This window comes from Dipteris shenzhenensis, chromosome 28 (assembly GCF_047967505.1).
Source record: "Dipteris shenzhenensis isolate YYH24624 ecotype China chromosome 28, Dip_SZ_1.0, whole genome shotgun sequence".
Classification (NCBI taxonomy): domain Eukaryota; kingdom Viridiplantae; phylum Streptophyta; class Polypodiopsida; order Gleicheniales; family Dipteridaceae; genus Dipteris; species Dipteris shenzhenensis.
In genome coordinates, this window is record NC_141623.1 from 18,231,350 (window position 1) to 18,375,528 (window position 144,179).

At 42.1% G+C, this 144,179-nt stretch overlaps 2 protein-coding genes across 6 annotated transcripts; both read right to left on the reverse strand.

Annotated features, from left to right (window-relative positions):
• Positions 1-26,936: 26,936 nt before the first annotated feature.
• Positions 26,937-86,098, reverse strand: LOC147883273 (lipase class 3 family protein). 4 transcript variants are annotated; one of them, XM_087399336.1, is made up of 15 exons: positions 85,371-86,098; positions 85,164-85,273; positions 83,822-83,884; positions 83,449-83,659; positions 83,245-83,349; positions 83,009-83,151; positions 82,200-82,785; positions 70,035-70,100; positions 69,821-69,897; positions 54,558-54,839; positions 41,511-41,865; positions 41,232-41,384; positions 39,249-39,800; positions 38,769-39,023; positions 26,937-27,844 (listed from the first exon to the last, which is right to left on the reverse strand). In XM_087399336.1, exons 1-14 carry the CDS (start codon positions 85,671-85,673, stop codon positions 38,844-38,846), a joined length of 3,186 nt encoding a protein of 1,061 aa, XP_087255462.1. In that variant the 5' UTR covers positions 85,674-86,098; the 3' UTR covers positions 26,937-27,844; positions 38,769-38,843. The 4 variants fall into 4 exon arrangements, with proteins under 4 accessions (XP_087255462.1, XP_087255461.1, XP_087255459.1 ...); XM_087399335.1 differs by having other exon boundaries at positions 26,937-27,797; positions 38,752-39,023; XM_087399333.1 differs by having other exon boundaries at positions 38,752-39,023.
• Positions 86,099-110,739: 24,641 nt separating this feature from the next.
• On the reverse strand, positions 110,740-114,069 carry LOC147883274 (uncharacterized). Of its 2 annotated transcripts, none has more exons than XM_087399956.1 (8): positions 113,767-114,069; positions 113,516-113,641; positions 113,275-113,414; positions 113,049-113,139; positions 112,776-112,941; positions 112,645-112,679; positions 112,499-112,534; positions 110,740-111,488 (listed from the first exon to the last, which is right to left on the reverse strand). In XM_087399956.1, the coding sequence occupies exons 1-8, from the start codon at positions 113,834-113,836 to the stop codon at positions 111,073-111,075; spliced, it is 1,080 nt and encodes a 359-aa protein (XP_087256082.1). In that variant the 5' UTR covers positions 113,837-114,069; the 3' UTR covers positions 110,740-111,072. The 2 variants fall into 2 exon arrangements, with proteins under 2 accessions (XP_087256082.1, XP_087256081.1); XM_087399955.1 differs by having other exon boundaries at positions 112,451-112,534.
• Positions 114,070-144,179: the final 30,110 nt, after the last annotated feature.

Below are 144,179 nucleotides of genomic sequence, written 5' to 3' on the forward strand. Positions count from 1 at the left end.
CACATACCAAATCAGTTGGAGACCAAATCTTGCATGGATGTAGGTCTAGGGTAGCCTAAGGGCCATGCAAATTTTCATCCCCAATAGATAAGGACATGTGCCATTTTTTATATGTAGTCACTAGTAGGGAGAATTCTCTCACCACGTCTCTCCAGAATGCATCCTCCATGAGCTCCTTTATCAACTTAGACTGCAGCAAGCAAGCCCATAATAGCAAGCTCCTCCACATCAGCCTCGACAATAGACAGCTCATGAGACATCTTCAACACCATCGACCAACAGACGCCTAGGTAGCCCCACGACTAGCACGCACTCAAGTCTCACAAGGGATCTAGCTCCAATAGATCCTTTGATGAATGATGGCACCAAAGAGCCAAGAAAGGGCCATACCACACGATCTACAATGCTAACGAGATCGAACAACAAATGCTCCACACTCAGTGCTCCTCTATGACCAACTACTACGAACCACTACATACGAGCCGCTCCATGGCTGGCTAACCATAGATGACACGGCAATGCCAATCTCTCCATAATGAGATTGCAAGCTCCCATGCAACACAGATAGATTGTCCAACTAGCAATAGAATATGTTAGATTCTGTAAGCATCTGCATGATTCCGGCAAATCCCCCAAAGATTCTGACGAATCTCTTATTCGAACACGCACATATCCAATGGATGTGATACTATGTACGTACACTAATCTCACCTATGTTGAGGCATGTTAAAATTATCATGCCCATGCAATATTATTTTCATGGTCAAGGTTGTATTCAACCCTATTTCTTGCCAACTCTTATGCACAACCATCAAGAATCATGCTCTAAGGTGTATTATTTGGATATGCATATAATCAATGGGCACCATACTTTGTATATATGTGAACCCCACGTAGGTAGAGATGCGTGCAAAGTATCATGCCCATCGAATATGTTTTGCATGGTCAAAGTCACATTCAACCATGATTTTCACCATCTTATGCACAATTGTCAAAAGCCATGCTTTGAGGTCCGATGGGTTGCATGGTTGAAGTCACATTCAAACCTATTTCTCACCAAGTCTTATGCACATTTGTCAAAAAACATGCTATGAGGTGTGTTATTGAAACACGCACATATCTGATGGACATGATAATTTGCATGCATGATGTTGAGGATGGTGTAAATTGTACCATACCTCTCGAGCATAGGGGCAAACACTAATCCTAACCTTAACGGGCTTGCATGTATATATTCTTGTTATGTTCAATACAACATAGTGTGCAAGTAGCTCTATCGTGTGCACTCCTCACTCTCTCCTTCTCTCACTTTTGCTATCATGGTATCAAAGCCAATGGTTCTCCCACTCCCTTCATGAGTGTCAAGCCCTCCTTCCGCGACGCAAGGCTCCTTCTCTTAGTGTGAGATATTTGTGAGAAGGTTTTCCAAGAGAGAGTGTAAGCCCTTGCTTCGTCACATCATAAGTCCTCCTTCTGATGTATCTTCTTCATTTCTCTAGCTCTTCTTGTAGAGATGATTCTTACCTCTGTTATGGTTCAAGAAGCTCTCCATTCCGCTTGACGGAACTCAAGTTATAGTCATTTCAATCTCTACTGTTCTTTGAGGGATTCGAAGGGTTTTGTGTTTAGATTTCTCAGTTTTCCGGTTGTATAAGGTTCTTTGTGAAGACGAGCAGGCTGGTTCTTATTGCTTCTCTCATCCGCTACTATGAGTATCTAAGACTTAAGTCAATAGCGAAGACAAAGGACTTAACTAGCTACTCATTTTCAGTGACCTTCAGGCTCAGAGGGCTAGTAGCGCATTCAGCTCTACAGCAAGCTACCCCTTGCTCACGTCTCCTCCAAACCCATCTCAACCTACCTTCATGGGAGACTCCACAACAAACAACGAAGGCAGTTCACTACTCCACCACAGCTTCAGGATTGACTCCAAAAGCAAATAGCGCGGCTTTTAAAGCAACTCTCACGGCCAACAGCCCGACAATGTAGAGTAGGGCAGCAACTCGATCACCACAGTCCACAACTCAGCTACTGCAGACAATGTTTATCTCCAACACACTTGCATCCTACATGACCAAAGGCGATTGCAACGACATGGCCAAGCTGACGTCCCTAACCCCCTCCAACATCTCCAAGCATCTCAACCACAGCTCCTCCAAAAATAACTACAGCCAATCGCCCATTCCCAACCTGAGCATCTTCTACACAAAGGCCAGCGCCTTCCACAAACTGGCTTCAATGCTTGACGCCGCTACCTTCAAAGCTCCAACTCACGGGTCTCCATTGACGACCACCCACATAGAGCGAGAATCAATGGTTCTCTCACCACGTCTCTTCTGAACGCAGCCTTCATGAGCTCCTTCATCAACTAGGACAGTAACAAGCAAGCCCATAACAGTGAGCTCCTCCACATTGGCCACCACAATAGATAGCTCACGAGACATCTCCAGCACCAGCGACCAATAGACGCCTAGTCAGCCACGACCAGCATGCACTCAAGTCTCACAAGGGCTCCAGCTCCAATAGATCCTTCGATGAATGACGGAACCAAAGAGTCAACAAAGGGCCATGCCACACGATCTGCAGTGCCAATGAGCTCGAACACCAAACGCTCCACACTCAGTGCTCCTCTATGACCAACCACTACGAACCACTGCATACAAGCCGTGCAACGGCTAGCTAACCACAGATAATACAGTAGTGCCAATCTCTCCACAAAGAGATGCCAAAGAGTAGTCCAACCAAAAAGAGAATTTTTAGATTCTGTAAGCATCTGCATGATTCTGGTGAATCCCCCAAAGATTCTGATGAATCTCTTATCTCTTCTCCACTTGTTCCCTAGCTTGCCACGTGGCAACTCCTCTACCACATCAGCATGCCACATCATGACCGAAGCCCTTGTGCCACATCATCACTACTAGGACCTAACATGTCAACAATCTTGCCATGTCATCAAGCAGTGACATGTCATGTCGATTCCACATCATTCTCACAGGCCATATCATCAGTATGCCATGTAAGCAACCTTGTCATCAAGCCATGAAGCATGCCACATGCATAGACATGTGACACTACCACATCAGCAAGTCCACCTCAGTAGCCTGCCACCTCAACCTGGCCGCCTCATCAGTGCCACATGGCATAGCCTACACATTGTTTTCTCTCGTTAGGCACACCTTGTAAGCAACATGTGACCACCATTGTAATGTTACACTTCCACATCACCATGTGCCACATCATCATTTTGATCACCCTCTTGGGATTAAAATTTGGCCTTCCTTCTAGGAGCCATAACTTTTGATCTAGAAGGAATTTTGCAGTACTCCAAAATGCAAATTTGCTTGGTAGCTTGTGCTCTACATTCTTGTTACCTTAGATTTCACATTTGATATTTCCACAGGTCAGCGTCATTGAATCCTCATCATTGGAACCACCTCCTAATCCATTGCAGTGCATCTAGCACATAAAATAAACAAAATAAAGCTCATTTTGATGCATTTGTTGATGCTTTGATGTGTAGCCTAGTTGTAGACTAGTTAGAACATCCACACATCTGGCACTAGCTCAGTACTCTTGGCATTTGGAAATTAATCACATAATGTGACACTTGGTAGAGTTGTCCCTCTCTCAGATTTAGGATGGTTGCATTCTTCTTGCACACACACATGCCGCCCATGTACATTCATATCCATAGAATATTCTTGGCATTGGTTTCTGCACACATAGATAAGCCTTGTTTAACCTCTTGGCTACACCCGACACTCATTTGTCATTAATTTCTTACAGGCTTGATCCTTAGCACACTGTTGTTCTTCCATCACAGTGACTTGGTTCATAGTTTGATAGATTCAGCATAAGCCTCCAGCAGCAGCTTGAGCATAAGCCCCATAGTGGCAGCTCTCACATAGTGTTCTCATGGGTAGACACTCTCATCGGTACACAGGTAAGCCTCTTGCACATAGAATAGACCGCCATCTCCATCATGGAGTTATCCACATCACACAGTTGATGATAATCCAGTCATGACTCCAAATGAGATCCGTGAGTGGAAAGAGAACCTTCTTCGACCATTCATTGCCACATGGTATGTACCAGTTTATGACAAGACTTGAGCCTCATTGATCTTGAGCAATTGGACACAAATTTTCCACATGCTAGCATAGATCAACCAATAGTTTTTGATCATCCACTCGATAAGCCCTCAGCATGAGGCACATTTGATCGTAAGTCCTCAGTATGAGGCCGTCCCACTCATATCAGCACAGTCCGATTCTAGTAATGTACATCCATCACATTCATGCATGGATCTGACTCCATCCACTATCACATTAGATGTAGATGTGCAGCAAGAGCTCAATTATGATCATGTAGTTACTCAGCAGGTAAGCCCTCAGTACAAGGCACTCACATCTCCAGCCACATGTGAAGATACATGCCACAGTGCATTCAGCTCCTCAAGTGATTTCATTCCAGCATCGATCCCTGATGCTTTCACCTATAACATAGAGCATATCTTGGACATAGTTTCCATGAGTAGTTCATATTCAAGGTAGATTAGTCTTCACAACATTCAAGCATCGACTCAGTCATGCCGCATTGCATCACCCTTGGATCCAGTTTTCACCACCACCTCTGATCAGCAGATTATTCCTCAGCATGAGGATATATATGCATCAATGTAGTCATGCCTCAGTGTAGTGGACATTATCAGGTTCACTCATAGTGCAACTTGGGGAGACTCAATATATCATCATGCACTTATGGCTATCATATGCAGCCCATCCTTGATGTAGATTTGTTGTTGGATCCATGAGTTCCTATCAGTCCGAACATCAACATTTGGCATCTCATATGCCTTAGGGGAATCTTATGCATTATCACCTTTATTCCATTATTCTAGGCCTTTGCACTATCATCTCCACCTTGAGCCTATGATAGATGCTACATCCCGTGCCAATGGATGTATATCCATGCACACATCGAGCGACCTTTTTCACCAAGCCTTATGCACAGCCGTCAAAAACACCTTTAAGATGTGTTATCAAACATGCACATGCCCAATGGGAATGATGCTTTTCACATGCAAGAATACCACCTATGTTGAGGCACATGAAGATTATCTTGCCCATCATATATGATTTGGATGGTCGAAGTTGCATTAAAGCATGTTTTTCACCAAGTGTCATACACAGGCATCAAAAAACATGCTTTGACAAGTATTATTTGGATATGCATGTATCCAATGGGCACAATAATTTGTATGGATTTGAATATCACATATGTGGAGATGTGTGCAATGTATTATGCCCATCAGATATTCTTTGCATGGTCAAAGTCACATTACATCATGTGTCATGCACAATAGTAAAAAAATAGGCTCTAAGGTGTGTTAGTTAAGTGTGCACATGTCTGATGCGCATGATACTTTTCATGTATGTCAAAACCACCTATATTGACATGAATGCAAATTATAGTGCCTATTAGATGTGGTTTGCATGGTAAAGTCACAATGGACCACACCTTCCACAAAGTATCATGCATAACGGTTAAAATACACATTTCCAAGTATCTTCTTCAAATGTGCACATAACTGACAGCATGATACAATGCACAAGTGTCAATTCCACCTCTCTTGAGGCATGTGCAAAGTATGGCACCCATCAGATATGGTTTTCCTAGTCGAAGTCACATTACAGCATGTTTTTTACCAACTTAATTTCATACATGATGGTCAAAAAGCACATTTCAAGGTGTGAAACATGTGTCTTATTCATGCATGCATGTCTAATGGTGTTTCTCTCAAAGAGGGAGATCTTAGGGAGATTATTTTTGTGAATTTTAAATCTAGTTAATTCCAAGTGAAGGCTTAGCACATGGGGTAGTACTTGGTCCCTCTATTCACAAGGCAAGGGAGCTAGATGGGACCACTTCAAGTGTTAATGTCTTTGGACTCTCTCAAAGAGGGAGATCTAGATCATCAAGATGTAGTGAGATTGTTTTTGTGAATTTTTAGATACTAGTTTTAATTAAACAATTACCATGTTAAAGATTTTTCTAGTTAAACAAAAAAATTTTACAATCTATAATACATTGTTTATCTAAAAAATCTATTATATTTTTATGCAGTTTTCAAATTATGGAGAACTTTGTGACACTGAGATTAGAGCATTTTTCTCCCATGTGACTCTAGATTTGCAAGGAAGAACATATAGACTAGACTCTTTGGAAAATATTATGGGCATCACGTGGGTTGGACAAAAAGGCAAGCTACTTTGTGTGCTATCGAGGAAAGATTTTGAAGAAAATGAGGAGCTGTAGGTGCAACATTTGCAAAGAAAGATATGCTTTACGGTCTTTTACAAAGAAAGATATGATTTATGGCCTTGTAGTAGGAATGATAGAGCTGAAGTGGATTTTTGAATGCATGTCTTTACAAAATCAAAGGATTTGGAAGTTGGTGTGAACTTTTTGTACTATCGATAAAATATGCTAAACAATTTGCCAAATGGACAAAATGCATTGGAGGCTCTCACAAAAATTTGGAAACAATATCCAGATGTGGAGTCAACTAGAATGCATAGAAAAATCATGATTGAGTACTTCGAGGAAGCACAAAAAGAAACTAGAGTTGATGGACCTCCAAAGGAGACAATGCATACAAAAGACACACCACAAACACCTCTACTTCAATAACAAAAAGCACAGATATCTGAAGGACATGAAAATGTAGTATTAAATGAGACAGTGCATGCAATATTGAATGAAGGACTTGCAAACATGGATGATGTCACTCAAGAACATGAAGAGCCAAAAGTTTTACCTACACATCAATTGAAGAGGATATAAGAACAAGAAGGAAGATCCAATGCATCCTGTTGCAACCCCTCCAAAATAAACTATGTGATCAAATGCAAAAGGCCAATACTTGCTGAGCCAATGCATCAATTGCAAGCACTCCAATCTTTGCAAGTACTCAAAAAATACATCGCTTATCAACATCAAAAATACAAAGGGAAATTCAAGAAAAATATGAGTATGTGCACAACAACAAAAACAAAGTGACATCAATGAAAACAATCAATCTTTGTCTTAATGAGGCAGTTGTTGAAGATGATTTGGGATATATGACTACGATAATAGTAATATTTATATTAAAGTTGAAATTTAAAAGAGATTACACCCAACAATTATAACAACTCATCGATTGCTGAGATCAAAATTTGAACAATGAGACTATATCCAAAAATAATTTATAACAACTCAGCTTGATGAGAACCTCATCAAGTAAAAGTTGAACAAAAGAGATTACATCTACATCCAAAGACAATTTACAAAAACTACCAACTCAGCGATTGTTGAGACCTCATGGAGCAAAAATTGAACAAAAGAGATTACATTTATAACAACTTAGCAATTGCTAGAGAGAGCCTTAGAGCCCAAAAGATTACATCCAATAAGAGTAACCACTCAACTTGCTAAGTGGGTATGAGCTTCGTTAAGAAAAAGTTGCAAAGAGGATATTTGTACAACTCATTATTGTTGATTGTCGATAGACCACTATACATTATTGTATTTATAGAGGCCATCCCAGCTTACTGTGTTTGAAATTTTGGGGCAACAATGGTGGAGATGATGTAGAGGCCGATGGAGAGGCCAAAGACCATACACAAATGTAGGACTCAAAATCTGGCCCCCCAACAATATGAGAAAACTCTACCTTCAAAATTCTTAGCCCTTCATGCTAAGAGGAAAAAAGGGAGTTCATTTTGGGGCCTTTTAGCCAAGAAAGAAAATAGCCCTCCACCAATCAAAGGAGGGCCAACATAATGTTGAAAATTTTAGAAAAAGTAAAACAAAAGAAATGCAGTGGAGGTTGCATTCAATGAGGACACTTGAGCTACTTTATTACATCTGGCATACGGTGCAAATTTTGGTATCACTGGTGCATCCCAAAGTGGGCCGAAACCCTCTAAAGACTTTTGAAATGACAAAAACAGTCCCCTAAAGTCCAACCTGTCAAATTGCTTTGATTTGTACAAGTGGCTTTCCAGGCCTTTTTGGCCTTCTCCGAGCCTCAAGGGGCCCATTTGTGGCATTTGAAAAGTCTTTACGAGGGTCTTTGCCTACTAGAAAAAACCAATGAATTTCTCTCAGGGCCCAAAATGAGCTCCCTTTTTTCCTAATGGTAGGGGTGGATCAGAGCTAAAGGAGGGAGCATGGAGCAAAATAGCAAAGTAGGGATGGATGAGGACAAAGTAGACAAACAACATTCTCCATGTTCTCGATGATGGTTCAATAGCCACCTTAAATTATTCAAAATTTGATCCATTGCAGTGACTAGAGGCCCTATGGTGCCATCCAAATAATCATGAGACATATTAATAATCCACCTTAAATAAATCAAAATCATAGCTATCGTGGTGACTGGAGGCCCGGTGGTGCCATCCAAATAATAATGAGCCATCTTCAATTTATCAAAATTTGAGCCTGTAATTAATCACATGCATGACCGCCCGGGCAATACTATATTTTACAGATAATCTGCCATGAAAATCTTTATCAAAAGGCCTTGAAAACTAGTAAAATTTGGCCTTCTCATCCAAAGTGAGGGCACCACAATGACTAGGACTAGATTTTTGTTTTTCCCAAAAAATAATCACCAGCATGTAGGCCCATCTAAACATAGAATCATGAGCCACTATTTAATCTCATGCCATCGCAGTGACTAGTGATTAATTCCACTAAACATAATCAAGAATTGTTTTTTCCCAAAAATAATCACATGCAAGGCCACCCAATTATAGAATCATGAGCCGCTATTTAATCACATGCCACCATAGTAACTGGTAATTAACTACATCAATCATAATTGTACTCTGGCATCGTACGTTCACCTAAGACTTGATAATATTCTTCAATAAAGTGTGGTGATTCTTGATGATTGTCATCTTCTTCCTCAATATCATGATCTCCATCTTCCTCTCGTATGATGTCATTATGCACATCTTCCTCTTGGCTCATATTGTGATCTTCATCTTCTTCGCTAGATCCATCTGGATCAATTGGATCCGGCATTGTTAGTAGCATCTCCATATCCACATCTCTATCTTCAAAAATTTTCTTACTTCATGGTACAACTTGGATCATGTACCACCATCTTGGATCAAAACTATCCGGATGAAAAACCACCTATATTGAAGATAGGTGACAAATGCCATCACATTGTGTGCTACTAAAATGCATGCATTTTATGACTTTATTTATTGTAAATAATTATTTATAATTAGATAAATCATTCAAATAATTACCAATAAATCAAGCTAAGCTCTACATAATGTAAAGAGACCACCTACAAAGTTTCAATAACATTTAATCTAAAATGACTGACAAATTCAGAATTTGATATGAAACTCTCTATTTGTGACAAAGGTGTGACCGCCCTGTGACCATGCCGTGTGACACAAAGAAATTTTTTGTGCCTGCATCAAATTTTCGATCAGACCATACCATTGTGTGCAAATAGCATGTGTGATGTTGTGTATGAAGACTTCAAAGACTAGATTCATAGGGAAGTAGGTGAGATTTGCATTTTTGTGTGCCAAAAAGTTTGTTTTTCGACCTCCTAAGGATTGGGGAGTGAACAAAAAGTGGACACCCTTAGTTTGCTACCACCCTAGAGTGGGGTTACATTTTGGGATTGCAATGTATATGTGAGTTGTTATAAATTTGGGGAGTGGTGATATAATAGTATTTGGAGAGTCATGTGTGTCTTTAAGTTGAGTAGGTGCAAAGCAAAATTAGTAGCAACATTCATATAAGACTCTGATATGTGATCATATAGACTATGATATGTATTCATGAGTGAGTGTGGAGATAGGTTAGATGAGTGCATGGAGAGAAGACCAAGAGATGGGTGTGTTGAGTGTAGAAATGCTACTGTACATATTGCATCTTGCAATTCAATGAGATAATATAGAAGCACCTTTCTCCTCAAATCAATGAATTGATATAGAAACACCTTTCTCCTCAACTCAATCAAAGCTATTTGGAAATGTTTACTAATAGTGCAGGTTGATGAGCTAATACAAATGCACTTCCCCTCAAAACTCAATTGAAGCCATTTGGCAATTTGTGAACTATGCCATTGTATTTGAATTTGCTTTCATCATTGCTCATCCCTTTTTACAAAAGCATGTTCCTCAATGAATGATTAAAATCCATCACATTCATTCTATGATGAGAAAAGGCATCCATAAGGCCATGTATCCTACCTTCATGGAGTCTAGAGCATGGGAAATCTATGTGAGTACTGAGCATAAGATATCAATAAAACATTACTTTACAAATGCATTTCACAAATATTTTTGTATAAAAAACTTATTATCTAAATTTTCAATAATGATTATATTTTTTTTTAAAGTCTAGAAATTATATTTCAAATAGATATTTTTATATATGTTTATAAAAATGTAGAATTTTCTAAAGCATATGTAAATTGAAAGTGTTATACATAACAAATATTAAAAGTGTGACATATACAAAATATAGCATCTATTTATCTTTATATGAAATATTTTTATAGTAGTTAAAATATATTATGAATCTCTAATATATTTTTATTTTTATTTTTAATTTGGTAGACATATCTTTGCTATTACATTTGTAGCTCTATTTAGGAGTCCTGATAATCTATTTAAGCTTGAATTTAGCTTGATGTCAAGCTACTATAATGAATCAATATGATCTGGTTGTTTCAAAAGTTGAGACTCAAGCTTACCCACTATGTTGACCATTGTCATTATACACTTCTCCATTTATTGACTTATAGTTTAATTATTTTTTGGGAGATGTTCCTCTAGCAAGGAAATTATAGCTGAATGTTGTAGAAATTCTTGCTCTACACTCAACTTTGCTTTATAATTTAAGGTTGCTAAGAATATTTCTTAACTCTTTAAAATATCATTCTGTAGAGATTTGTGTTTATTTTCAAGATACTCTTTTAAGGTCGTTTGATGTTCCATGATCATTTTGTAATCCTCAATTCTCAGAGATAGATTGTTTCTTCTTGCAGTATTTATTTATGAATCATTTGCTCTATTTTTCTGAGCATAGAACATTGAACTTGGTCCTCCTTCTTCATGTATTTGAATATGTGATATTGGCTTTTTGAATCATTAAAAAATTAAATATTAGAACTCATAAAATTGTCAAAGATCTTATTTGCAATTGTTGAATCCTCATTTGATATGTTTTTCAATTTTCACTTTCTTGATGAATATCATTCATTTCATTCTCCTCTTGTGGATGTAGATTTTCATTTGACACATGTGATGAAATCAAACTTGTGTCCTCATGTAGATGAGATAATTCCTTAGTATTCATTTGCATATTGAAAAATGTATTTTGGAATATACCAAAAATTTTGAATATTACTTAAACTATAAATGTTTTCAATAAATATTAGATTTTTACATTCATGTAAGAAATTTATAGTAATTTGTACCTTTTCTTAATTCTTTATCATGTCATTTTGTAGAGAATGGTTTTTATTTACAATATACTCTTTCAAGACTATTTGATGTTCCATGATCATTTTACAAGCCACACTTCTCAGAGATAGATTTTTTCTTCTTGAAATATTTTTTGATGAATCATTTTCTCTCTTTTTTTGAGCATTGATCATTGAACTTGGTTTTGCTTCTTCTTCTATTTGAATATTTGATATTGGCTATTTTAATAATAAATAATTAAAATTAAAACATCTAAAAGTATCAAAAGTATTATCATGTTACTATATTAAATTATATACTTTTTATTTTTTATAATGACTAAATATTCAAAAATAATATATACAATCTCATATTACATTTTGTAAAATTAAGATCCATTGAAATTATAGATTTACCATTTTTCTCTTTCTCATTAATCTTGTTGTAATTTTCTTATTTTTAGTACTTCTCTAGAGGAACTTATTTGGAGTTTCTAAATCCTCATTTGTCTTTGTTTTCAAAATTTCACTTTCTTCATGAAAATCATTCTTCTTATGCTGCCCTTATGGATATAACTTTTTGTTTGAAACATGTGATGAAATCAAACTTGTGTCCTCATGTAGCTGAGACATTTCTTCAGTCATAAGGGGAGAATTGGGGTCTCAAAAGGGCCTCATAAGGAATGGATTAAGAAATGGATTAGTCCTAATGAAAGGGCCAAGGCAGGTCCCAAAAAGTCCTAACCCCCCCTCACCTAGGTGGGTTAAGCCCACAAGTGACCCCACCTCTTACACCTTTTACACAACTACTTCTAGGTGGGAACCCAAAAATTCAAATTTCAAAAATTCAAATCTCAAAAATTCAAATTTTGAATTCCCTCCCTCCTTCTCTCTCCTCCCTCCCTCCCTCCCACTCCTCCCTCCCCCTCCCTCCCTCCCCCTCCCTCACTCCCCCTCCTCACTCCCTCCTCCCCCTCCCTCCTCCTCCCCCTCCCTCCCTCCCTCCCTCCTCCCCCTCCCCTCTCCTCCCCTCCCCCTCCTCACTCCCTCCTCCCTGTTCCTCCTCCTCCCTCTCCCTCCCTCCCTCCTCCATGCCTACTTTTGCCCTCCCCCTCCCTCCCTCCGCCATGCCTGCTCCTCCTATCCTCCCCCTCCCTCCTCCTCCACTATTGCTCCTCCTCACCCCTCCCTCCTACTCCTCCCTCCTCCTCCATGCCTACTCCTCCTCACCCTTCACACCTGCTGGTCTGCCCCCCTTTCCTCCTCTTCAACTATTGGTCCTCCCTCCCCCATCCCTCCTCCTCCTTGCCCTCCCTCTTCCTGCGTGCTACTCCTTCAAGCCTGCATCTCCATACCTTCTCCTTCTCTACACTCCTTTATTCATGGCACCATTCAAGGACATCTTCAACAAGTACCAGGTTCACTTAGAGTTGGAGGCTGAATATGCAAGCACACGTAGTCTAGGATTGAGGGGAGCTTCCAAAATCCACAATCTTCGTTCATAAGGAAAGAAGAATCTTGACCTTTGGGTAGAAGGATCCTTGTATCCTTTAGATCCTACCAACCCAAAGATACCTCCTTTCCATACAATGCATTAGCTAGTTTGGTTTGTTGGAAATGGACATGCAGGGTTGCTTGGTTATTGTAATCAGTTAAACAATGCTCAGTCAATGGCTATGCAAGCAAGCGAGATGCGTAGAGCCCAAGCAGAGATGCTAGTGCATCTGCAATCTTCTTCACCTTCATGTGGTAGTCATTGATGCTCATATTTTCTCTCTACACATTATGCAACTCCTACTTGAGCTGCATTTTCCTAGCTTGCATATTTGTGCTATACATTTTTGTCAAAGTATCCCACACCTCCTTCGGTGCGCTTGCATCCTGAATATGCACAATCATAGAATCTAAAATACTGATAGATAGCCAGTACATAACTTTCTTGGCTCTCTCATGCCAGCCTTTAAAAGCCTGCAACTCCTGTTGATTGGGAACATTGGGAATAACTGGTTCTTGTTCAGCTCCAATAATGAACTCCCAATAGCCTTTTCTTTTAAGGAAATTCGTCATTCTAAACTTCCATGCTAGGAAGTTGTTCTTGTCAAGCTTTTTAGTGACTATCTGTGAAAGAGCATCAGACACCATTACAGAACACTACAAAAATATATTGTCACTGCAAAAAACACAACTTCTGCCTCACAAGGGCAAATCTGCAAAATTGACGAAAGTGGTATTTAACCACACAGTCACTTCCTAGCAATGATTTTGCATTAACAGGCAATAAGAATGATTTTGTCACTCCCAATATCTCTGTGCATAGGCATACAATATGCAATTTATGTGATAACTTTTCACTGACTTATAGAACAGTGGTTGCACAGCAAAAACAGGGCACCATTCTGAGTGCCTGCGAAAAACTTCCTCCACCAAATCAGGCCCTGAAATGGCCTCGAATCAAAAAAATAATGTCACCAAAGGCTTTGCCCTTTCCCGTAGCATATACTACCCTCTTGCCACACCACGAAGAAAGGGCGTCCCAATCTGAGACAGTGCACTCTTGCACCTTTCGGCTGTGCTACCTATAGAGATTTACTCCCAAACTCGAAAAAGGAAAGCAACACTGATCCCCAAGACACCGTGAACTTGGCTTGCTTTCTTGAGCTCCTTACCACAAATCGAGCTTTGATACCATGTGAAGAGAGTGGGAGAGAAGTAAGGAGTCTCACTTGTAGCTTTCTCACATACACAATAGGGGAATACACACAAAGGTGGAGGCTGAAAACAGTTTTCCTCTTCTTAGTTGTGAAAGCCAAAAGAACTCTCTCTAAGTACAAAAGGAATAGATGAACCCTATATGTGGGTCTCAAACCAAACTCAGCTAACCTAGGTGGCATACTAACTGAGCCACTAGCTGTCATCTAGCTATTATTCATGGGCGGTGTACCAACCGCATCTGCAACTAACAAGTCGGTGACATAAATGCACAATGGTCACCCTAGCATATCACGAGTGGAGCTCAATATCTCAATACGCATGGACTTGGAGGGAGGTACTTGTGTAACTACCCCATTGGTGGGGGTTGGTTCTTGTGTTGCTCCCTCGATGACCTTGGTGACTCTCTCATTGTGAAACTTTTGCTTTGGAGCAGTGGAGTTTTTCCTTGCTGGTGAGGTGATTGGCATCATTGAGGCCTATTTTTTAATAGAATTGCATGTGTTGGTAGCACTGAGCCAGGAGGGGTCTAAAACCCTTCCATGGCTTTGGTCTCTATTGTTCATGGAATTTCTAGGTGGTGCTCCTAGCATTGGGCATGGGGATAAAGGCAAGAGAGTAGTTTGCGGCAACGGTTTTCCTTTATTGATATTAGGGCTAGGACTGCGATCGGCATTGGCATGGATTTCCTTTTAGGTACTCGAGCAGGGGGCACTGGAGGCGTCTAGAGCTTGGGAGTTGCCTTCGTTTAAAATTTCCTTGTCCCTTGCTAGTGGTCATGCTGTAGGGGAACTGGAATGGTCTTTACAGAGCGGAATTATAGAGGTTCTTCCACCATATGCAAGAGTGGTTGTTCTCGCTCTTCAATTAATTTGGCAATTTATGGTATAGCACCAGGTCCTTCCTAGGATCATTTGTTCATCAATCATCTCTGTGAGAAGAACGTAAAAACGAATCTTTACCCCCTGGCGAACAACAATTAGTTTCAAGTCCACATAACCCAATGTACTTAGAGTTAACCATTGATAACCCAAACTGAAGCAACATTAAGGATTAGGGATACTTTGGCACTTCCCATACCTTGCAGGAGATGAAGTTATGGCTTACTCTTGGATCCATGAGTGCCTGGATGCATGTACTTAGGCCCTGCAATTGGACACTCAACCTGGCCAGATCTACTGTTACTTCATCAAATCGGGCCTAGGTGTTCTACTATTGCCTTAAACAATGCCATTTGTTTTTGTTGTCTGATTTTGGCATTACGTATCTTGTCTTCTTTGATGGCCTAGCATTTCATTTGAGCTACCTCAACCTTGAGCTCCTTTTCCCTATGTATGGCCTGGAGGGCTATAGAGTGAGGGGGCCATAGTATCTTTTCAATTTGCCACCATTAAGGTAGCCGTCCATCTCAACTCCATATAGGGTGGCTATTTGGCATCCGCCTTGTGGAGTAATATTCACTACAAGGCCCCTATATTTAAGTTTATGCTTGGTGTTATGGATGCTAGAGGAGTGCCATAACCCCCTTCTCAAGGTCCTTGTTCTTGAGGTTATAGTTGAACCATTTTTTATTCCTTACCTTCTCTACTCAAAGGCAATAGGCTGTGCGCAATCTCATCTCATCTAGTCATTCAAGATCGATTAAGCATCAAAAGATACAACTGACTCATGTGCATGTACTATGCATCCATATGAGCAAATCTGGCCCAAAAGAAAATGCCAACTGCAATGGCAATCCAAAATGCCAATAAGTGCCAAATGGCTCAAGCGTAAGCACCGCCGTCCATGGGCATATGCATCAATAATATCTCATCCAAGAGAGCATATCACTATCAGTGCATCAACTGCAATGTGTCAAAGCTGTCCCTCAGCATAAAATAGCATCCATGTGCAAAGCATCCATAAAAGTTAGCATCCCACAAGGCAATCTGGGCCTATCAGTGCATCCAATAAGGATCGTAATGCATCCAAATGGCCTATAAATCATCCACTGCAACCCAATGCACACCACGAATGAGCACACACATCTCAAACTACAACTAGAGTGATCTGCATAAGGTATTCTCAAGAAATCATGGTCCCACGTCAATGACCACTATTGAAAATAGAACCTGAGATGCCTCAAAACATGGGCACCATTGCATAATCAGACTCAGCAAGACAATCTGCAAATATCTCTCTTTTGTTGGAACTCCAAAATCCTAACCAATGAGTGAGAAATGGGAGTCAACACTTATCCATTGCCATGTGGCATAAATCTAAGGTTTCAAAACCTTAGAATGAAAAATGCATAACAGAGGGACGAAATCAAATACACAGAGATCTACTCTAAAAATACTCCACCGAATCGTGCAAGAACTGACAAGTAGGGGCCTTTAGGCGTCTGAAACATAATGGGACAGACGGTTTTGAAAACCGTGGTCCCAATCACTAGGTCCAACACACGGACTGAAAAATGTTTTTGGAAACTGAACTATTTGTAAACTCCACTGGAGTGCAAATGATGAGCAACATAGAAGTTTTAGGACCTCCTAAGTCCACCGAAACTAACAGATCTGCAAATGGTTGCTCCAAACTTGAGTTTTAACACCCGAGCAGCAAAACGTTGAAACTGACACAATGAGTCAGAAATCCAACAAAATGTCCCAAATTCAATAATAAAGGTGTTTCCAAGTATTGAAGTGAAATGGACACCAAAAGCAGGCAATGGTTGCCTCTACAAGTCAATACGAAGTCTCTGTTGTCAAACACAAAAGCAAGCTCAAAAAACGACTTTTTTCTTTGAAAACACTTAGCAGGCTCTCAAAACCACTTTGCAAAACCAAAGTGACTTTGCCAAAGTATCCTTCAAGGTCTCTGTGCACTCGGATGCAAGTAAAGTCACCCACAAAGCTTCCCACAGAGCTTCTCCTTCCTTCCACAAAGCTGCTGAGCTTGCAAGCATTCATGCATGCTCAGCTAGATCACTCAGGCTCTTATACCAGTTGAGAGTGCTCTCAATGGAAGTAGAACGGAAGAGGGAGAGAGAGAAACAGAGAGCCACACAAGTTTTTAGTGGGTGCAGAACACCCTAATCTTCTTTTTCATTCATTTATATATGTGTTTGAGTATTGTACATAACCAGGGTAAAGGCACAGTGACCTTTAACCCCCACAGATGTCTCACCTGTGCTTTTGTGTCGCACTTCCTTGTCGCTAAGGAGAACACCAACACATCATCAAACTTTAAAGTGTTTGACCCTAAAATAGAGTTACTCACAGCCATGACCAAGCTATCCCAACTGATTCATATGATCAGTTATAGATGCACCTTCTGAGATCTTCATATTGAATAGACACTTAATAAGAAATACCTTATTAGAAGCTCATGGTCTTTTTTATAATGTATGCAGTATGCTCATCAAGTCCTTTGTTGTATTTTGTTCAAGAACATTGAAAGCCATTGACGCTCCCAAACACAATTGTATCATTCCTAGCACCTTTCTATTGTAGCAATGATGCGGAAAGGTACTCTAGATGAAAATGCTAGCAGACACAGAGATAAAATACCTGTTGGTGCACCAAGATCCAAATGACATTCTTTAGTGGAAAAGAAAACACACCGCTTTTCAAAACTGCAAGCGTGGGAAGGGGGGGAAGCCATAGTCCAGTGGAAAGTATGACATACATTTTTTTCTAAGATGCAGGAGATGAAAGCCAGTAGTCAATTCTTTGAGCTAATTTTGTGCAAAAAGTATTTGAAAAATCCAAACAAAAACTAACTCTAAATCATTTCTCTGCTAGAAGATGTGAACTTCAATTATTTCTTTGTAATATACGTAGACATTAATTGCCAATTTCCTAGTACAAGTGGATTTTTGGAATCATTTGTGACAAATTTAGAGTCTTGCTAGTTTTATTAGTAGGATGATTTACATTAACGCCATTCCTCACAGTTATTTCTACTCTTTGTAGGTTTTTAAATCATCACTTTAAATCCCTCACACTATTAAATTGTTTTCCCTTTGTTAAGCAACTTTAATTAACCCCGTCTTCTTAGGAGTTGATGTGGAAGGAAATTAAGGCTATGTGAAATCCAAATTAAAGCATTACTTAATTCTACATTGAGATTGCAAAGGAGAATTCTCTCAATAGTAGAATTGATGATAATGTGTTTCTCCTCCCTGATCCTGGCCATTCTTCCTAATAGAATCAAAGTTGACTAATGCAAACATGCTCTCACATTGATCCATTGAACGAAGGTGGCTATGGCCTCTTAAGTGACAAAGACAACATTCGATTATGTAATTTTTTAGGTCAAGATTGATTCTAATATATTGGTACGTGTGCTTTCCTGTCAACATGTATGACATCTATATTGTGACACCCAAGATAGGCTAACTGTAGATCCCAATGATTCCAAATATAACATAGGGTATAGAAAGAGGTAATAGGAGAATAACAAAGCTTAGTTGCAAATCTTAGTTGAGGATGCACTTTCGCACCACAGCACAATTTCTCCAGATCCTCTAGACTGGAAGCAAGAGTGAGATTGGACATCTAAAGAAAGTTGCAGTATGAAAGCCACCTCTGCATGCTATCTGGCCCTCTCCCCATTGTTGCCATCACACTCTCTGACTAGTCCTCTGATGTTCATTGTTCTTCAATCCATCCAATCTATTGTAGGAGGTGGTTTATTTCTATAATCCACAATGAGGCATCTACCTACTAGTAGTCCATAGAGCCAGATCGGTAGAAGTAGGCCCACTTAAAACACAAGCCAAATAGAGTATGTTTTGTTGATTGCTCTATAGCCACTCTAAAATTACTTGCATGCAAGAAGCAATTTCCACCCACCCACATTGATGGTTCTCCATACTTGGAGGATGTATTGACTCTCCTAGATTGTAGACCAAAATCCTTTGACAAATGTACCACTTTAGCAAAGACTGATTGGAGAAAATTGCAAACTTCATGATTTAAAATGGATCCTTCCATTTTTCCTATTTTATTTATATGAAAAACATATTCTTAATGGCTTGTAGATCTTCATAAATGAGCATGATTTTTCAATAATAGGAGAGAATTGTTTATGCTCAATGAAACGATTATTTGATATTGTATGGAAGCATAACGGGCAAAACATATTTTCAAAACTCATTGTATTAATGATTGAGAAGCGAGACATTGATCAATGAATGACATATAGGGTATATGATACAAAAACTGATAAGGTAATTGCTTCTAAAGATGTGTCATTTGATGAAAAGATAAAGCAAGGAACATGTCATAATGACTATGAGGAGCCAAATGGAAGGATAGTCTTCCTCCTTTGGTTGGGCCACTGTCCTCTGATAATCTGGGTCTAAAATATTTTTCTATACCAAAAGGGTCTTCTTCTAATGTGATGAATCATAGTTTTTGTGATCTTGAAGGGCTTTTGAGAATGTTCAAGAGGCTCTTTTTCAGAGCAGCTAATGACATGGAGAAAATTTGAAGGTCATTAATCAATTATCTCTATCATTGGATCAGTTGATGGAGGAAGACAATGTTTCCCTATTAGACTTTGCTAAAAATCTCAGGATACAATGAGGAACCTGTTTGTATGTTGCAATCTTCCTCCTTTGGTTGGGCCACTGTCCTCTGATAATCTAAGTCTAAAATGTTTTTCTATACCAAAAGGATCTTCTTCTAATGTGATGAATCATAGTTTTTGTGATCTTGAAGGGCTTTTGAGGATGTTCAAGAGGCTCTTTTGAGTCCGAGTGGAAGCCCTTACTAGAGCTCGGCAATGTCCGAAAGTATGAACTGGCATTTAGTAAGGGCAGCATGTGCAAATTGTGTTCTTCACCATCAACCTCCACAGTTACATCACTAAACTCCCCTGTTTGTCGTATTCTTTGTAGCCATCCGCTGAAGCTGTTTTCCTCTTTCTCGACCATTTCAAGTTAGAGGAAAAGGATCAATGTGAGCTATGCCGCTCCCCGAAGCAACTTCAAGTATGGAAAGGGCCTAGAGGAGTGGAATGATTAGGCGTTCACCCCAATCTATTGACCCTGTGCATCTACAGCTATTTTTTAATTCCTTACTACTTCATCCTGAGGGCATAGAAGTTTTGTAGCATCTTCACTTGTTTCTTACTTATTGTTGCAATAGCTCTATCCAATTCTATCAGCTACAACTATTGTTGAACATGGTGAAATTGTCTAGCATGACTCTAATGATGGGGAAAAGAGTAGCCATAGTGGAGAATACAATGAGAGTGTGCAATATTGGCAAGATAAGTACAATTTCTTGCAATTGAGTTACAATAGGGTTATACACTAACTTTCCATGGCTCTTGAAATTTTTGAAAAGTAGTTCTCCACCTGGACTAAAACCCAACAGTGAGTGGATGTCTTGGAACAGGCCTATGCAAACATTGCTAAACAATTGTACCAGCTTCAAGAGAAGCTGATGGAATTAGATGGAGCTATTGCAGAGAGTGAGCAAGAACTGTAGGTGCTGAAGGAGAATGTCTGCACCCTCAAGATGAGGCAAGAAGGAATAAATAAATAGCTTGATCATACATAGGGTCAAACTATGGTATTGACAACCTTATAGTTAAATTGGATGATTATTCTCTTCATGTAGCACGGTAATATGTGCTTGATTTGCTACCATGGGCACATCATAAACGAGTTCATGATCTGATGGCCCCAGTGCAGCCACCCTTTGCATGTGTTTTGCTTTGGGGTATTTGTGGCTGCAACCTTGAGATGCAGAGATTGTCTTTTTCCTCGGAGTTGTGGGTAGATCAATTTTGGGACTACCTATTGTTGTAGCTATCCATGGTGAGAAACTAGATGTTGAAGTTCATTTGCCATTTGTAACTATCCATGGCGAGAAACTAGATGTTGAAGTGCATTTGTGATTTGCTCTAGATATGCAAAAGGAAATGATCTTGAAGGGAAGAACCAACTGCTTAAAAGAAAGGATCTTGAAGGGAAGAAGCCCAAGCTCAAGCCTCAGGAAGAAAGGCCGATCCTCCCTAGCTGTAAGAGCTCAAAGTGGCCTAGAGAAGGGTGCTTAAAGAAGAAAGTAAAATGTGGAACCACCCCTTGATCCTCTAATTCAAGGAGCTAAAAAACCTCGAAGTGACCAGACGTAGCTAAAAGACATCAATGCATGAGAGAAGCCACTCTTTAATTATAGCCAGAGTTATCAAAAGTTTGCAACCATTCAAATCAAGTTTTCTTTACACAAGCTATTTTAAAATCGCAACCAGCATGGCGGTACTACAAGATAAGTGGTCCCAAGTTTCCTTTATACAAACTATTTTTGGATGGCAACCAGCATAGTGGTAGTACAGGAAAATTGGTCACCACTGCGATGGTTGGTTGCACACAACATAGTATGGTATATCTTTCATTATTTTCCCTTGAGGGCATATATGGCATGTCAATATGGCCCTTGCCCATAAATGGCCCTCAGGAGACATTTTAGGATTGCAACCAATGCGGTGGTTGGTTTCACACGATAAGTCATCTAAGATTAACTAGCACTAGCGCAATGGTTTCCTTCAACTATTACAAGATGAATAGCATACAATTCATTCATTTAGGATTTGTGGTTGCCAGCCCTATGGTTGTAATAGATAAGTGGCATACATTTTTACTCATTGGGGATTACTAAAACACCCTTGTTTGGGATTACTAAAATAAGCACTAGGTTGTTTGGGATTTACTAAAACAACCGCGTTGGGTGTATAGGGTTTACTAAAAACATGTGCAATGGCTATACAAGCTACTTGTAAATATGTTTTACATTTTTTCAAGGTAAGTGGAATATATTTTTCTTGGTTTAGGATTACCTACACCCTTTCAATGAATATTTTTTTTTGTACGGTCTTAGTCATCCACTACTCTAAGAGACCCCAAGATGTGCTCACGCATGTATAAATCAATTTGGAAGATACTCTTGCTTTTCTTTCATCTAGGCACATCTTGCAACTATAACTTAATAGCTTCTACTAAATGAGAGTACGCAAATGTTTGCAGGCTCTAATGTAGCAAAATGTAATTGTGACCTCTCTTGGATGTTTTTTTGGTATCAAATAACTCCAACTACTACACCCCACTTCTCATAGGTTGTCCCCAATTATTCTTAAATGCTTTTTGAACCTTGTGCTTGGGTTTATTGGTACAATGCAACACAAAGTATGGGTCATCTTCCTTGTTCTCCCTTGATTCAGCGACAATTGCAAAGTTATCCCCTCTTCCACATAGTAAGTGAGATCATCAAAATACTCCCCTAAGTGTGGTGAGTCATTGTTTGTCACTCCATCTTCACATAGAGGGAAAACTTGAACTAGCTCCCATCTCTTCATAGCTGCAATGTCCTCACAATTGTCATGATCCCATGTGATGCACACACTGCATAAATAAGAAATTCGTATTGTTTTGAGTAGGTGGTTTTTTGAAAATCCCCATATGTTGTGCAAACTATGAGTTCCTTTAGTGGCCTCACAATCTCTCTGCTTCTCCTTTGCAGTTCATTCACTTTCACTTCATGGAACAATCTATGTCTTACACTAATCCTGAGGCTTTGTTTACTGTATGTTGATTGCACCCCTATGGAGAGGTTGGCTATAAGCCATGTTACAACATCATGGGCATCATTGAGCTTTTCTTGAGGTCATGTTAAAGGGTCTAAATAGGGCTCGCCTAATAATAGCATCACATCCATCATGCTCCCCCATGTTCAGACCCGAAGAAATTCCACATCAAGTTTATATCGGTCAGGGATTTAAATCTTGAGACAAAGTAGAATCCATGGACTAATTAAAATTGAGAGGAAGCGCCCATCTAATCACACCCCAATGTTGTCTTCTACATGGCAATCATATTTGCTTAGCCATCCCAATGTAATGGAAATTTAGCATGCTACACAAATAAGTTGGCGTGGTCCCTATCATCAAAAATGTAGAAATGGTATGTGCATTGCATTCATCTAGAATCGTGTGATTCAGCAAGAAGATTCGTATCATTCCTAAAATTATCAAGCAAATGATTGTAGTGATATGCACCAGAATTATTATCTGCTTGTTGTACGAGTGAGCACTTTGTATCTCATTTTGTTCTTAAAATGAGGTCTATGGGCTTTATAAAGGCATGGATTTCATGCTATCTTGGAGACCGTGGAACATTAAAAAAATGACCTTTTGGACCATTTTAGACAGCCTGTCAACACGTTGTTCAAAATGGTCCAAAGACCATTTTTTTAAGATCTCATTAATGCCATTTGAGTGCTATTTTTAAAAGTGGGAGATAGAAGAAGTGAAAGCCAAAGGAAGGTCACAATTAAAGGCAAAAAATATGACAACTATACTTTGAATGATTTACTTGAGATTTGAACCTTAGCATGGAGGTGTACGCAAGGAATTAAAGATGAGACTTCAATTAAGTTTGTGCTTGGTAGAGGTTGTGGCACGAAATCTCTCTCTTGAGGAACTGTGCAAAAACTTTGATGAGTATGTAAACATCTCTCTTTTTTTATATCATGAGGCTTTCTTTCATTAAAAAAATATAGTATATATACCCTTCTTTTCAAGATACTTGTTTTGAGAAAGTAATTTATTTTATAGGTGTTTAAATGCAAGCATAAAATATTCATGAGAATGTAAGAATACATGATCCAATAATTGAAAATGCTAGATTGGAATGCAGTCTGAGAGGAGTATCTTGAGAGTAGAAAAATGGGTGTCCTTGCTCCATGCCCTAATATTTTCAAAAGCATGGTAGGTAAGTCTATTCAAGTGTGCAAACATTCATGTTACTTCTCTTTACAATGCAATATTTGTAGTGCAATAGATTAGAGAACTCTTATTGTGAAATTACTCATTAAAAATGTGCCAACAAGGCTAGTGAGATCACCATCATGCCTGCAAGCTTCAAGCAACTTAGTCATCGAGCTATCAAAGAGGACGTGACTATAGTCAATAATTCTTACTGATGAGTTCACCGTATGGTTTCAATGTGCCTTCCTCTACATTTGATCAAGTCTCATACCTCTAGAGTTGGCTTGAGTAGTTTAAGACTATAACAAGGGAAACACTTTGGCAAGTTGTAATTTTTCATTTAGAGTCTTGAACGGTCATGAGTGTCATAAATGGCATATATTGTGGACGTGACTAGCTTTATTGGTAAGTGGACCCAAGAAATTGAGAGATGTTATTATGATAATTAGTAGATGTTATTGTTTTTTCCTTGGGTGAGTTGAGACCAGGCGTGTGTCCATGCTACAAGATGAAGCCTAATGTGAGGCAATTGAAGAGCCTTCACTCTACCTCCATCTACAACTTTTACTGATGATCATTTCAATCTATTCTCTACAGAGCATGATTGGCTACTTGACCTATTTGCTAATTCACCCACAATCTTAGCATGTGCTTTGAGAATGTAATTGCAGTAGAGAAAGATAAAGTTTAGTGTGAATAGATAAAGAAAGATGAAATTGCAGTGAACACAAAATGTAATTGTAGTAGAAAAAGATGAAGTTCAGTGTGAATACATAAAGAAGAGACTTCCCTTGATCACTTACCAAAAGAGCACCAAGATCTTGGATTGAAAGGTGGAGTGTGTGATCTACCTCGCATGAGCCACCTCTCGAGATATTCAAACTAGGATTTATCGAGGTAGGCAAGGTAGCTTACAATTGGAAGAAAGGAACTGAAGAAAGAGAGAGAAGTTGTGACACCAATGGAAGAAGCACAAACTAAAGAGGTTCCTGAGATCCCTCCCAATGGACTTGGATAATATGAGTGGCGACAAAGCTCTACTTGTAATAACTTGAGCTTGAGAGCATATTTGATAGATCTAATAGGATAGATATAGCCAAAACACTCTCTAATAGATATAGATCTAATAGGATACATATAGCCAAAAAAAACTAGAAAAGATCTAAACATACTCACCGAAATGGTCTACAGAGAGAGAATCCTTACCACATGTTTTTTATAGAGAGAAAATCATTACCGTATGCTTTAAATAGAGAGAAAATCGCTACCACGTGGTAAGAGCAAGGAATGTATAAATACCTCATATTGCGCAGACACCCACACTTCTTTAGGTAGTATGCATTCTCACTCTTAGTGTCAATGCTTCTTCAGCACTATCAGTGCATAAAAGCATGCTCCAACTAGGTCAGGGACGAGAGCTCAACAATAACAGTAAGTGTGGTGCTTGCCTTTTGAGGAGGTATGAACTAGCTTTGAGTGGGACTTGGCGATCTTTGAGGGAAGAGAACATGGGTAATCAAGTTACATGTTCACATAATTCATGTCCGTGCATCTCTATGGAGCCAATAGCGTATTTTTTATTTTCTTATTTGGTAACAAAATCTTACTACCTTTGTTTTCCTTACTTCACGTTCCAAAAAAAGAAAAAAACTCAATCATCTCTTTACCCATTCTACAATGAGAAAAATTCATCCTAACACATCACAATTACATGTTACGTATTGCTACAACAACATCCATCCATCTCATAGCAATCCCACTTCATTAGTCAATGCCTGACTCGATGCTTCAATTCCCAAAATTTACCACTTCATAATAAAGCATTGCCATTTAAATGTCTTACCAATAATATATGCAAGGTTTGAGTCTTGACTAACTCTACGTGCCGTCTTATATTGAGATTCAATTTGTTTATATTAATCATTCTACTTGTCCGTTTACCAAAGCCAAAGTTGTCAAAAAAGAACAAGTAAGATTTAGATGGTATTCCAAGCTTGTTGTTGCATGCTTCTTCTAATAAATATCGAGTTCAATCAACATTTTAATATGAATGGGATGTGAATCTATCTATCATCAACTACGACTACGAACTATAATAAAGCTAATTTTATAAATCCTTTGCAAAAATCTAATGCTTCTAACTTAAACAAATGGAACCAAGTCCTGAACCCACCAACAAGCATTTTTTCAAGTTTCAATTTTGATTTCTCTTTGAGAAGGCTGAATTGCTTTTCAAGATATACCACAAGGCATGACACGATACATTAGCAAAGAAAATATAAAATTAAATGGATACATTTTACTTGAGTGAAAACATCATCAAACTACATAATCAATACAACTCAATAATTGTTGCACTTCATGCAAATTGCTGATGATACTATCAATTATACTCAGGCTGCCTACACATTTTTTTTATTGTTGCGTTATCAGTCTATCACTAGGTATCATTTTGCAATTCCAAACTTTACTTTGTGTGCCAAAAACTCAAAAGAGAAGCTGCCAACATGTCTAAATGTAATATTTTCAAACTTGCTTTTTAAAAATTGCCTTTTTGCATGTTTGCATGATTTAGAAGAAAGACTCTTAAGCATATGCACATATGCATGCATCCTTATGTGCATCCTTACAGGTGCACATACCTATGATAACGTCTTATGTACTCATTGCCTATTGGCCCAAAAAGATAATATCCAAAATAAGTACAAACAAATATCTGCCCCTCTACCTTCCATTGCTTTACCTGGTGTTACATGCTCCCCCTCCATTCTACCTTTTAAATGCATGCCTCAGTATATGTGTATGATGTATATATGTGCATATGCACATACGTATATATTGTTTAAATACATGAGACAGTTCGTATGTTTGCAAGAATACAGGTGTATGGATGCCTGAAAATAGGTTTGCATGGATTCATAAGATAATGTATGAATAGATGTGGAACACTGCATGGATTCATCCATGCCCGGTTGATTACCTTCAAATCAACAAATACAAGGGGGGGAGGATAGATTCATAAGATGAATCTATGTATAGATGTGGAACGTTGCATAAATTCATCTATACCTGGTTGGTCACCTTCAGTTCAACGAATTAAAAAGGGGGGGGGGGCGGGGGGGCAAGCCTAGGTAATGCAACAGAGACACATACATACCGATATAAAATAGTTGGCCTTCAAAAAACTTGTAATAGTTCATGTCCCAATCAGAAAAGTAGCACTGGGACATCATGAGAGCATCACATTGCTATCCCCTATTCTCTCCTGTTGCATAAGAAGCAGTCACCAAATATCCTTACAGATATGGATGCCAATGTTACTCATGATGGTCATTGGATTGAATTTACAAATTCTTGGCGGAGGGATTCACAGTAACCTTCAAAAGCACATTGACATGCTCAGAAATTGCAAATCTCCCAACAGTCCAGGAAAAATAGTATTGCTTTATACTTTAGCCCCTCACAATCAACATTGGGTTTGCATTTTGGCATTACTGATGGTTGCAATAATTTCCTTGAGAGCCCACGCTTTCAAAACTGAGATGCCATGTGTAATTAAAGTTGAGACAAGTAATGATATCCCTGCTACATGATTCCTACCAGCCATAGCTTGGGCATCTTCAAGAAAACAAATGAAATTTACAGCTCTGTCTGAGGTATCTAAAGAGAGTAATGTGTGATATGTCCTTGGGTCAAGTTGAGAGGGTAGCATACCTCATGCCCATATAATACAAAATAGGATGCATCTACTCCAGCATAGGTCAACAATCAACTTCTCTTTGCAGCTAGATTACAATTCCATCAGATGCTATGCCCTGCTAAAAGATGCCCTGAATGAAACCACCTGTTAAGGTGTGGCTCAGTAGCTCAGAAATCAAAACGCTTCTGCACCTTCATGCCACACCATTAAAAAATGTCAACCACATCTCAAGAAACCTGGAAACCAGTGAGATGAACATAGCACCAGAAATTTACATTCAAATGACATTTACAGAACGTGAGTACCACTGGAGCTCAAGTCCCGGTATTCATGTCTAGCTTCTACTGGACTATTTTTCTTTTCATTACGAAGTTAGGGGAAGACCAACACCCAGCAGAAGAAGCAGCCTTATATCAATAATCTCAAATTTTGAGAGAAGAAGTGTCATTTAAATACGTGATCAGGAATGCCAAATGAGGGTCTTATAAAACATTTTGAATATTAAGATGTCTTCAATTGTAGCATGGTCAGCTATGAATATATACATTAACCTGGAAAATGGAAAGCTACTGTTGTTGACAATGACATAAAGCACTGTAAGCATCCAAAACCATCACATTGAGATGAGGCAGTAAATACAACCATAATCAAGATTCTTTCAGTCAGTCTCAAGGCTTCAATGAAGCTAACTGCATCTAAGCATGTGTAAACAAAATTGGTAACCAACAAATGGCAACAAAATGAGATGTGAATAACTCAAGTCTGCCAAACAACTGTACAGGTACAGAAGCTCTACTTCAATTAGGCTCATGAGCCATTCGTTGAAAATTTGAGCAGGCTAACCAGGCTTCATCAAATATATTGCACTTGTGAATTTGACGTACCTTGTAACATAATGGCTTCGGTAGCCAGATTTTAAAGCCGGTGGTAGTTTGGCTGGTGTGATGGGATTTGGCATTGTATATACTACATCACATTGGGATAAGAGCTGCATCCATATGCTTTCCTGTTAATTTGGAGTCAATATGTAAAGCAACGAAGCTGAGGACCTATATCCAAAGATGACCTTGGTCTGAAAATTTCCACAAAGCTGAGGAAATGTTTAAAGCTAGTTGTTGCAAACCGCCCCTCAGCCCTTCATGGACCCACAGCAGGAGATGCAGCTCACACGGAGGCTCTTAATGGGCAGACTACTTATTGCGACCTTTGTGCCAGGTCAAGGTACATGTCAAGCCTGTCCGTGGTCACGTAATGCTTGCAACAAAGGAACAGGGTCGACCTAATGCATTTGCAACACTGAAACAGACCATTGAGGGTGCCAACAAAGTCGAGCATTGTGAATGTTTGCAAGGCAACAGCTACAGTCCCGATACTCAAACTGAGCTCAGGGGGACATTTCCACGTACACATGCTCAAGGGATTCATCTTTTGTCAAAGTCAAAACCATATGCAGCAAGGGAAATCTTTGGTCATCGCATCCACTGAGCCATATGCACCCGCTCGGATACCACCATCAAGTACAGTCTAAACTTCCACTGCCTTACCTTAGATTACATCTTAGCCTCATATACAAAAGCTTTGTATTTGATTCGAGCCTAGAGAAGGGGGCATCGTCTCCTTGCAGAAAACCCGTAGACACTCAACATCTACTTGGGGCAAAGAAGAACATGCAGTGCCACATTGACAGCACTGCAACAATCCTTTTACCAATAAGAGAGTTATTCGTAGTCTATTCGATGAGCCATGTGTGACATTTACAACAACCCATCAACTTCACATTTCTATTCCCATGTTATCTTGCCACATTAGCATAGCTGGCACCTGCATCATCCATGATAGTTCAAATCTTGTTTCCTATTCCAGCCTCTAGACAAGGAATTGTTAGCACTTAGCCCTTGTAGGTCAGGTCAACTCATCGAGTTGACTTCATTGGTCAACCATATGGTTGACTTGGGCCATGTAAGCCACCCCTTTGTGCTTGCTCCCTTGCATTCCATCTCCATTCCATTGCTCCCCGCACCCAACAATGGTATCAGAGCAGGTTGTCTTGCTCCCCAGTGCTCATTACTCAACCTCCCATCGCTCCTACCTGCCATTTTGCTCCAGTTCAGTCTAGTGCCACATTTCGTCACCAAAAACTTATTTTTGGAGTAGAAAAACAGTCCAATGGCTGTTGTTTGGCTTTTTCAGCTCCAATTTCAACTTTTTTTGAAATTTCAGAGCTGTCTCTATACAAACGACACTGTCCCGCACCATTTCAAGTACAGACGCCGTACAGACCTGTACGGACAGCTGCGTGGCGCTGCCAAGCATCCGTACGACCTATCGGAAGTTGATTTCGAGCATTATTCGATGGTTTTGGAATTTTTTGCTCACATCTAGACTGTTTTCAGTCCTTCAGGCCTTCCTCCAGCAACTCTAGTACCATTTGGCTGGCATTTTCTCCCTCTTGACTCAGATCTGCTTGGTACAGTTGTATTTGAAGCTTTGCACCCTCTTTTATGTCACATTTGCACACATTGCAGTGATATTGAGCTGATTTTGCTCTAGAAATTGGGGCTTTTGTGTCACATTTGCAGATTTTGCAGTGACATTTGCTCCTTTTGATCACATTTTGGGGCTTTTGCAGTATTTGCCCTCATTTGACTCCATTTTACCTCCGAAATTCGGGATTTTGGATCTATTGCTAGCAGATTGCGGGATATTTTCAGATTTGCTGGTTATTTTGTCACATTTGCAATGATGTTTGGCTGCTTTGATCTGAAATTTCAGGTTTTCAGTGACATTGGCAAGAAATTGCAACAGATTTGGTCACATTTGCAAAATTAAAGCTTATCTTGGTGCTTTTACCAATTTGCCCACTTTTTGGCATATTCGTCCTCTCAAAATTCGGGACTTTTGCTAGCTTTATAGTTATTTGCATGGACTTTTGCTTGACAAAACCAAATTTGGATTCTATTTGCATTTGCCCTTTGATTTGGGCTATTTGTCCTTTGAAATTTGTGGCATTCATCCAACATTTGGGACACATTCAGCTCAGACTTGCATTCGACAGATTTGCAGACATTTGCCTTTTTTCCCAACTGGTCATTTGCAGGACAGCTCTTTTGCATAGGGGGTCCTTTGATTGGATAGATATTTTTTGCAGGTCACTGGACAGCTTGTGCATTTTACTTAGTGTTTGAGCAGCCTACTTGGGAGTTACAGTTGCAGACCATTTGCTGTCAATTTTGGATTGGCACTCGCAGATTTGCAGTCAACTTTGGAGCAGCCAGCTCATTGCATTGTAGCCTTGAGGCTTTGACATTTGCAGGGCACTTTTTTTCTTTGGGGATTTTTATTCACCATCAATCTCTTGGAATTCTTGCCCATGAAGACAAGCTTGATAGTACCAACTATCCCCTGTGGTCGTACTTCCTATTGGTATCCCACAATTTTTGGGGTATTGTCAATGGATCAAAGACTAGACCTGTTTCCTCATCACAAGCACATGCTGCCACCGCAGCCACTTCTACAACGGCTGGTTCATCTACCACTACTCCCGCAATGTTTGTTGCAGACCCTCCATCACCTGAATAGATTTGTTGGGATCAAAGAGATGCACAAGCACATGCAATGATTGCTATGAATAGCAAGAGGGAGGTTATACATCACATTCAGTCTTGCAAGACAGCCAAGGATGCATGGGATACTTCGGCCAGTCTTTATCAGATTCGCAATGAGGCTCGTGTTGCCTATTCACACAGGCAGCTGGATAATGTTAAGATGAATGAAGGGGACAACATGGATGCCTATCTCACCAAGATTAAGGATTTTAGAGAGCAACTCATCAATGTTGATGAGATTGTCCCACAATCACAAGTAGTGTCTACGACACTTGATGGGCTCCCTGACTTATACCAGGAATTTGCTATGACATTGAGGTTGGAGGCCATGGGTAACCCTAACCACTATAGCCTCAATCAGCTTGTTTCCCCTCTCCTGCAAAAGGGGCTACTCGTGCATCCATAAAGTTGCATCTCATACAGTGATGTATGCGAGCCAATGCGGACAGCATCACTTGGAGGCTAGTTATACTTCCACATTTGTGAATGACTTCACCATGTTCACGTGGATTGATGGCATGAAAGCCAAGTCAGATATCTTCTCATGTTTTAGACATTTTCTTGCCATGGTTAAAAATGAAAGCGGAAATAGACTCTTGACACTCTGCACTGACAGGGGAGGGGGGTTGTACAACCGTGAGTTTTCTGAATCTTTAGCAGCTTGGGGTATCATTCATCAGTGCACAGTGCCATATACTCCGCAACAGAATGGGCTTCCAGTAAGGAAAATTTATAAAGAGATGGAGATGAGAAGATGCATGCTGAAGGGCAAGTCTTTGCCGAGCAAATTTTGGTTGGATGTCATCATGTGTTCCAACTATGTACTCAATAGAGTACCCACCTGGGCATTGAAGACCGGCCGGAATGCCTAATTTCATTCACTTTGTAATCTTCTTATTTCATTATGTACATTTTTCTTGACTTTAAACTTGTTTTTGTGAGGGGTCCTTTCATATATGCGGGTGTTTGGCTCATTGGCATATGGGCATGTTCCATCTCAGCTAAGGCATAAGGCAGTTGCAAGACATTGGGGTAGTGATCAAATATCATCATGCTTACTCCAACGCCAACAAAGCCAACTCTATGCATGGAGAAATCTTCACCCACCTAGAAAGATCCTATCCATCCTCTCAAGAAGGACATAATATCACCATTGCCCAAATGAGTACTGAAAGCTCCACTCTATTGTAGTGAACTCTACCTCTCTCCTTGAGTCTCAACCTCTAATGGACAAAATGAACTACTCCCCAGTGCCACTCTTCACACAGGAGGCAGCTCAAAAAAAACCCTCCTAGCTTGTTTTCTGCAAAACACCAAATTGTTTAAGTCACCTCCAACAATCCAACAATCCAAGAGTCTATATCTATCGATGAGCTAATGCCTAAAGAGAGCTCATTGCTAATAGCATGCTAATGCGTACATTAGACATCCCAATCTTGAGATCTCCAACATGAAGTCCCATCCACAATATCCGTCTGACAATAAGCTCACCCTAGTAAAAAACATCCAAGGTTAGAGCCTGCCAAATGGAAATATAGACCCTACCATTCCATCCAACAACTAGGCACCACATGTCAAGGTCCCCACTGTGTAAGGAGACGACTGTGTCGACATCTATCCGTGGCCAAAAACATGTGCTCCTAGCACGTACAACATCTAAATATTCAATGTACTCCCGTGTGAGGAGCTATGTAGCACTTGTCGCAAGATCAAGCGTTGGCGCTACTAACACACGCACTTGTGGAATCAGTGCAATTCTAGCTCGCTATAGTCCAACTCATGGGAAAGCGAGCGTGGCAAACAAATCCCTCCTAGAGTTGGAGGCATGTGAAAAAGACTCTACATGGCTAGCCTTGGCAGGCATTTTAGACAACAAGTTATCCCAATTCATCTTCCAGCATGACAAGGGCATCACCAATATCACTCTGAACTTGTATGCTCGAGTCGGAAAGTCCATGTAGGGAATTCTTAACCACTTGCAAGGGCTAGTAAGAGCTACTAGAAAAGGGATGGGCTCTAGTCAATGTTGTCTCCCATTGACAAGCAAATCAAGGGAAAAGTCACAATTGGTCTTCTCACCATACAAAATCCATTTAAAGCATGCCTCCAGGGGCCCAAAGGACAACATCTAGTCTTTCAACATCCGAGCGGAAGTCCACTCCTCGTCTCCAGAGCTACAAGGAGAAATCCCTATGTTCGGTGCTGCTTGTTGCAAATGGCACCCAACACACCACCCTTCCCTAAGCGAATGCAAATCCCTACTATCTCCAGCTCATAAGACCAGGTACGCGAAAGATCCATAAAATTCCAAGGCTCAATCTCTAGAAACCCTTGAAAAGTATTTTCCAAGGAAAATGAAAGAGGAATCTAAAGAGAGGAAAATGGGATGGGCGCCCAGAATGTGTGTGAGGCAAGCCCTCACCTATGGCAAACAAAAGGGGGGGAAAGGGATTTGAGGATGCACTTGCTAACCCACAATGATGGTCGAGGATCTCCTGCTTTCACTTCACAAATTACCAGTTTTGGAGTCCGTTCTCTTATGCCAGAATCAAATCATTCACCTTTGTCCTTCCATAGTCCACACAATCTATCCCAATTCCAAACATTACTATACACTACCAATTTGACAAGTCATGTCATATGTGGTAGCTCTTGACATAAATGTCTAGAGAACATAGTTGACCAATCGACTATTATTACGACCAAAGAATACTAGATCCTGTTGTTGTTGCCAACCAGGTATTCTCTCTCTAGTCACATCCCTTCTACTGCTCCTTTTCTTACTGCGCACTGCTGCATCTCTTGTGCCCTTGACTAGGGCCAAATGCCAACCACTGCTGCTGGTGTGGGTCCATGTTCTATTATTACAAGGAAAGATTCATGAAAGTCACTCATAAGGTTGTGAATAGAACTTTGAATAGCATCTGCTACCCACCGAGCCTAACTATATGGTGAGGAATCATTTTCCTACTGCCATATCTCTGTAATGGCCCACTGGACCTCCTTCTCTTGTAGCAACAATCGGGGATCTTCTGAGGGAGTCCTCAATGAGGCTGCTCCATGTGAAGGACACTGGGGGAGTAGTCGGACATCGCCGTGCTTGCCAAGATGCTCATGGCACCACCTCTATGTGTAGCCTAATCCCCCATATAAAATATGTCTAGTCTCTCGAGTAGTCCATCATAATGCCGCGGTGGCTGAAGGAATAACAAAGGCTACCCTGGAGTCAAGAGAAATTTGTCTCTCGCTAGGGCTCCTAACCCCTAACCACAAAAATAAATTACTCCCATGAGATGCACTCCATCCACGGAATCACCGAGAAGGAGGCTCCCCCCCGCTTGTTCCTCCTCTCTAGGTTGTTGAAGTGTCCTGCAACAATCAAAGGGTTCACGCCCGAGAGGCTCTCAGTAAGCTGTCTCAAGTGCACTACTGAGACATGCAAGAAGATCCCAATCCTAAAGTCTGTCATCCTCAAACCTATCTACACAGCCCATGCTCCTATAAGCTCACCCTAATCGAGCACCTCTGAGACTAATGCCTGGGCTACTGAAATGTACACACCCATGCTCCTCCCCACCGCTAGAGACCAAAGCTTCAGACCTCTCTCTAGGAGGAGGAGGCTCTATCATCAACCGAAAACATGTATCATAAGAAAGTCAACTAACTATCCAACCAATGCTCGCTACAACTCCTATCGAAGTATGAGCCCATGTGGTTACTGACGTGCACAATCGTGTAGGCCATGGATGTTTTAACTCACCATGGTCCAACTCATGGGGAGGGTGCTGGGTGGAAAACAAGGCATTCCTATGAGTGGAAACATATGAGATAGTCGTCAATTTCTAGGACTTCAGTGGGGTTTGGACAAGGAGTGGTCAGTGTCCGCACGGTGGTGCACCAAAGGCATCACTAGCTCAATGCCATCCATGAAGGCCCATGGCATCAAGAAGGAGGTCTCCACTCCTACCTTGTTAGTGTACTAGTTCAATAGCCAGTGTATAACTTATCGAAGCTTCCTAAGAAGCATAACATACCTGGAAACCTATGATGTGTCATCTACCATAAAACCGTGGTACCAAGTTATGAAGAAGAACATGTGCAAGCCAAGAAAGATGGGGGCTCTTCTTCACAAGGTCTTGGGTAGTGACAAGGGAACTCAACTGGAGGAGGAAGACTTTGCTCCCATAGATGGCACTCCTAGATGTGGTCACCCTCTAGTGCCAAGCTCACCTAAATCTAGTCTCGAACCTAAATCTTGCCCACAATGCGGGCCACCACTGCTATGTCTTGAAGGGACTATATGTACTTGCTTCTTGTCCCATGGAGAAGGGGAGGTCCGAATGGCTAGGGGGCTCAACGGAGCTGCCATGAGAGCCCCTCTGGCCAAATCAAAAAGTCACCAACAACATCACGATCCTCGATGTCAAAACAGAAAGCTGCTCATCGAATCCACTACTTTCAATACTTCACATATTAATATTTCATTAACTTTAGTTAATGTTTCAGTAAACTTCAGTTAAAAGTTTGAAATTTAAGCTTTGTAATCTACATTCTAGTGTCTATGTTACTAATTTGAAGTTATCTCTAGTCTTCTGTAACAACTAGCTAGTAACAACTTACAAACTAGAGTACTTCCAAAATCATTGGGCATTATAGGCATGGTATGAAGGCATTTTGTGATTTTTTAGCTTAGTTTGAATAGTTTCAGCATATTATATGTATGTAGGGCATAAAATTTGCATTTATTAAGACCCAAATATACAAACTGAATTTTTGAAACGCCCCCTATTTTTTTGAAACGATTCACGTTTCTAAGTATTGAAATGTTTCTTTAAACTATGTTTCCAAGGCCAAACAGCTCTAAACAGTCTCAGATTATTTTAGCTTCTGAGTTGTCTACGAAGAGTGACTAAAGTGCCGAAGGGGAGTAAACAAATTCCACTATTTCACTTGATCCAATGGTGACACATTGAGTGAGCTTTCCAAGGCCAAACAGCTCTAAACAGTCTCAAATTATTTTAGCTTCTGAGTTGTCTATGAAGCTATGAAGAGTGACAAAAGTGCCGAAGGGGAGCTCTGCATGACCAATAGCTAACACTCCCAATGCCTATCGGTTACTAACCATGAGCTATTCCCATGATACCTTCTCTCACGTGATCTCACAGGGGGAAACGGAATGAAAATTGGCACAGAAATCCATGAACAGAGGTGCATATGAGTAAGGAGAGTCATTAGAGATCTTCACCGAGCTGATACAAGTAGCTCAAGCAAGGAGACGGTTTTATGGTTTGACATTGAAGTTGAGATTGATAACAGTCCAGAATAGTGGGGAATCCTCGTGAAATGGGTTTTGACAGTTGGGCAGTGAGATTTTGTCATCGATAAGATGCACAAAAGGAGCACTATATGTTATGCTCAAGCCGAGATAACATGACCTCAGAAGGGTCGGTGGACATTTTCATTTAGTGGACCAGCTTTTGTATTATATTTTGTTGTGAGTTAAATATACGGTTAAAGGAGTCAATGTCAAGATCTTTGGTGTGGGTGACATGGCATAGACTAGACGAATCTAAGGTCGAGAACCTAGATGCACCTGAATGTGTGAATTGCCAAGGGGAAAATGGAATTAAAGTTTATCCCAAGAGAGGGGTAAAAAGGGCACATGCTAGGGGCTTCCAGATGATTACACGTGGCGTCCAGATTCGTCTAGGGAGATGAGGGCTCTGCAAAGGCTTGTTGGAATGAAATCACGTCGGAATCTATTGTGCTTGCATTTGACAGAGGTTGGCTGGGCAGATATTCTTGATGCCATCACCCGTGATTGATTAGCTTTGTGTTTGTACGTATCATTTGGTACAATTGACAAAAGGTGAATGTAGTTGGTGTGATTTCTAAGCGCAGGTTTGAGAACTCTACGTAAGAATAGATGAGAGTGTGCTAAGTTATCAACCCGATATTGTGGGCCGTGGTTAATTCTTAGAAGAATAGGCACGGTAGCCTATAAGTTGGAATTACCACAGGGTTGTAAGGTGCACCCAGTGTTTCATGTTTCTCTTTTAAAGAAGTTTTGCACCTAGGCGACTCACTAATCAAGAGTGTTGTCTTGTTTCAAGAGATAGAGGATAACCCAAGGTGCAAACCAACAAGAATCCCGGACCGAGGAACAATGCAAGTACGCAATTGGAAGATACCCATGCTGTTGGTTGCATGGCATGGTCTACCTCTACCTGAGGCTACATGGGAATCCGTGTACCAGATGCAAAGAGCATTCCTATATTTTATCATCAAGGACGCTGATACCTGAAGAGGGAAGGAATGTTATGCTCAAGCTGAGATAAGGGTCGGTGGAAATTTTCTTTTAGAGGACCAGCTTTCATATTATATTTTGTTGTGCTTTAAATATACGATTGACAGTTGAAGGCATCACTGTCAAGGTCTTTGATGTGGGTGACATGGCATAGACTAGACGAATCTAAGGTCCAAGACCTAGGTGCACCTAAATGTGTGAATTGCCAAGGGGAAATGGAATTAAAGTTTATCCCAAGAGAGGGGTAAAAAGGGTGCATGCTAGGGGCTTCCAGATGATTACACGTGGCATCCAGTTTCATCCACGGAGATGAGGGCTCCGCAAAGGCTTGCTGGATTGAAATCACGTCAGAATCTGTTGTGCTTGCCTTTGACAGAGGTTGGCTCGGCGGATATTCTTGATGCCATCACCCGTGATTGATTAGCTTTGTGTTTGTACGTATCCATAATTGGCTCACGTGCATGCGTGAGTAGATCCAACAATTCTATGTGCAAATCATCAAATGTGCTCTACTAAAAACAAGCTCACTCTCCCTTTCTCTTCCCTCGCTCTGCCTCTCTCCCTCATATGGCAAGGGCCAGTAAATCTACTTGGAGAGGAGAACTACACACTTTCTCACCCTCTACCCTCACCAGCAAAGCTCAAAGGTATCCACAAATTTCGCATCCTAGAACTTGAACAGGCGCCGCTCCTCTAACCCCTCTAGGGACTACCAAGGAAGCATCTGGCTCACTGGCAGTGATTTGCAATAGTGTGTCTTGAATATGCTCTTTTCGACATGAAATCCACAACTACGTGCGACCAAAAGGATGTACTTCTCTGTTTCACCTATGCTCCTACACAAACTGCTTGACCTGCTCCTGCCGGAGCCCAAGCACGAAGCTTTCCTTTTTAGGCTCCCAGAGATAAACACGTCTACTCAGATGTCCTTAACAAACACTATTTTATTAGAGGTAGGTTTGCTTCTTTTGCTTCAAATAGGATCAGTTTGAAAATTTCTCGTCTTTGAGTGGTTGAGATACACGTTACTAATCGTGCATGTATATTGAGTGGCAGAAACCACCCGCTACAGATACCTGATTTAAAAATCTTATGGAGAACACTCAAACAGACCAATCAATAAACTGTCTGTCAAACAAAGCTCAAACTTCAAAGGTAAGGATGCATGTATCAAATTGAAAGCTACCTTTGGAAAGAGCGTACTTGCATTTTATGTCGTCACTTAATATGCGAAAAGAATGCTCCCAGCTATTGTAAGCCTCCAACACATGCTGGTTCCTACGGCTTGCGTAAGCTAGAAGCTGCAGCAGCCAAGAGTGCAACAAGCACACCAAGACCGGCACCGACAGCAGAAGCAGCAGCTGTGGCTGAGAGAGCATGATCAGGGTTGCCTGCCAGATTTGCAACGTGACCCAATTCCTTCTTCAGTTCCAGCAGCAAATGTTCCCTGGAAAGCTCCTGCAAACGTATTTGAAAAAAATCAACATCATAACGTACATATCACTGCAAATCATACGAATAGAGGAGACGAGCAAGATTTTGAAAGGGCATTTTCCTTTGAAAATCATGACTATAGATGAATGCACATCGAAAATCAAAATCAATTCATGCCCTTTCATTTATTTTTCCTGTTCAGCATTGCTTCTCCAAGAAAAACAGGGAAGGGTTTCTATATCTCCTTACCACAAGAGCAGCTTCTTCACAGTCCAACAAAATTTTATTTATAAGCGCTCGTAAGTTCTTGACTCCGTCCACAGGAAACACAACTTCCTTTCTTCGAAAAGGAAGCTGAACAAGACTGATAGGTGCAGAAAGAAGTCTCTGTGTCGTTCCTTGCACTACACCATTTGACATTGTACTATTTACTACTTTACCATTTACTTTCTCCTGTATTTCCACACTGCCAACCCCAGCTCTATGCACTGCATAAGGACATGAATTGATCATTGCAGACAAGTTAGCAGGCACTTGATATGTTTTGAGTACCGAAGCAGCTGCAGACTGTCGACGATCAGCACTAACTGCAAACTTGTTGGTGATGGCCAAGACATGCGGGATCCCAGCTAAATTGACCTCATCCATGAGGACAGAAAGTGCTGGCTTGACAGATTGATGCAGCCTTGGAATTTTGTGTGCAAGATTATGTACAAGAATGACAAGGTCAATTTTTCTGCCTGCTTGAGAATTTGTCAAGGTGAGTTCTTGTTTTAATCGGTTCGTCTCCCCTGCCAAATCCTGCAATGCATGCCATTATGCAATGAAAAATTGGTACAGGAGTACAAACTTCAAATTAAAAGGTGGCGAAGAAAGGTAACTAGGCACTAAAAGATTAGGTCAGCGGGATGCGGCACGAGATGTTCTCCTCAATGTAGATCAGCGAGATGCAGCACGAGACGTTCGTCTGAATTTCATAGAACAAGTGAAGCCCTATTCCTCACTAGATTGTGAATGTGGCCTCCTGAGCACATATATTTCTGTCAAACCAGCCTTGCAGCAGAAAGGAAGTGAGCAACGATTCACCAAAACAACTAACAGATTTCATTTCGATCAACCGTAGTCGAACAGAAAGCTCTCTGCAAATGTTGTGTTTTATGGAAATCAACCCTCAATAAAGCTGAGCAACAATACAGCGATATAATATTGCTTAGGCCTTGCAAAGATGACACTGGTGAAAATGAGTAAAGACATTGTAAATTCCACTTTTCAACTGTGGATAGCAAAGAAATTCAATAGGCACAGGCCTCACAAGTTCCAGTAGAGCAACAGAATTTGCAACCCCACAAAAATTAAGATGAGAGCTCATTGACCACAGATGTATTCCATACATAGGCTACAATTTAGCCCAACAGGAAATTGTAAGTTCACACTAACATTTTGCAACATAACATTTCATTGACAAGCAAACAAGTTGAAAGCCACAAACACCAAATTTCTCTTAGGATCCCACCCTAGACCAGCTGAAGCAGAAGCAAGGGAGCCAGGAAAAATAAGAAAGACGAATAAATATACGTCGCTAAAGATGAACTTGAATATATCATTATCCTCAGTCTAGGCCATACTATTACCTCTCAGCAACCTAAGCATGATATCCTCCACAATGCAATGCGATAAATACACTGCCACAAAGGAATTGACAACGTGTCGAGTCCATATTTTTGGAAGATAAAGCAATGGGTATATCTGACCTGGTCGTTACATATATCTGCATAGACATATACATATATATACATGCATACGTACGTACCTCTGTGTGTGTGTGTGTGTGTGTGTGTGTGTGTGTGTGTGTACATATTATTTTTGCATACAGACCATGAAAGTATAACTGCTTTCTACGCTCCACAGAATGAGCACGAGAGAATAACCGCACTACACATAATCAGATGTAGTAGCCAAATGTCACAGAATCATAAAATACATATCTGCAGTCCACACAAATGCAAGACCTAAGGCAGGGAGGTCCATCTTTTTTTGGATTTGAAAGCCTATGGCTGCCTTCATTCAAGCTTTCCTAGAGCAAACCATGTTTTGCCTTGAAATCTTCCTCCATGCTTTCTGGCTATACGTTTGCTTCTATTCATCACAAATTGCGCATGGCCTTGGAAATTTACGTATAATGAACACTACTGCCTTTACTGAGATGCCTGATGTGATGAAAGATAAATGCACCTGAAGATTGACTCCTGCTGGATCTATATAAGCTACTCCTCCTGCAACTCCCTCTTTCCAATCCACATCCGGAAGCACTCCATCACTAGTGCTGAATGTGGTTCCTCCACCCTGTCCAAGAAGTGCATAATATAAGGATGTTTTCCCAGCACCCTGCAAGACAATCATAAAAGCTGTCAGTACAAATGGTTTAAAACTCAAGCAACATGAAACTTTGAATCGATTGAAACTACACCTTGAGCAAGCAAAAAGAAATATGCTTGCAGTATCAAGTGATACCTCTAGTCCAAGAAGCCGCACCCGCCTGAGTCGCACAAATACTTTTTTTGAAACTGTCATAAAGTCACTACTACAGTGTATGGTAAACTCACTTAAACCTTCTATTTGAGAACTCTCTGTTCCCAAAATCGCACCTATACCATCTCCATTGGTAGAAGCAATGTCGATTGGTCTATCATTTCCAGGCATACTATCAGCAGTAGTTCCTGCTGAAGCTGTATAGGGTCTTGAGGAGGTGTCTTGTAAAGGTGCCCCAATCCTCACTCGCATTTTTTGTAACATTTGATGTGTAATATGAGTCTCTCTATCAAGAGAAGAAGCTGGTGTTGGCAGCAACTCCACAATAGCTGAGCACCTATTCAATCCATCCAGCTTTAATTGAAGCAGATACAAAAAAGATTGTGTTGTTACTTAACCAATTCTACCAAAAATTTGCAAGCAATTGGATCTGGAGTGAGAAAAAGGGGATCATTCATTCCAACTCTGTTGGACATCGTAAGGTGCCAGCATCATCACACCAAGGGTATAAGAAGCAACCACAAAAGGTGGTTACAAATTAAACATTTTTCCCGATAATCTTTTTTTGGATACAAGGGTCCATTCCAGTTTGGATGTGTTGATTTAATGGAGAATTTAAGCCTCATGTTCAATTACCCATCTGTTTTTTTTTTTTCCCCGAAAAAACAGTGCTGATTATATTACTTCGAAAAACAAGATACATAAAGGTCAGTTTTGCAGCAGCTGACGAGGCTGCGTTCACAAATCGGACGCAGCCCTAAGTGGAAACAAAAAGCTCTCTCTCACGGAGGGATCAGGCGGGTGTGGATAAACAGCCAGAGAGGCGGTGAGTAGCGCCATTGGAGGCCCTGAGGAGTATGCTCGAAGAAGAGGCCCTGCGTATCCCAATCTCGGAGGAAGCGTCTCCGCTTCTCCCGGCCAGCCCGGGAATCCCCTTGGATCTGGTCCCACTGGCCTCTGAGTGTGTGGATAATCTCGCTCTAGATGTCGGCCATGACCTGGGCAGTCGAAAGAGAGGTACCACCGAGGATCTGCGCGCAGCGCGAAGTCCAAATGTGCCAACCGACGATGCTGCTAATAATCTCCCAGACTGGCTGCCTCACCTAAGATCCTGTGTCCGCCTCTGCCAAGTGCTGCGGGATGCCCTCAAGCGGCCCCCAATGTGTGATAAGGAACATAGGGTCCTGCGGACCTGCCTCGAACGACTGATGATAGCCAGGTGTGGTCAATTACCCATCTGTTACTTCAGATCTATGTAAATTCAGGTGCGTGCGTGCAAGATTAGGCAAAAAGAGACAGAATAAGATATATTTGCGAAGGATTATCCTGCACCTGTGGCCTAATTTTTTGGTGCCCATCCAAGGCCTTATGCGGACGAGCTATGGCCTACAACAGGCTAACATGGAGATGACCAGGTGGCAAGCCAAATTGGCTGTCATATGGTAGCCAGTCTGCTTCTGAGGCAGGTTTGGTCTGAGAAACTGCTCGATTTGCAGGTTGGCTGGTATATCCCGTCTAAGGCTGCAATTTGGCAACAAAGAACCTCCTAGTTGGGCTGCCAAAAATGACCTACCCTTAGCCATGAGGCTGCAGACTAGACAAACCTACTTTAATCCACATGTATGCATCAGAGAAGGGTGGCTGAACAGTTCACCTACCTAAGGTTGCATATCATGCATGCATTTGCAAAAGCATTACCATGGAGCTGTTAGCACATCTACGCTCAGAATGTGATCCCTGCAAAAACCATGCAGCCCCTCTTCCTCATTCTGGCTATTCCTGCAAATATTATCTGCCTGTATGCACTCCTGCTATACATCACAGCATGTATAGGAGTTCCAACTAATACATGCCCCACATCTCCTCAGTAAAATCTGATCATGCTCTTACACTTGTGTCTACAACCTCTCATTCCGGGAGATTCTAACTGCCCACAGCCTCTAAAGGTTGCATATTTAGAACCTGTGCCATAAAACTTTCATGGCAGATTTAAGAATTTGGTAATTTCCAACAAAACGATAGCAATGTTGTGAGAAACTGATTACTTGTGCGACATGAGGTCAAAACATTGCTCTGGCATGATAACCCCGCCAGTATGAGAGACAAGAACTCTCAAATTTAATATAGTGCCAATATAGAGTGGTGAAGTCTACTGGAATCTAGAAGCTTCACCTGCAAGTTCTTAAGTGGTGCAACATCTATGGCATGCATTACCTTCTATATTGGTTGAGGCACAACTTGCTACACAACTGAAAATTGGTAGCAGTCTTAACGCTGTGTCTCAAGACTTATGCATGCATATTGCATCCCGTGTAGGGCCAAGTTTCTCTCTTGCTGTCTAGTACAGATACAAGGTTGCAATAATTTCATTCTTTAAATCATCCCCGTTCTTGACTTTAGGCATAACACCGAACCGTACACCCGGCAAATATCCCTCTACCATGTGTGGGCTAAGTCTTCCAAGTGTAAAGCTCCAAACGAATCTTTTAAGTGTCAACCCCAGGGTAGAGCTTAAAGTAATCCTCAAGTTTAGCAAGTCACTTCTCTAGCCCATAGGACATCTGTAGCCAGTAGGACATCTGATTTCATCCTTGAACTTGTGCAAAATAATTTTGTCTTTGAAGCCCTTTTGAAACCCATCTTGAGACATACTAAGCAAAGGTCAAAACCCTTTTTCCTCAGGCAAGAGATTCCTGCAGTTGCAAGGACAAGACCCCCTTTTTTCCCAGATTCCTCTTTTATGACCAATACCCACCTCACATGAGTATTTAGTTGCCCCAAGTATACTCGAGTCTTCCCTCTTAAGCTCCCATACTTATTGCTCAATACTCTTGACTTAGTCCTGATGGCCCAATCTACCTCACAGTCCACCCATGCCCCACCCACCTTCAGCAATTCCTGAGTCAAAAACACAATAGAACTCTTTGCAATGAAATAAAAAGGGTTGGCATGCTGTTATTTCCCTGGAATTGGGGTAGAGGTATAGAAACATGGGTAGCAGACCTCAGTAACGACTGATGGCTGTGAGATCTATGCAGGGGATGATCACTCCAAGGTGGGGATGGAGACAAAGACTATTGAGTAGACTGTTGACCAATCAAATGTGACGTCATAGGATCCGTTAGTTCCTATACCAAGCACTCCAATATGGTTCCCACTGCAGCTAGACTCTGTTGAGCAGCCACATCCTCACCTCCTCTTAGAACACCCTGATCAGCAGCCCCTGCTTTGTCATACATTGCTTCTGCCCTCTTTGTCGGCATATCGCAATCAATATGATGATTTGTTTGTACTACTGTGTATTGCTCAATGAAGGTAAATCCAGACCGATAAATAGTTACCCAAAACTAATGCCCAATCAATACTCACCAAATCATATAGATGCGTCAGAATACAGCTAGAAGAGGTCCAGTAACACTTTGGTGTGGAGGAAATAATAATGCATTTTCCCAGATTCTAGCCTGGCTGCCCACATAGCTCCCCCCCTCCCAAAAAAAGCCCAAGAAGCTGCCTGCATAGCTACCAAATAAAGGAAACACTAGTCAATACTAACTAGATGGCCACAAAACTGGACAATCTCAACTAACTGAAGCAATGACGACAGCCAATCTGTAGATTCTTGCTGATGTGTCATATCAGCGGATGAGTTGCTGATGTGGCATAATCACTCGGAGAATACAATTTCTGACTGAAATAACCATACAATTGTACTCAGGGTGGTCCCAAAATTCCAATGAGCCCTCAAGCTTCAATTTGGTGTTGTAACATGACAACAGACAAATAGAGATACTTCCTGCTACAATTTTGTACACAGGTAGACTCACACTCAACATTAGATATACTTCTTGCAACAATTTCGTACACAGGTAGACTCATGCTCAACATTGCAACAAAAAATGAGCAATAAAGTCAAGATATTGCAGAAGGTTTGATCTGAAAGAACTGAACCAGACTGGAAGCAGAACTAGGCAGAACCAGACTGGAAGCAGAACTAGGCAGAACTGAGCAGAATGGAGCTGAATGGACCCACATTGAATTAGAACAAGAGAAACACTAGCGAGGTGGTAGACCTCAACTATCCTTTTTAAAAAAATGAAGGAGAAGCTGAAGAGGAAGGAAGCCACTTACCTTCACCTTGCCCAAGGAGGAGCTCTGATATGCTTGCAAAGAAAGTCCAGCCTGCAAGCAAGAGAGGATTTGGAATGTGGTGATTGGCCCACTAACATAGATCTCCCTTTCGCATGGATGATGCACACTATAACACCTTTACAAGTATCTATGCTATTCATGTTATTTCCAAGATGTCTTACAAATGGGCCCTGGTTGTCACGATCTGTGACATGTTCCTTTCTCTATACCTTAGACATATGGATGGTTTGATGAATGGACACTTGTGGAAGGGTATGCCCTTTCGACGGGACACTTCCTATGAGGCACAACCCTTCACAAGAGACACATTCTATTGAAGAGACACTACCATCGTAATGTTCAAGGGTTGCACCCTTCACAAGGGGTACACACCTCTTCATGCACATACACTTTGGAGTGCACACCTTTTCATGTGTGACTCTTCACTCTCTATGTAAGAAAGGCCCAACTGTATGGATGACACACTACAGACACTCAAGCAATACAAATATTCCTTGTTCTCTGCTATTTCAGTCTCTTTTCTGTTCCTTAGCACATTTCTAAATATAGTAAATCTAGGATTTCTTACAGTGGTATCAGAGCAAATTTCGCACCTACCTGTAGGAAATGCCCCCCACCTTCTAGCCCCTATCTGATACATCTACTTCCGCTAGAAGGAGATCCATGCACATTGTGCATGGAAGAAATGGAGAGAATGAGCATAAAAATTTTTAACACCAACCCCACCTAAGTCATCAATGGCCTCTCCATCTTCCTCACATCACGAGTTGATGTAAATAAACACAACAAAAATCATGTCTTTTGATGTGCTTGGGCTGTCCCAAAACCAAGGGACGCACCTTTTTCACTAGTTTGATCAAGGTTCAGTTCTTCCAGTCTGGTTCAGTTCTTTCAGATCAAACATTCTGCAGTAAAAATCAAGGGACACACCTTTTGATGTGCTTGGGCTGTCCCAAAACCAAGGGACGCACTTTTCTAGTACTAAACCTAGGAAAACGTACACTTATGTTTAGGATAGCATGACACATGGCAGCCCAGCATGTTGTATATGGGATAGTGCCGCAGCCTGCAATGGACTAATCCTTTGGTAGCCTATATCTAGAGCTCTAGCGCTTGGATTTACTCAAAGTAAGTACTCTGGAGTTATTAGAGAATCGCTAGAATGTCACTAGCTACTAATGTTACAAAACGACAGTCATCATTACTTGGGGCTCATGCATAATTGTCATGTGCACGGATTGGTATCTGACGTGTACTAGGTACACAGAACTAGCTCATGTTAGCCTGGGGAGGCTTAGAGCTAGGCAGGCTTGATTCTCGGGTTGAGTGGCAAGGGTACGAACTATTTATAGGTCTTCGCTATTTTTGGCGCCGAGGCCCAAGTCTATAAAAGAGGCCCAGGGGGTTCAGTTCTCAGTGTGCAGTTGGGAGCAAGTCTCGTTCCCAGGTGCTAGGTCTGATCCTGGATTGAGTCGCGGACGTGCGCCTACATCTTAGCGCAGCCCAAGGCCCAGTGGCAGATCCAGGGCTTCACAGCGCCACCTGGTGGTATGGGACACCAGGCTGGTTTGGATCTGATTGGGAGTTCGTGCCAGTAGCTCAGCTCGTGGCTCGGAGGGGACATCTTCTGATTCGGGATCACATCCCGTAGATGTCATGGTTGGGTGGTGAGCAGCCTGCTCAGATCTGATGTTGTGTGTGTTGTTTTGCAGATTAGGGGTTTCAGGAGTGCTGGGACGTGTCAGTTGGTATCAGAGCCAACTCCTGAGGTAGGAACTTCTGATGCGAGAATTTTTGACGGATTTCTCCTCCAGGTATGCCCTAAATTTCGAAATTTCTTGCTGCGTTTTTGCTGGATACCTGGGATAGGAGGGGTGGAGAGATATCTGGAAAAGAAAGAAGAATAGGAGAGAGAGAAAATCGAGATCTCTGAAGGCCTGTGAGAGAAGTCTAGAGGAAGGAGAAAGAGAGCAGAAAAGCAGGAGAGATGGGCAGGAAAAAAGCAGCCAGGGAAGCGGGGAAGTAGCGCCTGTGATGGTACGGAGTAGGCGGGGCAAAGAGAGGCTTGACAGCCTGCGCAACAGGCTGAGTACAGCCTGCGCAACAGGCTGAGAACAGCCTGCGCCTAGGGCTGCGAGCAGCCTGCGCAGGGGGGTGCTTTTTTCGAAAAAGCACCCCTCCAAAGCTGGAGGGGCTTGGCCTTTTTTGGAAGCTCAGCTTCCAAATAAGGCTGCCCTGCACCCTATATAGGTGGGGGCAGGGTACTAGCCTACCCACAAGCAGCCTAAAGCTTCGAGCTTTCCCCTCGATTTCTGTGCCAGCCAGCCAGCCAGCCTCATCCGTACCCTGCCTGCGCCAGCATCGCCCTGCCTCGTGCAGTCTTCTGCATCCGCTCCTGCTTGCGTCAGCCTGAGCAGCCATCGAAGGCCCTGCATCAGCCCGTACAGTCTGCGTCAGCACTGTACGGACTATCTGCGCCAGCCCCTACACCTGCTGCTTCAAATCCCGACTGCGCACCTGTACCTGCAGCACTGTACGGACGCCGTACAGTTACATCAGCACTGTACGGCCTCCGTCAGTGACCGTACGGCCTGCGTCAGCAGACCGTACGGCTACTCCAGCAGCACCCGCATCCGGTTGCGGGTTTGGAGAGGTCCCGGGATTCGTGGGCTTCTGATTCGCCGGGTTTCTGCATCTCCTTCCGTCAGCATCATTCGGGACGGTTTTCTTCTGCTCCATCCTCCTCTGTGCTTCGTTTCAGTCAGTTATTTCTCTCAGTTTGTATTCAAATCAGATTTCAGCCATGTCTGATGCTCAAAATCCCGAGTTCACCATGGGAGAGCAGGACTTGGATTACACTCCTGTGGGAGAGGAGGATCAGGGTCTCTATGACGACCTGATAACTAAAAAAGCCTTCAGTGAATTTACAACTGCTCTTGATGGCAAATTCGAGCAGGTCAATGCTAATCAATCGGGGTTGACACAGCAACTCCAGGGGATACAAGCAACTCTCACTCTTCTGGCTAGCACTGTACAGGCACTCACGCATGTGGATGCCATGGCTTCAGTGCTAGGCCCGAATATAACTCCAGATCCTTTTCCGGGTGACCAAAAGTCAAGAACAAAGGAGGTAGTTGACACTTGGTTGCACAAGTGGCAGGTACACTTCCAATTCCACCCCTATCCAGATGAGAAAAAGATTCACCTTGCAGCAGGGTTTATGTCAGGTAAAGCCTTGCTATGGTGGAAAGAACTCCAGCCTAAGCCTGATACTTGGACAGATTTTGAGGGCATCTTCAGGAAGGAGTTCCTGAAGAAGGAGGATGACTACGATATCGTTGGCAAGCTCAAGGCCCTCGATATGTCAAAATTAAACTTGACCTTTGAAGTTTATCTTCAAAGATTTAGGGATTTGCAAACCAGGGCCACTAAAATGGATCCAGTAACCTTGTTAGGTTTCTTCGTGGATGGTTTGCCAGACTCCTACAAGTTGCAGATAAAGAACAACAAGTGCACAACGTTGCAGGAGGCCATGACATATGCACGCATATATGATGATACCATGGCCGGTACCAAGGCAACCACAATTACCGATACGAGTGGAAAGAACAAACGCAAGTTCTTTCGGCATACGACTGGTATTGCAGAGACGAAGTCTACGGACAACGCCTCCAGGAAAAGCTTAACTCCAGCAAAGAATGGTAAGGCCCGTTTCCTTCGCACTCTCAGGCTCAAGAAAGAAGGCCGATGTTTCTATTGCGAGGAGCGGGGCCACACAAAGAATGAGTGTCCTAAGCGGAAGAACCAAAAGTTAGTGCTAGGACCGAAGCTCCAGGCGGGTCCACGTACCGCAGCCAAGGGAGCAAACCAAGTCACGATGACAGGTATTTCAGTAAATGTCATTACCTGCCCACTCTCTTGTAATTGTACTTTCAATACTTCGTTGTTTGGTTCCCATGATCTTTTCCGAGTTTATGGAGAAGTTAGGAACCAACAGGTTCACATTCTCTTTGATCCGGGCAGCTCTCACAATTTTGTTAATTACAAATTTGTGCAGAAGATGGGGCTGTCCACAGTACCTAGCGACCACACCTATGAGGTGCAGCTTCCAGCTGGGAAGCAGTTTTGGGATCGCAAGGTTGAAGCGCTTCCTATCCGGATTCAGGCCTACACGAGAGCTCTCACATGTTATGTTATGCATCTAGAGCATGTAGACTTGTTGATCGGGATAGAGTGGTTTAAAACCCACAATATTCAGATCGGATGGACGGAGCATACGCTTTCTTTTGTAGATAAGGACACCCAATTTTGTATTCAGTGTGATAAAATTCCCCCTTCTCAGGAGCCTATTGTATCTGCGATGCAGCTTCGGAATATATTAAACAATTCTCATTATGATGTCTATCAGTGTGTTTTGATTCCACTTTCTTCATTTGTTGTTTCGGTAATTAACAAGAATGAATTAAGTGTGTTTGAACACCGGGAATTGAGAATGTTGTTAGATAATTTTAAGGACGTATTCCCAGCTCAACTGCCGGAAGGTTTACCTCCAGAACGGACAGTAGATCATCGCATAGACTTAGTCCCAGAGGCTCAACCTATCAGTGTACCACCTTATAGGATGAGCCAGGTAGAGGAGGATGAGTTAGCTATCCAGCTTCAGGATTACCTGAACATGGGCTATATCCGCCCAAGTAAATCACCCTGGGGTGCACCTGTCCTCTTAAGAAAGACGAAAGATTCTTCCTGGAGAATGTGTATAGATTATAAACGATTAAATAAAGTCACAATTAAGAACCGCTATCCTTTACTTCGTTCCGATGATTTGATAGACCGTTTGGCCGAAGCGAAGTATTTCACTAAGATTGATTTGCGTACGGGTTATCACCAAATCCGTATCTATGCAAAACACATAGATAGGACCGCATTCCGGACTAGGTATGGTCATTACGAGTTCCTCGTATTGCCTTTTGGTTTGACCAATGCTCCTGCTACTTTTCAGCAGATGATGAACGATTTGTTCAGGGATTTTCTGGGCAAATTTGTTGTAGTGTTCTTGGATGATATCTTGGTATATAGTAAAACGCTTGAGGATCACATAGCACACCTCCGGGTTGTCTTACTACTTCTAAGACAGCATAAGCTTTATGCCAAGATGAGTAAATGTGACTTCTTTATGAAGGAGATCATTTACTTAGGACACAAGATTTCTTCTGAAGGTATTAGCATTGATCTGGATCGTATCCAGAAGGTTTTAGAATGGCCTATTCCTCAGACTGTGAAACAACTTCGTTCTTTCCTAGGATTTACGGTGTTTCTTCGGAAGTCAGTGCGTGATTATTCACGTATCACGGCACCTTTGACCAACATATTGAAAGGTCGTGGACACAGGTCTACCCAGCCGATCTCTTGGACTGATGCAATGAACAAGGCTTTTGAAACCTTGAAGTTTTCTATCAAGGAAGCACCCGTTCTTGCATTACCCGATCCTACCCGGCCTTATGTTTTGGAGGCCGATGCGAGTGATTATGCGATTGGGGCAGCTCTATTCCAAGAGGGCAGACCTGTAGCTTTCGAGAGTAAGAAGCTAGACGACACTCAGTATCGTTGGCCCACACTTGAGAAGGAACTTTATGCTGTAGTGTATGCTCTCAAGGTTTGGAGACACTACTTGTATGGTTCAAAGTTCCTTGTATTGACTGATCACCAGTCAATTAAGTATGTGTGTGATGGCTCAGAATTGAGAGGAAGGAAAGCTAGAGGGGCAGAATTAATGCAAGATTTTGATTTCGAAATACGTTATCGTAAGGGTTCGTTGAATAGTGTGGCGGATGCCTTAAGTCGAGTTAAGTTTGTAAATGCTTTGTCATTTACGAAAATATCCTCAGACCTATTTCAATCCTTGAGAGGGCTATACGCAACTGATAGTCATTTCAGTTCTTATTGGCAGAGAGTCGAGGATGGGAGCTCCATGGTTGACCAGGACTCAGGGATTGTGCCACCTAGGATACAGGCGGCGGGAGGTCAGTGGATGATTAGGAACGGCTTGCTGTTCCGGAATGAAAAGATTTGTGTGCCTGATGTTCTGGACCTTAAATCCAAGATTCTCTGGGAGTGTCATGATGCTCCTAGTGCCGGACATCCACGTATACATAGGACTCTGTCTCTTGTGAAGCATACCTTTTATTGGCCTAAGATGCCTGCATTTATAGAGAACTATGTAGTAGGTTGCCGAGTTTGTCAGGTTACTAAGGCTGAACGCCTTAGAAGCGCGGGCTTACTACAGCCTTTACAGATTCCAGGTAATAAATGGGAAAGTATTTCCATGGATTTTATTACTGGTTTACCTCGGACGCGCAAGGGTCATGACTCTATTTGGGTCATAGTCGACCGTTTGACAAAAATGGCTAGATTCTTACCTACAGGAACAACTATTTCAGCTGTTCAGTTGGCTCACGAGTTTGTGGACCACTTGTTCAAGCTGTATGATTTGCCATCTGACATAGTCAGTGACAGGGACTCAAAGTTTACAAGTAACTTCTGGACACTTGTATTTGAGAAATTGGAAACTACTCTAAGTATGAGTTCCTCGAATCATGCACAATCCGATGGCAGTACAGAAAAGGTCAACCAGTTGGTTGAAGACATGCTTCGGGCATATGTATCTAAGAGACAGTCTTCATGGGAAGATTATCTACCTATGATTGAATTTGCTTACAACAGTGCAAAGCATTCTAGTACAGGTTACAGTCCTTTTATGCTTATGTACGGGTTTCAACCTAAGTCACCAGTTATGGTTGGATTAAAAGGGATTCAAAATGATGCTGCTAAGAACTTCTTGCAAGACATGCAGGAAATGTTGCAGTTTGCCAAGGAGTCTATTAGAAGTGCCCAAGATCGGGACAGATTTTTTGTTAATAGACATCGTTCACCCAAAGAGTTCTCTGAGGAACGATGGTATATTTGCGAATTCCTAAGGAATCCAAGAGCCTAAGTACTGGTTTGGTTCCGAAATTATCCCCCAGATACTGTGGCCCATTCAAGGTCATTAAAAGAATTGGACCAGTTGCATATCGACTAGAATTGCCTCCTGATGTTAAAGTACATCCAGTCTTTCATGTCAGTAGACTGAAAGAAGTATTGGGTGCAGATGATCAACTTGTTTCTCCTCATGAGATTATAGAAGTTACAGATTTGACTTTTATTCCTCACGAACCTGAGTGTATTCTTGAATTTCATGAAAGACAGATTCGAAATCGTACTATCACGGAATACAAGATTAAGTGGAAGGATCGTGTTGAGGAAGATGCAACATGGGAGACATTACAAAACCTCCAAAGAACATTTCCAGATTTCTTAGCGAACTCAGGAGTGAGTTCTTAGAGGAGGGGGAGTATGTCATGTGCACGGATTGGTATCTGACGTGTACTAGGTACACAGAACTAGCTCAGGTTAGCCTGGGGAGGCTTAGAGCTAGGCAAGCTTGATTCTCGGGTTGAGTAGCAAGGGTACGAACTATTTATAGGCCTTCGCTATTTTTGGCGCCGGGGCCCAAGTCTATAAAAGAGGCCCAGGAGGTTCAGTTCTCAGTGTGCAGTTGGGAGCAAGTCTCGTTCCCAAGTGCTAGGTCTGATCCTGGATTGAGTCGCGGACGCGCGCCTGCATCTTAGCGTAGCCCAAGGCCAGTGGCAGATCTAGGGCTTCACAGCGCCACCTGGTGGTATGGGACACCAGGCTGGTTTGGATCTGATTGGGAGTTCGTGCCAGTAGCTCAGCTCGTGGCTCGGAGGGGACATCTTCTAATTCGGGATCACATCCCGTAGATGTCATGGTTGGGTGGTGAGCAGCCTGCTCAGATCTGATGTTGTGTGTGTTGTTTTGCAGATCAGGGGTTTCAGGAGTGCTGGGACGTGTCAATAATTGTTTGGGAAAATAACGTTCAGCAGCAAAATAGCAGTGGTTTCATGTCTTGAGAATATATCACAAGTTTTTGAAGAAGTTAAAAATCAGACTGTGCTGTACATGTAGATGAAGCAATTGATCCTTTACATCACATGTAGGGTGTAGGCATCTCCTTCACTGCACAATCAACCCACATGTGAAATCAATTGTGTGTTGGTGTGATCAGGTTTATAATGCCTTGAGAATATATTATATATCTGAAGAAGTTAAAAATCAGACTGTCCTGTACATATAGATGAAGCAATTGAACCTTCACTTCACATGCTTGGGCATAGGCATCTCCTTGCTGCACAATCAACCCACATGTGAAATCAATTGTGTGTTGGTGTGATCGGTTGAAACATTTCGTCCTCTTCAGAGGTTGTCTCCTTGACAAACCCTGAAACCATCTCATGCAACCACATAACAAAGGAAACTTCTGGCTTTGCAATATTATTCCTCCTAATTTGTGGCCTGGTGAGATTAAGGTTAGGAGGAAAAGTAGTGGGAATCCCATAACAAGTAGATCTGATTGTGGTGAGCATTTCTTATTAGCATAATTTTGCCCAGGAGCCAGTTAAGTGAAATGATTATGCCAATCCATGCACCTTGTCTTTCAGCCAAAAAGTTAAAACCAACAGAACACCAGCAGTTCAAAGAAGGCAAGTTGCCTGAAGGGTATGAACTGTATCTCCATAGGGGTCTATTATCTTAACCATTACCATGATAATCTTTAAAGAGGCCATAATTATGAATATTATCGTATTTTCAAATTATGAGTAACAACTACAATATCTTTACTGGACAGCAGACTTGAGATCAAACATAGATTTTGACATTGTGAGTAAGCTTGACCTTCCAAGAACACAAAGGTATGCTGTAACCCTATACATCATCTCTACATAGAAGACATAAAGTTACATGTAAACATCAGCTTACCATTGCCCATTTATTTGTGCTTTCACCAGAGTGCACAAGTGTAGCCCATATCCATGCAGATCAACTCTAAGAGGACTTCCTTTCTTCTCCCCTGGAAGTCCAGTCCAGCCCACCGGTACTAGTGATGTTGCACTGCGTACAATCAAGGGTTCTGTTATCCTTCCTAGCTCTGTAGCAACTGCTCCTGGCAAACCCAGCCATTGCTGTAGATGTGGCAGGTGAGGAACATGGTCCATGGAAAAGTTTGGAGGAGTACAATCACGCATGCACAGATCATACACCCTGCCAAAAAATGTCAAATTCACATGTTTAAATAAAGTGGAAGACCACTGGCTAGTTGTGTTCACATTTCCCATTTTGCAATCCACATAACCGCATCAATGATAGTTTGCAAAATCACTGGCCATATTCTCCATGGATAGGAAAGGGCAGAAAACATAGCCAAAAATAGGGGAAAACAGAAAACAATCATGGTTCTGACCTATCAGGACTTTTGCATCGTCCACATCTTGGTGGGACTCTGGATTTATCTTTTGTTTTATGTCCATAGCTCTGGACGGAAATATAATCTTTTGGTAGATTCTATATCTAGCTTGGTTCACTGTGTATTTGCTAGTCTACATAACACATCTATGTGAAACACTTTATGTAAAGAACTTTGTGTGATAGCTAGACTTCAGGTCCTTGAAGGGCCTGGGAAGCAGGCAGTAATTGATGAGGTTGTGCAGACCTAAAAAGGAAGTGACCATGGAGGTTGATACAGACGAAAGTAAACCTGATATTCAAGAAGAGATCAGATAGCCTCCTTAGTAGCATCAAGGCCAACTGGCATGAGTCCACCTTCTGACGAACCGATGCTAGTTGATCCCTCACCACCTTGACTTTTGTCAAGTGGTCATATACCAAATCTCCTTCATCCATATCCAAGTTGTAGAGCTGATACTGAGAGTCCACTGTAGTCCCTATGATCAATGCCATGGTGTGGGCATCTCTATCTTCTTTGTTATTAGTAATATAATGAGGCGATATGCAAACTTGTTTGTATGTGTGTTTAAAGAATTTCGACCAGCTCTCAATTCTTTAAATGTATTAGTGTACACAGTCGACGCTGCATGAAGGATCTTAAAAACACAGCACCTCTTCAAAAGAAGCAAGGTCGTACATCCAGGATTCAAAGGCTCAAAATAGAAACAACATGTTCCTCAAATCCCAATAGATTGAAAATAGAAATATTTGTGGTACCCTAGCACACACTTTCTAATTTATAAACAGTCAAAAAATTAAGTGGCATATACAGATATGCCTTTCAACACCTTTGGGTTGTGATAAGATACCTTGGATTACACCCTGATCTCTCAAAATGTTCCTCCTATAAAGAACATGTTTAAAAACTAATGATTAGACATCAGATCAGTTTCCATGGAATCCTAGCCTGCAAAACTGACATCAGGGTAAACATGGGAGAACACCACCTTGACTTTCCATTTTCTAACTTGGAAGGCTGGGATGCACTTTTGAGACCTAACAAAGGGAAATTTATCCCTAGAAGTTTGGTCTAGGGGTCGCTGACTTCCCTCAAAGTTGGTACATATGAATGTGACCTTGATAGAAGACACTATCCCTCCATGTGAAATGGGTCCCAAACTACTCCATAACAAGGCTACCTGAGACGCTATCAGGAAGGGAGGGGGGAAAAGGCTGACCTGAGCTGTTGTAAGCCTATAGGGGACCAGAAGAGCTTACCTAGGGATAGTTAAAGCAATCGGAGAGAAAGCTTTCCAAGGATAGTAAAAGAAATGAAGTGAGAGCTTTGGAGCGTAACAAGAAACAAGCTTCCTTAGCTGCCACTTGGCACCCTGGCAGGAAGGTAGAGGTAGATGATGCAGTGGGGCGTTTTTTTTATAGTGGTGACATTGCCTTGAATCAAGCCCGCGATTGTGGATATGGTGAGGGCTATTGTAGCTTTTGGTCCCTCTTACACACCGCCATCTTATGAAGCCTTGAGAACCAAGATTTTAGAAGGAGAGAAGCACAGCATAGAGTGGGCTTTGAAGCTTGTTAAAGAGGAATGGAAGACATTTGGTGCTACCTTGATGGATGATGGATGGAGTGATACACGTAGTCGATCTATTCAGGACATAGTTGCATATTTCATGCTTCTTGAAGTCCATTGATGACTCAGAGGGCGGAAAGACAGCAGAGAGGTTGGCTGATTTGTGGAGTGAATCTATTAATGAGGTGGGGGCTGATTATGTCATTCAATTCATAGCAGATGGGAAGAATTCCAACACGGCAGCAGGTCGCATTTTGGAGGCACGTTATCCTAAGCTCACTTTTACTGCTTGCATGGCACATTGCTTGAATAACTTGCTGAAGGATATAGGGAAGCTTGCTTGGGTTCATCCAATAATTGATTTTGCAAAGGATATTATTGGTTTTATCACACGACAACACTACATTCTTGCAGTGTATCGTAAGCTTGCCTCCAAAGACCTCTTGAAGTATTCAGAGACAAGTTTTGCATACAACTTCATCATGTTGGAGCATCTTCTAGAGGTAAAATATGCTCTAAGGCAGCTTGTTGTGTGTATTGAATGGGAGGCGTGGAAGGAATCAAAGAGTGCAAATGCCTTGGAATGCAAGTCTTTATGCTTATCTGATGCCTATTGGGAGGATGTCAATCATATGGTGAAAATAGTGAAGCCCATCATCCTTTTGATGAGGCTTATGGATAGTGATGAGCCATGCATTGGCAAAGTTTATGAGGGGATGGACAAAATGATTGAAAATGTAAAGGAGGTGGTGACTAATCATAATAGGAAGCAAGAATTAGTAGACTTGGCAGTGGAGCCGTAGCAAGAGTCGGATAAGGAGGTGATGCGAGGATGGGAGAAGATACTGAAGCAAATGGTACCAGATGCACAAGAGCGAAGGCAAGTAAAGGATGAGTTGGCTTTTTATAGGAAGAAATATGGAATGTGTGGCTCTGAGGATGCACAAAGGGACAAGTATATTGTGGGGTCTGCTCTATGGTGGGAGGATTATGGGGCTGATACACCTTTGTTGCAAAACTTGGCTATCCACCTTTGTTGCAAAACTTGGCTATCCGCATTTTGAGTCGAGGAGCAAGTTCCTCTCCTTGTGAGCACTTGTGGAGTAGCTTTGGGCACATTGCATCAAAGAAGAGGAACAGACTTGCGACACAAAAGGCAAGTGACCTTGTGTTTGTGCATGCAAACTTACGTTTGCTTCAGATATGAATGTTGGGTACAGCCGTGAGGAATTCATTGTATGGCAGGAGAAGAATGGTAAGGCAACATGCCAGCAAATCGTTCTTGTGGTGGGTGCATCCATAGATGATGTTGGAGATGACCAAGAAGATGGAGATCAACCAGATGATGGAGATGATGAAGAGGAGGAAGAGGGCAGCAACCACAATGCTGCAGATTTAGATTGATCATTGATGTTGACAGTGTTGAGTGGATCATGCATGTAGCAGCTAGTTTTTTAAGTTCTAGGAGCCTCAGTAGTAGGAGGTGTCACTCTCCTTTTCTTGTATCCAGATTCAAGATTCCAAGACTCAAGATAATCTCATATGTTTATGCCTTGTCTCTGATAGACTTTGCTTTTGTATGCCATTGGCAAGCTATAATGATTAATCTAGATTCTATTATCAATGATTATTCGTGAACTATGTCCTGAGTCTTGAGTCCTTAAGGCTTACACCAAAAGCAATTGCAATGTTTTTGAGTCTTGGATTCTAAGTTTAAGCTTTCTAATGTATATAATAGTATGTTTGTTTATGGGTATGGTGACATGGCGTTCCCTTCCCGCTCAAGTTCCCTAGGATTTGGGCGTTCCCGTTCCCCAAGGGGTCGACGTTCCGTTGCCGTTCACATTCCCTAGTAACTATGGCCTAGTACCCTGGAATCCATAAAGCCACTACAGAAGAGAGAGGGAAAGGTAAGGCAGTTACATTTGGCTTGTTGGAGTTGGAGGAAGTTAAAGATGTAATGCCTTTAGGAAAGAGAGATAGAGAAGAGGAGGTTGGTCCGAGTGCAAAGAAGGGGAAGCAGTCTGAGGAGATGATGACCTACCAAAAGAAGAAGAGCAGGAAGCCCAGAAGGAAGTACAAAACTGCAGATTATCCCATGGGGAAGGAACAGGGAGATTATGATTTGGGTGGAAGATCTTTTAGCGAGGAAACCGGACATTACATTTGCTCAAATGATTGGTCTATGCCCAAAGCTTAAAAAAGAATGGAGGCGGGCTGTAAATCCAGCAAAGAAGAACTCTCATAAAGGTACAATTAAGTTGATGTCTGTCTCAGAGTTGCCGGATCTTTTACCTGCTGTAGAAGCCTGGCATAAAGGAAAGGGTTTTGGAGAGGCCTATATTGATGGAGGTGCACAGATTTGTGTGATTACCTAGGCTTGTGTGGAAAGATTAGGACTGAAGATATCCCGCTCCTCTAGTTATCGCATCAGAATGGCAAACCACTCCAAGGTGAAGACTTTAGGGATAGTACCTGGTCTGGAGGTTGAGGCATTTAGTGTTTCATGTCGAGTGGATTGTCATGTAATGCCTGCGGGGTTGGAAACCTATCCTTTGATTCTTGGAAGGCCGTGGTTGAGGAAGGTAGGTGCAATTCAGAATTGGCAGAAAGAAATCTTTTCTGTACATACGAATGGGAAGAAATTGAATTTCGATATGGTAAGCAAGGCTGAAGTTTCAAATTCTACAAGTGAAGAGGAAGAGAGAAGTGAAACCAACATTGAGGATGAGAGTTCGGTGACTTCAGAAAGTGATGAAGGAACAATAGCATTGGTGGATTTGGTAGATGAGGATTCACAGGTGGATTTTGTGGGGGCAGCAGGGTTCGGTGAGGAAGAGGTGGATAGATTTGAGGTTATCGAGGATTTAATGCAGCCCAAATGTTCTCAAGAATCAACCCAGGTGTTGATTGAGCAATCATTGAATCCTGATCTCAATGTTGAGGAGAAAGAAGAATATTTGAAGATGTTGCAGAAATACCCTAATTTGTTTATCACCTCTTATGAGGAGATCAGGGGATTTAAAGGGAAGCCTCTGAGGATTGAGCTGAAGGAAGGTGCCAAACCTGTTTTTCAGAAAATAAGGAGATTAAGCCCGGAACAGAGAGATGTGCTGAAGGAAGAGGTAGATAAGCTTCTCAAGGCAGGAATAATTTATCCTGTAGTTCACTCTGATTGGATAAGTCCTATGGTCATAGTGCCAAAAGGTGTAGACAAATGGAGAATCTGTGTTGATTACAAACCTCTGAATGCAGTGACAAAGAGAAACCACTATCCTCTGCCTTTTCTTGATGATATTCTTGATAAAGTGGCGGGTCATGAAATGTACAGCTTGTGTGACGGATATTCAGGGTACTTCCAGACAGCCAACGCCGAGGAAGATCAAATCAAAACTAACTTCATTACCCCCTGGGGCTGTTTTTGTTACAGGAAAATGCCTTTTGGAGTTACCAACGGCCCCTCGCACTATGAAGAGAATTCAGATCTGATTTTATCACCTTTCCTGGATAAATTTTGTAAAGTGTTTATTGATGACATCTGTGTGTACAGTGGAAGAAGGGAGCACTATGGAAAGCTGGATCAGGTATTCTATGAGATTGATAATTATGGTGGTCAATTAAATCCTAAGAAGACTCAGTTAGCTCGGACCAGCATTAAAATATTGGGGCATATTGTATCTGAGAATGGGATTAAGCCAGATCCAGGTAAAGTAAAAGCTTTAGTTATGCTGTCCTCTCCTGAGAAGACCAAGCAGTTGCATACCTTTCTCCAGAAGGTGAAGTATCTGTCAAGATTTATTCATATGTTATCTCAGATTTTGTATCCTCTTCAGCAGGTGGTAAAACCTGAGCCTCTGAAATGGACGACAGAGAGTGAAGAGGTGTTTAAGGCAGTTAAGGAATCCTTGACTCATATTTCAAGTGTAAAGCCACCAGATTATTCCAGGACTTTTTATGTGAATCCGTCTGTGGGACCAGATGCTATTGGTGCTATTCTTTTGCAACAGGGAGAGGGTTCCAAATATATGAGGCCAATCTATTATGCCAGTAGGGTAAAGAGTGAAGTAGAAAGGAAGTATTCAGCGGCTGAATTGGTCCTGGCTAGCCTCTTGTATGCCTGTAGGAGATTTCGGTCTTATCTATTGTCCAGGCCTTTTGTGGTTCTCACCTCATGTTCACTACTGCCTCATATGTTGAATGGTACAAACATCTCCAGGAGCATGATTAAATGGATAGTAGAGTTACAGGAGTACTCTTTTACCTTCTTGGTTGAGAACTCTACCAGAGCTTCCTTGGCTAATCTCCTCACCTATAAGTAAGGACCTAAGAACACTGACATGAATGAAGAAAAAGTACTAGAGGATGCATTTGTTTTACACTTTGATAGATCTTACAAAAAAAGTTTAAATAAAAGTACAGGAGGAATTGTCATTTATGATCCTGGAGGAAATGAGATTCGGAAAATGGGAATTCAGCTTGAAGCCAGCAGTAATAATGAAGCTGAATATGCAGCCCTCTTCGAAGGTTTGAAAGTATGCATTAGTCTGGGTATTAAGAGACTCATGATTAAGGGAGATGCTCTGTTGATTGTGAAGCAAATTTTAGGTGTCTCGAAGGTTAAGCATGTTCATTTGAAGAGATGGATAGGCGCAGTGAAGAAACTGTTAAATCAATTGGATGCCTGGACACTCCAGCATATTGAAAGAGATAAGAATGTAAATGCACATGATGCTGCGCAGGAAATTACAGCAGCCTATGTTGATGCAGTAGGAGTGCAAGAACCCTTATACAAAGGAAGGGAGACATTAGCTTGTGAGGAAAGTTTCCTGTTAACTGGTAAAGTGCCTGAAGAAGTTCCAAAACAAAGAAAATACAGATTTATTAAAAGCTGTACTTCTTATTGTCTGATAGATGATGTTCTTTACATGAAAGGGGCTGATCTGGTGCTCATAAGAATTCCCTGGCATGAGGAAGTTTTTCATATTCTACAAGCTAATCATGAGGAGTATGTGGAGGACATTTTGCTTTCAAAATCATGCAGAGGAAAATACTTATAGAAGGGTATGTGTGGCCATCCCTCCAGAGAGACATAAGACATTGGTGCAGGTCATGCCTACAGTGTCAGCAAATCAGTAAGAGGATCTTACATCCAAATCTCAGAAATATCATGCTTGCTTATATCTTTTTGAGAAATGGGGAATAGATGCCATCCGTCCTCTACCCATGACAGCCAGGGGAAATTGTTATATGCTGACAGCTGTGGATTATTTGATGAGATGGGCTGAAGCACCAGCAGTACGGGCTGTCAATGCAAAATCTATGTGTAAATTTGTGTATGAGGATATCTGCTGTAGATTTGGTGTACCACTGGAATTGCTTTCTGATAGAGGTCCAGGTTTCAGGAGTGAACTGATGGATTTATTATGTGGAAAGCTGAAGATTAAACACAGATATGCAAGTCCCTATTACCCTCAATGTAATGGAATGAATGAAAAATTTAATGGTGTGTGTACTAATATTATGGGAAAGATCATGAGAACCTATGAGAAAAAGAGGGATCTTGCTTTGCACTGGGCTTTATGGGCTTACAAAGTTGCAATAAAAGAAGGCACCAGTTTTCACCATTTCATCTTGTTTACGGGAAAGAAGCTCTATTACCCTTGGAAGTAGAAATTCCTGCATCACAGATGTTAATGAAGATAAACGAGGATTCAAATCCTACTTTCCAGAACCGGTTATTGGATTTGCAGGAAGCACAACTAGACAGACAAAAGGCAGTGGAACATTATGCTTTAATTCAAGAGAAGAATCAAAAGAGAGCAAACAGGAAATTCAGGGATAAGAAAATCAAGGAGGGTGATCTAGTTTTGAGATACAACAGTAGTCTAGATTCTACCTTCAAGAAGAAATTTGTGATCAAATGGGATGGAACTTTTTGTGTGACGAAGAAATTCAAAAATGGATCATATCAACTTGAGGATTTGGATGGTCAGCAGCATAAGAATAGAGTCAATGGCTTCAGACTAAAGAAATACTTTCATAGGATCATGAGTGTGGGCGGCTGTGGAACTACTGTGATGAAACCAGACAAGCCGGAAGACCTCATGGATGAGGATATCTCTAAAGAAATGCAAATATTATATACCTCTATCTGCAAGACATGAATGTCTGAAGACTTGCGGATGGGCAAAATGATAGGACAAAATCTGTATCAAGTTTTTGAGCACTGTAAATAGCTGTGGGTAGGCACATAGCTGTACACATTTAGGGTAGGTGTGGGCTTTTGGCATTTGGGAATTTTTCTTTCACAAGCATGATGGACAATAAAGTATGTTTTGCAGGGACTTCATGGGAAATGATGAAATGCAATATGGTTGTACCAGACCTCCAGAACAAGGGTGTCCAGTGTGTGATTAAGCGAAATGTTTTTGGGGTCATGTAAAGTCAAGTCATGAAGAGTTTTTTTTATATTTTCCTGAGTCAATGTGCACTTGCATGTTACAGGAATTTGATATGTTATGGTGTCCATGTCAAAGGGCTTTTCATGTGTGTGTACGGGGTTGCATGCAAGCTTTAATGCGCATGCAAATGTGTGTGGGAATTGTGTGACTAAAGGTCCAAAATGTGCATTTAATGTGATTTGGGGGAAATGTCTTGAGAGTGGTAAAATGTCACTGATGAGGTGGCAAATTAGGCTGAGGTGGCTGGACCGATTGGGAAGGCATCCTGCTCATGCGAATGTGGCTACGTGAGGAAGAAGGGAGCTTCTAGATAGCGACGTGGCGGCTAGGATCTGAACGACGGGAGCTTGCTGGAAGGATCATTTGGCTGCATTTGACGAGGGGCTTCTGGAAGAGTTGGTGGTGGAACGACCAAAGAGGTTGGAGAGGCTCGCAGTTGTTGATGGGAGGTCGTGCGTGAGCAGGAAGCTGAAACCTGTGCATGAAGACATCGTGTGTGTGAGGAAGAGAGCTTTGTGAGTTGTTCCCCCCTTTTTCTCTGCTTCAGTTCAGCCTCTCCTGCAGCTCCTGTTTTCTATCTTATTCAAGATATCTTGTATTTCAGTTGCTGCCCTGGTTTAAGGGCTGATTTACAGCAGATCAGTGGTGGTACATTTTGTTATCTCTAGTGTTCTCTGTGTGGCTCTATAATTTCAGTTTGTTTGCATCTTCCGCTGCCATTTTAATATGGTATCAGAGCACCAGGTTACTCTCTGATCTGGGAACTTCTATATTGATGAAGTTGAAGAAGTTTGTCCTCGTCAGCAACTCTCCTTCCCACTGACTACAGAGCTCTCTTCTCCCCTCCCTATATTTTTTTTTTTTGGTTTTTTTTTCACGGTACCCCGGGCTATCAATAGCAGCCTACTGCTTCATCAAGAGCCTCTCCCCCCCTTCCTTCATCGCGCATCGGGTCGGCTCCCGTCTTCACCCGTACGACTTTATTCAGGGGTTTCTGGCAGAACTTATTGGCTCTTGATCTTTGGGTTCGATTGTTGAGATTGGCCCTGTTCTAGACCTTGATCTTTTCACCAGCCCCGTTCTCTTCAGCCCCTTGTTGCTGTCCATTCCCTGTTTTCAGTTATGGCTGATGAAACAAAGGATTCTACTCCGGATCTTCGCGTATCTCCTATGTCCAGTTTCTTTCAAGAGTCTGACAAGCCTGTACGTATTCCCACTCTTCCTACATTTCCAGATGCTCGGCAGTTAGATGGGACCAATTATTCTCTTTGGAAAATTCAGATGGCGTCTGTATTGGAATCTTATGATCTTGCTGAGTTTGTTGATCCCGGGATCCCTCGTCCGTCACCTGAGGAGGAGCCACATGCTTCTCTTATCTGGGATAAATTGAATGCTCGTGTACGCTCGTTCATCTTTCTCAATTGTCAACCAGGGGTTCTCAATCATATCAAGCATCTTACTTCTGCACGTGCTATTTGGGAATTTCTTGATGGCATGTATCTTCGCGTCACTCCCATGAAACGTATTTCCTTGGAAGTTCAGCTTCGTCGCCTCGATCCAACTACTTCTCCTTCCATACGGGACCACATCAACAAAATGCAGAGCATGCATCAGGACATCCTCCATGCAGGCAAGGCTATCTCCTCCGAAGATATGGCTATTACTCTCTTATCTCATGTTATTACTGACAGTCGATATGCAGCATTCTATTCTTCTCTTATTACCTCTAGCCGCCTCGGCACCATCACTTGGGAGGAACTTGTCCCCATGATGATGGATCAGGAGGAACAGTTCACTAAAACCTCTGATGGTTCTTCTGAGGCTCTTGTGGCCCATCGTCCCAAATCACGATCCAAGAATGCCCCGTCCTCTGCCAATAACTCATCTCCTTCAGGTCCCTCCAGTGACCGTCCCAAAGGTAATTGCAATCACTGTGGCACTCCTGGCCATTATTGGCGCAATTGTCCATACCGCAAACACAAGCGAGCTGACGCACCTCTGGCCGTTGCGGCTGATGCTTCCCTTACCCCTACTCCTGCATTTGTTCACCTTGAGCTCTTGAATTCGGTCCCCCTTCCTGCAGCAGAGTCATTGGCTCTCCATAGCTCCGATGCTCGTGAATGGATTGTTGATAGTGGGGCCTCTCGGCATATGACCCCCTCCTCCTCACTGCTCCAGGATCTCACTCCTCATTCTGGTCGTGTCTGCATCGGCGATAAGCACTCTATTCCTGTTCATTCAGAGGGCTCTCTTGATATTATTCCTGATGGCAAAGGGGGTAAACACTCTTCTCGTGTTCTTTATGTTCCGTCTCTCGGCTTTCATCTCCTTTCGGTTCATCAGATTTGTCAAAACAATATGAAAGTTGAGTTTGAAGCTTGTTGCCCTTCCCTCCCTTACAGGAACCTCTCTTGGCGACCTTTGGCATTATCGGTTTGGTCATTTACACATTGATGCTCTTCATCGTGCTTTCCGTGATCAGCTTGTCCTCGGCCTCCCTAACGTCGGCACTCGCCAAGGTCTCTGTCCCTCTTGCATATTGGGCAAACAACATCGCGAGCCGATCGCTCATCATGCCTCTCGCCGTGCCACTGTTCCGCTTGGTCTTGTTACCTCGACCTATGTGGCCCTATGCAGATTATGTCCCTTGGGGGAGCCTCGTACTACATGCTCCTTGTTGATGATTTCAGTCGCTACTCTTGGATCTATTTTCTTTCCCACAAGGATCTAGCTTTCAGTCGTTTCCAGAGCTGGCTAGCCATGGTGGAAAAAGAATCCAATCACTCCCTCAAAATTCTTCGTGCTGATAAAGGTGGTGAATTCACCTCTCTCGAGTTTGATCGGTTCTTGAGTAGTCATGGTGTCAAAGGGAATTTGCCAACACAGGTACCCCTTCTGATAATGGTGTGGTTGAACGTAAACATCGTACCGGTGTTGAAATGGCTCGGACCATGCTCACTCACAGTCAACTCCCTCAGTCTCTTTGGGCCGAGGCCATGATGACCGCCATCCATACTCTTAACCGCTCTCCGACATCAGCAGTCCCAGGCATGACCCCTTATCAGGCTTACTATGGATCTAAGCCCGATGTTTCCCATTTTCGAGTATTTGGCTGTGATGCTTATGTTCATATTCCTAAATCTGATCGTGGAAAGCTTGATCCTAAGTCCCACAAGCTCTTGTTCGTAGGCTACAACTCCGTCTCCACTGGCTATCGCCTCTATGATCCTCGCCGCCGCATTATCTCCGTGAGCAGGGATGTTCTTTTCGACGAGCAGGTCCTTCCGACATCCTCCGACTCTCCTCCTGTTCTTGGAGATCCGTTCGATGCCCCGGAGCCCTCTCTCCCTCCACCTGCCTCGTCCCCCGGTACATCACCTCCTATTCTCTCTCCTCCGCCTCCTTCTCCGCTCCACCCTCGTCTGCTCCTCCTTTGGAACCCCGCTCAATACGTGTTCCGCGATGGCTCATTGATACTCTCCGCTCCTCCGGTCTTGAGGATCCCTACTCCGAACCACCCCCTGATGATGGGCCTCGTCGCTCTCATCGCCATCTCCCACCGTCCTCTTCTGATCCCCTTCATGTCAATTATGCCCTTATGTCTCGCATCCTCGCCACTCGTGAGCCCACTACCGTTCCTCAGGCTCTGGCCCAGCCTCATTGGAAACAGGCTATGGAAGCGGAAATTCATGCTCTTCTTCGGAACCACACCTGGGACCTTGTCCCTCGTCCCTCACATCGTTCCGTCATTGGTGTCCGGTGGATTTTCAAAACAAAATACGCCTCTGATGGTTCTGTCGACAATATAAAGCTCGGCTGGTGGCTAAAGGCTATGCCCAACAACCCGGCATCGACTATGGAGAGACCTTTGCACCTACCGCCCGGATGAGCACCATCCGCACGATCCTCGCTCTTGCCGCCCACCATCAGTGGCCCATCTTTCAAATGGACGTCAAATATGCATTTTTGAATGGTGATCTTCATGAAGAGGTATATGTGGATCAACCGCCCGGCTTCATTAATTCTCGTTCTCCTTTCATGGTCTGTCGCCTTCGCAAGGCTCTCTACGGTCTCAAGCAAGCTCCTCGGGCCTGGAATCAGCGTATTGATACCTTCTTCTGCCGCCAAGGACTTCTTCGCTCTCTGGCTGATCCCAATCTTTATCTTTTTCATGAAGGACAGCTTCATACCTTCATCATTCTTTATGTGGATGATTTAATCCTCACCGGGAGTCATACCAATCATATCCTTGCCATTAAAGTTGCTCTTCAAACTGAATTTGAGATGACGGATATGGGCCTTCACCATTTTTTCTTGGGTCTTGAGATTTGGCAAAAGAGGGGGTATTTTGTCTCTCAGCAACGCTATGTTCAAGAGCTCCTCGAAACTTTCCACATGGCTGACTGTCGGCCCATCACCTCTCCCATGGATCCCAACGCTAAACTCTCTGCTTCTGGGTCCACTGTTTATCCTGATGCCTCCCTCTACCGCCAGCTTGTTGGATCTCTTCTTTGGCTACTTAACACTCGACTGGATCTCGGCTTCTCTGTCGGCACCCTCAGTACCTTCATGCAAACCCCTTCGCTTTCTCATTGGCAAGCTGCTCGACGTCTCCTCCGCTATCTTCAGGGGACCTCTACTTTCGGGCTCTTTTATGCTGCCGGTGGTTCCTCTCCTTCCCCGCTCACTCTCCGAGGTTGGAGTGACTCCGATTGGGCTGGCGACCCCGATTCTCGCCGCTCTACCACGGGCTATGTTTTCTCCTTTGGCTCTGCGGCTATCTCCTGGTCCAGTAAACGCCAACCCACGGTCGCCCTATCTTCCACCGAGGCTGAGTATCGGGCTATGTGTAGTGCCACCTGTGAGGCTGTGTGGCTTCGGCGCCTTCTTCTCGATTGTGGTTTTCAGCAATCCACTTCTACCACACTTTTTTGTGACAATCAAAGCTGTATTGCCCTTGCTCGCAATCCGGTCTTTCATGCTCGGACAAAACACATTGAAATTCAGTACCACTACACGCGACAGAAGGTTCTTGACGGTACCATTGTGCTCCTCTTCAGCACCACTTCCGACAACGTCGCCGACATATTTACCAAATCTGTTTCTCCTCCCCTTCTCCAACGTCATACCAGCTCTCTGGGTCTTGTGCCACACCCTGGAGCTGAGAGGGGGTGTTGAGATTCAGCATCTCCAGGCGTGGCCAGCCGACCAGCCCCCATGCAGCAAGGGGGGCTAGAGGGGGTAGGCTGGCCGACCAGCTGGTCGGCCCAGTTGGCCTGACCGACCAAGCTGGTCGGTCCAGCCAAACTGGCCGACTCCCCCCCTTGGCCTGCCCTATAAAAGGGCCTCCTTCCCTTCATTTCCTCCATCACTTCTTGCAGCTCCTCAAGGCTCCAGCATACAGCCTGCTCCTGACCATCCCCTCAAAGCCCCCTCTCAGCTGCTCAGTTGGCTGCCCACACTCCCGCAGCAGATCTTGCCTCTTCAGGGCTCTTGCCTCCCCGCTCCAGGCCTCTACAGTTCCCTTGTTCCAAGGTTCCTGCCTCTTCACCCAGGCTCCTTCAGCCTCCTCTTCTCTAGGCTCTTGCCTCCTCAGTTCAGGCTCCTCTAGCCTCTTCACTCCAGGCCCCTGCCTCTTCGTTTCAGGCTTCTCCTGCCTCCGTGCTCTCAGGCTTCAGCTTTCTTGTGTTCCCCCCTTTTTCTCTGCTTCAGTTCAGCCTCTCCTGCAGCTCCTGTTTTCTATCTTATTCAAGATATCTTGTATTTCAGTTGCTGCCCTGGTTTAAGGGCTGATTTACAGCAGATCAGTGGTGGTACATTTTGTTATCTCTAGTGTTCTCTGTGTGGCTCTATAATTTCAGTTTGTTTGCATCTTCCGCTGCCATTTTAATAAAGATAGCCTTCATGTGGGCTGTGGGTTCATAGTATTCTGAGGCTGACTGTTTTCTGAGCTTTGGGGGGAAGTTCAATTCTAAGCTGGCACATGTAACCTATTCCATTATGTGTAATAGATGAAAATTCAAAGCTAAGCTACTGCATTCTGAAAATGTAAAACATTTCCTTCATCACCAAACATCTCTTGACACCCCTTAAGGTGCATTTCTGACCAACTATGACTATGATGATGAAGAACAAGGTGGGATTTGTTGTAACAGTGTTTTCTACACATGTAACCTATTCTATTATGTGCAATAGATGATTCAAAGCAAAGTTATTGCATTCTGAAAAACTAAAACACTTAGTTCAGATTTTGGACCTTGAAAAGCAATTGGTTGGTGTCAGTTTGTCTTTCCACTTCAAAAGAATCAAAAAATTCATTACGAAATGCATTTTATTCTAAAACGCATCTCTTTAGATTGTAGAAGGGCCACGTGCTTGAAAACTGCAGAGACAGCTACTACAATCTGAACAGAAAATTTGGGACTGGTCGCAAAACCTTATTGGAAATTAAAGTTAAACCCAGAGAAATAAAACGAACATGAAGAAGGGGGCATGAAGATCTTATTGCACCTAAAAATTATACATCAAAAGACAAGCATTTTAAATTTCTGCAGCAAAAGAATAATAACAATGCGATCCAGGATCTACAATGCAATATGTGTCACCACAAGTCGCTTATTTCTCGAAAACCATGGGGGCACCTTGGGAGCTTTCATGCATGAAGCCAAAGCTCACAACAATAAACACGAGATCAGACAGGGAAGCAACAACTTCCAGGCATGATGATTAGAAATCCTGGTACTCCTTACCTTTGAAATCGTGCTCTGTAAGAGCGCATGGTATGTGATTGGAACCGCTCTCTAAGCTCCAAGAGAACAGATTGCATCTGGTACAAAACAATAGGAAAGCATTTCAAATTATTACAAAATTATATCATGTTTTAGAAAGCAAAAAGGCACTCATAGCTTATCACACTACGCAGAGCCCTCGTAAAAAAATAATAAGAGGAGAAAGAAATCATACAGAGGTTAAGTGGGTGTATTCTGATGCAGAAAGAGGTTCCACAGATGATTTTTCCAGAAGGAACAGCTGGTAACAGAAGAACACATACAACTTAGGATCTCGGACCAAAATTTAAAAGGAACAATTTTATTATACTGACAGCAATGCTTCTAAATTTGTTAAAAGTAAACTCTGCAACCTACCCACCATGAAAGTTTATTTTGAAGCAGGCCTGACGTTAAATTACGTAGAACAGAAAACGACATCGCTTCTTCGATACATCTCATTGGAAAACAATTGGATGAGATGATCCAGCACATCCACAAAAAGTATCTGGTGTGCAAAACCCACCTGACATACATGTAAAACGAAGCTATTGCTACTCTCTTCCGGCATATGCAGGTGTCATCAACTCAATGAATTGGACGTGGCTAGGAATTAGTGAGTTCATGGGCTGATGTTTCAAAGGTATCCAAACCCTCAGTCATCAGAGGGGTCACCACCTTACTGAACGGCTTCCTTTGAATTGTGAACCCATGACTCTTGAGATAGGAAGTCACAGTCAACCTCTGCCTCCTGTTCAGACTCAGATGACATTATACATTTCAAATTTTACAAACAGACATCATAGGAACTGTCAAAATCGACACACCTATCCTAAGGGGATACTAAGACAACCATAGTGGCGCCACTTCATACCATCTTCTGAAACTGTAACAATTTGTCACAATGCCACAGGGCTAGGAAATGTTTATTTGCTTTGAATTAATCTATCCCACAAGCTACAAATGGTAGGTAAATCTCCAACCAACCATACATGTGATCAAATCTCCCCGGGATGGCGTATAACTCATGACACAGGGTCATGCTAGATAAATCTCTCCATAATGACCTTTGTTCAAAAACTTATTTTTTATTGGTCAAAGTATTGACTTCGGTCAAAGATACTTAACTTTGGTAAAGTAAGCCTAACCCCAGTTAGGAAGACTTGGCTTATGCCAAGAGGGTTAACTGCGGTTATCCAAAGAACCTCTGACTACGGTCAGAAAGTGTTGGCTTCGGTCAACAAGACTTAGCTTCCACCAAAGCAGGTTGACTCGGTCAACCTAAATTATTACCGACTCCGGTCGAAGAGTTCTAGCATTAATTAAGGCCCCTTGACCCTCGGTCAAATTCCTTAATTACGGTAGGTACATGTTTGCTTGGTGGGGATGCCCACAACGACTAGGATTAGTCCACAATTTGTTATTTGCATGCAAAGCGCTGACTATTGATGGGTGCATGGTTGTGCGCTTTAGTTAATGGTTGCAGGTACGAAGAGGGATTGAAGACCCAAGCAATATGGAGCCAAGCAAGCGACCAGGAGGTGTCCGCGTGACCAAGTGCTACGAAGACCCTAGAATTTGCCCTTTTGAGGCAATAAATAGACTTAGTATAGAATTTGGACAAGTAGCATGTTACCAAGAAAGAGTGATCTATGAGCTCTTTGTAAAAATTTATTCACATTGGCATTACAGTAATCTTCAGCCTGTGTGCTGCAAAACGTATGTATTCAATGAACAAAGACCTGGCTTCTAGCCCGACTGTTGTCCTAGGCCCTTATCTGTTGCAGAGAAAGAAAGAAAGAAAGAAAGATTTTTAAAGTCTTTGGAAGACCGATGGGTCTATGAGATTGTGAAAATCTTGGTACAACCGAGCTGTGAGGGTGGAGCTACTAAATGAGCATCCACACCAATGTAGAATGCAAAAAATGCAAAATGGTAGTACTAAATACTAAGTACAACATAGTCATGTCAGTGGTCGACTACATATCAATCTCATCATCATCATCATCATCATCACGACATTAGGGTGGATGAGGCAATGGAGGCATGAAAGCGGCGATAGAGTGTTGTCAGCCGCTCACGGGTGTGGCCCTGTGACGTCTCCTGGTCATAACTCTGCGCCTAACGAGGGCTGCAGTAACCCCTATCGGCCAGGGTCCGACTCTGAACAAGGAGGGGATATCCCCAAGTGTAATCTGCACGTCAACCCTCTGTCTAATGGATGAAATAGTATTAATGGTCCACATGCGAGGAAACCCCAAACAAACAACTTCATTAAAGAGTTTTGCTAAGATCGGGGCTAGGAGGTTAATCCCATATGCGATGAACTCAGTGCATAGTCCCTCATGATCCTTCGCTCTCCCATTATGAAGTTTCATTACGGCGTCCTTCACTCCCTCCTTAGTGCTGAGGATACAGGAAGTGGGACGTGGCAAATGTAAGAGATCAAGGACTAGCTGATTTGGGATGTCATATAGTATGCGTCCGTAATTATACCAGACCTAAGTGTCAGTGAGTGGTGAGGGGGACCATCCCTCTAGAAATCTCCGCCAAAAGTCCTTAAGAGTTGTTACTAAACAAAATGTTCAGTAATTCTTCCTCGTTCCGGCAAACGAAATCTAGTTTCTTTCTACGTATCAATCAGCGATACTCGCGTAGTGTCTTTGGTTCGCTCGAAAGACTGTTTTTGGTTTCGAATCTGAGCTGACGGCGTAAAGCCTTACACCCATCATCGTACCAACTATTACAGCGTATGGTCCCAGGTGGTGGTGGGCAGGTGGAGCGAGTGGTGTGAGGGGAAGCGTGAAGGGCAGCTGTGTGTAATGAGCGGGTGATCAGGGCAGCGCGGTTCTCTAATAGAGGTATGAAGTCAATATAAGCGAGAAGTATGTACGAACGGCCTGAGGAAATAGATGAGTGGTCATGGTCAAAGCGTATATCATGATAGGTGGAGTAAAAACTCAGTGGGGTGGAGGGTGATGTGTGATGGGGAGTGGAAATGCTAAAGAATAGGTGGATATGATCAGCCCCTGGAGGAAGAGGTGCTACAGTAAAATCAGTAAGGTGAGATGTGGAGGCAAGGGATCCCATGATGTAATCAGCAACGCTAGAACCTCCCCCATGTGGAAAGTATGTGAAACCACCTGAGGCGGGCCATCAGTCAAGACCATTATAAATAATGAGATCATGCATCCTACCGAGGTCTAATAAGGCATGTCCATAAGATGTGACCGGACCTCGTCTGTAAACCGAAACCCGTAGTATACTTGCATCCTCAAGGTCAATATCTGGTAGTAGAATGGAATCATACCTGAAGTGGAGGAGTGGTACCTGACGGGCACCTGTCCTCACGTTGAAGTCCCCAACTAGGAGGACTTCTCCGCAGCTTGAGAAGTCAACAAAGGGCTGCAAATGGGGATGTCTCAGCCTCATCTCAAATATCTCTAGCAAAGTGGGATGTCTCAGGAGGAAAGTAGCATACTGCAACAAACAGATCCCGGCTGTCCACCTGTTGCTATGTATCTCTCTGCTCCACTGAAATGGTCCCCAGAAGGGCAGTTCTGTAAAGAATTGCTACTCCTCTTGATCCTCGTACTCCCCCTGTGTCTCTAGTCTCATCTTTGTAAGCAGACTCCCATGTGTACCCACTGACAACTGGTAGTGAGCGCTCTAGACTCTGATGTGTCTCAGTGTAAAAGACTATGTCGCGACCATAAGGTACCATTACAGTTCCAAATGGTGCAGGATAGGACTTGGAGATCTGAGTCTCATAGACCCCGCCTCCCTATGTGGGAGAGGGGGTGGATACCCGACAGAGGCCTATAAGAAGTCATCCATCTCGTACTACGAGTAGGCCATCTTTTCCCGATCGTATCGATTCCCTCTGACCCTAGTATGTGCCATGTAGCTTTAGTTATTGGCACTTAAGTCACCTAGTACTTTTAGTGTCTTATGACACTAGGTCCTAGGGTTCCCTTTTATAGTACTTTGTACTTTAATTTTCTTCTTTTAGTTGATTGGACGACTTCCACTTCTTGCTCCACTCTTGTGCATCCTTTTGCTTCCGTGAGCCTACAGTGGTATCAGAGCACTTCCTCCCCGGACATGCTCCCTACTCCTAGCCTCTTGCTTCCAGCTCCAGCTCCCGCACTTCAGCTCCATCGTCAAGCTTCAGCTCCTGGACCTCCCGCACAGCTCCGACCTGACCTGCTATCCGTATAGTCCGTACAGCCCCCCCTGCAACTATATGGATTCTGTACAATGCGTCAAAATTCCGTACAATCGAAAGGATTTTCATACATTTCCTATGCGTCAAAATTTTCGTACATTTCCATATAGTCGTACGGATTTTCGTGCATTTCTTGCGCGTCAGAATTTATGTACTATCTGTACAATTGTACGAACTTCCGTACTACCCGTACATTCTCAAATTTTGACATTCGTACAGCTTCGTGCCGTACTATCCATACCGTCCGTACACTGTACGGATTCCGTACGGTTTTGTACTTGCAGGCTTTTTTTGCAAGGTGAAGATGTTCGATGTCCTTCATTTGCAAGCTAAGTTGTGCATCAACCATCGTTGGCTTCGATATTGGAAGCAGACACTGCATTGCAGTAGATCTGCAATTTTTGGTGACATTTGGGGCTTTTGTATTAGGGCTACGATTTTGCAAGTAGATTGCATATTTGCAAACAATATGGGGTTTTTCCTGAATTTGCCCCATTTTTGGCTCAGTTTTGCTCTACAAATTGGGGCTTTTTGGTCTATTGCAGGCAAATTGCACGATACTTTCAGATTTGCAGTGAAATTGGCAAGAAATCGCAGGCCATTTGATCACATTTGCAAATTACAGCTTAATTTGGGGCTTTTGCAGATTTGGACAGCAAGTCCTATTTTTTGCAGTTGCAGGCCTTGAGGCTATCTTTTGGGTCACTTTGTCAATGCATTTTTTACTTGTCCCATTTGCAATGGCTGGCAACAATCATGATTTATTTGGCATTCTTCGTGAAGATGATAAGTTGGATGGCACCAACTATCCGATGTGGTCTTATCTCATGAAACATATTCTTGTTGCAAGGCATTTTTGAAACATTGTTTATGGGATTGATATGAGGCCAGCCAATGCTACAGTGGCTGCCCCTATTGCTGGTCCCTCTGCAGAGGGGACTCCTCCTGATGCTTTATCCTCTAGCACCCATGTTGCTGCTCCTCCAACTCAAGAACAAACAAGATGGAATGCAAGAGATGCAAATGCACATTCTTGTATTGCTTTATCATGCAAGAGAATCATTATTCCACACATCCAGTCATGCAGGACAGCAAAGGATGCTTGGGACAAATTGGCTTCTCTTTATCAGATTCGCAATGAGGCACGTGTTGCATATTTAAGAAGGCAATTGCAGGAAGTCAGCATGAATGAAGGTGACTCTATGGATGCATACTTGACCAAGGTCAAGTACCTCATGGAACAACTTGCCAATATTGATGAGGTGATGACAAATTCTCAGCTTGTCAGTACCACATTAAATGGGCTGACAGATACATATCAAGGGTTTGGGACAACCCTTCGACTAGTGGCCATGGGTAATCCAGACCACTACTCCTTTGATCAGTTAGTCACTTTGGTTTTGCAAGAAGAGCAAAGTCGTGCTCATAGGCAAGCTACTATTCCTGATCATGCATTTGCTTCACAGCAGACAAGAAAAGGCAAGGCTTCCAAGCCTATGGGCAAGCCTAAATATGCGCCTAACAGTGGCAATTCCTCCAATGCATCTCAAAATACAGCATATAAGTCAAAGAAGAAAAAATGCAACTATTGTCGCAAGCCAGGGCATGAAATTTCAGAATGCAGGAAGTGCATTGCTTCGGAGAAAAAGAAAGCAGGATTGACAATCAATGCCTCACATGCAATTGAATCCCATGAGCCAACAGATGCCTCACATGCACATGCTCTCCAGGATGATTGGGCATGGGCTGTCCATTGCTCTTTTGATCCCTCCAAAGTTGATGCATTATTTACTGCTAATGATGCTCAATCTTGGTTTTTGATAGTGGTGCTTCCAAGCACGTCACCTCTTGCAGACGGTTGTTTCATTCCTTAGCTAATGCACCTCGAGGGGGGACTCACATGTGCTAATAATGCTTCCTATGGTATAAAAGGAATTGGAGATGTGCAACTCACATCCATTTCAAGCCATCCTGTCACTTTGACAAATGTTCTTTTTGTGCCTGGAATTGAAGTCAACTTGATTTCAATTTCAGCAATTGCCACTTCAGGTTTCAGAGTGATATTTGATGGATACAGATGCTTAGTATATGATCTTCGTGATGACAATGCCATAGTTCTCACTGGCACTTTGCAAAAGGGGCTTTATCACCTTGATCATCACTCCGCTGCATTTTCTATTGAAGCATTTGCTATTTCAGATTCACAGCTTATGCCTAGATGAATCCAGGAACATTCCCAAACTCATCCTCTAAAAACACAACATAGTGCAGTTTTAATCTCACAATAGTCACTCATAAGATTGAAAACCATAAACTCCATCACGCATAGCAGGGACTAGCTACTATGACATCCCCACTGACGTCATCAGCGCCCAACAGTAAGTGTAGACCATAGTATAAAAGTATGCTCTCACACATACAAATCCACACACCCACACATACTTGAGCATCCATTTATACAAAGTCTTTGTACTAAGTTTCTGTCGGCACTCCGGAGGTGAAGGGCAAACTCAGCCATGACAAAGGCTAGCACTAAAGGAGAAGGCTAATCAAAAAGTAGTCCAAATCTCTTCATTCAAGCTACAACAGCTTGTGAAGTCTAAACAATTTCATTTTAGTCTCTCCCAAACGAGCATCTCAATCTAAATCTAGCTGATAGGACAAGGCACCATTTAAGATAGAAAGAATTATTGCAATACCAGCAGGCCGCAACTTGGACGAAAACTTCACAAGGTGAAATTTGCATGTCCGCTAATACGGCAAAAGCATATACCTAGATGAATCCAGGAACATTCCCAAACTCATCCTTTAAAAACACTACATAGTGCAGTTTCAATCTCACGATAGTCACTCATAAGATTGAAAACCATAAACTCCATCACGCATAGCAAGGACTAGCTACTATGACATCCCCACTGACGTCATCAGCACCCAACAGTGGGTGTAGACCATAGTATAAAAGTTGCTCTCACACATACAAATTCACAGCTTGCTGAAACTCATCTTTGGCATGAGAGAATGGGTCATCTAAATTATAGAGCTCTTGCCAAGTTACATTCACAGGGCATAGCAAATGATGTACCTCAAACTCACACAGTTTCCAAACATGTGTGTGAGGGTTGTCTTTTGGGTAAGATGCATCGGTTTCCTTTTCAAAAAGATTGTCCAAAATTCTCACAAAGGAAATTGCAGCTAGTGCACAGTGATGTCTGTGGCATGTCTGTGGCCCAATGAGGACAATTGCCATTGGAGGGTACAAATATTTCATGACTCTAATTGATGACTTCACAAGATATTGCTGGGTATATGCTTTAAAAGCCAAATCTGAAGCATGAGAGCATGAGGATCTGCAGGCGCTCCACTCGTGTCCACTCTATATCTGACAGGTCAGGTCCCCAACAAGGGCTGCCATACATACCGACTGGTCGGACCAAGGAGTCGAAGAGAAGAGCCTTGGTCCGAGGGTCCCAGAAGTGGGAGTGGAAGTACTGTCTCTCTAGCCGAGCCACTGAGGCGTATCCCATGCTCAGTCTAACTTGCATCACTGGTCTCATCGTGAAGATCGGGCCGAAGAAGATGACCCCCAAGTAAGTGTATGAGGATACAATCTCAACTGGTGACCCACCGAAAGTGAACTGCTTTCGGTGCATGTTTGCTCGAGAGGTGTTAAAGATCATGACCTTGGTCTTGCCAAGGTTGACCTCCAAATCATGGGATAAACAAAAAGCTTGCAGTGCATCCAGGGTGTGGACGACAAGAGTGCCACGTCATCTGCATAAAGAAGAATCCTAACAATGATCCTAACAAGTGAGCAACCGGTCCCTCCAGAAGGCCCCATGAAAGTATCAAGCTCATCGATGTAGAGACCAAACAGGGTTGATGATAAGGGATAACCCTGTGTGACCCCAATGGTGCTCAAGATCTGAATTGTCCAACCTACGCCTGACCGAACTCGGCCTGAGACTCTCTCATAAAGTGCCATGACTGCACGTTATGTGAGAGAGAGAGAGAGAGAGAGAGAGAGAGAGAGAGAGAGAGCTTGAAAAGAATTAAGCTACGAAGGGAACTGGTTGGAGAGAGATTTACAGGAGACGGTTTCAATGTCCTTTGAATGCAACTTCACCAAACTGTTAAGTTTAGAAACCCCAATCTCTCATGTCATAAGCGAGTATCGGAAATCACACATTCAGCAATGGCAGTTGCTTCGATAGTAGTGTGCTTTTCAAAGATATCAAGGTGAGCTATCAAGTGTGCTAGTGAGTACAATACAGTTATTGTACCGGTTATCATACACGGCACAACGATGACCATCAAAAAGAACTTTGAAGCCATTTGCGGAGATGGCTGAAATAGAATTCAGATTTTCCTAGGTACCTGGAAAATACGGAACTTCCACAAGTGTCACTGTATCATCCAACACTAATGTGACTTCCACGTGACAAATCCCTTTCACAAGATAAGTTGCATTGTTTGCAAAGTGACAATGTGCCCATGGAAACGCTAGTACTTGCAAATGGATGATGAAGAAAGTACAAGTGGTGGCCTATATAGGCCCAAAAATCAACCACAAGAGTTGACCAATGAAGTCAACTTGAGTGTTGACTAAATCCTAACTGGCATACAAGGCCATACCAAGGCAAGTGCTAACAAGTCAAGGCATAGTCTTGACCATAGATAAGTTAGGCATAGATAGATAGAACTAGGGCTAGTTTTGTTGCATCCTCGTTCATCATATCATTTTTTGGGGTTTTTTGCTCCGTCAATCACTTGGAAGAGCACTATAAAGCCTACTGACCTTCACTAGGAGAGCAAGGTGAGGCAGCATCTATATGAGAGATCCATTTTTCATCCTCATCCTCGTTTAAGTATCTGAACTAGCCTTGAGTTCATCACTCCCGATTTTGTGCATATGCGCATGGTGATCCTCTATAGCATGCCTTAAAAGAAAATGTGTAAAGGAAAGATTGACATATACTTCAAATTATGGATTGAGCATTTTTTTCTCTCCCTTGATGGTTATTTTGCAAGCTTTGGAGGATGGCCAAACAGGACCTAGAAGAAAATTATGAGACTACTTTTCTTCTCTCTTTTAATGATGATGTAATTTTACAAACCGTATATACATGTTAAGCTGTCCAAGATGGCAATACATGAACTCACAAGAGGGCAAAAAAGGCTGAAGAGAACCATCAGCATTAGGCATGACATGAAACCAAGAAACGGGTTCGAGGCCTCTCCTTGCAATATATCTAGGTCTATGTGCATGTCTTTTTCGTCCTTTGCAAAGTTGGACCACGTCATCTGCATAGATGAATAGGAGTACAATCGGGATTCTGTGAGCTCTCATCCATTCTTCCAACTCATATATGAATAATCCAAACAAAGTTGGTGAAAGAGGGCAATCTTGCTTGCCCCTATGTCACTGGCAACTGCTTACGATTACCTTCCCTTGGTTGTAAGGGCCATCTGCTAGTAGGTGTGCCAGTTCAGCTAGTCCCTTCTCATATGGTCTGGTTTTAGACTTCAGTTAACTAAAGGGCAGTGTACCGTAACTAAACTGACAACTACATCAATTACAGCCATATTCCATAACTTCCAGCCAATAAATTACCATGAAACACTTAGAAAAATAAACTTGCAGAAATACCAGATGGAGGCTAGAATGCCCCTGCTCAATGAAATCAGATACGAGACACCAACTGGCCCCAAATGCTTTGGTGGCCCTTTCGGTATTTATTTAATTCTTCAAAAATGGAATCTGCTTTACAACAAGGGCTCACCCTTGTACTGTGTTTCTTGCAATTCTACTGTCTGAGCCGATACTTGGCCTCAACTTGCATCCAATTCCCAAGTGCACACATTAGCACCCAACTACCAGGCGAGGCTATGGCATTCGACACTGGCTGGGCTCCACTGAAAGTGGCAATGCATCAAAAGCAAGTCCCCAAAAGTGCTCCCAAAAGTGCTCAAATAGCCTCAGGCATAAGCTGCAATTAAACTCTCTCTGTGGTATCAACCAGGCATACCCTCTGTAACTGGCTGTCTTCTTACAGCCTGTAGGGCCCAGAAAGAACTCCAAACAACAAAATGCAAAGCAACAAGCTCCCAAAATAGCAAATGCAGACCAAAAGGAAACCAAACTTCCGTATCTGCTGTCCATGGACGAGGGGCGAGCTCTGCCCTCGCAACTGTCCTCTGTTCAAGCCCCAGCAGAGCACAGATGGCCTCCAGGCAGCAAAAGAGAGAAATGAAGAAACTGAGCTGAGAAAGGAGAGAAGAGCAAGGCTCAGGAGTGCAGAGGCCAGGGCAAGAGAAGAAGAGCTCTCCCATGGAAAAATCCACCTGCAGCCTGCAACTGATCCGTACAGCTTCAAAGAACAGCCCTGAGCCTCGGAATGTGTGCTTCGGGACGCGTGCAACAGCCCAAATTCACCCCGGATGCAGGCAGCTGCCTCGGGGTGCGTGCAGCTGTCTCGAGAGGCGTGCAAACAGCAAATCAGCAGCAATGATCACCTTGGAAAGCGTGCCAGCCATACAGACTGCCTCGAATTTTGTGAAGAGACAAAAATGCAGGGAGAGCAACGACTTTGGAATGCATGCCAAAAAAAATAGCAGTGCAAAAACGTCCAAAATCCATCCCGCAATGAATGAAGGGGGCAAGGGTCGTAGGTGGTGCATGAGGGACTGCCACGTGGCCCCCTCATTAAAGCTCTAACCCACCCTACCAAAGACAACGTTGGGTTTGCCCCTCCTTAATGCTCTAACCCCTTTTTACCAATGAAACATTGGTTTTCTTTGGGCCCAATCTTTAGACCCCTCTTCCGAGCCTTAGCCTAGCACGTGGGCCTAGTGGGTGCACTTGGAATTGAACTCTAGGGACTTCTAGGAAGCTAGCACTTCCTCTTGGCCAGTCCCCTATGGCCAAACTATCTTCGGGTTTGTCCACGGGATTATTTGCACATGAACTTCATGCCCCCGTGACAATCTAAGCGTGGCTTCTTTGAGTGTTCAAGGGACTTGCATCTTTTCTAGCCTTTCCCAAAGTTTTTCTATGCTACTGTGTCAAATGTCTTCCTGAAGTTCACAAAACAGTAGTACATGGCTTTCTTCTTGTTCTTGACCCCCTCCATTGCAAGCCCTTATAGTGACCAATTACTCCACCATTGAATGTTTGGGATGGAACCTTGCTTGGAATGGTGCCCTTGCTCTTTGTTCCTCTGCCCACTTGCTCATTTTCTACTCGAGGATGGTGCCATACAGTTTAGCCAGCACCTTAATGGTTCGTTGCTATCTTGCTGTCCTTTACATGGCTCATCAAGATGGTGACCTCCATTCAAATTACCAATTAATTAGATGCACCATTGACCAACTAATCAGAGCTCATGCAATGTGTTGAGTATACATTAAATTCATCAAGGCCCTAATCTAGGGCTACGTACAAGACTATATATGTCTTCCAGTGATCGTAGCAAGTACAGTAGCAAGTTCTAATGAGGTCTTCCTGGAGTAGGAGTCAACCAATGTATCGAATACATGTGGCAATATGGCTACTATCACAATCCATGCCACATTCCACTTGGATCACCATGCTAAAAGGACTAACTTCTTCAAGCATAAACTTGACAATGAAGTGATCCAAACTTAATGGGAGATTGTACAGAACGACACAGCATGCAAAAATACAGTATCAAGCGCATCCAAAAAAGAATCTACAGACTTCCATATGCTCTGACCAACAGATTCACAATTCACAAATCCCTTGCTCTCATTAAGGCAGTCTTCACTATAAACTATTATGTCCCAAACCCTTCCTGATATTTTGCCAAAAAGGTATAGCATCCATTTGTCATATAAATACTTAAAAGGCTATTTAAAAATCAAAAATGGATGTGCTGCTGCTGTAGACCGTCTCGTGAAACAAGTATGCTTCTAGATTAATGATCAGAAGATGTCTATCGAAACAAAAAAAGCAAATTGAGAAGCCATCATGCTACAATTGAGCCTTGTACCACTATGTCTCTGGAAATCTCTGAACTCTAAAATTAAATCAATGCTTACCATCTTAAACCACAGAAAATAGTTCTGCTCTTAACATCAGTTTTTAAACAATTTACAGCTGACGGAAGAGCATACCTGACCAAAAGGAACATAGGATGGCAAAGATGGCACTCGACTACGCCAATCAGTCGCATTGCTACCAGCTGCTGTGTATGGAACGTTTTCAAGTTCTGATTCCCTCTCCGTCTCAATATCCCTGGGTAGCGAAGCCAATGCCATTGTTCCTGTACCCTCCTGAATAATGAGAGACTCTGGAACTGCATCCAAATCTCCCTTCATGGTACCATCTGAGCTACTCTTTGATAGTTTGCCCTTCGGATCTGATCTACTCTTAAACCGTAAAAAAGGTTTCGGTCCACTCACCAAAGGGACAAGTGTTGATATTCTCCGTAAGGATTTCTGTAGGGGACCTAGTCCTAAAACAACATGTTCACCTTCATTGATATTATCCTTCAATCTGCTGCCAACAGCCTGCCCAAGATTATCAGTTTGGGGACTGCTGGACCTATTGGCAGGACCAGTGACAGATCCTTCAGACTGGGAAACAGAAGCTTGAGTGCGGTAATGTTGAAAGTACCCTGGTGAGAGAATCCGAGGTATTAGATCCTCTGGAATGCAATACGTTCTGAAATGTTGATGCCAGCCTCTTTTATGAACATAACTGGTACAGTAAACACAAAAGGAATGCCAATGGAATAATTTCAGTGATAATGACCTTAACTGCAAGAAGAGGCTTGCACAAGTTGCATATACAACAGACACCTTGCCGATAAAAAAGTTGTTCGCTCTTTAGCTTTATTTCTCTTCCATTTATATTAGAGGAACAGAAAGATTTATTGAGTAAAAAACACATAAAATATATGTGATGTCACACTGTAACTCACTCTCTCAAGGCTCCATTACCAACTGGTGGCTGAGAAAATGTAATGCATTTAACTTCAATGTGTTTCCCACTTTTAGAAACAGATGATGACGATGATGATGATGCAAACACTTTTAGAATTGCTAGAGTTGCCAACACAGCAACCTGCAGAGAGAACTTTATGTTAAGGATCTTGCCATTCTTGGCAGCGTACATACAAAACCTCCAAAACATAGGAAATACTTCGACATAACTCACCGCACCACCCAAAGAATGCCCACATAGAACTAGCCTGCAATCTTTCTTCTTTGCAAGCCTGTACAATTCAACTGCTGGAATACCTTTTGCTCGTGCAAGAAAGCCCTACATAAAAAAAACAACCAAGCCTTCTGGTATTGAAAATCAATTACAACGTTAATCATAAATTAACCATACTCGTATAAATCTGTAATTGTAACACACCCTGTGAGCAGCTGGCTTTGGCCCAGATCTTTTCCCCTTGCCATTTGCTGACTGTGATCCTAGATTCAATGCTACTGGGCCTTTTTCACTAGTTAGTCCTCCCCGTATATTGAGTGTAACTTCAGTATCATCTTCACCTTGTGGGCTCTCTGAATCATGATCTTCCTGGAAAAGTGCTCCCTGCAATATATTTGCATCTGCTATTACATCCCTGCGTCATAAGCAACATCCATCAATCAGCATCCTGAATCTGTTCCCAGGTAGAAGAACAGGCAGAAAACAGAAGAGATATGACAAGTCTATGCCCCAAAAAGATGCTGACAGATTCTTCGGGGATTAAAAAATATGAATGGCATTCAATGTATGAGCTTACCTATACTGCTTTGTTCCAATGAAGGATGCAAAAAGTGTATCCCCATTTTCAGCCAAAAGATACCTGTGCTTGGACAAAATAGGAGACAATCAGATCACGAAAAAAGAGGCTTGTTACTTCATATAAAATCCTTCTCATCACGTCCCTTTCTGTAGATATCAACTCCTAGGGATAAGTATATACAGACCATCATACCGGAATCTTTAGCAAAACAAATTAGGTTGTACATCCAGAGGAGTATCATTATAATGAGACATCATGAGTTGTGTTGTGGTGGATATTTTACCTTATTGAATTCTCTCTCTCTCTCTCTCTCTCTCTCTCTCTCTCTCTCTCTTTTGTTATTTTCTGCTTTGTTTCTTCCTTCTTGCTATCACAGTTTTAATTGTTTAGGTTGGGATTTCAAAGCTTAGTAAGCATTAGGCTTACCCAAGACATTCCAGAATCTTTCAAAACCCAGATGGCAGCTTTGCACGGGTATTGATAAGAACATAAGCGTCACTAAGGCATTGGTGAATATTGGAATGTTCAAGCATTTTTGGGTGTAAGCCCAAGGTTAGTGCCGTTAGAGTGTCAATAGCATATGTTTGGGTTTCAAAAATGAGGCTTGGTGGCAAGAAGTCAAGTGCACTTTTGTCAATACAAAGCTGGGGTAGGGTCTAAAACCGTTCCACCCAACTGCTATGCGCATCATTATCAATTATGATGTCTCTTAATGCTAACACAAGGAACAACGATAAAACAACTTACATATGAGAAACAAATGAAGCACCAACGCAAACACAAGGAAACAATTATTGTTTTTTTAATTTATATTTTTCCTTATTTATTTTAAATTTATAAATAACAATAGTTGAGGAAAGAAAGAATAGATAAGCGATCATGCGGAATTGTTGCTGTTGAAGCTGGAGAATCTGCAGTAACAGCCGACTTACGGGACTGCTGAAATGGTGGTTTACAATTTGACAACAGAAGAACTAGTGGGGATTGATCTACAAATTTGTCATACCTAAGAAAGATCTGCTGTACGGGTTTATACTGAGCGTCTGGAACATTATGGTGGCGGCAGGATAATGCATTGTCAAAGTTAGTGTTTTGAAAGAGAAAAAACTAATAATGTTTAGACAATATTTCGGACGACATATATGAATTTATCGATTGTACGGAAATGTCTTAGGTCGGCTAAAGCCTAATATGTTACATGCAGAGCGGAAGAATCAGTTTATGTTTAACAATGCATCCGGCATCGTTTTGTCGTTTTCGATGGAAAGAGATGTGCACAATTAGGCCATTGCCTGAAGCCTTGCGTAAAGCTTCCTTTAAGTAAAGCGAGACAACTGACCTATGCGGTACATGCTCCAGAGAAGGTTGCACGCGTTGTAGCGGTACCAAATGTTCCCCGAACTCAGCTTTGAATTTATTTACGGCTCGTACCACCTCAGCATCGGGTCTCTGGCACCACCGAATTCGACCACCAAAGCGGAACGTTGAGAAATCCGACGAAGAAATGCTTTGTAACAGCGTGGTTCAATTAGAAATGCTAACTTACCTTGTAGACGCATTCAGATAGAATCATGGCACTCAGAAGATCCTGAAGATCAGCCACATCCTCCGCCTTCAGTGCTTGACAAAGAGTTTGTATTTGTTCGTTTCTCCGCTTGTACTCGTCTTGCAGCTTCCGTTCTCGTTCCCGAGCGTCCTGCCACGGCCACTTCCAATTCCACTGCCATCGGGGCCACGGCAACACTTGCGGCAGGGGAGGAGCCACAAACGCGACAAGATCGCGCTGCTGGCGGACCCAAGAATCGAAACGCTGTTGAACAGACCCTATCCAACCAGTCAAGCCGGCCATGGAAGATGAATTGGACCACTGAGCTCTCAGCGGTCACTGAGATCGCCGGGATGGAGCAAGGAAGCAATGGGAATGGCGAAGGGAAAATATTCTCTGAAGAAAAGGGCGAAGCATGAAAGAGGCAGCGAAACGATCAAAAGGAAGGCGAAGAAGCGATGGTGATGAACGATCGGGGAAACAAATACAGCTCTGGTGTGGCAATCGGAGCGTGACTGCGCTGCAAATTATGATGTGAGGTTGAAGGGGAGACGATAATGGAAGGAATGAAGAAGGAAGAGGAGCTATGGAGATCAGGGAAGGTGCTTGGAGCTATGGCGATTAGGAAAGCAAAAAATCAGGGAAGGGGGAAGCGATCGGAAACCAAAAATATGTACAAAACAATCTGTGCAAAACCGAGAAGAAAGAGATTGAAGAAGAAGGTTGATGAAGATGATGAAGCTTCAATTTAAGAGCCACAAACACTTGTTTTTATTTCCAAGATCAACATCACCTTTCACTAGTACTTCCTACATAGAGTCATTCTAGGCACAAAGGTTGTTGATTAGACTTGTTAACTTAGAGATTTTAGATGGAACCCCTTTACTTTTTTTCGTTTGGCATTTTGCAAACTTTGATTTCAACTTCGCCTATAAAATCATAATCCAAGCTATGGCGATGCGGGCAGGCAAGAGCGATCAGAAACCAAAATATGTACAAACAAATCTGTCCAAACCGAGAAGAAAGGGAGAAGAAGGTTGATGTAGAATGTAAGTTTGTGAAGCTGCAAGGCAGAAAGGACATGTGAACCAAGCTTTTGTGTGAGACAAACAAGACACAAGGTAGACAATATATGAAGATGATGAAGCTTGAATTTAAGTTTGTGCTGCAGCTCACCGGCACACAGAACAGAGCAAGAAACACTTGCTTTATTTCCCCTAGTCAACACTACCTTTGACTAGTACATTTAGTCATTCTAGGCACAAAGGTTGTTGATGAGAGTTGTTAACATAGAGATGTTAGATGGAGATGGAACCACTTTACTTTTTTTTGGGTTAGCATTTTGCAAACTTTGATTTCAGCTTCGCCCATGAGATCATAATCCAAGCTATGGCGATGAATGAGAAGCTATGGCTCTGCGATCATAATCCAAGCTATGGCGATGAATGAGAAGCTATCGCAGCAGCGATCAGAAACCAAAATATGTACAAACAATATGTCGCTCGAATTAAGTTTGATGAAAGAAGGTTGATGAAGAGGACGCTCGAATTTAAGTTTGTGAAGCAGCAAGGTAGAAAGGACAAGTGAACCAAGCTTTTGTGTGAGGCAAACAAGACACAAGTTAGACAATTTATTCCCATAGTCCATGCCAACATTGACTAGGACATTGAGTAACTATAGGTAGAAAGGTTGTTGAGAGTTTGTAATGCTTTTTTTCTTCTTCTTTTTACAAAGAGAGATGAGTTAAAGATGGGAAAGTGTAATTTTTTTGGGTGGAAGTACGCAAATTTCACAAATTTGGATAAACTCCCGCTTTACCAACCTTCTTTTGCTCTTCTACAAGATGGTAGAATGTGGTCTCCAAGAGAGTTAACCACACCTTGGACCCTGTGCCCACCAGTGGTCCAAGGCAAGTGCCCCTCGATAGGACCACGGGAAAAAAAACTTTAAAGACAAAAAAAAGGAGGTAGAATGTGCACAAGAGTGAAAGAAGGTTGGTGAAACACGAAGGTAGAAGGTGGCAAAGAGTGAAAGAAGGTTGGTTGGAGCCAACAAGACACAAGTTAGAGAGTTTATCCCCCTAGTCAATGCAGGAGTTGACCAATACATACAGTAATTGTAAGCACAAAGGTTGTTCATGAGCATTGAAATGCTCTTTCTTTTTTAAACAAAGAGAAATGAGATGGAGATGGAGATGGAGATGGGAAAAGTGTACTTCTTTCGGGGTGAAATTTCGCAAGTTTTATAAATTTAGATAAATTCTTGCTTCACCAACTTCCTTTCACTCTTCTACTGGAAGGTAGAATGTGTTTCCACTTTTTCCAAGTTTCACTTTTCTCGAATGTCACTCGGGCAATCTTTTTAAGATTGTCTCTGTGTTCATCAAATAGATTCCTTTGTTTACTTATCTTGATGTTGTAATTGCATGCTCCATCTTTTCAGGACTCCTTCTTATAACATGGATTTCACCCTCGAAAAAATGAGTGTGTTTGTGTGTGTTGGGGTGTCGAAAAAAAAATGCTTTTATGTAGCTCACAAAGGAAGAGGATGCAAAAGCAAAAGGTGCTATTTCATAAGACTTTAAAGATGATTCCTTGCATTACATTGTAGTCTTCCTAGTTTATTTAGGTTTGCATAACACTAGAAGCATCGCTTGTATCGAGAATATCCTACCTTATCTTCCTTCCTTGAGAAGGTTCTTGTTTTATTTTATTTTCATTACACAAGCATGGGAATGAACGAAGGGTAAAGAAGGGCTCACAAATACATAGACTAGTTTGTTTGCAAGCTTGTATTGGCTTAGAGAGCTTGAATTATCTTATGAGAACATTTCAGATTTGTTTGCGACTAGTCAAGCCAAGTGCCAAAGGGTTGATCTAAAGAAAGAGACAAAGAGAAGGACGACTATGACAAAAGCATACAAATTCCCAATGTACTTCATTATTAATGTGTATCTTCATTATCCAAATAAGATTCAAGAATGTGTCCTAGAATTCTAATTCCTTGGACTCCTTTTTTCTTTTTTTGAATAATCTAATTCGAGAATGTGCCCTAGAATTCTAATTTCCTTGGACTCCTTGAATAATCTAGTTGTGTTTCTTGGTGTTTCCTTTTTAATCTCATTATATACGTTTCATTTATCAAATGTTATTATACTGATCACACTCAAGACTTAGTCCTTGTCTATTCCATTGCTTGTAATGCAACTCCCCAACCCTCCATTTGCATTTTTTTGTTGTTGATCCATGTTGCTTCACATCTTGGTCCCCCTTAAGCCTTTTCTCTTTGCCGATCAAAGAAAGGTTGTGAATTTGCATTATAGCACTTTATTTCTTAATCCATGTAACTATATTTTATTAATGTATGTAAACAAGTTCAACTAGAACAAAGCCTTATCTCCTCTTAACCTTGGTTTGCTAAAATAAAGACCAATCCAAACAAAGAAAGCCACATGCATAGAATTTTTTTGCAATAAATAGTCATGTTCACATTTTCTTTCTATTGATTATGTAAAAGGCATTGTTGTACTTGGTGGACCATGATTATGATTCTGCTCAAAGAGACTACAAGTAAGGAGTACTTTTCATAAAGAGAGGACCATAAAGAAAGGGATTAAAGGGATGGCTCCTATTGGCGGTGGGAAAAGAGCCAATAAATAACTCAAGCTTTGCATGGAAAAGAAGGGACAAGAAGTAAAGAATGTGAAAAGGAGCTACCAGTTGGCCATCCACAAGAAGGGTAGATGGATCAATTCATGGCCATCTTCTTGCTCATCTCTTGAAGTAGAGGGCAATTGATTAAGGCTTTTTGTTAAGTTCAGTTCATATTTGAGGGGTTCATAGTTGGTTGCAAAGGTCAAGAGGCTGACCATTTCATGTTCTCAGTTCTTGAAAGTGGTTGGCTAAACGGCTTTCGGGGAGTTTAGTGCACAAGTTGGGAAGAGCAGCCGATTGCTCTATCACTGAGCTTGCCTCTCATCTTAGTTGACATTGAGGGTGATCACAAAGAGTATTGATTTCCCTTGCCCTATCCCCTCCATTGCTAGAGGAGGCCATCTCTCTATTATTACATACAATAGATTATTTACAGTTGCGAGAGGGTCTGAAGCAACTCATCATACACTGCATTTGTGCCCTCTAGTTGCTCCTGCAATGACACATTCTATTAACAAATCTTCCTTAGATTGATGTAGGTTGGCAGTCTGTTCCTAAAAAATCCACGTTACCTCATCTTGGTACTTCATCTGTAGGAATAAATTATTTTCTAATACCTGGAGAGGGATCCAATGGTTGGCCCAAAAGTTTAAGACCTGCACCACATGCACCATGTTTCCCTTAACACCTGCCATTGGCTCTCTGTGGTAGCCCAATCCTAATGATCATTCTTTGTAAGGAGAGGGTCTAAGGGAAATGGATCCACATGGGTGAGGCTTTGAAGAGGTGAAGGAGGTGGAGCTAGTTCTCGAATGCCTCTTTGAAGATGGTGAACTAGTCCACCAACAGTTGATCCTCCACTGCAGTGACCACCTGAGCCATATACTACCTTGGCATCTACCCTGCACTCGTTTCTAATCTGATGAACTCAGACAAGAATATGCAAGTGGTCTTCAAGATTTCATTGCCAGCCTTGCTGGATTAGGTAATCCTACAAAAAATAGTAACTCCCGTCTTCAAAGTAGGCATCACACCGCTTGACGTCTGCCAATTTTGCAGAGCTAGTGCACTGCTTCAACCTGAAATCTCTCTTCCATAGGTATGAGCTGATCCGAACATGGGTCTTGTTGATGTTGAGGTTATCATTCCTCATCATCAGAGTCAAGGATCTCTTCCGCAAGCTCCTCAATCATAGACCACCTTCCATGGCACAACTATGAAAACTTCACTAGACGATTGGCCTTGCCTATTGAGGACATCACTAGTGAAATCCTCAATTGGATGCAAAATGCAAGAGCTTCTTTTGCGCTTCTGCCAATTGGGGTGCTCTGTTCCCTCCATGACGATGAAGATAACATAGATACAAAAAGAGGAGGAAGGTGGCTAGTCAAAAGGCTGGGTAGTAGGAGTAGATTGGTGCAACAAACAAAGAGGTATATTGAATCTGCAAGTGAGGTTGAATAGTAGAGTTCCTAACCAAATGTAGTCGATCCAAATTCGTAACTATGGTTCCTATCAAATCAATGGTGGCATGAGTCTCCGATGCTTTAGCATGATGATTTTGCATTTATAGGACTTCAATGTTAATCCTGCCACATGGCAAAATATGATGCATTTGCGCCACCATGACCAAACAACTAACTGGCATGTCGTCTTATGAGAAATTCACCGAGGCATTGTCAAAACTGAGTCGTCTATTTCCAAGTTCTATTTGTTTGAAGAACTCGCTGCTCAATATGACTTTACTTTGCTTCCATTGTACAGCTTAGAGAACACATTGCCTTCTAAATCTGAGTTGAATTGTACCATTGTCAAAAACTTCCACTAGCTGGTAGGGTCCATTCCAACCCAACTTAAAATTGGTTTTGATAGGTCCCAGATTAGTAGTGTAGAGTAACACAAACATACCCTTCTTCAAATGCTTAGGCACAATATGTCTATCCTGCCAGGCCTTTCTTCTGCATCGAGGCATCGTTTCTTGATAATGGGGTCTAGGTACTCTCCCTAACCCTTAGTGGTTTGGGGTTTCCTATAATTCAACAACTCCCCCATATTGTCTCGGCCTCTAGGTAGCAGGCTGACTACATTCTAAACCAAAGGGGTATCACCAAAAGAGGATGAGGGTGATAGGGTGGCTATGTCCTCATCGAACTCGATTTTAATGGTTAATCTATCAGATCCTCTTTCTACCTTAACTGCACCCATATGCTCCGTATCCTTGGGCTGGATACTAGCTTTTCTCTCTTGGCCTGCTTGCAGAGTTCTTTGCTAAACGCTCTGGCTTGGGTCCTAGTTATTACATTTAGGGGCACCAAAGATACTTGGACCTTTTTAATACTCAACAAATCAATGCTAGTCTTAGGATCTATAGTCACCGTTCTAGGGGTCCTATGCATTGGACAAATTTTGTAGAGATACAACCAAAGCACAATGGTGCACTCGTATTGGTGGTAGTTGCCACAGGTAAGGGTGATTATTTTTCTAGGGCAATCCTTTAGATAGTGGGGTCCTTGGCATTTATAGCATGCTATCAGCTGATTGGCGGGTATCTTATATGGACACTCACTAGCTTGGTGGGGACTCATAAGTGATCTACGGGTCAAGGTATTCATATTATCCCTAGCCTTTTGAGAGATGGGGGCCATTTGGTAGACTTGGATATACTATTTTTGTCCTGCTAAATATAATGGCTTCTGTAGCTAGATTAGTGTGGAGGTCTCCTATATTGCAAGTAATCACTCACTAAGAGAGTGTGGTCTAGCTCTTCCCATTCACTATGTGGCTCCCCAATCATGACCTGATTCATAGGGGTGATCTGGGTGTAAGAAAATAATACAACGTCTGTGCTCAACAGATAACAGGATCATACGTAAGAGAGAAAACAATATAGTATGGAGAATAAAAAAATTGATTATTGTAGAACTGATACAATAGATGGCGCTGCCTCCCAACCGTGCGCTCCTATGAAAGAAGCTTCGATGGCGTGCTGGAAACAGTAGAAGACGGAGGCTGGATGCTAAGGAGTCAGGGTTGCTGTAGCCAGTGATGAAATGGGCTTCACGGGCTTGCTCTTATATAGCCACTAGTCGTAGTTGGTTAGGCTCAATTGGGTGACCGACCTAGTCCACCCAAAACGGTCGATTGGGGGTCGGTCCCGAAATAGGCCACCGACCATACGATAGAACCGGTGCACAAAACAGAGCAATTGACCTACGCTTACCGTTCGGTTCAAAGCCATCCGGGATCATCTGAGGCTCCAAACGAGCCCCGCAACCCAAGAGTGGGCTACCCCGGGAAATGCTCCGCCTACCCTCAGTGCGGTCAGTCAAGGGATGCCTTTTCTCCGTTTGGCCCAGAGCCATTCGGGATCATCTGAGGCTCCCGCAACCCGAGAGTGGGTTGCCCCGAGAAATGCTCCGTCTACCCTCAGTGCAGTCAATCAAGGGATGCCTTCCCACACTTGCATGTAGCCTAGTTGGCGGTGTGCCAACTCTATCTGAAGCCATCCAGCCATCAGGCCACACATGGCCCCCATCTGGTGTCCAAACCAGGACCTACCGGATAACCGAGCTACTCAAATGCCTTCTCCTCGTATGGGGGGCTTACAAGTAGAGTTAGCTGGTTCCCGCGTAGTCACACGAGAGTGGAGAATTGTTATCTAACACTGGGGTGGTAGTGGTTGAGGACCCAGGGTTGATGGAGGTAATAGAAGGTTTTGAGCCTTATATTGCCCTTGATTGGCCAGAGGGGCTCCTTAGATGTTCAATTGTCCTTGATTGGACAGATTCGGTGGTGTAAGCAAGGTCAGGGGGGGCCTTTGTTGTCACATTGGCTAGGGAATGACCTTCAGATAGCAAAAGTTCCTAACCTAGCATTCAAGGTGGACTAGACCTTATTGGATGCATAGGCGATGGCCTAGGCATAGACACACTTATATTGGGCATTGCTTCCTAGGGTGGAGCTATAGGGTAGGGAGTGCCTTCTGAGCCTCCACCCTAGGTTGGATATAGAGGGGGGTAGGGCAGCCATTGTTTGTGGTAATGTGTTTCAGTCCCTTCACTCATTAGTGCCATATGATTTTGTGCTCAATAATTGGTCGAAATCCTTGGCTGAAAAGTGCCATTGAATGAGGGTTCTCCCTCATAGAAATGCACATGCAAATTTGTAATACTCATTGGTACGATGGGAATTGGGATACTCCACACGACTTCTAGCACATGTGATGTTGGAGGGGACTATGGCTCCACTGGCACTCTAGTTATCCTTGCAATTGGATTTACCATGTCATGGTTAGACTACCCAAACCTTCCCATTATGTTGTATATAGAGTCTCTGAGCTGTGAGACTATGGTAAAAGGTGTGGAGGAATGGGGTTTGGACTGAACTAAAATTGGGGGCCATAGAGGCCTCGAGGCTTGGGTTTTCACCCATTTCTCCATCAAGGCTCATGGATTCCTCTGAGCTTGAGATACAGCTTGAGGAGGCCCATGTACGAAGTGCGATCTCATAGTTGCATTCCTAGATGCAGTTGACGCTAAGGTGGGTACTTGGCTAGATAAGATGTTATTGGAAATGCTATCCTCCGATTCCAATCTAAATGGAAGCGCCGTATTAGACCTCAGATGGAGTTGACATTGAGGTGGGTACTTGGTTGGATAAGATGTTATTGGAAGTGTTACCAGACCTCAAGTGCATTGTCAGTCTAGATGTTCACACAGTGGTCCTGCCAATCATTTGACCAAAGCTAGAATTTCAAACAAACCTCTTAGTTTCTTTCTCTTCCAAAACATTTCACCTCTTCCACACTCAAAAACACATTCCCACATCCATCTGTAGCTTGTTTCAAACTATCTGTATTTCACTTTTTGTTTCACTATATTCCCTCCTTTCGGTTCATATCTCTCTTCCACATGTGAAAATCTCTCAAAGAAAACCTATATCTAAGCTCTCTTTGCCCCTCTTCTCTCTTATTTTGCTATTTTGTCCATTCATTTATTCTCTCTCTCTCTCTCTCTCTCTCTCTCTCTCTCCCCCCCCTCTCTCTCTCTCTCTCTGTGTAGTAAATTTGACTTGGTGCTACGTTACAGCTAATACGATGGCATCATTGTGATGATGCTATTGCAATGGTAATAAGTTAAGGTTATCTGCCGATGTGTATCATTATGGCTAACTCCACTGCACCACCTTATGGCTAACTCCACTATGTTGCATTAATTTCATCCCACCGCACACTGTGTTATGTGGCCATCTCCGTGTGCATTGTGTTATGTAATGCTACGGGCGCTACATTAATCCTATTGCAATGTTTGAGTTGACTTTCTAATGCAAGGTGGGTAGGTGGCTGATAGCATTAAATGCGACAGCTGGTAGTGTCAGGGTTAGGTGGATTGTTGCATCTAAAGTGTTATATTGCAATGGCTTACCATGTTAGCCTTATTGATTTGATGCCATGTTAAGAATTATTTCAATGTCTTCTCTGCGCATAGCGTGTCGATGGGTTTGATGATTTTGACTTTTTCTACAAGGTTTCTAAGCTTCTAGGAGTCATATGACATCAAAAACACATTTGGGGGCAAAATGGGGACTTTTTAATGATTTGACACTTTTGGACTTCCCAAGACCTCAAAATTCACCGCAAAAGCATCATTTTACATCTTTTTCTTGCCTAAACACCTTAGCAAAGCTAGATTTACTAATAATTAACAACAACAAACACCAAAAAACAACTCACATTCACCTCAAATGCTTAAAAAATGGGAAAAGACGGCTTTTCTTCTTTTTTCTGCTCAAGCACTTCCTATTCTCAAAAATCGACACTCCTAGTTAAGCTAAAAAGCATTGGGAAATGGGTAGATATCCCCAGCAATGGTGTTAAAAATGTGTAGTCCTAGTTGTGAATCATGTGTTGTGGGGTTGTTGTCGATACACTGGTGAGCTCCACTCCACTACTCTAGGTTGGAGCAATGCAAGTTCTTGTCAACCGTTAATGTCACTCTAATAGCTTTTGAATTATTGCAACATGATTCCCCAAGAGGGAATGGGGTGGGGAAGAGGAGGGAGAGAGGGGGAGGGAATAGGGATAAAGGCAGAGAAGGGGGAAAGACAAGGTGGGAGTGGAAATCACAATTGCACAACAAGGAAATAAGAGAATCCTTTACAACTCATAGAGAGAAAAGAGAGCTTGTATTTAAAAGTGCACACAACAAGTGAAGACCAAAGTCAAATGTTTGGTCTTTTACACATCTCACCTTTTGTAGGGAGGGCCAACCCTTTTCATCCTTGCACTCCCTCTATTCTCTCTCTTTGCAGTTTGCTTGGGCCTAACCGGCTCCAAGGCATCAATTCTTATACAAGCTACTCTACAATCCTTATAAGATCTACAAGAATGTCCCAATATGAAAATGGCACCTTTGTTAGGCAATGTGGTTAATACCATTCAAGCATCGAGGGTTTCTTTCACCCTCAAATGTGATCCCATGCATGCTACTCATAGCATTCTTGTATTCGAATACCTCTATAATGGCAGCCCACTCAATGGTTTGAGGTTCACGAGCCCTCACATTGGTCCAGGGATAGATGCAAACTCTAAATGAAATGCAACAACTTTCCCTTCTTCTAAATGTCATTCACTAAAAGGGAAAGTCTCTAGAGTTGCTGCAAATACTCATGGATTATGCCCGTTTGAGATTGTGCATACAAATTTGCCCAAGTACTACTCGTGAGGATACAAAGGTAGTAGCCACCAACTTTTTAATCTCTATCCATGTGGTCAGCCTTTGTGGAGATCCCTCATGTTCCACCACCAGGCCAGAGCAAATATAATGTGCTCCTCCTCATGTTTGGGATAGAAGAGAAAGTAGTCTTTTACTTCATGATCCATTCCTCTAGCTCATTGGGAGTGTGTGTGTGTCATCTTTAAACTTATGCACAGTGAGCTTATCCTTGATATGTTTTGCTCCATAATTCTTGCTTTGGCCACCCCCAAATGTATGGGCATCATAACACGTAAGTTTCACGTAATGACGGAATGGCATCTCCTCGTGGGTGGCCACAAGTAAGGCTAGAAAGAGTGTAATGCCTCAAACACTAGTAAGGCTAGTAGGAGAGTAATGCCTCAAACATTCTCATAAAATGTAGAGCCACCTATCGGATGCATGAACTCTATATAACTATAAGTAATCATTAGTGACGCAATGCAAGCATGAACCCTAGAATTTGTATGCCCACCAAATTCATATGGATACAAGGGTTATTTGCAAAAAGGTTAAGAGGAGGGTTGACCTCTCTCCCACTTCTATGGACTGCCATGTGAACCCAAAACAACTCTAGGCATGCTAGCTAGTGTGAATGGAGTAATTGTGCTCATAGGAGCACCCATAAAATGCACACTACTAGGTCAACCCAAGATAGGTAGATTCATCTACAAAGGTCTAGAGAGGCTTAGCGACAAACTATAGGATGGGATGAAGTGTTAAGGAGTGCAGAGAATGCATCCTCAATGCCATACATAATCCCCATAATAGGGATTAGGCTACTCTAATTGAAATAGTATGGACTAAACCCAATTGTGCATGGAGCATCTATACAGCCCCTACATGGTCAGGAGAATGCATCTTGACTGTCCAATCCCCATGAATGGGTATAGGCTACTTATGTTTGTCCGGTAGTCTGGTAATGGTGTGCAGTGACTTGGTTGAGCTGCTAGCCAATTTTCTTAGAGATTTGATGATTGATTTTCTGCTCCAACTGGATAAATGTACCATGGAGTATGCAGGTGAAGGAACTGTGCTTGCACCTCCTGAGATGTAGGAGTGAGGGGATGAGTAGTAGGAACATCTGTACCACCAGTGGGTGTACACATTGTGGAAGGCACATGCTCATGCTAAACAACCTTAGATGGTAAATCACTGTCATTTGATGACTCCTCAACATGAGGGACATGCTTGGGTGGCATAGCTTCTTGCAAGAAAGTCCCAATCTTGCAGACACAGCTACAAGTATGACCATAGTATAAAGAAAGGAAGTAGCTTAATGAAATACATAGGGGGAATAACACTATAATAGGACTATAATCAGCACTTGATGCTGTGTCTGAAACACACAAAATGTTGATAGAGAGACTCAAGTTGAAGAGGCTTCAAAATGGGCCCAAATGAGCCCAAACAAAGTTGTGAAAGGCCTTGAGAAAGGGTTGTAAAAATCTTCTCTTTCCTCCCTCTCTCTTTTTTTGGTTTTTTTTTTGGGAGGGGGTTTCCTATTGCACCTAGGATAGTTAGTACACTAACATAAGACAATTAGGGCTTTGAGTTAATCTAACCTAACTCAACCTAGTACTTAACCAAATCCTAGTCAATTTAACCCAAGCTAACTAACCGAACCCAGCCTAACTAAATTTAATCCAACTAACCTAACCTAAATTGTTATAATTAACTTGCTTAAAACTAACCTTGAGACTGGGCAGCCAATTGCATGAGCGCCAGCAAAAATGGAAAGATCACCACACAAGTTCCTAGCATCCTCCTATGCCTTTCATCGATGGATTGCAAGCCCAAATCGTGTACTTGCAAGTTGTTACTTTAGATAATCAAAACATTAGTAGAATTTTCTTATACCATCCTAATCTTGTGTGATACAGTCGGCTACATGTCCAATATTTCAACCACTTCTTTCACAAAGCTAGAGTAAGAGGACTTTGTGGGCTTTCCAAGCTATTGGAGATGCAAGTATAGGTCATCACTCAATTCCAACAAATAGACTGTTGCTCATTTGTTTGATCTGCTCTCACCCAATGTCTCAAAAAAACTTTAAAAATCTCTTGAGTTGATCTAAGGGCAGCTTCAATCAAACCCATAGTACAATCTTCCTATGTTGTTCTACTATTTTGTGGTATAGTCTGTTGCATGTCCTACATTTCAAGCACTTCTTTCCCAAAACCGGAGTGAGAGGCCTTTGTATGATTTATAAGCTATTGGAGATGTGGGTATAGGTTGTCGCTTGACTGCCAACAAATAGATTGTCGCTCATTTTTTTGATCTGTCGTCACCCAATGGATCAAACAGACTTTGAAAAGCTCTTGAATTAATTTTCAAATCAAATTAATTTGTGCACAGCTTCAAGAATAGGAGGGTTGGCTGGCTGGATAGTGCATTGAGAAATTGTCCTAATAGGACTCCTTCAATAGATTTGGCAATGCTCAATTTGCCTAGTGTGTGAGCTAATGTTAGCTTAGTTGAGTTGCAGCAGCTAAGTCAGAGTAGGTAAAGGGAAAACAAAGGTTCCAAGGTCAAAGCTCTAAGAAAAGGGGGAAGTACCTTACATTAATTATCCTTGGCCAACTATAGGATTGTATGAATTCTCTCTAACTCCTTCTAAGCATTTTGATTGAGAAAATTGTGATCTTTGAGTGTAGAAGGTAGCTTGACTTAGCATCCATATAAAGATTCAAAGGGTGATATTCCAATGGAAGTGTGCTTAGTAGAAAATGGGTTTTTTTTGGCTCAGAACTACTGAGCTACAAAGATAATTAGATTCAAATATAGAATAACCTGATAATAACTGTTCACACTTACAATGGGCAAGGTGCCCTTTAAGTAATCCTTCCAACCAAAGGTCATCCATGTCTTATGATGTTGTCGAGCATTCAACCTGTCTAGCTATTCAAACTAGATTGACAATGCAATCACCTAGGACAATGATAAACATAACTACCTATCAAAGTGATAGTAGTATGGTCTTAAATGCATGTCACATTTGGTCTCCAGTAGGAGGTTGGATGTGCGGCCTTAAGTGCATCACATGTGGTCTCCAATAGGAGGTTGGATGACACTCTACCTGGTGTTGGACATACTGGAGATTGGATGAGGCAAACCTATAACACTTGGAATGAGTTGTGCTAGCTTTGGGGTTGATGCATCAGGACTAGAGCTTGGAGTGGTTGGCTGGCTGCGCACTGCAGAGACTGAAAACTTCAAAGTTGAGCTACCTTCTGCTGTTTTACCACCTCCCCTACTATTGTCTGTAGAGTTGAGTGCAACTACCACCTACCATCGAAGCCGTGCGATTTATATGGGATGGTCCAACTCCAACAAATTGGCTAGATATTGGGCACACTTCCTGGCTACTAGCCAATTGGGTTGGGCCTATGGGGTTGCCAGGACTTTTGAGGGGGGATTGATTGAGCACACAACTGAATAGGGGCTAACAATTTATAGTAACTTGATAATACCATGAACAAATGGAACATTTCTAGTTGTCATTATGCTCAATATGGTGTCTATTATATGAGGAAGAACAAGCATATATCAATGTAGCAGGACCAAATAAAACAACATGTACCAAGCAAGCATGGCCTATCATTGGTGTAGCACACTAGATAACGACAAAGATACACTCAAGCAACAAATAAGGTAGACAAAGTTGAAGAAATATGGGTATGCAAATAGGAAGCTACCACTCTGCTAGTGGCATCCATAAGCGTGCATGGGTAGCTATTAGTCAAATATCTACTCTCTACCAAGTAATCAAACACCACTCAATTATCCACATAATTATCTTATAGATTCTTATTTGGTGCATTATTTGCCCCTTCCTATTCTTGATTCAGCCCCATGGATCGTGCAAAGGTCATGGTTGTTGGAGGGTTGTCGCTGAAGATCCTTTTCTTGTGCCCTTGTGGGACCTTCCCTGGCTCCTCCTTAAGTCCCATTTCTTTGAGTGGGACTTTTATTGGATTCTCATCATTTTATGTCTTTGACATGCCGTGTTCGTAAGTCCGAGATTTTGCATGACATTTTGTCTTCCTTCTCTACATAGAGATTCCTTCTAGATCATTTGATTGATTACATTATATTGAGGGCTTTGCTTGGTAGTTTCTTTGAGCCCAATAAGGTTGTGTCAATCTAGAGCTTTATTTGTGTGAGTCATCAAATCGAGAGGAATTTGATAATACACCATACAAATGTCTAAAATGAGGGCTATGGTGGCCGAAGAGGTTTAGAGCATATTGGGTTCTAGGGAAGTCCTCTAAATTAAAACTGATATTACATTGGAAGGCTCAAATGGTTATTGGGTACTAGTATAAATTTTTAGGCATAAAAAAGAAGAAGAAAAAAAAAATCCCAAATGCTAGTGCCTAAAGAGAGAATCACACCAAATACCAGGTGCACCCAAATGTGTATGTCACAATAGAGTGAAATATCACCAAAACTCAAAGCTCAAAGCATCAAAAGATACAGCTGACTCATGTGCATGTACTATGCATCCATATGAGCAAATCTGGCCCAAAAGAAAATGCCAATTGCAATGGTAATCCAAAATGCCAATAAGTGCCAAATGGCTCAAGCATAAACACCGTCCATGGGCATATGCATCAACAATATCTCATCCAAGAGAGCATAACACTATCAGTGCATCACCTACAATGTGTCAAATGGCTGTCCCTCAGCATAAAATAGCATCCATAAAAAATAGCATCCCACAAGGCAATCTGGGCCTATCAGCGCATGCAATAAGGATTGCAATGCATCAGAAACTCATCCAGTCCCATTTGATGTCATTCAATTTGCCCTACAATTTGGAGTTATTGGTGTAGGACCACTTGTTGTTTCATATGTGGAGGAGTGCCTTGGGATATCAGGGGGTAATGTGTCTTTGATTGGCCCTAGAACTTGATGAAGTTATTAGGGTTGTGTACCCTTTGTTGGTGAGGAGCTTCTTTCCATGGTAGCAACGTGTTGTTAAGGTCTCTAGTATCTTTTTTCATAGCAAGTATTATCAATCTACGCCGTATTTAGGAGTAGGTTCTTGTGTAGCTATTGTCGATGTATTCTTCACTCGTAGTGTTGTAGACTCAAACCTTTTAGGGTCTCTACTCTAGCTGTTGTAGCTAAAGAAGGGTGAAGTTGTCCTTGAGGCAAGAAAGAGAGGTGGGTTGCTATGTATGATGAAACTTAGGTATAACAAATGTGAGTGTTCTCATTGCAGTGATTTGTTGAGTCCCAACCTTCTTGTGCCTTCATCGATTAGAGCCTCTCGCATGTTCAAACTTCATTATATGACCATAATAAAGTGATATATGTTCTTTATAGCAAATGTGAGTAGGACCACAGTGTCTCAGAGAGCTTGGATTTTTCGTAAGCCCAAGTTGCTTCTGAGAAAGCTATTAGTGAGGCTAATTCCTCATTCACATTGGAAGGTTCTTGTGTGACTTCCCCATTCTGTGTGGTGTGATAGGTCCTTGTGTAGCTACCATGAAGCTTGATGCCAAATTTCTTACTAAGGAAGCTTCTTGTGTAGCTTTCAAAGTAGATTCCATTCTTTTCATGGCAATTTCTTGTATTATTGTCTCTTTTTTGGAGATAGGTTCTTGTGTAACTGCTATCATTTTCCTTGAAGGTGATGTAGTGAATTCAACGGTGTTTTGATAGATTGATGGTCGAATAGGTTCTTGTATTATGTGAGATAGGCTCTTGTGTAAGTACTCAATAGGAGGTAGAGGATGTTATTTGTGTGTGATCCTCCTATATTGGTGCTTTTCCCTTGTCCTTGAGTGTCTAGATTAGGAAGCATTTGTCAATTTCACATGCACTAGCTGAGTAGGGTCATAACACTCCACCCTCATTCCATGCACAACACCCCACTCGCAGGTTTCAGGCATAATATCAGGAGCTAGAATTTCTGCCCCCCCACACCCAGTTCATGTTGTCACGTTGCATTGCGATTTATTCTTCAAGGTTACCCAAATAATTGCACATCTAAATTTCCAAATCAGGCTAAGTCAGAGTCCCACACTAGGTCAAAAAATGTCTAGAGTAGTCCCAAAATCTCCAAAATGGTGCAAATTGGCCAAAACTGAAAAAACATTGAATTAGCATTAATTCAGTGCCATTGAATTATTTGAGCGGCAACAAGCATTGAATTAGGTTAATTCAACGATGGTGGATTAATTCAATGCCACTAAATTACAGCTAATTTAGCACCAAAAAACTACAGATACCCTCTTCCTTGCCAAAAAATGTTGTTTTAGCTGATTTAGTAAGGTTCTACCAAAATTTTTCGAGGACTCCAAACTACTTCCAATTTGCAAAAACTACTTTTAACTCCATAATATCAAATCTCCGCATGTCTTATAGCTTGTCAATTGGGCTCCAAAGTATGTTTCAAGATTATTATTCCTTTGGGGAGATGAAGTCCACAATTTAGAAGCATTCACCAATGGCTTTGCACAGCTATATCCACCCCCTCTACTATCACTACCCCATCTCTAGCTCCATATTCCTCTGCCACCCCCTCCATCTCCTTGAATTTACTTGGAAATATCACCATCAAAGAGCTTCAACCAGAAGCTGAAATGCCACCATCGCCCCAAGAATGAGGCCAATAGTTTGTTACTCGATCAACTAAAAGAAGAAAGCATGCAACCTAGGTGTCCCTCTTCACTGAGCACACCATGACTAGATCCACTATCTAGCCATTGGGCCAACAATGGATGCAACAACTGGGAGGCGAAGTGGTGCACTCATGGTTTTGTTTCAAAGATAACCTAGATTTCACGCTCTGTTATCTGCGACCCAGAAGTGGCCCCCACCTCGAAGCTGTTGGCATCACTGCGGTGGCAAAAGGGTTGCCCTGCTCTCTAGACCTCAAGCTCGTGGCCCAATTTGTGGACCACTACAATAACAACACCGATGTCACCCACCTCACGAACAACATGGGATGATAGGTTCACCTACATTTCATTGTAGATATCGCTAGATCAGTCTTTTGGCTTCCAATGATGGTTGAACCTTGGGTCTAGGAAAGAGGGTTGGAAGGCCACATCAAACACCTGGTTGGATGAGATAACAAGAAACACAAAGGAGTAATCCCCTTCAAGGATATCACATAGCTCGATCTCGTCAAACCCACTAGTGTTCTCCAATTCCTTGCCAGGGTCAAGATGGCAACCATCACAACATAATCCTACCCAACTTTCTCTTACACTTAGTGGAGCCTTACAAATTCAAAGCCAATTGGGTCGATCATTACTACAAGGAGCTGCGACATTAGTGTGCGAATCACATGAAACAAATTGGCAACCAATCTTATTCATGCCATTCATCATGCATATGGTTGAAATAGCATACCCCTGAGGGCAATATGGGGCAGCTGATAGAAATACACCACCTCACTACCCTACTCTGATCTAGTCTATCGATGGCCAGGCACAAGCGGATGACCAACAGGATGACTCCTAATAAGAGGCAAAAGACAAAGCTATATGGGACAAAATCATGCCAGCCCATCAAGAAGAGCAAAGGCCAAGCCAACCACCATTGAAGGTCACAAACAAGAGGCATACCAAGAACAACAACAAGATTAGTAGCAGGAACACCAACAATAGTAACAATCGCAACAAGACATTGAAAATCACTTGTATAATGATTTGCTTGTCGACTTCGGTACACCCTATGGCTCAGGCTTGCCAAGAAGATCTCATAAGCTAAATGAGTTGGGCAGTCTACTAGATAGTATTAAAGGCAAGCAGCCAATGGCACCACCACATGCCCCTACTGGCTGAGATTGGATCGACCTCCAAGAAGCAATGGGCCATTATTGCTCCAATAACTATGCCTCAACAGATCAATACTAACAGCTCAAGACTCGGGACCCAAAGAAAACAATGGACATGGATTGGCACTTCATGGAATATCTAGTGCATAGCACTCAAGTCGCTTTAACCATCTATCAGAGAAACGTGAGCTAGAACTTTCCCTTTCCATGATGGTAGATAGGATGAAAACCCAGCTGATGGAAATGGAGCAAGCCCTCCAATCAAAACACGTTGGAGTCACAACAATTTAAGTAATGGGCCAGCAACTTGAGGAAACCACTAGACATGACCGAGCTTCCATTGTCACACTCCAGGAAAGGCTTCAAATCTTGGAAGAAGAGATATCAATGAAACAAGCAAGATCAGACAGCCTGGAGAGACAAAATTCCGACCTGGACAAAGAATTCCAAGAATGCTGCAAGACAGCTAAACAGGTCCAGGTCGAGCAAAACCGACAAATCGAGGCTTTGCATTCTCAACTACAAGGGGCCCTCCAGCTTAGCTAGCAACTAGAAACCATAGGCTACAAGCCTCTTGAGGAGCTTGACATTGATAGCCATTGAGATGAACAATTGAAACAACTTCTGCGAGCATCAGTTGACCTAGGCACTCACTCATTAGAACCACACATAGTGGAGGACATGCTGTACTTTGACCTAAACTGCCTCATAATGGCCTCTGTATAGTATGGCATCGATCTTTCTAGCTTGCTCCCACTTAGTACAATCTTAGAGGTCCTCCGCCACCACCCCATCCAAGCCTGTCTAATTTTCGCCATGGATTTTTTTAGTGAGGACCTACAATTTCAAGAAGATTCTGGCATCAATTTCCTACCCCTCCACCCCATCATCCACAATTTTCAAGGCTGGTGTTGCATCATCCAAGAGTCATCTAATTTTTTGACCGCTTATGATGTACTCGAGTTACATAAACTAGTTGATCTGCCTGCATGGCCATGCACTCCTCTGCCATGGTCGAAGGTCTACAATGGCTACACACACAAGGTAGGGATGAGGCTGTGAGAACTTGAGAGTACCTCATAAGCTATCGAGAGACTCAATATCCCCTCATCGGAATAATAGAACTCTATAATAAAGTGTTGGTGCCCATGGAGACAATGCATCATAACGGTTTCAACACCTTTGAAACCGAGAATGTTGCCTACCCCACACATCTCTTCAAAGAGGATGCAGATACAACACTCACAATTTTTCAATCCATAGAACAACCCCACCCCTCCATGTTCGCATTGCCCTCCACCTCACACACCACTCCATCAGTCACTCCCACCCCTAGTGAATCACCTACTCCATGTCCAACCACATCACAACCCACCACCTCCACACACACACACACAAGTAGGGTCATCTGATGTTTCCCCAGAAGAAGCTTCAGACTATGGGTTGGCTGAGTGCGCTCCCGATCAAGTCCAAAGAATTTTTGATTGGCATATTTTGCATACCTTCCACTCCCTTCAAACTAGCCCACGAATAACCAGGATGATTTTCCAACTGCCTTGGACAACCGTTCCACTAAAGTTCTTCTCTTCGACCCCCAATGGTATCAAGTCTCAAGTCCTGTGCCTCCCGTTAAAGATATAGCCAACTTAAGTCTTTGGAAGGGAAAATTAAGAGTTTTGATTTAAAGGCCATTGACCTTATAGAAGTTGGGGCCCTCATCAAGTTCATTGAAATAACATTCCGCTAGTGGCACCACTCCCATCCACGACAAAATCAAGGTGGCTATGAAGATCCTTGGGTTTTCCAACTTGTCGTTTTGGTGGATACAGATGCTGACCTACAACCTAAATGGAGGATCCGATTTTTGAAGCAAGCTAAATATTGGAAAATTTATTGTTCCACTAGCTGCTCGACATACTCACGTATATTCCCTTACGTCACCGATGGAGCTGGAGTTTTTTTAAAGAGCTACATGAAAATGATTCTAATGTTGTCTAAAACTTTCCGCGCTTCAACTTCTAACCAGTAGCCTCAGCCCTATCCCCCGTGTATCATATGTGGTAGTTCATCGAGCAATATGAAGCTTTTCCAGACCCTATAGTGGTACCTCCATCACTTTTTTCAGTTGCTCATCATTTTGCTTCACAATGTTCCAACCTACCGACAACTAGTCGAATGACCAATTCGAATGAACAAGAGCTGGTTTTATTGCAACAACTATGGGAGCCATTTGCATAACACACATGGACCGTTCATGCTTGCATTGCTCCCACAAGGAGTAGCTTGGAGTAGGAGGCTCCATCGGCATTCCTCCAAGATCCCCACGACACTTGAGCATCTGTTAGACTACACACTTATGCAAATCTATCCATAGTTATCTCAAGTATTCAATAACTTGTCTTCTACCCACCCATAATGGTAAGATACATATCTTCCATACAGGTAGTATTTTCTTTGGATAGTAAGAAGGGGTGAAATGAAGAGGATCTCTAAGCTTAGGACTTTTCAAATTGAGGACTTGCAACTGGGATGGGTAGTTAGCAAAACGGTATTAGCTGTAGAAATCATAGGGCACCCAAGCTGGTGGGTAGCCATGACCCCCCCTCAAGCACCGTGTCTACAACAAAGTCCCTCATTCTTCGAATGGTAAAAGTCCCTTGAAATCTGCTAGCTTCACCTATGAATTTGTCTTTGCAACCCCTCAAATCAAAGCAACTTCTTCCAAGATAGCAAAAGACATTGCAAAAGGAGAAGCTTGTTCCAACCATCTCTAAGTTTTGTATCAACTTATGCTAGATCACAATTTGGAACAAACTTAAAAAAGTACAAATGACAAGTTGATAAGCAAAGCCTATCACATTTCAAGGGGGAGATGTGATCTATTTCTATCTACCCTAAGAAAGATTAAAGAATAATCCTTATGTTGCAACCCAACCATTTAAAAATGGGCCTTTCAAAATCCTCAAACTTCTTCATACAAAGGCCTATCTCCTTGGTCTGCCCCCTTGTCCTCTTTTTCCACCCTATCTTTAATCTCAAGTCTTTGAAGCCCTATTATTTCCCAATCCTCTCTAGTGATTTGGCTCTATCTAGCCTTATCTTCCCTCAAATCTGATTCTTGATTATTAGGAGCTCCTTATGGAAAATGCTTTAATAAACATGAAAAGTAGAGCCATCAAGAGTGGAACACAAGACTCATACTTTGTTGGTAGAAAGGGCCATATTCCTTTCAAAGATACTTGGATGGAGGATGGATCTTTCCACTTTTACTGTAAAATTTTCAAACATGGTTGAGGCTTTGAAAAGCCTCAAACTTCAAAATGTAAGATGATGTGGATCTATCATGATTCAATGCCATTAATCATTGTAATAAGGCAACATTGCCATACCTTCTTATTAACTTTTACCTCTTAGGTTACTATGATTGGAGCCTAAACTAGGTTGTGATTGGGAGCCTAAATTGTGTGCCAAGGTGGATGATTAGTAAGGTCCAATGTCATAGTGCCTTAGATTATATCATTATCTAGGATTCTATATGGTTGGGTCATGATTGGGTCAATAGATCAATCAGAATGTACCAACCCAAGTTGAAAGAATTCGTTTCCTAGTTGGAGGATCCACAAAAACCCACCTTGTAATGGAGGACTTGCCATGTGTCCATTATGATGAAATAGAACGACATGATGAGATGGCATGTAGAAGGTCTCACTCAATTGAACTCACATAATTGATAGTGTAGGCACTCCCCCTTTTTGGAGTTAGCTTGTAATTACAGGAGGTTTTGTAGACCTACATCAGTTGGAGGCTACCTACTATAGTTGTAATAGAATTCTTTCTTTCTTTGTCTTTAGCAAGTACTAAAAGTTGGGAATGCCATGTTAGAAGCTTAGAGGGGATTCATGCACTCCTATAGAGATGCTATATGCACTATCACTTGGAGCTCTTATGAAATGGGTACATTTTTTGTCCTAAAGATCTTTTTTTTGGTCTTTTATAAATGCTAAATGACCTCCCTCTCTCTCTCTCTCTCTCTCTCTCTCCCCCCTTCCTTTAAAAATATACTAAATGGAAACAATTGAAGTCAAGTGTAACTAAATGTAGTTGGCGTTGTCACACGTATCTTTAAGAGCGCTCAATTGTCCAAGACTAGTATGCTATGGCTTTAGCTTACTCCAAACTTGTCAAATTGGGCAGTGTCAAAATTTTTTCTTTCTTCACGTTGTTTCCTACAAAGCATTTAAATTAAACAAATAAAGTGATGATCACCATGCTAACTTCTTAATCACAATGCATTGGTATAGTCTGCCTTTTTGAATCTAGTCTTCAAGCTTCTTCTTTTTTTGTATCGGAGTCCTTCTATCATTTTGATTTTGTTTTTCTCAAGTCTATTTTATCCATGTATTTATTTTACATTTATCACCACTCTAAGCATGCAAGTCAATGTTTTTTAGTTTCTTGACATATGCGACTCAAACTCGGAGGACCCAAAGCCTTCCACATGAAGCAACTCTCCTTTGGTCCAAGCATCTATAACTCTTGAATTTGAGATCTTTCATTTACTTTTTTTACTCAACAAAATCCACCATCATGCAACAATACTCATAGGTTCTAATGGGACATATTAGTTTTACACTCTATTTGTAAATTTTCTCATCCTCTACCCCTTCTTACAATGCATAAGATAGCGTTTGCAAGTAGTCCATAGGTCAGCATGCCATACTCCTTTGTCTTAGAATTAGTTTGTTGTTGTCATGGTCTTATTCCCATTGCATTAGGGAGTTATAGCATATCAAATGTAACTTCAAGCATTAAGGCTTCTTATTGCTAACATCTCAGATGGAGACATGAGAGGCTATGGAAAATGGAAATAAAGTTGGGGAGGCAAAGGCAAGCAACAAAGATTTGAGATTAGAGAATGATAATAGGGTGAGAATAAGAAGAAGGGAGCTTAAGCAATAAATATTTGAGATTAGAACATGGCAATAGGGTGAGAAGAAGGATTTAGGTAAGCTTTGGAAGGGTTTCAAGCCCATTTTAGCACTTTTGAAAAGCTTCAAATTTTTGGAGGGAGTGCTATCTACAAGATAGTTTTGGGGAAAGTAGGGCACTCTTATTGAGAAAAGAGGGGCAATCTTCAAAGAACGCCCCTCTCGAAGAGGGAGGGGAAGGTGCACCTTTTAAGGGATAGTGGGAACCTCCATAGCCTAAGGAGTTCTTCTTAGGGGGTGGTGCAATCTCCTTCTCTGGGCCTTGCAAGTTCTTCATCCATTTTGAGGTGATGGAAGTCTCCTCAAAAGTATTTGGTGGAGCAGGGCTGTCAACAGGGATAGCGAAGCCTTCGCATGGCATGACCTAACTAGAGCTAGAAATTTCTATAAGAAAGGGATTAGGATCTGGCTGGACCTTTGGGACATCGGCAAGGCCAACTGGAAGGCTATGGAGCAGATCCGTCGAAAGCTACGCTGTCGCAAGGAGAAGTGGACTTGATCCAAGCCACTCTCGATGAATTTCGAAACATTGGCCCTCCAATAGCGTGCATGCACGGGAAGGTAAGGAGAATCAGTGGATCTTGGGGAAGACCCCCATGTGGAAGCTGTCGGCAAAAATCATCTAGAAGAAACTCATCTGGGGACAATCGACAGTTGCCAACCTTAATGGCAAGTGGAAACTGTGGCCAAGCATGAAGTGGTGGAAAGCCTGCCTTAAGGAGATTTGGAAGGGATGTGTCATGGGGAAGGCTAGGTACATCCTTTGGAAGATTATTAACGAATGGCTCCTTGTCAAGAGCATGGCTCCCTGTTAAGAGCAAATTAGCAAAAAGAGTGGTGATCAACCCCACCTGCGTGCTCTGCGATTGCGGCTTAGAGGACACCCGCCACCTCTTGTGGAGATGTCCTATAGTGAGAGAAGTCTGCTGGAGTAAGCTCGAAGCGGCAATCCGAAGCGCGAGATTGATGTTGAAGTTCGAAATATGCAATCGGTGGTGCCTCCCCCTGCTAGGCGACATGAAGGGACTCCCTTCCTCATTGGCGGCCAGTTGGTCGTACCTCCACGCAACGGTGATTTTGGGAGTGTGGAAATTGCGAAACAAGAACACCTTCCAACACAAAAAATCCAACAAGGGTTCAGAGTGTTGACGATGACGATGATAGTTAAGATGTTTCTTAGGGACTTTAGTAGCGTAGTAAATACACTGGATCCAGTGGTAAGCCAAGCAATCAACGAAGTCGAGGCACGGGTCGCATTAGGCTAAAAGTACTTGTGCTCAAACAGCGTAGGCCCAGGGAAGTTCCCCCTATAGGCCAATTTTTGTATGAGGGTCTAACCCCCCCTCTTATTGTTAATATAAGCCAACACGTTTTTTAAAAAAAAAAAGTTCTTCACCCATTTTTTGTAATCCATTCCTTATGAGGCGCTTTTTGAGTCCAAATCTCCCCTAGTTAGTTGTGGACTAATGTAGTGCTATCCAATGTGATGAGTTTCATGGCATAGAAAACCTTCCATAAACAATGACAAAAAAGACATGATATTAGCCACAAGAAATACACAAAATGAAAAAGACATTTTTGGCAACCTAAGAGCCCCATTTACAAGTTTAAAAAAGGATTAAGAGAGGAGCACTCTGATCAATGAATGTAAGTCTTAATTTATGGTTTTTAGCTTACCATGTGGCTACATGAAAGCTTAATATTTTAAATCTCATGAATCTCATGAATAGGTTGCCTACATAACAAGGTTGATACCTAAGATAATGGTTGGAGGAACAAGCAAGTGCTGAAAGCCAAAAGCCTATTAGAGGGAAAGGTGCCAAGCCCAGTACCTTCTCATATGTTGGTGTAATATGGGGCTACAAATGACTGCTCTAATTGACTAGTCATGAAAGTGCCATCTTTGCCAAATTTAGTAATTGATAGGGTTATCAATAAACTAATATGCTCCATTAAAAAAACACTATTTAGGCATTTTATAAGACTTTTTTAAAGAGAATTGTCTCCACATGACAAGTATTTTGTTGTAAGAGTGCTAATCCATGCTCGAGGATTTCTTAAAGAATAACACCCTTTTTTTTTGTATTGAAAGAGCACATAGGCAAAGTTAGGTAGAAGAGAAGGAAAGACTACTAATGTGTGCAAGGAGAGGGGGGGAACAAGTATAAGGAGGTGTAGAAAAGTTAAAGGCATGGTGGAGGTAACCATAGGTGGGGTGAAAGAATTCCAAAAGGGCAAGCAAAACAAAGGTCAGATGGGGGTTAAAGGACTATGGTTAAAGGAAAGGCCACAAGCCAAAAGCTCTAAGTTACCAGAATGGAATTTTTAAAGATTATCGGATCGATCGTTCCGATTGTTCCGACTGTTCCGACCGTTAATCGATCGATTGATCAAAACGAAGACGTGATTTCCGGTCCATCGACAAGATTTTGCCATCTCGTAACAACAGAATTCTCAAGCTGTTTGTTGCAGCTGCGGCCGGCGCAGTCCGTCGTCGTTGTTTGTGCGGCTTCAGTTCTTGGTTCGCATGATGGTAATGGTGCCGTTGCCCTCGGTGTGGATCTTGGTGAGGGCGAAGACGGATTTGCCGGAGAGATTCTTAGCAGTAATAGTTGTTGATGTTGTTGTTGTTGTTGAAGATGACGAGCAAGAAGAGTAAGAAGAAGAAGAAGAAGAAGAAGAAGACGGCGACGACGAAGGCGAAGAAGAAGAAGCAGCAGCAGAAATTCGAGCGTTTTGAGTGTGGGAGCTGATTAGATGAGGAAGAGGAAGGCGATGGCAGCTGTTGCTGATTCTTCTGTTGATGTCGTTGAGAGTTACGTCGCCCTGCATTCCACTGGGCTTCACGACCGCGAAAGGATAAGCCACCGGCGTCGCCAGCTTCTTCGACGACGACGATAATCTCGCCGGCCTCCTCCCTCCTCCTCCTGCACACATTTGATCGCACAATGTCAGTTGCTCCGTCCCTCTTGACAGAGCGCACTCGCCCTGCTTCCATCGATCCATCGTTTGATGCGATCGCTGCTCATCGCCTTTGCCTGCCTGTTGCCCTCCACTACCCCCCCCCCCTCTCGATTTCCGTGCTGCAGGCCAACTGCCCACAATCCATAGCGACTCCTGCAGATCCGGTCGAGAACGACCACCCCGCCAGCTCCCTTCCCTACTCCCATCCCGCAATTAAAATACGGCACTGTGCATTGTTCGTGCCGTTTGTGGAGCGAACGGCTGCTTTTCTCGGCGTGGTAATAAGCTTTCACAGATTTACTAGATGCTAGCGCCAAGTTAAACCAAAGAATGTCAATTTTTGCACACAATTTTGCTTCTTGCTAAGCTAAAGCAGTGAAGGAAGATCCATCATCCATGCAATCTCGCGACAAGTACGAGGATTCATGCCAATCTCTGAGAGTAACAAAGGCAAATTCACTTGCTAAACTAACTGCCAAAGCACAATTGTCGAAGCAAATGGTGCACAATCGAGAGAAATGCGCACACTGCACCGGAGGCTGGAGCTCATCGCAACCCCAGGTCCCAGACTTCGTGTCCTTCCCCCGCATTAGCCGTTGCAACACACCAGAGAACACACAAACTTTACTATAAAATACCACACTAGCCGACGAAAGTCAAACCGGCGATCCACAAAGCTGCACTCAGCGACAAATGCAAAGCGCTACTACGCATTCAAAACTCCCCCCAGCCCGCAGCTTTTGGTGGGATGTCGACGGAAATTCTTCAACGATTTTGACAGACATTCGTCGGACATTTACATCCCTACCACACATTGCCTGTTTCGTCAACATTTTTCGGCGGGAGAAGGCTGCAAACTACACCAATTGGCGCTAACACCCACGTAGCATATCGTTAAGAATCATGCGAGCTTCGCCATCCTCACCAGATATTGCCGGATTTGGAGCAAAGAATGGCATCAACGGACCCTCACCTCCTCCATATCCCTTGCGCGCCCCTGTTTGAAAATCTGCAAAATGGAAGACTTCGTCAACTTCAACGAAAACCTTGCTGCAACACGGTGTGCTGCCTTAAATCAGAAATCAGATCCGTTGCTTCGACGCCAGGGTCTTCACAAACCTGTTATCCCGATCATGTTCGTTGTCTCCATGTTCCTGTCGTCCACCACGTCCCACGTTATCAGCTCATAGCACCTTTCGGAACCCATCTCGTAAACAAGAAAGAAGTGTCCAGGCTACGCCGTTACTTACATCTGATTGTGGAACGCCTGGACATCCCGCTCATCAAAGTTTCTACCCATCCAGCCCTCCGTCGCGTTCTGGGTTGATGCCTCGGCTTCCCTATCGCCAAAACACCCTGCCATCCAGCTTTCGGCAGATTGCTCGACTGCATCGTCCACCGAACTCAGCGATTCGTCTGCGAGCACAAGATTGGACGAACATCGTTATCAACTTGATTAATAACCACATGCAGTACAACTCGTTTGGTCTTCGCAGCATCAACACAGGATGCGGCGCACATACCGTTGGCCACATACCACATGGAACTGGTTGCTGCTGTTTCCTGCATTTCAAGGTCCCCGCAGCCAGCTCCAATGTAGGGATCGCTATAACTCTGTCTCAAGTTAATCAAAGGACATTGTTGAGTAACACACCGCAAATCATCAAAGCTACAACCTGCACAACTGCCAAGATACCGGAGTGCATCAACGATTCCGATGCGATAGAACGCAGGACAAAAATGAGATACCTCCAAGGGCTCGGCAGTAAGCTCCATGACAGGATTGCTGGAATCCAAATCTCCCAAGTCCCCGGGAAACTGCAGCATACGGCGCCTTTTGAGGTGCGGGCTATCTTCTCGCATATGCTCTCCAGAAGAGCAGGGTTCGGCTGAACAGAATTCACAGCGTATCATGCAATTTCAGATATCTAGGAAGCGATGGAGTGTACAGATCAATCCAGCACGCACATTGACAGTTATCACTTCACACCTTTCTCGCACACAAGCTCCAGGCCGGGCAGAATCGCTTTAGTCTGCGATGCCGGAGTAGAGGCGAACAAGTCCTTCACATCAGCTTCACTCTGAGTGAGATCTTCCCACAAGCTATGCGAGATGGCTGCAAAAGCCAACAATGTCTGAGCTCGAGACTATTCAAAAGAAGAAAGGAGAGCTGCACGATCCAAAAAAGGACGGATAGGGAATTATGTGACACGACGGGAGGGATGGGAAGGAGGGAGCAACCAAGAGGAGATTCAGCATCGAGGTCAAAAACATGGTCGTGCCACTCCCAATGCGAGTCGTGACGGGCCATGGAGGGGGAGCTGAAGGAGGGATGGACTATGGAGGAAGGAAGCAGGTGGTGGAAGTGCGGAAGAGAATGAGGGGAGGTGGTGGAGGGAGATGATGGATGGATTGGTAAGAAATAAGGCAAAGGCAAGGGATGAAGGAGGATGGGGGTGATGATAGGAATTCTTTGGGAGAGGGAGCCAAGCAGAAGTCTCTGTTGAGAATAGATGGGCAATACTTTTAGAGCAGAGTGCAAAGTTTGAGGGTGGTGTTGTGTCAGATTAGATAGCTCAAGGGATGGAGAGAAACACATACCCTCACCTAGTGGAGGCTCTTGCTTCCACATCAAGCTATCAAGTCGCCTCCCCCATTTTTTAACTCCACTTTATTTTGAAAACACAAATTAAATTTCATAATAATCGCTCACACTCTCTCTCTCTCTCACACACACACAAGGGGGCTCCATCCACCCCAGTGCTTGCCCATGCCAGAGAAGTGGCTAGCGCTTTGTGGTTACACACGCCACACTCACACACACATCATATTCACACACAGAATGAGGGGGGGGTGTCGGCTTCTCCTTGGAAGGAGCTTTCGCTTCGTTGAAGGTGGATACCCACCACCACCCGATGCCCACCCAGACATTGTGTGGTTACACACACTAAGTGGATAGTACATGAAACAAGCCGTAATAAAGATAAGCAAGCATGATGGCCTACTTGGTTATGCTTTCTATTGGCAAGTGCAACATTCATATCCCTTTATCAGCCCAAATTATGCATGGGCAGGGATGGGAGGGGTCAACCTCATGGGCACTCCCCATTTTGTACGATGAAGCAAGTGGGTACACATGGCAGCCACATCAAGTCATGCCTCTGTTGCTCAAGTTTGGCACCTGTTGTGTACATATCCTGCATCCCCCAAGGGAAATGAACACCCGCATAGTCGCTCACGAGGGCCAACGCCCTTCTACCTGAGCTACTACTACTCCGCTTGTTAACACGACATTACCCCCTTCCCTAGCACATATTCTCCTTATTACTGCATGTGCGCACGCACCCTTTCAAAGACTATGTGCCTACCCATTCACCCCACACACAGTCCATCCCTCAACTACAAGGCCACCCTCACTGCAGCCAAGAATTGTGCTTGATTGGCATGCTACATGTCTCTCTACAAGATTCCCCTCAATGTTAAGAACAAACCAGGCATGAAAAGGGGCGAGAAGTAGTAGACATCCCCATAATCGGAAGGTTTATTCATCATCAAGTCCTTGATCTCATCTGACCTACGATGCAAGGTGGTTGTTCACTCATTATGGCTAATGGTTGGATGGAAGTAAAGAGCTCACTCTCCCTCTTTTTGTGCCTAACAACATCCAATATGCCTAATGTTAGTGGACGTCATTGAGCTTCTAACTCAATCAACAACGCCAATAGGATGTGAGAACTATGCATTTTTCCCTTCTTTTTAAGTTGACTCATTTCCTTAATGCAATAATGTAGTTTAAGGAAGGGTAGCACCAAGGTTTTGGGCAATGCTAGCCTTAGATGCACGTGCTTTGAGTTTCTCACTAAGTCTATGTTGCATAGAATTGATGCACTATTGTTATGCGGTGCTCCAAGAACATCATGGACACTAGTTGGACCAAATTCAATAATGACCCTTCAAATCGCAACCCCATAACGAGCCCATAACCCAAATTTTAAAACGTAATGATTGACCATACTAACCCATATGCGCCAAGTTTCACAAACTTCGATGGAAATAGTTAGTAAACCAAAATATGGCACTTTTATATCAAAAAATTATACAAGCTCAAAAAAATAGAAACGTAGATGTCTCAACTTTCTCATACTATAGCATATATGTTTATAAATGGCCATTATAAAGGCACTCCACATCCCACTCTGAAACTCTCGCATTTGTATCTAGCAATGTCTGCACACAAGCCATAACACCTCATTAAACTAGCAAGTACTACCTCTCCCATTAGAAACATGACACGTGGCTAATTTTCATGACACAATTCAAAAGCCTTGCACAAGGTAAAGCAAAGCCAAGAGTTGATGCAGCACATGTCATGGATATGATACCATGTAGTAGCTTGCAGCCATCTCAAAATGCATAATTTGTATTTAAAAAAAGATTGTTCACTGTAATTGCTCTAGTGCTTCACCTCAATTGAACTAGCATAAGGAGTAGATATAAAACATGACATACACGAATGGCCAATGTCATAAAATTATGGAGATAACAAACACTACAACCACAACAAGGCTAAAATAATAAGTACAATACGCATACCAGAATAGGTCAAAATTTACATGTGATAACACCACCAAAGCCTCTAGGAGAAATAAAACTAACAAGATCTACTAAAGAAAAAACAACTTGAACAAAAGGACACCCTATGACAAACCTAGAATCACACTTGTCACACTAGACCTGTAGCAGCACCAACCACACTCACAATTCATCATGCATAGCAAAATAGCATATGTGAAATTAACAAGATAGAAAGGCAATTGAAGCAAATGCACTCTTCAAAAGAAACTTGGGATCACATTGTTCACAAAATAAAACTTTAAAGAGGAGTGTAAAACAATCTTGTTTTCACATTCTTCATTATTTTCACTTGCATCATATGGGTTACAAAAGCACACTAGACTTCACTGACTTCACTTCCCCACTTGCATCATACTTTTTGAAAGCATCTAAACCATAGTGGCTAGGTTTCACTATTGGCTATGGGCCCATTTTCATTGCTTTCTTGTGATGGTTTCTCATACTTAGAATTCTTTTCGCTTCCAGACTCCTTCCAAATGATACAACATTAGGAAAAAAACTGGTTGATAGTAAAAGTCGTGTAGCAGGCATGTAGCTTAATGTTACCATCGATATTTGCATCATATTTACATTGACAACGAATAATGTTTTATGCCAGAAATACTTGATGGTAGATTAAGTGTACACTAACATTTATATCAACGTCTATAACATCATGTATAGAGATATGCTTATTGATGCAAATAATGAATGGCAATACATGAAACTTTTACAAAAAGCATATTACAAGATCTCCAAAAATCAATAATGCACTAAAGTTTAATCATCTAAAAAATAAAAGCATTGAGCACACCAAGTTTAGGGTTATAATATCTTTGCATATTAATTAAAAAATAGATAAAAGTACAACTAAAAGGGCAAACGATGCAAAGCCTCCTCTATGATAAATTAGTCAAGAAGTGGTATGTACATCTTGGGGATGCAGCATTAGCTTAAGTTCATCGTGCCAAATAAAATCTATCTTTTGATCTATCCCTAGATTTCCCTCTCTTTTGCTTCCACGTGTTTTTATTTTTGTTTCTATGCATTCTTTACTTTGTTTTCAATTGTTTTGGTGCTCAAAAAGTGAGTCTTCTCTAGATTTGGAAGGAAGCAAGTAGGAATTTTCCCAAGAAGAATGTCATATTTCTATGCGCGGTTTTGTCCATTTTTTTGTAGCCCTTTTCCTCTCCAAAACTCCCTCAACTTTTATTTAAGAGAAAATTTTGCTTGAAAGAGAGTGGGAAAAAGAAGGTGAGAAGGTAGATGGAGGAGGAGGAAGCATAAAGAAAGGAAGAGTAAAGGAACTTGGAAGAATGCAACTTACCCCTTGCTTGCTTTGTTTGTTTGCTGCTTTGCTCCTTGCTTGTTTTAATAGCCTAATCTCTTAACACTATGACCACCCTAGATCCCATATTTACTCCATTGTTCAGATAAGTCACTCTATCAACTTTACCATGTTTATCTTTCTTTGACTTTTTTTTTTCAATTATGTACAAGCGTTATTTTTGTAAATGCATAGCTATATCATCTCATAGGTCCTCACTCTCCATTTTCATCAAGCTCTTGCTCCCTAGCCTTACTCATCTCATAGATTAACTACGATGAGGTCGTGGACTAGTTGCAAAATGTGCTACCGTCAAGAGTCAAGGGTGTCGTGCATGATGTCACTAGGTTTCAAGCTTCCTTGCTCTCATCATGGGGGACAAACACCTAATACTAAGCCATCTTTAGTAGCTCGACAATGTCATTGCACGAAGGATGAAAGGATGATAAGGACTCATGGAGAGGGTAGCTATTGGAAGGTAGCCGATGATGTAGTCTTTAACGAAGGTGAGTCAAGAGCTACCTTCCAAGACATATCTGACTAGTTGCACATCATTATCAAAATGTAAGCATCTCTTCCCTTCTTTTTGTTGCTAATGGAATAAGATACATCTCTAGGCGATCACGTTGGTCCATTTGGTATGCCACAAACCACCTCTTGGATGTACTCTAGATCATGCATGGGCATTGCTTCTAAAGGATTTACCATACCATCTAGATGAAATTAGAAATCTCTTAGATATACCATAAAGGATGATTGAGGTTCTCATGTCATTTCACGCATGCTACAAATAATGTCCATGGTCTTTGACACATAAATCTTTGAATAAGAAGGAATATATCATACAGCAAAGACATAGGGTATTTCATATGCTTGAGCACATATAGTTACATGAGCCACCATAGATCAAAGATCCAAGATGTGATGAGGCAGTGAGAGCTAGTTGCAAATGTGCAAGGATGAGTTACAAGATGACCCCAAGAAGTTGACCAACACAACAAGTGGTAGTGAGGTTGCTCCTCACCTTGAGAGTGGTGGCAAGGATTGCTTCACACCCAACTTTGTAAGTATTTAAAAACATTTTGTCAATTATTATAGTTGGTCTTATTCTTTTTTGCTTAGCAAGGCATTGTCTCCGACTCTTATTAATTCCAACACATGTGGTTGCCCGTTTGCCAACCAAGGAGGAGTACATCTATGTTTTTCATAGCAACACAAAAAGTCTTTTGAAAAGCTTGAGTTGGAGGGAGTATAGCTTGATAGGCCAGTAATGTATGAGTGTCAATCCTCCACTATTAATTCCTAACTAAGCTTCTTTAATCTTACAAAATTTGGGTTAAGAATCTTTTTCTTTCATGTTATATGCAAGTTATCGAGAGCTTATCCTACCCATTGGTGAGGTTGAGGGCAAGGATTGTAAGGAGGGATCATGTATTTTACTCTTAATTTTACTAGTAGTGCATATTATCTACATGCATAGTCTCCCTCTGTCACGGGAGTATGATATTGTATTCCCTTTGAAAGGGTTTTTGGTAGACATCTCATCTTATAGACTCATGTAAAAGAAGGCATTTTTTGCAATACATGATGACTCATACTTTCATATACATGCATATATTATAGCATCCTACTTGGGTGCATTCCATCTCGATATTATGATGACTTATAGTGGGTCAAAATCCATCTCAAAAGTCCCATTATATCCCATAATTTTTTGTACAAATGCACACAACATTGATAGATGCATTTATATACATACATCAATGTTTATATTATTGAAAATAGATCGACTATCGATAACAACATTGACATTTTTTTCTAAACCCTGTCTTGACGTGAGCTTGACATATGTATTGATGAATTAAATGTTAAAACATTTCCCATTCTTTAAAATTCCATCAGACTATGTGTCAGAAAAGGCTAATAAGCAGTAGTACTTGTCAAAAACAACCTCATGAGGAACTGAGTAACAACACTCCAAAGAAGATTGTAATTAGTGTGCCTATCAACAACCTTTCCAATAGGCCTGATCATCACAAGTCGTAAAGAGACCTAAATCCAACCGAATTTTGATTGAACAAAGCCTACCAAATAGTGACAAAACACCATTGCAATATAGTCATATAAGAAATACAAAATTGACAAACATAGACATACAACAAACAAAATCAATGGAGTCCTTTGGCTAATCAATTGGTTGTAAGAACATAACTCCAAGTTAAAATTCCCCATCAACAAGATCTAGCATGGTCCTCGCTAGGTCTAATTCAGAAGCACATCCAATTCATGAATATACACAACATCCCTCAGCCTTTTTCCATGTAGAGTACAAACAAGCAATATCCACCATTCAATTAGAAAAAATAGCAAAATTAGATCAAAACAAACATAAACACACAAACTTACTCAATGTATGCACCCAAGAAGTATTTTTAATGAACAAATTTTGCATGCTCCTTATTCCTTAAAATCACAAATAAAAAATGAAGAAAGGCAATAATACCCAAAAAAATTCTATACGTCATGTATCCTTCATGTGTAATAATAGAATAGTCCACAACTTGTCCATGCCTTCCAATATAAGCCACTAAGTCTTATCGGATAAGCCAATAATATCAAGTTTTTCCTTTTCCTCACAAGCACGAGTCTACACCATTCAACTCATCATAGTAACTAGAGATTTTTTAAAAGCCTTGAAGGTTAGGTTTTTTATAATGTTGATGGACCTCCACGAAATTTTATGTGTCAAGCTTCTCAATGGAGAATACTATTCCCACACCTCTAGAGATACAAACCTCTTTGTAGCCCTAGAGCTTTTATACACTCCAATTCAATTGACTCTCCAGCCCTCCCTTCTCAATCTTCATCCAGAACACTGCAGTTATCAAAAGTCATATCATCACATACCACAATAACCCTTGCCCTACCACCACCATGGACCTCCCCATTACAACCAACATGCTCCATAAAGTCCTCAATGGTAATAGTAGCACATTAATTGTAGCAAACAAACATGTACTTGCACCTTTGAAGAAAGATTCCTTCATAATTCCACAACATCAAGATTTAAATCAAAAGCCAAACTCTTCTTGATATTTGTTCACAAAGGCACAAATTTAAACTGGACACATCATGAACCTCCACAAAGAAGCTCTTTATCAATTGACTCAAATCGACCAAAAGTGATCTCTCAACATCTTGAGTACAATCCAAATCATTACTACTCTTTCATGATTCAAAACACTCCTCAACTCAAGATTCATTTCTTCCTCTATTACCAACAACAAAATTATGTCATACTTTTCTACTTACAACTTGCTGTCAACTTATCCTCTATGCTGCCAAACCAATTTGAATCATTGAACATAATGAGGGATACATTTGACTTGTATCCTTCAAATATGAAAGTTAATTCATTATACCCTTTGTTGTCATCAAATACACTACTTTCAAGCCACCTTCATTGCCAAGACAATGTAGCATCTTGAAATTTCTCACCCATAGTCTTGAAGATATCATGGCCATTTATTTCAATTGGAGTGTTCATAGGTTTTCTTTCTACCATTTCAAACCATTTGATCAATTTATAAATGTATCTTCATTGATTGAGAAATATTATATTTAAACCCCTCATGTCAAATTACTAACTCAATTCTTCCTTGGTCTCATGTATCATATCCACACTATCCATTGCCCAAAAATAAATTTAAAAAAATAAATGTTGGTATAAGCATCAATATGCTTTGAAGGGAATTTTTTTTTCAATGCTTTTTTAAATGCAAACACTATTGTTTATTTTTGTGTTATCTTTTTAATGTTGATGTTGATGTTGATGTTGATGTAAATACAAAAAAACACTTTAAAAAGAAAAGTAGATGTCTAAGCATCATGTCCTATGCACTTCAGGAAAAAGAAAAACAAAGTTGGTTAATCCATGGTTGACTCTATTCTCTTAGTGTGTACATGTAGGGGTCCACCAATGAACTTACACCATTGGTACTCAAAAAATGGATAAGCTTTTTAGGTAGTAGTCCTAGCTATCTGAAAAGAGATTAAGGTTGGAGGATATAAACTAAGATGGAAATTGCAAAAGGTGGACAAAGAGTGATGCTTTGCTTCTCATGTGAAGAGGGGAATGGGGGTGCGGGTTTACATGTTGTTACGAGCATTATGAATTTTTTTGTCCAAGCCATACCGTCATTTGCACTCAACAAGATTGGGGTGGAATTCAGATACAACTGTTTTATCTATGAGATCTACTCTTTCTATTATCCCAACTTAGTCAAGGAGAGCATTGTTTTATGGGATGCATGCCTCCCTCTACAAGTCGCCATTTTGATATATGATTTCAACATGCAGAGGTATGATTTGAAAGATGTATGGTCTAAGCATTGAGCAAGTTAATTAGACAATAGGCTGCTTGAATGAAGTGCAAGGAACAAGTGGAGAATAGCATTAGAGGGGGAGAATAGGCAGCTTGGATGAAACTCAAGGAAACAAGTGGGACTCATAGATTCATAGTGTGCTAGAAGGAACTTTCTTCACCTAATGAAATAATCAAGTGGGTCCCAACAAAAGGAGAGCCAAAATTTGATACATTCTATCTATCTAAAATTCTAAGTGACAAAGCTCTTAGTTTTGATTGTAAAAATGCATCTTATCTCTTTTCTTCTTAGATCACAACTCAATTCTCATGATGTTGGGTAGACACATGGGAAAGCTAGGGAGTTCAAGTCAGGGTAACCCATTTTCTTTCAATTAACATAGATCCAAGGTAAGGTTGAAAGAATCTAGGTCACTAGTTTTGGGGGGACAACTTTGTGGCTTCACATTGACTACTATCAGTGGAGCTCAGCTTTTCCCAAGTCAATAATAGAAAGAGATCTATTGCCATCAAATCTAAGAGGAGGTAGGACATCAAGGAGAAGCTGAAGGGTTTGCAATAGATAACTCAATTGAGGTGTAGATCAAGTTTAGAAGTATTATGGACAAGCAAATGGCTCAGTAGAGCAAAGTAGTTGTCTTAGAAATTGGTAGGTAGCAAGAGTGATAGGTCCAATGAGGAAATATTCAACTCCATAAAAAAGAAATAAAATCAAGAGTGCATTCCTAGGCTAGTGTGAAAAGATAGAATCATGGCCATTGATTAAAAAATTATACCAGAAAGTGGACTCACAACTCCTAGGAGAGCAAGAAGAGGGGGTATGGATAGGTTATTGTACATGTAGAAAGTTCTCTTTGAAAAGCTTAAAAGGTTTTTATGGGGTGTACAAATCTTAATATATTAAATAAAATGCTCAACATCTAATGAGATGCCAAGCCAATTCAATAAATTAGATTGTAAATAACATGTTTAAAGAGTAAAAAGCATTATTGAAATGGGTGAAATTTTGTATGCTTGTATGTTAATAACAAATGAAAATTTATAATTTATCATTCTTTTTTAGTTTTAGTAATAGATTTGCCAATGAAGTTACTATTGCTAGAGAGACTTGGAACACTGTCAAGGCCAAGATACTCTCCTCCTTCAATTGTATGTTCCTAAATAAAGATCACCATGTGTGAGGAGATCAATGTATCATAGCACATGGCTAAGAAAGTGGGCTTTTCATGGAATTCTATTCAATGCCTTTTGGGGCACTATAGGCCCCAATATCTAACATGTATTAGGATCTTGAGTAGCATAGCATGTGGATAAGCTTTGAATAAGGCTTAAAACCCCAAAGAAAAATGGGATTCTCATGGGATGTGCTTTTGGAACACTATACGCCCCAATCTCTTGGAGGTGTGGGATGTATGAGTGAGTAGGGGAGCCTTGGATATAGCAGTTAATGCAAGGATGATCAAGCTTATTCCTAAAAAGGGGATCCAATGAAGTGCTCACTATCCTAAACACTAGTTAAGATATTAGAAAGATCTAGCTTGTAGACTTAGGGACAAAATGCAACTTTGTATAAGGGAGGAAGAGAAGGGCTACATTAAGGGACATCACATTTCGGAGTCAAGGGCATGACATCTAATTTATGAAGGTGTACTTTAACAAGGATAAAGAAGAAGTTTCATTTTAACTTTATAGGAAGGGTAGGGTCTTTATAATTATGAAGAGAGATATATTATTTATTAAGGGGGTCTTTGATAAGGCTTATGATAAGATGGAACATGATCTCATTTTATAGTGCCTCATAATGCTAATGCTCGAGGGAAAGTGCTTCTCAAGCAAGCATACGGCTTCGATGGATTCCACCCTAGGCTTCTCAATGCTCGATATGGAGATCTCTTTTTGAGATACCCACCTATTTCACATGCCCATGTAAGATATATTCATAATTAGTCTACAGATTAGTCATATTAAATTGAAGAAAATGCAATCAATGCGATTTGATAGTAAGCATACCTCACAATACCACTGATCTTGAATATAGCATTTCTAATATCTGCTTGTAAGCACCCTTTTATTGTAATTGGGAGGATGAACTATTAAAGCAACAAAGAAGTCATGTCAATAATATAACATAATCATAATTACACTAACGCATCATGATTATTGGTACACTAATCCTACAGCTTAGAATACTTGTAAGACCTTGTGCCAATCATGGGACTTGAGCCCACTAAGCTTATTGTCCTTTGAAAATGCTCCTTTCAAGCAATGCATGTACGCTATGGGTGTTTGAAAAGAGAGGCAATGTCTGCCTTGACCCGCTGCCTCCTCTCTCGTGGAGAGGATCCATGTTACTTTTGGGAGGATAACTTTTCCCGAAGCACGCACTTGGGGCCACAAACGAGACATCCTATTCATAGCACGCAAGTCTTCTCGTACTCCTCTCGAGTCTTTGGAACCAACCAAGTGTGCCCAAATAGTAGCCCCCACATTCTTGAATATATTATGCATGGGATCCAAGAGATGATTGATTTGTAACTGACCCCAATAAGGAAGCTTGTGAAAGATCGATAGCCTCTTCATACCACGACATGGGATTAGGGTCTAATCCCAATGCTTTTTGGAAACCTTGCTCCAAAATTCTTGGTCCAAAAGAGAAGTGAACAATTTTATGTCGTCAAACAAGGTTGTATTCTATCAAGCATACACACATCACTCACATAGTTCATCACCTTTATAGCATAGAATCACCTACATAGCCCATCCCATCAAGGTAGTAGCCCCAACTAACAATATCTAGAAACCTTGATCATAGCTAATGCCAACTACCAATCATGTAGTCACATCACTTTGGTGCCTTGAAAAATTGAATAAGTTTATTGTACTAGCTTGGCCATGAGTTATCTTGATTGAGTCAAAATCAAGGTAAATTTTAAGGGTATAGATTTGCCCAATGGAAAATCTAGAAGCTTCTCCAAGCTCATGGGGCTAATGTTTAGAGTTTTAATTTTGATCAATTTGCCCAAAATTCCTCATATGAGGTGTGAATTTATCCCTCCATGTACTCTAATAGATCATCATAAGTCATCTTAGCCATCTACAAGGTTAGAATCTTCAAATTCTAGTGTATTAAAAACTTCTATACGAGCTTTAAGTATACGTAAAACCATTGAAGCCTTGAAAAGGTAGCATGGGCTGATATTTGTAACTCTCCCCTAGGAATGACTTACACTTCCATACTCTATAGGGGAAAGAGTCGCCCAATGACCTAGCTTCCATAATAGTGGGAGCTGTTTAGAGATTACCCTACTCTAAATATTGGGAGATTCTAGCTCACAACCTATCAATTACTTGTCAAAATCTTGAGATATTCCTATTGAGAAGCCTTCCTATGGAACGTTGTTCAAATCTTGAGAAGGCTTCCTATGGAGCATTTTCCTAGTACATGACAAACATGTCATAATATGATCTAGCATGCTCAAAATTTAGGCATGTAAGAATGGATATATTGGTTGTATTATGTCTGTATTGCAAACAATTATTTCTATATTATGTCTGTAATCTGTAAAAAATTTAGGCGTGCAAGAATGTCTATATTGGTTGTATTATGTCTGTAATATGGAGCCTAGTGAATATAATAATGTGTCCAATTGATTCACCTAGTAGCTTCCCACATCTATTGGTTTGTAAACAATGGTTTGTCCCCGTTGTGCACTTGTCTCTACAATAGTTACTCCTGCTCGAGCACAAGTGCACCATTTGCTATAGATGACCCACATCTGCCTAATAAATATAATCCCTCTTTTTTTCCCTACTAAATTTTAGAACTATTTCAATATCCTAATAAATACATTTGTAAATATTATTTCAAAAAGCAAACAAAACATAGTGTGTTCATGAGGGTAATCCAGAGCATGTGAGCATTACATTTGCACCCCAATTGCAATGATAAAGCAAATTTTTTTTTTGGGGTTCACATCTAGTTTGCTATGTTGCATTAGCAAGAGAGGTGATAACACTCATTGTTGCTACCTAAAATTAGTTATGTTATGATATAGGACCACAAAAAATGAATGAGAAACTCTCTTAAGTTGAACCTACATGCTCAAGGAGTACACATATTAATCATGTTAATATATCACATGAGTTCAAAATGAGGAGATTCTAAATTCCTTGCATCAACAAAGATGTATTAAAACAAGGGGGTAATATGTCCCTAGGAAAATTAACATGAGGGGTTTTCTAATTCCAAAACTTTTAAAAGCATGCTACTATTGTAGTGGTAGGACATCCTTTTATGTACCTCAGGGTTAAGGGTTCAAATCTTACACACTACTGTCTTAAGGTCACTTTTTTGCTCCTCTTTAGTGCCTTTACACATGAGTGACAAGTTTTTTTTAAAAAAAATTTGTGAAACATATAATATTTATTTTGATTCAAAAGGGAAATTTTGTAAAACTGCTATACTTTTCAAGAATTTCGCACTATTTTTATGTATTTTTCAAACCTCAATTGGCACTGAAATGTACTCAAGGGGCTTAAAAATTGACCGAAAAACTCATATGAGGGGTATATATAATATAGCAAAAAATTTAAAAGAGGGGTTTCTTTAATACCCTTGCATCAAACGTATGTTATGTATATGGCTTACACAAGGTGCATCCCCGAGACTACATGCTATATTCATGAGAGTAATCCTCAGCATTTGAGCATTGAATTGCATCCCAATTGCAATGATAAAGAAAGGTTTGATTTTTTGAGCCTTTAATATACAACAAGAGAGAAGATAAGCCTCATTGGTAGAAAAATTTCCCTAAAACCAATTATGTTATGTCTTACAACCATAAGAATACCACCGTTTACTATATGACAGTGTCATCTCTTTGAACCACAAGAATACCAACCTTTATTATAAAAGTGTTTTGAAGAATGGGTTTTGTGTGTTTGAATTTTTTATTAAAGATTCACATCTCCTATCATGGTTTGATCCCAGTTTGTTGATGCATGGTTTGCATTATGCTTGAAAAGATTCCCAATATTCTCTCCTCCTTTAAGAAAATGTATGTGCCATAGGATCATTTGACCAAATTGACTAATGGTAACAGCTCATGACGTCTTCCCCATTATCAAAAGTATTAGGACATAGTTTGAGACACTAGGTGATATTATAACATCGAGCAATACCAAATAACATTAATATTAGCTTCAAAAAGAACATGTAATGTGTGCGATTTTGCCAAACCACTAATGGCAATAAAATGATCACCTGGATAGGAATTAGACATACTTTAACTATGCTAGCAAGGCTAATAATATCAAGATTTGGTGGTTATTGCTATCCCTACAAATTTGGTGGTTGTTGCTATCCCTACAAAATTTGTAGGTCATACAAGAACTGCTTGATAAATTAAAGGGCTATTTCTCGATGGACATTACATTATTTTTCTTTCTAAATAGGCTTTTAATGTAGAAATTTAAAAAGGGAAAGAAACTAATTGGCTAGCTATATCCAACTATCAATCCCCAACTCTATGACACATCATCAACCATCCACTTCTTTGATCGACAATCACGATACTCCTACAGGGTTAGCCAAAGAACCACAGAAATTCCCCGAATCTCTCAAACATAGGGTAAATTGTGATAAATATATGCTACTATTAAGATTATGGGTTCCTAGGGTGGAATTTCAAACAATATCAAAATGTCTTCTCGACTTCAACGAGTGGCATGATTCTACTAAAGTGCTATGGTACCTTCTACATTAATTACATCCTTCCCTCTCTGGGCTACCTCTTCTCCTCATCCCCTCTCTCCTCTTCTTGCACTCCCTTTCCTCTACCTGCGCTCCCTCTGCTCTTCCTCATCCTCTCCTCTCACCTATTCGCATCTACTCCCTGCTCCCCCTCGGGCCTGCTATCTCCTCCCGTTATCCTCCCCCGCTCACTTCTCCTTCCTAGCTACACCAAGTCCTCATCTCGTTGTAGTCACTTCTCTCATCCTGACCTTCTTCATCTCCTCTGGATGCCTTAACAGCTTCCTCTTTCCTCCTTATTCTTTTCTCCTTCCCAATCCTCCTCCTCCTTCGTCCCCTCATCCTTCCTCCTACTCCCTCCTTCCTCCATCCCACTCCTCTCTCCCCCTTCCTCCCCTCTTTCCTCCTTGTATTGGGGAGGGCTTCACAACCCCCCTGCTAATACTCTACCCCCCCCTCCTCCTCTTATATCTCGAGGCTAGGGCACAGAAAATTCTAGATTCAGTGGCTTCTTGAAGAAGCCACCACCATCGCTTACGTTAATTACCATCGCTTACCATTGCTTACAAAGAGCTTACATTAATTGATCCTCCCGGCCCCAAAAAATAGACAAACAAACTAATTAATTGGCAAAACATTAGCTGGGGGTCCCTATAGAGGAAAGTGTTGGTTTATCCCTATTGAAGCTTAGAAGTAAAACTAGAGCATATGGGAAGGGAATATTTGGGTTGGGAGGGGGCCAGGGTTGTGGGGGCTCAACAATTATGTATAGATCTTAACTTCATATATTGGCTTTTTATAATCTAGAATTGAAAAACCTAACATTATAGATGCTATGTACATTTGACTTAACAAGGCTTCTACGGTGATCTAGAGGTTGGATATTCCTACAACACCCTCTACTTTGATTCCAACTAAACCCTTCCATGGAACCATAAGAATCCTCTTTATTACAACCCGAGCATGTTCACGAGATGTTCACCCATGATATCCACGTGACTACATCGGCAATTGCTTTAGCATCACATCGAGTTGCCGTAGGTAATGGACATGACCGGAAGCAACCACTCTTCCGAGGCCCTTTCGTCCTTTGGGGTTCACATCTACATCTACAATTTTGTTTATCCATTGAAGCAAAAGCAAGCATAAACCTAAGGCTACACCCATTTACCAACCCTTGTCTCCATAAGTAAACAGTGACACTCTTTACTAATGGTTCCAACATAAGTCCTAGGCGTGACATGATGACTATTATGTTAGCATGGGAGGTTTATTGCCACAATGTTGGCACTTGAACACAAGATGCACATTGTTCGAGAATTATTTCCATGAAAAGTCAACATAAGACAATGGGGGGTTTTCTTCACATAGCATGCACTCAACATGGTTTCATCCATTGATGAATCTACTTTTTATAAAAATTAAATACCTAGCGAACATATGAATTTAAGGTGCGAAGGTCATGTTGCATTCCTCTACCTTGTTGTATGTAGTGGATGCCTAATCCAAAAGAGACTTTCTCATAATTACCAACTAAGTGTATCATTTTTGGAAGTCATTTTGATGCTGGCTAGAGCATTATGGTCAACTCTAATAAGGCATCTGCATCATGTTAATGCCTAATTGGTGCTAAGGGGTTTCTGATTCACATATTGATGGCTAGGCAATGTTAAGTAATGCTCAATTTCTAAACCGAGTGATCCACCTCAATGTAGATGGGTCCACCTCAATGTAGATGGGCGGGAAATGGGCATGGATTCGCATGTAAGGCTATAGAGACTAAAAGGCTTTTATAAGGTGACCTAAGAGTATTGTGCCAAAACTTGGGATTTTGAAACAGTTTTAAACTTAGTGATCCCTAAAGGGTTCACCTAAATGTAGATGGGCATGGATTCACACTTAAGGCTATAGAGATGAAAAGGCTTTTATAAGGTGACCTAACTATATTGTGCCAAAGCTTGGGCTTCTGAAACAAGAGGTACACGGTGCCGATCGCACTGCCCTTTTTGCAGAAACTCTAAAGTTTGAAGTCGGTTCACCCAATTTGCAAAAAGCATTGAACCAGACGAGTCATGACAACCATCCAAGATCATTAACAATCTGCCAAAAGCCTCGTATACCCCACTGTGCTTGCACTATCTCTCCTTCTTGCTTGTCTCAACTCGTCTGCTGTAACGATCCTCGAATGCAAGGAGGGATTGCTCCAAAATCTAGTAACTTTCTATATTGAGATTTAGCACGCTCGCTTTGCAGGGAAGCTTTCATGATGCTATAGCATGCCTGTTGAGGGCAGTGCTCATAAAAGCTTGCACGTTTACTAAACAAGGGAAAATGGTGAATGCGATTCGTCAGGCTTGCCTGAAGGAAGGACATTATAACTGGGCTTTGGAAAAGGGGTGGTTGTGCAAAGTTTCGAGTGCGAGCGACGCGGGGTGCGTTGGGAGAAGAAGAGGAATGGGAGAACAAGTTGAGACTGGGAAAGGAAGAGAATCGACATGGGGAGAGTTGGGGGGAGTGCACAGGAGTGGCAAAATAGGAAATTTTCAAAACAGGACCAGAACACTTGTTCACAATCCAATCAAGAGATGCCACACATTTCTTACTGTATTGAATTCTTTAATTACCTAATCTCATTTCCTTGGGCCGATTTTAGTACTAAGACCTCCCCTGCTACGAGGGGCGGCCAAAAAATATTTATTTTTATTTGAACACTCATGGACTAGGTCCTTCCGCTAACTAATTTAGAGGATGGACGAGGCCCTTGCTCTAACTAATTTAGAAGTGTTAAGAACATGGCCAAGTGAGAGGGCGATGCCAAAGATAGCAGCAACAATTGCTTCAGCTTTTGTAGATGGTGCCAAGTGTCACACTTCCCATGTGTTTGCTTCCCGTGTTTCTCGGTCCAATCCAAAGTTGACAAAAGAGTTGAAACTTGAAAGTGGCTGGCACGTCGTTAAAATGTCTGTAGGCAATTCAGTAAGTACCCGATCGCCAGCATTTAATCTTTGCTGTGCCGCTTCCAGCATCTCCTGCAACTTCAATCCAAAACCGTCACCATTCCTCCTCCCCTCCCCCTCTCAACAGCACTACCAAAAGCTGCATGCAGCAGCCTCTCCCTGAAACCCATCCTTCAAAACTGTCTCTCCGTCCAGCGTGCACCCGCAATCCCCTCGTATCTCTCCCACGGCTAGCCAACCGGCCCGTAGATCTTTGACTCTGCCGAACATGATAAATCGCCCAGTTCTGTTTTGCGAATCATCGGCCTGCCTTCCTAATCCAAAGCCCCCCGAGTCCACTCAACGAAAAGTGTGAACACAACGACGCAGTGCGCACCCCCTTCACCAATTCGATCAGAACCCCAGGTGGAATGAGTTGTCACCCTGCACCTCCATCCCGTTCAACCTTGTCCTCAGAATTCTATTGAATCCTATTAATGGCACAACACGGAATGCCTCGCATCAATTGTGAAGCCCTCGACGGCCACAGAGAGTCTCCCACAGCATTACCTGCCGGGTTCCAGGTAAAAGGGATTCAAGAGAAATCACGGAAATGTGAACCTCCACACGACGTACGAGGATTCATTCAGCCGGTTGGTTCACCCCATAAATAAGCACCGCGAGACTTGCATGAACTCCTAGTCATTTCTTCACGCATCGTGCACGGCCTTACAAGTTACAAGCTTCAAAGATATTGTAGGCCTGACCTTGTTTTTTTCCTTTCTCCAAGGTGAGAGGTAAGTATTAAGTAGTTAGTGTGCCCTTTTGTTGGAGTTTGGAATCATATCTAGAAAGATATTGCTTCATGGGTACTCTCAAAGTAAATGTCATGTCACATGTGCATCTATGGTAGCAATTTTGCCTTCGACAAATGGCCCTCCCATAAAGCAAGAGAAAGATCCATTATAATGATGACTCGAGCATAATGTCCCTACTTTAAAATTTCTTATGCCAAAGGAAGCCAACTGCCTCGAGATGTAAGGTAAGCACGTACCAAACACTTGTATTTTAATTCACCACATAGCTCTCCACATTTGTGCAATAAGTACAACCTTTGGTATATAAACAAATGATCTATACAAATTATTGCAAGGTTAAGCAAGTACTAAACACATGTAGCTAAGCATACATTTTAATTCAGCACATTAGCTCTCTACTTTTGTGCAACAAGTACAACCCTTTGCTATATAAACATTGGATCTACACAAAATGATGCATTCAATCATAACATTTTCAATAATCAACTATTAGTATCATTCTTAAACATAATTTCTAGAACGTTTCATTTAGAAATGCATGTGCATAAAGTTGAATAAACATAGTCATTGTGATATTTTATATAAGCTTATTCATAAAGAAGGAACTTACACTTTTAGAATTGGCCCTATATTCTCCCTATTAGCATACCAAAAATATCGACACAAATGATGCATTCATTCACATATTGATTGCATCCAAAATTTTTAATTGTCAAGTATTAACATCTTTCTTTAACGAAAACTCTAGACTTTTTGTTTAGAAATGCATATGCCTAAAAGTATTCATTGTCACATTTCATGTCAGCTTATTCACAAAGAAAGGACTTAAATAGTTTTAAAAATGGCCCTATACACTAGAACGAATGATACATGCCTAAAAGTTATTCGTAGTGACATTGTATGCTAACTTATTTAAGGAATGAAATTAATAAGTAGTTTTAAAAATGACCCTTGTTAAGCTCGAATTACGGTCACATGCAACTGATTCAATCGCTTACTTGGGCATGATTAGTGTATTTGCTTTGGTTCTAGGTACATAAGGTAGATCGCCATTTCCAAAGGCAAAGTGATGGTGCACATTGTCTGCACAAAATGAACAGATGGTGTAAATATTGCTTAGAATGAACGAAATAGAGATTCAGGAAAAGAATGTACTCCGAGCAATGATGGATACATCTTTTCATTACAAATGTCGGGCAATGAAGATACAATTGATACTTTGTCTAAAATCTACTCATCTATTAGCGTTGGAAAAATATGAAAAGATGACCCTAGCTACCTCACATCTAGACGCTTGCTTATATACAAGCCTTTTGATAAGGCATGGCACTTGGCAGTATCATTGGCATGCATTTATATTTCTTCGCACTTATCCAACTGCTCTCAAAGAGGTAGGTGCCATCAACCTGAGTGTCGAAATGCTCTAACATGCTGAATCCTTTGACATAGGCAACCCCTACTGACTTGATTCGGCATGCTTCAGTAATGGTTATTTCAGGTCAAGAAAAATGATGTGGTTTACTCAGGTGAATGTATCACCTCTCGCTTTATCCTCTCTTCATCATGCACTTAGGCGAATGTATCACCTCTCATTTCATCCTCTCTTCATCATGCACTTTGCTCGGCCTATGCATTTGTTTTCTCCTTAAAGGCATCATTTGTTGCTTGGCCTTTGTTGTTCATTCAATATAACCCTTGTTGAAATCCAGTCTCCTCATTCAGGGGATTCAACATTATCCACAACTAGCACTCAAGCCATGTACTTGCAACTTGGAGCTCCCACTACTATGCAATGCAATGTTGTTTCGTGTAGACTATTCATCTAAGCATTGGGGATTCTCTATACTCTTATATATATGCATGCTTTAACCTTTGAGATGTAGTGCACCTTAAAGTACGAGACTTGGCAACCTAAGGTAGAATTAGTTGGTTCTATGGATCTACATGTTTTGCTCACAGCCAACCGTTCAATCGAGCATTATAGCTACATCAAGATCGTCTCCATCTACTCCCCACCCGATAGCTACATCAAGACCATCTCCATCTACCTCTATTACACATGATGGGAGTGGAGGATTGTTCAAACAAATGTGGCCTCCATAGCAAATATATATCTTAGGTGCTCCTCATCAAGATGTTGTAACCCAAACCTTTTACTAAAATAGGAATACGAATCTCGAAAGATATTTTGGGCTGGAAGATGTAAGCTTGCTGGATCTTGAAACATTGCCTTCGCTCTGCCATCGCAATTCACCATGTAAGAATGAGCATCTTTGATAGATTTGTTACTACCCGCTACTTCAAAATCACTTGAAACATCATTTACGCAACACATTCCAGAACAGTATGTGTATGCAATATGTTTGTTGACACCTCATTGACACTTCAAAGCAATGTTACAATTTTTAAAGCATTGGGAAGAGTGAAGTTGCTAACTCTTACGTAGACAACCACCAAAGTTGTGCTTGATCCATCCCATGCATTTGGTGGTGGCTTTTAGCTCCGCTTCATCATGCAGCATGATGCAAACCCCAAGCTACTAAGCATATTCCACCCCTACTGCTTTCAAGATGTACAACTTTATGACATGCAATTGAATAGAGGATAGACTTTGCTTTCATGGCTTTAAGGATCGAATATGATGTTAGGTTCACCATAGATGAACATGGAAGATGATTGTTTTGGAGTAGATCTCCATACCTAAAGATATGTAGAATTGCAAGTCGGTAAGAATGTCCATAGGTTCACCGAGGGTCGGCCCTGAAGATGATGGCTTCTCATCCAAGGTATTTATGGTGTCTTCGATGTAATGTCATAGCACGAATATTCAAAAGGCTGCCATTTGGGGGCCATTTGCAATGAATAAAATCTTAAGCTCAGCATTTCAATTGCAAAGATTGAGTTCTAGTAACAAATCAACGTGTGATCAAAGCACTACAATATATCCAAGCTATGCCAAACCGTTATGAAAACCACAAATCACCAAAATGAAGCATAGATAATCATCAGAATAGGGACCGAAAATGTACCCTCCGGCCATTATTTGGAGCAGGAAAGGAGGTGAAACTGCAAGGAGGAAAAGTGGGTATCAAATCAATATGTCTAAAAGAGCTCAGGAAGCAAAAAATTGCGATAGAGAATTTTGTTTAACTACAATACCATCTTGGATGAATATCACACTTGATGGGAGAACGCATAAGGAAATGATCCAGAATCACTCAGCCACACAATTTCGAGACTTATCGAGAGCCAAAAACTGCAACGTGTCATTCTCTTTATCTTTCGTTGTAGATTTTGATCAAACACTCACTCTTTCTCTTTCTATTTCTTGCACCTACTCGGACATATACATTTGAATAAGAGAAATTTCACAAATGGATGGCTCATTCTTTTCTTCTCTTTCAAATGCTAGAGAGGCGTAGATGATCATGCTCGATGGATAGATCGCTCCATGGAAGCACATATTTAGTGATCGATTTTAAAATTTGCAAGAATCTAGTCTGAGGAAGGGAGAAGGTGGTACAATACATGGATGATCATGCTCAGTGAGGGATAGATCACTCCGTGGAAGCACATATTTAGTGATCAATTTCAATATTCGCAAGAGTCTAGTCTGAGGAAGGGAGAAGGTGGTGCTCCACATGGATGGGTTGAGAGCTCAAAGGCGGGTCTCCTTGTGCTTGCCACATGGCACCTTCGCTTTAAGGAATATAGAGATAGAGATGATTGTTGCTCACCGACATGTCATGTCTTTTGTGATGGATTTGCAATTAATCTTCCTCTACAAAATGCGGAACACTGGTGGCCTCTCTCTCTTTCTCTCTCACTCTCACTCTCTCTCACTCTCTCTCTCTCTCTCTCCGGTGGCTGTGGCTACCAACCCCCCCTCCCCCTCTTCTCTCTCCCCCTACCCTACCTCTCTTTTTCCTTGCCCTCCTCTCTTGCGTCCTCTCTCCCCACCACCAAGCCACCCCCTCCCCCTCCTGAATAGCCTTTTAAACATTTATTTGCATTATCAATTGTTGATGTTTTCAATGCTTTATATTTCTCAACTTCGACGAAGAAAAATGTGTCACATTGTCTTTCATCCATTGAGCAAAAGGATAAAGGAACCATCTAAGCACTCTTCCTGGACTCCCCTTGTAGCTCCTTCCACCTTCCCTTCCCTCTTCTCCGTCGATCCTCCTCCCCATATCTTCCCTCCCTCCTCCCAGCTGCAATTCTTCATGGATGCCCTGGACGACGACCCCCCCCTCGATAGCCTTAACCTCATGTATCTCCACCCACATCCCACCCTTCTAGCAACTCCTTCCCCTCTTCCTCCCCCCTCCTCTAACCTTGCCCACCCCCTGTCTCACCAATCATCTTCCAACTCCAACTTTGGTTATGTCACATAGCTTGTGGTGGTGAATCCACCCATTCTAGACTCGCTAGATATCCCTACTCTTGTCTCCAATCCTTTGCCGCCTATTTGCTTGGATTTCCCTCCGCTAATTGCCTCTGTGTCCTCCCCTTCACCCCAAAAATATAGCAGAGTGCGAGGATACGTAAACGCGGGAGCTAGAACATGACCGAATTTACTATTGTACTTGTCCCTTCAATTGGAGTGTCAACATGGTGTAGAAAATCAACTATTTCCAAGAGGTGATTTGTGAGGATAGGCTATATAGAAGAGGTCCAGGAAAAGACAATTACCATGACCCGTATAACCAAAACTTCCATTCCAACAGCCATGGCTGCTAATCTAGATTCTAGGTGTCCACCTGTAACCGAAACTTCCATTCCAACATCCATAGCTACTAATCTATATTTTGGGAGATTCCCACTTGCTAAGTACATCGTTGGAATTGCCAGGCAGAGCAAAGCGAGAACATACAAATAGTCCCATAAAGGAGAAGAAGGCAAGTCAATCATAGAAAAAGAGAAGCAAAGTATGACGGCAATCAAAGTAGGGGATTGCCGTTTTGCAACTTCTGTTAGACAAATTGAAGCTTTGGAGCTTCAATTAGGGAAACACAATGATTTAAAGCAAAAGCGATGACTTTGATTCACATGCAACACTTGATTTTCGATGCACTACAGCATAAGGACCATCAAGTTCTAGTAAGATTTCTGATCCATTTGTTCATGCCTATAGCAATGTGCTCATATGTACCCCAAATTTTGGATCTATATTGCAGAACGTCCAATCTCTATCACTCCAATCAAATTGGAAAGTGGTAGAAAGCATTGCCCGTAGTTCGAGATTAGCTTCTCATCGTCCACATCACAAGCAGATAATCAATCCTCCGCTATCTCATGTCACACCTTTGTTGAGGAAAGTCATAATTTGTAGTCTGACTATGCCATTTAGGAAGCCAAGTGCAATGTAATAGTGATGGTAGGTCTTGTCAAATGGTCGAGTCTGGGAGATTAAGCTCTGGGTCCAAGGTTGAGGCAGATAGTAGCAGCAAGAATTGAAAGAATGAAAAGATTTCCTCCAAATATTGCAATCAATAATGCGCTAGAATCGAACACATCTTTTGTAGCGGATGCTTCTCTGTGCCATTCTCTTTTAATGTTGGAGTTGCAGCTTGCTAGCTTGGAACGTGCTGGAAAAAAACAGGGAGAGAAGGCTAGTGATGCTAGAGAGGGAGGCGACGGAGCCTCTGGTGAAGAAAAAAGGGGGGAGGGAGGAAGAAGTAGAGATAAGGCGGGTATTGGAGGAAGAAGAAGAAGGAGAGCAAGATGAAGAAGAGGTAGGTGTTGGAGAGGGGATAGGAAGCATGAGGAGAGAGAGGAGTAATATTTTGAACTCACCACCCTTGTAGGAGAAGAGCTTGAAAGAGTGGTAAGGGAGCTAGAAGGGAGGCTATGGCTACCAGGCAATGCAATTTCAAATTTGCATTCAATGTTGGTCTGTCCTTATCTACCCTCCGGCTTTAGCCTCTCCATGTGACCATCTCAAGGCCGTCTCTCCACTCCAACCTTTCACGTGGAAGCCTTCAGCCCCCTCCCTCCACTCCTCTTCATCCAACACATGGCTAGCAATGAGGAACTCCCTTTGTGTGACATGTGGCTTGTTAGAGCCTCCCTCCCTCCTTAATATATAGCAAGCTGACGCTTCCTATGAATAGTTACGGGGGTTTTACACCCATCTCTGAATGAGTGAACCCCCTTAAAATCGTGTCTGTCTTGTCTTTACAACATTCATCCGTGATCCCTTCACACATGTTTGCCCAAGTTTTGAACATATAATAAATGCGATGTATTCTTACACCAAAGAAACTTGGATCCCTTCACACATGTCCACCCAAGTTTTGAACATATAATAAATACGATGGATTCTTACACCAAAGAAACTTGGCTCATTTGTAGGCATTGTGACTGTCAGGCTAGTGGGCCTGGGTTTGAATCTCATCATTGCTTTGATTGGATGTTGAGCCATGAACAAGTTCTTGGCCGCCATAGGGAGGCCGCCCAAATTTTGGATCGCGCCTGGGCGTGACTGGGCCGCCAACTCATTTTTTTGAGTGCGGTGTCTACGCGCATGTGAAACCTATAAATCCGCGCCCTAATTTTTTATTGGATTAAGGCGAATGTCCGCATGGGTGCTGCTTGCATGTGAAACCCGCCTTAATCATCAGACTAGCAAAAAATGTAGAGACTAAACGAAATACAAACCGAAGATTACCTTTGAACATTCTGTTCCTCTTGCAAGACCCAAAGCAGGTATTTTTGTGACAAATGATGAATACATGGCCGCTCTATTTGGGAGAGAAACACAAGGTTGCATGAAGAGAAAGTTGGAGGCTGCAAAGAGACTAGAGGTGTGCCTGAAGAATATGGCGGTGGCGGATTCGTGATATGCATAGGGGTGAAGACATAGGTGGATTCGTGAGGGAAACAAGAGGGGTTCGAGGTGAGAAAGAGGGAGGAGAAACTGCTGGGTTCATGATAGACACAAGAGAGGTTCACAAGAGGGATCTTGGGTGAAGGAATCACGCGCCATTTACTGGGTGTATTTGTGAGGGAACCAAGAGGGCTTCGTGGTGAGAAAGAGAGAGGAGCAGGCACACTTGTAACACGGATGCGTAGTGAAGCTATTGCAGGGCATGCATCAAATTGAGTGCTTGGAATGAACTCTTCATGGTTTTTCTGGCTGTGGCAATTGTTGAGATCAAAAGGAGAAGCCATCAGGTGGAACGGGGTAGGGAAGGGCCACCACTGAGAGGAATCCCACCTTCGCGGGAGTTGTAATCCAATTAGATTCCAATTGGGAAAGGGTGACACGTGGTCCGTCCTGATCTTCAAGGTGCATCGGGAGGCCACATGGAGGATTTCTGGTGAGTTTTTGGTCGGAGGTTTTGAGTAGAGGATTCTAGGTTTTAGGAGGTGAGAGATGGAATGTCATGATTTAATTTAAACCTGGCCGACCAACGAGCTTGAAGAGCATGCCTATGGAGAGCTTTGTCCCTTTGCTAGATTTGGAAGCAAAGGGGTGCAGAGCCAGTGAAAGAAAACAATACCACGTCTGTGCTCAACAGATAACAGGATCTCATACGCAAGAGAGAAAAATAGATAGCATGGAGAATCAAAAATTTGATTACTGTAGAACTGATACAATAGATGGGGCTACCTCCCAGCCGTGCGCTCTTGTGAGAGAAGCTTCGATGGCATGCTGGAAATAGTAGAGGATGGAGGCTGGATGCTAAGGAATTAGGGTTGCTGTAGCCAGTGATGAAATGGGCTTCACGAGCTTGCTCTTATATAGCCACCACTAGTAGTCGGTTAGACCCAATTGGGTAACCGACCCAGTCCACCTAAAACGGCCGACTGGGGGTCGGTCCTAAAATAGGTCACCGACCACACGATAGATCCGGTGCGCAAAATAGAGCAACTAACCTATGGCGGTCTCCATTCGGACCAGAGCCATCTGAGATTATCTGAGGCTCCAAATGGGCCCCGCAACCCGAGAGTGGGCTACCTCGGGAAATGCTCTGTCTACCCTCAGTGCGGTCAGTCATGGGATGCCTTCCCGCACTTGCATGTAGCCTAGTTGGCAGTGTGCCAACTCTATCTGAAGCCTCCAGCCATCAGGCCACACATGGCCCCCATCTGGTGTCCAAACCAAAAACCTACCCGATAACCGAGCTACACAAATGCCTTCTCCTCATATGGGGGGCTTACAAGTAGAGTTAGCTGCTTTCCACGTAGTTACACGAGAGTGGAGCATTGATATCTAACACCCCCCCTCAATGTCCACCTGGAAGTGAACTTACTTTTTTGGCCCAATGCCAAGTCGATGAAGATGCCTCTCTAGCAAGTCTCTTCCGAGAGCCTTCGTGAAGATGTCTGCAGCATTCTTTGTAGTCAGACAGTACACCAAGTCGACCTCTCCATCCATGATGAGCTCGCGTACAAAGTGATATTGAATCTCAATGTGTTTTGTGCGAGCGTGGAACACAGGGTTCTTTGCAATCACCATGCAACTCTGATTGTCACATGATAACTGCATAGGCTTGTTCTGCACTGCACCCATGTCCCCTAAAATCCTCCTCAACCACACTGCCTTGCAAGAAGCAAAGCATGCTGATTTGTACTCAGCCTCGGTAGAAGAAAGAGCAATTGTAGGTTGCTTCTTGTTGACCCATGACACAACTCCAGATCCAAGTGAGAAACAGTAACCTGTCACTGATCTCCTGCTGTCCACATCTCCTGCCCAATCCGAGTCATAGAATCCAGTCAAGATGTTGCCCTTCGTATAGGTGATGCCATAATCAAGTGTGCCTTTGATGTATTTCAGCACCCACATCCTTGCCCTCCAATGGTTCTCCCGAGGCTTATTGGAAAACCTGCTTAGTACACCAGTCGCAAAGCTGATGTCCGGCCACGTGTTGCACAAGTAAATCAAACTGCCCACAAGCCTTCTGTACTTCGCTTCATCCACTAGTGGTGATGAATCCTCGTTTGAGAGCTTCACGTCAACCTCCATAGGGGTGCCAATTGTCTTACACTCAGCCATGCCAAATGCCTTCAGTATCTGTCCAGCATACTTCAGCTATGAAATGAAGATCTATTTTGGCTCTTGCCAAACTTCAATCCCTAAACAGAAATGCATCAGTTCGAGGTCTGTCATTTGAAACTCTCTTCCTAGCAAATGCTTTGTCTGCGAGATCTTCTCTTCATGGTTCCCTATTATGACAAGGTCGTCCACATAAAGGACCACGATCATACACCTGGCTCCTTCTCTGAAGATATACAAATTTTCATCAGATGGGCTCCTCCTGAACCCGTTTTGCAGAAAGTAGGCATCAATTCACTGGTATCATGCTCGTGGGGCCTATGTCAGCCCGTAAAGTGCCTTCTTTAGTTTACAGACTTTACCTTCTGAAGCGGGGATCACAAAACCTGGTGGTTGCTCCACGGATACCTCCTCCTTGAGATCTCCATTCAGAAAGGCTGATTTTACATCCATCTGAAACACGGGCCAACTTCCCTGGGCTGCTAAAGCCAAAACACTGCGAATTGTGGTTAGTCGAGCTATGGGAGCAAAAGTATCCTGATAATCGAAACCATGTACCTGTGCGAATCCTTTTGCCACGAGCTGAGCCTTGTACTTATCCAATGTGCCGTTGGACTTGTACTTGGTCTTGTACACCCACTTGGTGCCGATTACCTTGCGTTTTGGTGGTCAATCCACAAGGTCCCAAGTGTTGTTCTTCATTATGGAGCTGTACTCTGACTGCATAGCCTCCATCCACCTATCATCACCTTATGCCTCTTCAAGACACTTGGGTTCATCAGCATGAATCACCTCTGTCATCAAAGGATAGTTGACCAAGTGGTCCTACGCCCCTCTTTGCTCCTCTAATCTCTTGGACCGGCGGTGTTCGAATGGTTCCTCCTCAATGGCTGGAGGTTCTTTGCCGTCCAAAAGCTACTTTACCCACTTCGGGAATGGCCATTTTCGTTGTGGTTTTATAGGCTCTTTTTCCTCTTCTTTATCTTGAATCCTTTCAAGCACCATTGGGGGAGTTCGGTCTGCTGTTGGTGGTTGTACTGGATGGATATCCTAGTCTTGGTTGTCTGGGAAGGAAGCATCCTCCTCCAATTGATGTAGATTTTCTAAGAAGACCACATCGCGACTTACTATTACCTTCTTGGTAACAGGGTTATAGAGATGGTAACCCTTCGCCTCTTCACTGTAGCCCAAGAAAATACACTTAGGCTCTTCGGTTCCCATTTGGTCCTGTTAGCATCAGGGACATGCACAAAACAATCACATCCAAAAACTCTGAAATGTGCAGTTGAAGGTTTCTTTCCAGAAAAGGCCTGCAGTGGAGTCATCCCGTTCACAGCCTTCGTGTAGCTACGATTTAGAATGTAGACTGCCGTGTTACATGCTTCAGCCCAGAAAGAATTTGGCAAAACTTTCCCTTTCATCATACTCCTACCCATTTCGCAGATGATGCGCATCTTGCGTTCTACTACTTCACTTTGCTGTGAAGTATGTGGCGGGGGTTTCTGCCTCGATCCCGTGACTTTTGCACTAACTTTCGAATTCACTTGATGTGAACTCTCCAACTCTGTCTGATCTCAACTTCTTCACCTTCCTCCCTGATTCTTTCTCGACCATTACATGCCATTCCTTGAACTTACCAAAAGCCTCGTCTTTAGTCTTCAGAAAGTATATCCATATCCTTCTACTATAGTTGTCGATCGGCGTCATGTAGTAGGAACCACCCAAAGCTTCCGTCTCCATCTTTCCATAGAGGTCCGTGTGAACGAGCTCTAGAGGAGCCTTTGCCCTGCTGGCCTCTTTAGGAAAGGGCTGCCAATGCTGCTTGCCCATCATGCAAGCTTCACATACATCGGGCAAATCAGTAATTTCTGGTAGGTCTGCAATCATTCCACTTTTATGCATCTCCCTTAAAGAACTAAGGTTTAGATGACCAAACCTCTCATGCCACAGCTTAGTGTTTTTCACATCGGCTTGAGCATTGAAAGCTAAGAGTTCGTAGATGTTGTCGCGCCGTGTACCTTTACGAACGACCATCCCTTGAAGATACAAATTCTATGCGCCATTCTTATCGAATTGAACTTTGAGGTCCTGATCCGTGATCGCAGAAATGGACAACAAATTCCTCTTAATATCTGGCACATAAAGAACATCGGACAACTATTTTACAACTCCACCTGACTTGAAAGCAATCGTACCTTTTCCTTTTGCTGGACATTTTGCATCATTGTCGATTGCTACCAGGATGCCATTCCCTACCGACTGCAGAGAGGTATACCAATCCTTCCAACTGGTCATGTGGTGCGATGCACCACTGTCAATAATCCAAGGTTCATTCGCAGGTACATGAACTACCTCCATGCAAATCTCCTCAATTGTTGCTACAAACATCTCTATTGGTACTGCTTGCGTGCTGTTGATGGACTCTTTCTTTACTCCCTTCTTCTCATCTGCAATCTTCTTTCAGCACTCATTCTGCTTGTGCCCTGCCTTGTTGCAATAGAAGCACTTGATCTTGTTCTTTCTCTTTTTATCATCAGAAGAAGATGGGTTACCAGAGTCGTTACCCTTACCTTTCTCTGATACAGCATAAAAAGCCGAATCTTCTCCAGTCCTCGTCTTTTGATGCATCTCCTCCTCCAGAAGCATTGCAATGTAATCCTCAAAGTTGAGGGACGGATTTATGTTTTGCGTATTCAGCGCTGTAACAAGACCATCGTACTTTGGTGGGAGAATCCATATGGACCTTTGTGCTAGATTCTCGCTGGTGATGGTGATGCCAATCGCAGTCATCTGATCGCGCAGATTCTTCACCTTGGTGATGAACTTTTCTGCCGTTTCAGACTCAAGCAGTTTCTCGTTCGTGAGTTGAGTCTCCAGATTCTGAATTTGCGTCTGATTCGCGGTCTCCTACTGAGTTTTCAAGACGGTCTCTCTCCTATGGTGACATTTTGAATTAACGCCATGACAAAATCACTTACACTGCAGACAATAGAACACAGCGCATCTGCATTTCTTCTTGTCCATGCGAGAATCTCATCCACAGTTGGTACTATCTCTTGTGCTGCATTGACTGGATTCGGTCTCGGAACCAGGCTTCATGTCCATCCCAGTAGCAGTATCCCAAAGCTCATATGCACTTAGGATGGACTTCATCTTGAACTTCCAGAGTGGATAGTTAGTGCCGTCCAACTTTCCGCTTTCACCAAACGGTGGGATTCACAGTCTTGCGGGCTGGGCCATCTCTCACAATCTGCTCGCAAACAAAAACACACTACCAAATCTTCTTACTAGAGCCCAAGCTCTAATACCATGTAAGAAAACAATACAACGTCTGTGCTCAACAGATAACAGGAACTCATACGCAAGAGAGAAAAACAGATAGTATGGAGAATCTAAAATTTGATTACTGTAGAACTGATACAATAGATAGCGCTGCCTCCCAGCCGTGCGCTTCTGTGAGAGAAGCTTCAATGGACAGAGGCTGGATGCTAAGGAATCAGGGTTGTTGCAGCTAGTGATGAAATGGGCTTCACGGGCTTTCTCTTATATAGCCACCACTAGTAGTCGGTTAGATCCAATTGGGTGACCGACCCAGTCTGCCCAAAATGGCCGACTGGGGGTCGAATAGGTCACCGACCACACAATAGAACCGGTGCAAAAAATAGAGCAACTATTCTACGGCGGTCTCCGTTCGGCCCAGAGCCATCCGAGATTATCTGAGGCTCCAAACGGGCCCCGCAACCCAAGAGTGGGCTACCCCATGAAATGCTCCATCTACCCTCAGTGCGGTCAGTCATGGGATGCCTTCCCGCACTTGCA

What these genes read in the sequence shown, in the direction of transcription:
- LOC147883273 (XM_087399336.1), bottom strand. Translation starts at nt 85,673, where the DNA reads ATGGCCGGCTTGACTGGTTGGATAGGGTCTGTTCAACAGCGTTTCGAT. An exon ending in CTGGAGCATGTACCGCATAG is followed by an intron (nt 83,885 to 85,163) that starts GTCAGTTGTCTC and finishes GTCCAAGCACAG; the next exon opens with GTATCTTTTGGCTGAAAATG. An exon ending in GCACAAATAAATGGGCAATG is followed by an intron (nt 41,866 to 54,557) that starts GTAAGCTGATGT and finishes TGGATTGAATAG; the next exon opens with GTGCTCAGCTATTGTGGAGT.
- LOC147883274 (XM_087399955.1), bottom strand. Translation starts at nt 113,836, where the DNA reads ATGGCCCGTCACGACTCGCATTGGGAGTGGCACGACCATGTTTTTGAC. An exon ending in TTACTGCCGAGCCCTTGGAG is followed by an intron (nt 113,140 to 113,274) that starts GTATCTCATTTT and finishes AACTTGAGACAG; the next exon opens with AGTTATAGCGATCCCTACAT. An exon ending in CATGTGGTATGTGGCCAACG is followed by an intron (nt 112,942 to 113,048) that starts GTATGTGCGCCG and finishes TTGTGCTCGCAG; the next exon opens with ACGAATCGCTGAGTTCGGTG.